At 40.0% G+C, this 144179-nt stretch overlaps 7 protein-coding genes across 12 annotated transcripts; 5 read left to right on the top strand and 2 right to left on the bottom strand.

Moving 5' to 3' along the window:
• The first annotated feature begins 36843 nt into the window (after nucleotides 1-36843).
• On the top strand, nucleotides 36844-43369 carry LOC141606254 (uncharacterized). Of its 4 annotated transcripts, none has more exons than XM_074425309.1 (6): nucleotides 36844-37850; nucleotides 38106-39892; nucleotides 40308-40436; nucleotides 40783-40901; nucleotides 42968-43119; nucleotides 43313-43369. In XM_074425309.1, the coding sequence occupies exons 1-2, from the start codon at nucleotides 37316-37318 to the stop codon at nucleotides 39290-39292; spliced, it is 1722 nt and encodes a 573-aa protein (XP_074281410.1). In that variant the 5' UTR covers nucleotides 36844-37315; the 3' UTR covers nucleotides 39293-39892; nucleotides 40308-40436; nucleotides 40783-40901; nucleotides 42968-43119; nucleotides 43313-43369. The 4 variants fall into 4 exon arrangements, with proteins under 4 accessions (XP_074281410.1, XP_074281408.1, XP_074281411.1 ...); XM_074425310.1 differs by having other exon boundaries at nucleotides 36891-37850; nucleotides 40545-40901; XM_074425307.1 differs by having other exon boundaries at nucleotides 36870-39892.
• Nucleotides 43370-44415: 1046 nt separating this feature from the next.
• LOC141606256 (putative disease resistance protein At4g27220) lies at nucleotides 44416-49221 on the bottom strand. Of its 2 annotated transcripts, XM_074425312.1 has the most exons (3): nucleotides 48928-49221; nucleotides 45268-48306; nucleotides 44416-44805 (listed from the first exon to the last, which is right to left on the bottom strand). In XM_074425312.1, exon 2 carries the CDS (start codon nucleotides 48284-48286, stop codon nucleotides 46958-46960), a length of 1329 nt encoding a protein of 442 aa, XP_074281413.1. In that variant the 5' UTR covers nucleotides 48287-48306; nucleotides 48928-49221; the 3' UTR covers nucleotides 44416-44805; nucleotides 45268-46957. The 2 variants fall into 2 exon arrangements, with proteins under 2 accessions (XP_074281413.1, XP_074281412.1); XM_074425311.1 differs by lacking the exon at nucleotides 48928-49221 and having other exon boundaries at nucleotides 45268-46960.
• A 1682-nt stretch (nucleotides 49222-50903) lies between these two features.
• Nucleotides 50904-51535, top strand: LOC141608448 (NAC domain-containing protein 79-like). Its single transcript, XM_074427803.1, has 2 exons — nucleotides 50904-51435; nucleotides 51513-51535. Exons 1-2 carry the CDS (start codon nucleotides 50904-50906, stop codon nucleotides 51533-51535), a joined length of 555 nt encoding a protein of 184 aa, XP_074283904.1.
• Nucleotides 51536-61982: 10447 nt separating this feature from the next.
• On the top strand, nucleotides 61983-64003 carry LOC141608449 (uncharacterized). Its single transcript, XM_074427804.1, has 2 exons — nucleotides 61983-63285; nucleotides 63789-64003. The coding sequence occupies exons 1-2, from the start codon at nucleotides 61983-61985 to the stop codon at nucleotides 64001-64003; spliced, it is 1518 nt and encodes a 505-aa protein (XP_074283905.1).
• A 536-nt stretch (nucleotides 64004-64539) lies between these two features.
• On the top strand, nucleotides 64540-72786 carry LOC141608450 (disease resistance protein RPS2-like). The gene is made up of 2 exons (XM_074427805.1): nucleotides 64540-64561; nucleotides 70244-72786. Exons 1-2 carry the CDS (start codon nucleotides 64540-64542, stop codon nucleotides 72784-72786), a joined length of 2565 nt encoding a protein of 854 aa, XP_074283906.1.
• Nucleotides 72787-75277: 2491 nt separating this feature from the next.
• Nucleotides 75278-79022, bottom strand: LOC141609309 (uncharacterized). 2 transcript variants are annotated; one of them, XR_012527350.1, is made up of 4 exons: nucleotides 78904-79022; nucleotides 76785-78614; nucleotides 75745-76698; nucleotides 75278-75645 (listed from the first exon to the last, which is right to left on the bottom strand). XR_012527350.1 is itself a non-coding variant. In XM_074428408.1 (3 exons), the coding sequence occupies exon 2, from the start codon at nucleotides 77780-77782 to the stop codon at nucleotides 76808-76810; it is 975 nt and encodes a 324-aa protein (XP_074284509.1). In that variant the 5' UTR covers nucleotides 77783-78614; nucleotides 78904-79022; the 3' UTR covers nucleotides 75278-76698; nucleotides 76785-76807. The 2 variants fall into 2 exon arrangements, 1 of the variants encoding a protein (XP_074284509.1); XM_074428408.1 differs by having other exon boundaries at nucleotides 75278-76698.
• On the top strand, nucleotides 78935-80362 carry LOC141608451 (protein TIC 20-v, chloroplastic-like). The gene is made up of 2 exons (XM_074427806.1): nucleotides 78935-78953; nucleotides 79655-80362. Exons 1-2 carry the CDS (start codon nucleotides 78935-78937, stop codon nucleotides 80164-80166), a joined length of 531 nt encoding a protein of 176 aa, XP_074283907.1. The 3' UTR covers nucleotides 80167-80362.
• Nucleotides 80363-144179: the final 63817 nt, after the last annotated feature.

A 144179-nucleotide genomic window follows, 5' to 3' on the forward strand; every position in this document is an offset into this window, starting at 1 on the left:
CTCTGTTCCCAGCTACCACCAAAGTCCATCACACAAGCTCGTAACATATCCTCAAGAGTTTTGATTGTTCTCTCAGTCTGACCGTCTATCGCAGGATGAAAAGTTGTACTCATCTTCAAAGTTGTTCCCAAAGATTCCTGCAACTCTTTCCAAAACCTTGAGATAAATCTCGCATCTCTGTCAGACACTATGTCCTTATGGACTCCATGTAACTTAAGCATATTCTTCCGATAAGCCATATCCAATTGTGCTTTAGTCCATGTATCTTTCATTGGCACAAAGTGAGCTGACTTGGTCAGTCGATCCACTATTACCCATATCATGTTGTTACCCTGTTGACTCTTTGGCAAACCCACGATAAAATCCATAGAAATGGATTCCCACTTCCACTCAGGTACCTCTAAAGACTGAATCTTACCTTGTGGTCGTCGATGTTCCCCTTTAACTCTCTGGCATGTCAAACAACGGGCCACAAACTCAGCTGTTTCTTTCTTCATCCCAGGCCACCAGAACGTGTTCTTCAAATCCTTGTATAGCTTGTCACCACCTGGATGTACTGAATACGGTGTACAATGTGCCTATGTCATAATTGTCTTTTTCAGCTCCTCATCATTAGGGACACACCACCTACCATCAAACCTCAAACTACCATCTGTATGAATAGAGAATCGAGACATTGTCCCTTTCTCTACTCCAGCTCTCCACTCAACCATCTTAGGATCCAAAGCCTGTTTACCTCGAATATCACCATAAAGATCAGGTTGTACTGTCAAATATCCCACATCATCCCTTCTCTGCATCATATGTATACCAAACTTCCCCACCTCATCTCTCAACCTCATCAAAGATAGAGCTGTACACAAAGAATGTACACTCTTCCTACTCAAAGCATATGCAACAACATTGGCTTTCCCTTCATGGTAGATGATATCCATGTCATAATCGCCAATTAGCTCCATCCACCTTTTCTGTCTCATGTTCAACTCCTTTTGAGTGAAGATGTACTTGAGACTCTTGTGATCCGAAAATACCTTAAAGGTCGCCCCATAAAGGTAATGTCTCCAAATCTTGAGAGCAAACACCACTGCGCCCAACTCTAGATCATGTGTAGGATAATTCTCCTCATACGGCTTCAATTGCCTAGAAGCATAGGCAATCACCTTACCGTTCTGCATCAACACACATCCTAACCCATTCTTTGAGGCATCTGTATAAACCTCAAAGTTCTCGATCCCTTTAGGCAATGCAAAGATAGGAGCTGTGGTCAAACGCTCCTTTAATGTTTGGAACGCCTTCTCACAACTCTCATCCCAACGAAACCTGTTCTCTTTCCTCATCAAAGCTGTCATAGGTCTAGCTATCTTGGAGAAATCTTTCACGAACCGTCTGTAATATCCAGCTAAACCCAAGAAACTCCTAATCTCAGCAACATTCTTTGGTGCTTCCCACTTTGTCACTGCCTCAATCTTCGCCGGATCCACAGCTACTCCCTCCTTAGAGATCACATGCCCCAGAAAAGCAACTTTCTCTAACCAGAACTCACACTTGGACAGCTTAGCATATAACTCATGCTCCCTCAGAGTCTGCAACACAATCCTCAGATGCTCCTCATGCTCCTCCTTAGTCTTAGAGTAGACTAAGATGTCATCGATAAACACCAACACAAACTTGTCCAAGAACTGTCTGAAGATTATGTTCATCAAGTCCATAAACACAGCAGGTGCATTAGACAACCCAAACGGCATCACCACGTACTCATAATGACCATACCTCGACGTGAAAGTTGTCTTTGGTATGTCCATCTCTCTAATCTTCACCTGATGGTATCCCGACCTCAAATCAATCTTAGAAAAGACCGATGCACCACTCAACTGATCAAACAGGTCATCTATCCTTGGCAAAGGATACTTGTTCTTCACTGTCACTCGGTTCAACTCTCTGTAATCTATGCACAACCTTAAACTCCCATCTTTCTTCTTCACGAACAGAACTGGTGCTCCCCACGGCGATACACTAGGTTTAATGTATCCCTTCTCTATCAGATCATCTAACTGTTTCCTGAGCTCCTCCATCTCTTTAGGACCCATCTGGTACGGTGCCTTAGAGATTGGCCCCGTCCCCGGTTTCAACTCAACGGTGAAATCTATCTCCCTCTTCGGTAGCAACCCCGGAATCTCCTCTGGAAAAACATCTGCGAACTCTCCCACCACTGGTATCTGATCAACTGTCGGACTCTCTATCCGGTCATCTCTCACATGGCACAAGATCAAAGGGCACCCCTTCCTCAGATAAGACTTCAAGGTGACAGCTGCAATCAACTTAACTTTGGGTTTGACTAGAAACCCACGATAAGACATACTAACACTCTTAGGCCCTCTCAAAGACACTTTCTTTTGATGACAGTCTATCTTAGCTTTATAATTTCCCAACCAATCCATCCCAACTATCATCTCAAAACTGTCAAAAGGAAATTCTAGCAGGTCTACAGGTAGATCAACTTGCCCAACTATCATAGATGCATCTCTAAACAACCTCCCACATGATACAGACTCACCCGAAGGTATAAAACTTTCTCACTTACAGGCTCATATACTCTCAAACCCAACCGTTTCACATGACTCGAAGATACAAACGACTGAGACGCCCCCGAATCAAACAAAACAAAGGTATGAATACCGTTAACAAGAAAAGTACCAGTGATAACATGTGCATCATCTGCAGCTGCTTTCTTGTCCATCATGAATAGCTTTCCACTGGTCTTCTGTCCACCTCCCTGGATAGTACTGGCTGATGTGGTCGGCTTAGCACCCGACCCCTGATTGTTGTTGTTGTTCGTAGCTGGTTTCTGATAAGAATTACCGTCATTGCGGTTACCTCCACCCTGATAGCTCTGACTTCCCCAGTTAGACCATGACCCACCTGGTCTGTTGCTCGCATAACTCTGTGCAGGTCCCTGAGAATAGCTCCCCCGAGCCGACCCTTGAAAAGCTCTCGGTGGACTCGTGCACTTATGTCTCTTGTGGCCTACACCACCACAGCCATAGCAGGTCATCCTCCAACTACCACTACCACTCACACGACCACGCCCAAAGGAAGCCCCAGCACTGAATCCTGACCCAGAAGAAAACCCTCTAGCTTGGGTGTGGTTGCCTTTCTTATGACTAGATTGGCAACCATCCTCACTCTCAGCCTTTCTTTTCTCACTCACTCTCTCCTGAGCCATCTCAACCAGCCTCTCAGCTCTCCCAGCCCTCTCATAAGCTTCCTTAACATCGGTAAGGACTCCCACGGGTAACTTATCCATAATCTTGGGTGTCAACCTCCTCTCAAACCTCAGCGCCAGGTTCTCCTCACTCAAACCCATATCCTCAGCATACCTAGACTTCTCATTAAACTGCTTGTAATACTCAGCAACTGACATATCAGATGTCATCTTAAACCCATCAAACTCCTCTCTCAGCTTACTCCTTACATGTTCCGGTACAAACTCCTTTCTCATAGCCCTCCGAAACTCTCCCCAAGGTATAGCAGGTAAGCCCGGGTTCGCATACATCTCCCTAGCACTCACCTTCACCGTATCCCACCACTTGCCAGTTGCGTCCCTCAGGTAGAACGCAGCTTGTTCTACTCTCATCTCATCAGGACAATGAACCAGGTCTAGAATGTTCTCCATCTCACGATGCCAGTTGTCAAGAAGGTTTGGTTCCCCGGTTCCCGTGTACTCTTTTGGGTTAAACCTCACTATATAGAGACTGATCTTAGAGTGATCAACCTCCTTATCCTTATTCACTTTATTTAAGGCCTCAGTAAGAGCATCTTGGTGCTCCAACATCTTAACGATATCATCCATATTCATGGTCTCAGCTCTCGTATAATACGCGTTTCTCTTGGGCGGCATCTTGAAACTATATAAGAAAGGGTAGACATAAACATACGCACTAAAACCTCAAAACACGAAAACAGGCTGCCCAGAACACACTCGATCGAGTACCCAAACCTACTCGGTCGAGTAAGAGGCTACTCGATCGAGTGCCCAACATACTCGATCGAGTGCCTCGACTCCAGAACCCAAACAGACCTTCTGACCTCTGACATACTCGACCGAGTAGCCCGGCTACTCAATCGAGTGCCCGAGGTAATCGATCGAGTGCCCAAAAACACGATTCTGGATTCAAAATCGTCAAATACCCACTCGATCGAGTTAAATCCACTCGACCGAGTATCTCACCTACTCGATCGAGTACCCCCCCTACTCGATCGAGTCATGCTGACTCGCATAAGCTACAAAGAAATCAAGTGCACCAAGCCACAACCTCACATGGGCCACCCATGGAGGAAGTGGTTCAAGCTTCAAGTTGTGAGCTTTGTGAAGGGAGCGGTCATACCTTTGATTTGTGTGCCAACAACTATAACGGTGGCTATGAAGAGAATGTCCAAGATGTTAATGCTTTCCAAAGCTATAACAACAATACAAGAACACCAAGACCACCCTACAACAATCCCAATGTCTACAACCCAAACACCAACTTCTACCATCCCGGTTTAAGGAACCACCCCAATTTTAGCTACAAAAGTGCCAATGTTCAAAACCCACAACACCTTCAACTACAAGCCCCAAAGAATCCACCCGGTTTTTCTAAACCAAGGGGAACATTTCCCAACCAAAGGACTAACCCCGGAAATCAAAACCAATGGCCAAACAACAATAAAAACAAAAACTATGGTAACCAACCACACGGGTACCAAGATTTTGGTGGAAATCAAAGCAACCAAGGGTTTTACCAAGGGAATCAAGTGAACCAAGCAAATCAAGGATTTGGGCAAGGGTATGTTCAAGGGTTTCAAGAACAAGGCCAAGGATCAAACTTCAACAACAATGGTCCTAGAGGTAACTTCCAAGGGGGACAAAACAACAACCAAGGTTCCAACACTCGGTATGACTCTGGGTTCCCTCTACCCATAGCCAACCAACCTTATCAAGAATCCCAAGGTGAGATCTCCCAAAATGAGCTTTTGAAGATGATAAAGAACATGCAACTTCAACATAGTCAAGAAATGGCTAATTTTGCCAAGGCAACCCAACAAGAACAAGCGAACTTGAGGGCTACCTTCCTTAAAGACATGAGAGAAATGGAATCAAGGATGGCCTCTCACGCTATGGTTAACCCTCAAAGGCCACCCGGTGGGCTATTGGCCCAAGGACAAAGTTCCAAGGACGCCTCAAATAGCCACTATGCTCATGCGGTAGTGTTAAGGAGCGGTGTAGAACTTGAGGACCCCTACAAGGACCTTGAGGTAGAAGTTGATGAAGAGCCCAAGGGGAATGGGTTGAAAATGAATGGTGAAGAGGGAAGCTCACCCGTGGTACCGTCGACTAAAGTTAGTGAAGATAAGAAGGGGAAGAAAGCTTGTGAAGATTCGTCAAGAAGTGGAATTCAAGTGGATAAGGATGTTGATGGATATGTGTAAGACCTCCCTTATGAGGAAGAAGCTATTGAAGAAGTACCTTTGCAACACTCTAAGAAGGTAACAAAGAATTCGGCTCCTCCAAAGGTATCTTCCAATTCTCAACTTGTTCCTAAAATTCCTTACCCTTCAAGAGCCATTAAGAGTAGGGAAAACCTTAAGTATGCCAAGTTTTGTGATATGCTTGAGAAACTTGAGGTTACCCTACCCTTTACGGAAGTGATTATGAACATGCCAACTTACTCAAACTTTTTAAAAGACATTTTGACCAAGAAAAGAGTCTTGTGTGACCAAGAGATAATGGCTATGGAAGAGGCATGTAGTGCTCATATCCTTAACAAAATGCCCACTAAACTTGGTGACCTGGGAAGCTTTTCAATCCCATGTGTAGTTGGTGGTGTTCCTATATCAAGAGCTCTTTGTGACTTGGGAGCAAGTGTGAGTGTTATTCCTTTAAAAGTTGTAAAGAGGATTGGCATTCAAAACCTTGCTCCCACTACCATGACTCTCCAATTGGCAGATAGGTCCGTCAAGCGCCCTATGGGGGTGCTTGAATACGTACCCGTCAAGGTTGGAAAGCTTTTAATCCCCACCGATTTTGTTGTCCTCGATATTCCGGAGGATAGCCATACCCCCATCATCCTATGTAGGCCATTCTTGGCTACCGGAGGTGTGCTTATTGATGTCAAGAATGGGCGGCTAACCTTCCAAATTGAGGGCAACAATGTCGAATTTAACCTCCCGAATTTGATGAAAGGACCGAGGATAGAAAGGTTGAGCACTATTGAGTTGATTGATGAGGTAATACATGAAGTAGCCCGAGAAGAAGTGGAAATGGAAGAGGTTTTTCAAATCTCCTTGCATGATGAGGCTATGAAGGAAGATCATGAAGTTGATGAAGAACTTTTGAAGAAAGTGGAGGGTTTTCTCCCTCCAAAGGTAAAACTCAAACCCTTACCTCCCTCACTCAAGTATGCTTTCCTTGATGAGGGGGAAGCTTACCCGGTGATCATAAATGCTAACCTAAGTGAGTCACAAGAAAAGAAACTTTTGCAAACCTTGAGAACTCATAGAGGGTCACTTGGGTATAGCATAGATGACATCAAGGGCTTAAGCCCGAGTTTGTGCATGCATAGAATTGTTTTGGAAGAGGGGAGTCAACCCAAGGTAGATGGGTATTAGGAGGATAAACCCTAAAATGGCCGAAGTAGTTAAAAATGAAGTTTTGAAATTACTTGAGGCCGGGATTATCTATCAAATAACCGATAGCAAGTGGGTTAGTCCGGTTTATGTGGTACCAAAGAAAGGGGGGTACAAATGGTTGAACAAAAGGATGGGACCACCCTACCTACTAGACCGGTGACCGGATGGCGCATGTGTATTGACTATAGGAAACTTAATGCCGCCACCCTTAAAGACCATTTCCCGATTCCCTTTATAGACCAAATGCTTGAGAGGCTCGCGGGCCATGCATATTATTGCTTTCTAGATGGTTACACCGGGTTCTTCCAAATTCCCATCCACCTGGATGACCAATAAAATACAACTTTCACATGTCCAATAGGAGTCTATACTTATCGTAGGATGCCATTCGGGCTTTGCAATGCGCCCGACACCTTTCAAAGGTGCATGATGGCAATCTTTTCGGACTTTCTAGAGAAAAGCATGGAAGTTTTCATGGACGACTTTAGTGTCCATGGGGACTCGTTTGATCATGGTCTTGAAAATTTGACTAATGTGTTGAAGAGATGTGAGGAGCACAACCTCGTCCTAAATTGGGAAAAATGCCATTTTATGGTAGAGGAAGAGGTTGTACTCGGCCACGTTGTCTCTAGAAGGGGTATTGAAGTTGATAGTGCTAAGGTTGCCGTTATAGAAAACTTGTCACCTCCTTCTAATGTAAAGGGAGTGAGGAGTTTTCTAGGCCACGCCGGATTCTATAGGCGTTTCATTAAAGATTTTTCAAAGATAGCAAATCCATTGACCTCATTACTCCTCAAAGATGCCCCTTTTGTGTTTGATGAACCTTGTCTTGAAGCTTTTCATAGGTTGAAGAAAGCATTGGTCACGGCTCCGATAATCCGGGCACCAGATTGGAGCCTTCCTTTCGAGATCATGTGCGATGCTTCGGACTTCACGGTTGGTGCGGTCCTTGGGCTAATGGTGGATAGGAAGCATCATGTGATATATTATACAAGTAAGACCCTTGACCCAACACAATGCGGGTATTCTACAATCGAGAAGGAAATGTTAGCAATTGTTCATGCCGTGGAAAAGTTTCGACAATACCTTGTGGGATCTAAGGTAGTGGTTTACTCCGACCACACCGCCTTGCGACAATTGATGGTTAAGAAGGATGCTAAACCCCGACTTTTGAGATGGGTACTACTCATTCAAGAATTCGATCTAGAGATTAAGGACAAGCCGGGATCCGAAAACCTTGTGGCGGATCATCTTTAGAGGATAACTAAAGAGTCCCGAGGGGATAAAGACGATGGGGTCCCTATTGATGAATGGTTACCCGACGATTCTATCCTTGCTATTACCCATTCCACCCCTTGGTATGCGGATATAGCCAATTTCTTGAGTTCTAGCTTTATCCCCGAAGAATTTGATAACCAAGCTAGGAAGAAGTTGAGATATGAATAAAAGAAATATGTGTGGGAGGACCCTTACCTTTATAGAAGGTGCAATGATGGGATTTACCGGAGATGTGTCTCTGAAGAAGAAGGTCGTGCAATCATTCAAGCATGCCATTCTACCACTTATGGAGGACACTTGTCCACATCTAGAACCCAAGCTCGGGTTCTTCATTGTGGCTTCTATTGGCCTTCCTTGTTCAAAGATGCATATGCTTTGGTGCACTCTTGTGATTCTTGCCAAAGGAGAGGTAACATTGGGAGGAGAGATGAGATGCCATTGAACAACATTTTGGAAGTTGAGCTTTTCGATGTGTGGGGTGTGGATTTCATGGGACCATTCCCATCTTCATTCGGCAACCAATATATATTAGTTGCGGTGAACTATGTGTCCAAGTGGATCGAGGCAATCGCCGCCCCTACCAATGACTCAAAGGTCGTCACCAAGCTCTTCAAAGACTACATTTTCCCCCGCTTTGGAGTACCCCGAGCCGTTATAAGTGATGGTGGGTCGTATTTCATCAACCGTACCATCTACGCACTCCTCAAGAAGTACGGTGTCCGGCATAAGGTAGCTCTTGCATACCACCCCCAAACCAATGGGCAAGTGGAAGTTTCCAATAGACAAATCAAAGCTATATTGGAGCGGGTTGTGAACAAGTCTAGGAAGGATTGGAGTGCTAAGCTCAATGATGTGTTGTGGGCTCTAAGAACCGCATACAAGACCCCAATCGGTACTACTCCTTACTGATTGGTCTATGGTAAATCTTGTCACCTGCCTCTCGAATTGGAACACAAAGCAATATGAGCCCTCAAAGAGCTCAACTATGACTTAGATGTTGCGGGAAACAAGAGGTTTCTTCAACTCAATGAACTTGACGAGTTGAGGATGGATGCTTATGAGAGTGCAAGACTTTACAAGGAAAGGACCAAGAAATGGCATGACTCGAAAATTACAAGAAAGGAGATCATTGTGGGTGACAAGGTACTACTTTTCAACTCCCGTTTTCAACTATTTCCAGGAAAGTTGAAGTCTCGATGGTCGGAACCATTTGAGGTAGTAACCGTGTTTCCTTACGGATCCTTTGAATTGAAGAATGACAAGGGAGAATGTTTCAAAGTGGATGGTCATCGAGTTAAGTACTTTTATGAAGGTCTACCCATTGAAACCCGCAATGAAGTTGATTTGGAAGACCCCCCATCCTTGGGGGCTGAGTAATCTCAAAATTGAACAAGCATTGGTTTGGTGGAGTTCCTCAATAACCACCACTTGTAAATAGCATGAATGTAATTAGGACTTAGGATAGTTTGGATTAAACATTCTTGGCAAAATTGGATTGGAAAGCGAGACCCTTAGCCTTGCCCAAAATCACGACATGAGCCATCGGTTTGAAAGCTGAAAACTCGAAAAAATGGGCAAGTGAAGGAGTCGGAAATTGATTTGATGAAACAATTGAGGAAAACAAGCTGAAATCGAAGTATTGTGACTCTGTGCCGGTGGACCGGCAGCCGGTGCCCTCCACCGGTAGCGAGTTGAAATTTTTTGGTGAAAATTGAAAGAAATATACTGAGGAGAAGTCCCTGTCGGCAGCCGGCTCACCGGCAGGGAGATCCACACTTAATGAAAAAAGGCGAAAATCTGAAGGAGGAGTATCCTCTGCCGGCAGGCCGGCCCACCGATAGAGGTACATGCAATTAGGAGAAAAGTGAAGAAACCCATGAGAGGAGAGTTCCCTGCCGGCAGCCGGCCCACCGGCAGGGGATACACTGATAGCGGAGTTTAAGAATTGGGGGTATTCTGTGCCGGTGGACCGGCAGCCGGTGCCCTCCACCGGCAGCGAGTTGAAATTAAATTGAAGAATTTCGGAATTTTTGATATCTTAGGGTGTGCTCCCTACCGGCAGACCAGAAGCCGGTTCACCAACCGGAAGGGACACACACTTACCCGCAATATACAACCCGAGAATCCCCTTTCTTTCTCATTTTTTTCCAATTCTTTCTCTCTCTTCTTCCTCCTTCCTCCTCTCCTTTACCACCCTACCACATCAAATCTCCATTAATCATCCCAACCCTTCACCCATCAACCTTCATACATCCATCCTCCATTGAACCATTACTCCTCCTTCCTTTCTAATCCTTCAAACTTCCAACAACAATGGCAAACAAGAGGACAAGGGCGGAAATGGCACTTGCACAACAACGTCTAGTCGAGGAAGCGGCGAATGACACCAACCCGGATCCCGATTTTCCAGATGTGGAGTTTGCATCCCAAACGCAAAAAGGTAAATTTATCTTGTTCAAAAATCGCCCCTTAACCCCGACTAAATTCAGTTGTAGACCGGCTATGAGGAATATGGGTTTAGACACGGAAACTTTCGAATTGTTTAAAGGTGTTGGAATGAAAGGCTTGTATGATTTGCACGAGGAAAATTATCCCCGTCTCACATGGGAATTCCTTAGTAGCTTCCGCCTAGATAAAGACCGGCAAACCCGTATGGTCGCCCAAATTCACTTCCGATTGATGAACCGTGATCACTCTATGACCCTTGCTAGATTGTGCCGAATTTTCAGTCTCACCAGTCCCCCAAACTTTAAGCCACCCGAGACCGCTCACTTTTCTAGGATGTGGAAAGCCATTTCAGGGTTGGATGATCAAAATGGCATCAAAAGACCGGAAATTGCGTGCCACAATGCCCCCATGCGCATATGGCATCGATTTGTGGGGGGGTTCCATTTTTGCAACTCACGAGCCTTGGGTATTCAAAGTTGTGGAATTGGAGATTTTGGGCTCCTATTTGCTCACCACCCCGCCCCCTATGAGATTAATGTGGGTCACCATTTGGCCCTCCATTTGAACAAGGTTGCTAATTCGCCGGGGCAAAAAGTCCCTCTCCATGTGGGTGGAATAATCACCCGAATTGCTAAGTGCCTAGACCGTCCGGTGGACTTGACCAACTTGAGGTGGATCCGGGGGGACACCTACATAACCAAGGATTGGATAAAAAAAAAGCTTGAGTGGATTAAAACCAATCCTTTTGTGGTATTGATTATTGACAAGTGCAAAAGAAAAATTCGGTCCCAATTCCCAATGCCTCAAAATTTAAAATCAAGCCCGGAGAAGCCTCCTACCTTCTTGAGATTGAGGAGGATGCCGATGAGACCCGACCTCCTCCATCTCACCCTATCACCTATGGTCGTGACAACCGGAGGGAGACCCCCTCTACCCTCAACTACTCCATGCCACCCCCTCTTTCCAACCACCAACCTTCCAACCTCAACCCTGGGGGAGTAACTTCGGTGAAGGCTCTTCTAGCAGCGTTCCTCCTCCCCCGCCTCCTCTACATGCCGATTTGATCAAATTTATGAACGATGTGCGGTTAGGTTTGCAAACCGCCGCTAGTGAGAGGCGGGGCATTGAACAAAGGTTGGACCGTATCTACTATGACAACTCTGTGGGTCAATTTCCGGTCTGCGACGATTACATGAGGAGGAACTACGAGCATCCTTCCCACCTCCACCCTTCTTACTACCTTGAGTCGGATGGTGGATACCACAAGGATGGGAAGTTTGTCTACGCCGACATCAATCTTCGGCCGGATTACTTTGCCGCCCCGGTCTTTCCCCCTCCCGCTTCTCAAGGGGAGGGGCATGATTCTCAATGGTTTGGAGGCACCCCCTCCATCTTCTCCAACCCCGAGGTTGGGAGTGCCTCGGGGGCGGCCGCGGGTGGCTTCATCGCATCCGACGTGGCTTTCGGCGATTCCTCCGGTCCCATGAACACCGACGACTTCCTTAGGAGTCCGAATTTGGAATCGGGGAAGACGATGATGATGAGGAGGAGGAAAATGAGTCCTAAACGGCCTCGCACGTGGCCTATTTTTGCTCCCTTTCCAATCCAAAAGTCAAGTATGATCTCTCCCTTAATCCAAACTTTCTCATTCATATTTAATTTTCAGCATGCATTTAGCTTAGAAATTCATATAGTTGCATCCATCTAAGCTTGCATTAGATTTAAAATTTGTAATATATCGTCGCATTTAGAAATTGCATTCACGTAGTATACCTTGCATTGTAATTCAATTATTGCATATAGAATAGAGCATGCATTGCATTCTTATTTAAAAACAACTAAAAATTTGAAAAATTTCAAAAACCCAAAACATGTATTCATTTCCGAATTTCCTCCACACATTTATTTCCACTGGAAATATGTAAATAAATAAGTGTGGGGAGGAAATTCCACCATCTAAAAAAAAATACCAAAAACATGTTATTTAATTTCAAATATTCAAAAATCCAAAAACATGTTCTCTTAGTTTTCTTCTTGCCCTCCCATGTTTATAAATAAGTGTGGAGAGGGCCTAAAAAAACCCAAAAATATGTTATTTTTCATTTTCAAAAACAAAATACCAAAAATATGTTATTTTCTTTTCAAAAATTGAAAACTGCAAAAATATGTTCCTTTCTTTTCCCTATTCTCTCCCTATACTTTGTTCCATTAAGGACAATGTAAATTTCAAGTGTGGGGAGGGAAATCCACTTTGTGAATATTTGTTCATAATTGCATATACCTTTAAATTTGATAAAATTTCAAAAAATCCATAAAAATTGAAAAATTTCAAAAAAATTACAAAAACATTTGCATTGTATATATATATGTCTTATCTAACCTTTGGCATAGCGCATTGAACATTTGAGGTAAAAGGAGCTAGAAGACTGCTTGGTATAATCCTTCTTATCTCTTACTCCTTTTTACTATTCTTTCTTTTTGGTATCCTGGATATTTTGAAGGAGAATGGGAATTTTGTTGCCTTGGGTGTCTCCTTGGGAGACCATGTGGATTGTTTGGTGTTGATGCGTGCTGCTAGGATTAGATATTAGTTGCATGTTTACTTTCATGTTCTTTTGATTCCCGCTTGCATTTTGTCACATGTCCATATGTGTAGTGGTTAGACTTAGTTGCACTTAGTTTGTAAATGATTTGCATAAGCATGGTCGAGGAAGGGAACCAAGTATCCCCGTGATGAGCTATGTGTCCAATTGTGCTTTTCGCCTTCCCGTGGCTTACACCCGTGACCTCTTAGTTAGACTAGGGAAGTGGGCTTGACTAACGAGTTTAGACCGACCTTGTGAGACCTAGGACTCGACTTAGCTACTCAAAGGTAAGGGTAGAGCCTCCTAGGGTGGGTACATTCATACCCCACCCTCATCTAGGTTTGAGAGTAGGCCCCCTCGCGAGGCGTGTCACATCAAGACGCATAAGTGTGTTATTTCGTCCTTAGACCGTGAATTTGCATTACATCCTTGTGCACATGATATGAAGCAAAATCAGTTTGTATGAACCTCACATAGCCAAATAGCCTTGTTTTGTCCCTTCCATTATCTCTCTTTTTGATTTGCCCCTTTGAGCTTTAGCCTTTCCATTTGGCAAACCCACCAAAAATAGCTACATTCCATAACCACCCTTCCTTGATCAAGAACTAGTCGGTTTTGTAGTGGTGTTGTAGGAGGTGATTTGGGGTCATGATGGTGGATAGTATACATGTCCACTTGGGTCGGAATTTGGTATGTATTTGGCATTGTATAAAAATAAGAGGTTTTGAAAAAGAAATGAAAAACGAAATAGAAAAGTGAAAAAAGTCATGAAAAAACCAAAAAAAATAAGTTACTTGTGTTGTATATATGTTGTCATGAAAAGAAAGAGGCAAGCAACACCCCTCCTCATCATTAAATGGGGTAGAAAAAGCCGTTGCTAAATAAAAGGGCAATTTGATGTTTTTCCAAAATGAGTCGGGTTTACACAATTTTTGCATGGCTCGGGAAACCGAGTTTTTGTTAGGGTGCAGACGTTACCATTTGCTGAAATAAGAGGAGTATTTTCAAATTTTTCCAATTTGAGTTGGGTTTATGCAATTTTTGCATAGTTTTGGTCATCCATGCTATGTTAGGGCATAGACGTGTCTCATGTGTTGCAATAAGAAATGGGTTACGATGTGTCGGCAATTCTTGATTTGAACTCCACATATCCAAACGGTGCTCGCACCAATCCCGTTTTGTCCTACTCCCTAGCCCCGTTACAACCCTTGTTTCATATTGCATGCATCTTACCATTGTTTGCATTTCATTGGACATAGGACGATCTTACACATTAGGTTGCGGGCACATTTTCGCTAGTCGAGTTAGGAGAGTGTTTTTGGTTACTATTGTCACAAAAATCACCTTGTTCTTTCATTGAGTGACGAGTGAAAACAGTGAGGATGTCGTTGCCTAGGTCCCCTTAGTCATGGGTCTTCTGGTTGAATCTTGTGTCGGTTTTGTAATTCTCGGCGGACTTGCCTACTTCTCCTTACCACGCTCTTGAATGTGTTTCTTGAGCATTGGTCACACTAGGTTGCTTGAGCCACGCTTAGGGGGTTGGCACCTCCGTTGGAACTTCTGAGACGGTACTCCCAACCTAGACCGTGTTGTGTTTAAAATTCCGGCCACTTAGATGAGGAAAGTGGACCATTTTGTTAGATGCGTTCTATTGTTTGAATACGTGCTTTCATGATAGATGCATCGCAGTTTTGTAGCAAGACCCAACTTGCCTTGCAATAGGGCACTCTTCCCTCATGGGTGTCAAATTGTGAGTTGAAGAGCGTTGAGTGCGCTAATACTCATTCGGATATTATTAGTAGATTGGTTGAGTGATGCTTATATTGTGCATACACTCTTGATGACCACCATAGTAGTGTCTTTTGCATTGATTTTGGACTTACTCGAGGACGAGTAATGATCAAGTGTGGGGAGGTTTGATATGTGATTTATTTGCACCGAATTTCCCTTTTTCTTTTATGCATTCCGACTCATATCGAGTCGGTTTTATATGCCTTTCCTTGTATTTTGTGCCCAATCCCCATACCTGTGATTTGGTGTATCCTCTTTGCAGGAATCGAGTCGAGTATAGAGGAATTGGGGCAAGGAAGGCATTCCAATGCCTTTAAATGAAGAAAAGGGAGATAAGGAGCTGAGTGTAGTCCTCTGCCGGCAAGCCGGCAACCGGCCCACCGTTAGGGGGCACTGCTGTGAGGAGAAAAAGAGGAAAAGAAGCCAAGAGATGTTCTCTGCCGGCAGCCGGCCCACCGGCAGGGAACACAATCCCATACTTAGGATTTTTGAAGAAGTCTTTTTTGAGCTAAGAATTGAGATACTCGCTGCCGGCATAGCTAACCGGCAGCCGGCCAGCCGGCATGGAGCAGCAAGGATGTAGAAGTGAAGAAAAAAAGACGAAGTAAAGGTATCCTCTCTCGCCGCAGGAGCGGAAGAGCCTGCCCACCTACAGAGAATAACAACAGGTCTAATTTACATTGAAAATCCAAGATGGCGCTGCCGGTTGGCGTAGCCGGCAGCCGGCCCGCCGGCACAGGGTGACGCTGCACGCATAATGGGCTTTTTCTCATTTCCTCCCTTAAACCAATGAAACACTATATATACCCCTTCCCTAATCAATTGTAAAGACAACCCTAGATCTGAAAACTTTCCCTAATTATTGTAATCTTTCCTTAATCAAGCTTTAATCTTTCCATAATTATTATTAATTACTTAGTAAACTTAGTTAGTATTGGTAATTATCAATTGTTTACACTTGGTTTTTGGGATTGTATTGAGAGATTTTGGAGGATTTCCTTCATTTATTCAATCAAAGCAATCATCTTTACTCTTGTTGGTACATCTCTTCTCTTATTTACTTGGTTAATCAATTGTTTACATTTAATCTTATCTTTTATAATAGTTGGAACCTTTACTATGTCATCTCTTTTTGTTATTTGTTCTTTTCCATTTATTTGCTTGAACAATTTGAACATGAGTGAGTAGTATCCCTTCTAGGGTTTAGGGGGAGTCTAAATGGTATTATTGGGCATGATAGTTTGATTATTTTTGAGTCTTTGGTGAAATGTTTGTCATTCTTTATATTGCACACAAGGTGTTTGATGAATTGTTTGAGTGAGAACTTGTGCTTTTTGTCATACTTGCTTAATTCCTCTATTGATTGAGAGTTTGTGGAGGTCTTGTTGCATTCTTTAGAATGGTGTGTTGCTTAATGAGAGTTAGTACTCACCTTTAGGATAATCAAGAGATTGATTTTCATCCTAGGATAAACCCTCATCATAGACTCCTTGAATCGACTTGTTTGCCCTTAAACCATTTAGATAAACCCGAAAACCCTAGGCTTTAATCAATCGAATACATCTTTTCTCTATCGATCGTTTGTTTAGTTGCATCTAGTAGTTTGAATCAACCCCTTTTCTTTCATTTGTGACTAGACTAGACTCCTCTTTAGACTAAGTAGAAACCCTTCCATCCTTGTGGTTCGACCCCAATTTACGCACTAGATTGGGTTATATATTGTTGGTGGTAAGAGACTTGACCCTATCATTAATTCTTACTCATCAGTTAGATAACAGGAAAGCCAACCACGACCTTCCTTATCTGGGAAGTCCCATCATATTGCAGGTAAAAGAACTCTTTTCTCTCTTTCTTTCTTTTTTTTTTCGTTTTTTTTTTTTTTGTTTTTTTTTTCTTCTTTTTTCGTTTTTCTTTCGTTTTTCTTTTTGTTTTTTTCCTAATACCTGCTTTTGGTAGGTCTGGCTTATGGAGCGTCTTCGATTGATCGAGCCCCCAGTTAATGTTCCTGCTTATCATGCCCGTTCAATTGCGATGAGGACCAGGCTCTACATGGTGGACTTCACTCGAGTCTACAACTATTGGCAAAACAAATTGAAGAATGAAGATGGCCCCTTGATTAGATGGATCGTACCATGGTGGCATCTTAAATCTGTCACTGGAGTATCATCCTTGGATCTTACCCGGTCTGTGCGCATCCCTGGCTTGGAGTTCATGATATGCATCTTCCCGGAGTGGTTGATGAGGCAGGTTGGAGTGAAGTAGATGATTCTGAAGTTTGATACTGTCCCACAGACTGCTGTGGTGCTTACTACTGAGAGTCGAAGAGAGTGGGCCATCAAATGGGCTCAAAGAAATGTTTGGTTCTTGAACTCTTCTGTTAGTGCTCTATGGGTGTCGGACTCCTATCTGCGGTGGAGGAAAGCTACTACTCTGGAGGAGCGCGAGAGATTGAGGAAACGAGAGCCTGTTGACTACAAGGTTCATGATGTAGAAAAGGAGAAAGAGAAGCATCTGACTGAGGGAGAGGAAGAAGCCGGGTTTCGAGTTGTTCATCCTTCGAAGAAACCGAAGACTTCTCCTGCCGTCGAGATGGTGGTTGACAAGAATGGCAGGGCTAGACCACGAGAGAGACCATTGGTGATTAGGTCGGAAGTGGCGCAAGAGCGTCCGGCTCGAGGTCGAGACAAGAAATATGATAAAAATGACAAAGGCAAAGGAAAAATGGAAGAATAGCCTAAGTCTTTATTATTATTATTATTGTAATAAGAAGGTGGGGTTTTTAGAATCCTAGCCTATTTTATTTTTTATATTATGTGGCATATTATTATTAAAGAAATGAAATAAAAGAGGTTGATTGGTTATGAACCCGTTACGATTTTCTATCATTATTCTTGTCGAATTCCAAATGCATTTGCAAATGTCCTTCTATTTACATTTAGAATAGTTAATGGGTTGTATCTTGTTAAGGATTGCCTACGTATTCTTTTAAAAAAGGAAATCAAGCCCTTGCGCATAGTTCAAGTAAATGTAAAAGAATAATTGCTCTAAGCAAGAGCCTGTAATGAACTTAGAAAACAAGCATGAGCTTTTACTTACTCCTAAAATGCATTCCGGTTTATTTGATGACATGAGGATGACAAATTGTCAAAATGCAAGAGCAAGATGACATTAGCCTGTTTCAGCTTGGCCAGGGCCGTTTATTTCGTGCCACAAGAGCGACACTTGAGGTTACGCGAGACGCGTTTTTTGCTCCTATTCTAAGCATAGTAACGTTTCAGTTGGTCGAGGTTTATCGGGTTGGCAAATTCGTTTCCATCTAAGTCTGTGATCCTAACCGTACCCCCTGGAAGTATGGACTTGACTAGAAATGGCCCGGTCCAATTGGGTTTGAATTTTCCTCGTGGATCGACAGGTAAAAGAGCTCTGATTGATTTGAGGACCAAGTCTCCTTCTTTTATATTCTTTGGCTTAACCCTTTTGTTAAAGGCTCGTTTGATACGTGCCTGATATGTTTGCACATTATGTAAGACACGTAACCTTCATTCATCCAGGAGGATGAGTTCTTCATATCTATCCCTCTTCCAATCAGCTTCTGGAATTTGGCTTTCGAGTAAAATACGCAAGGATGGTATTTCTAGCTCGACTGGTTGTACAGCTTCCATGCCGTAGGTCAAATAGAAAGGGGTGGCCCCAGTGGGCGTCCTAACAGATGTGCGGTATCCCCATAAAGCAAAGGGTATCTTGCTTGGCCAATCTCGATAGTTGTCAATCATTTTCTTGAGAATCGTGACAACGTTTTTGTTTGCCGCCTCTACCGCGCCATTAGTTTGTGGTCTATATGGCGAGGAGTGGTGATGCTTGATTTTGTACTGGGCTAGCAATTACTCAGTCTCAGCTTGTAAATGTGATCCATTGTCACTGATGATCTCATGTGGGCAACCATATCGACAGATGATGTTGGTTTGTATGAACTTTGCCACGTTCTTGGCTGTAAGACTAGTGTAGGAAGCCGCTTCTACCCATTTGGTGAAGTAATCGATTGCTACTAGGATGAAATAGTGACCTCCTATTTCGGCTGGAGTGATCTTGCCGATGATGTCAATTCCCCAAGCAGAAAATGGCCAGGGAGACGTCATGGTGTAAAGCAATGACGGAGGAACATGTTGCACATTTCCGAAGATTTGGCAATTGTGGCAATGTCTTACATATTTGATGCAATCAGATTCCATTGTGGTCCAATAATACCCCAAACGTGTGATTTTCTTTGCCATCATGGGTCCACTCATGTGAGGGCCACATTCTCCATCATGGACTTCTTCCATCACTTTCCGTGCCTGTGAATGATAAAGGCAGCGTAGGATTACACCAAGAGGTGTTCTTTTGTATAATTCTCCTTGCATGAGAACGTATTGGGAAGCTAGTAAGCGTATAGCACGTTGTCCCCCTTTGTCCATATCTGGTGGATAGGTGCCATTGAGTTTGAAGTTTAGGATCGCTTGGAACCAAGGTTCTTCTGTGATTTCCTCTTCATCGGCGATTTGGTGCACATAAGCGCTCTGACCGACTGTCGTTCGATGCATAAAGGCATTTCTGCCATGCTATCCGGCATATTAATCAAAGATGCAAGTTTTGCAAGAGCATCTGCAAATTGATTCTCCTCTCGAGGTAGGTGTAGGTAGGTTACTTGATCGAAGAATTGGGCTACTTGGTCTATTCTGGCTTGATAAGGTGCTAAGCTTTCACTTCGAATTTTCCAAGATCCCGTAATTTGGTTGATGATCAAAGATGAATCCCCATGCACTCAAAGATTCTTGATGCCTAAACCAACTTCTGCTTGTAATCCAATGAGACAAGCCTCGTATTCTGCAGCGTTATTTGTCACCTCGAAGTCGAGTTTGACGGAGATTGGTGTATGCTCGCCTTCAGGAGAAATGAGCAACACTCCTATTCCGAATCCTCTTAAGTTCGATGCTTCATCAAAATAAAGGTCCTAGGAGTCTACATCGGTTTGGAGTATATCCTCATCCGGAAATGACCAGGTGTCTATCGTTTGTGTATCATTAATAGGATTTTCTGTGAAGAATTCGGCAACGGCGCGCCCCTTTATAACTTTCAAAGGTACATACTTGAGATCGAACTATGAGAGCATCAAAGTCAATCTTGCTAAGCGTCCATTGAGAACGGGTTCTTGAAGAGGTATTTGACAGGATCTATTTTTGAGTATATTTTAACGGAGTAACTAAGCATGTAATGGCGTAGTTTCTTCGTTGCCCACACAAGAGCGAGGCATGTCTTCTCGAGTGGTGTGTATTTGCACTCGTAATCCAAGAACTTCTTACTAAGGTAGTAGATAGCTCTTTCTTCTTTTCCTACGGTTTGAGCTAGCATGGCGCCCATGGCCATTTCGGTTACTGTGAGATATAAACCAAGAGGTTGATCTCGTTGAGATGGCATGAGCACTGGTGATTTGGCTAATATTTCCTTGATTCGGTCGAAAGCCTTTTGACAGTCATCATCACACATGGTGTGATCTGTTTTCTTTAACTTCTTGAAGATAGGTTCGCAGATCATGGTGAGTTTCGATATGAATCGACTTATGTATTGCACCTTGCCTAGGAATCCTCTAACTTCTTTCTCCGTTTAAGGTTGCGGCATTTCGATTAGAGCTTTGATCTTAGAAGGGTCTATTTCTATTCCTCGTTGTCTAACAACGTATCCCAGAAGTTTGCCAGATGTTACTCCGAATACGCATTTCTGAGGATTGAGCCTCATGTTGTACTTCCGTAGCCTTGAGAAGAATTTGCGAAGGTTCACAATGTGCCCCTCTCTATCCTTGGACTTGACAATCATGTCATCTGCGTATACCTCAACTTCTTTATGCATCATGTCATGTAAGAGCGTAGTTGCGGTGCGTTGGTATGTACCTCCGGCGTTGATTAACCCAAACGGCATAACTGTGTAGCAATAGGTTCCCCATTGAGTGACGAAGGCGGTCTTATGCATGTCCTCTTTGGCCATCTTGATCTGGTTATATCCTGCGTATCCATCCATGAAGGATAATAACGCGTGACCTGCTGTATTATCCACCAATATGTCGATATGTGGTAGAGGAAAGTCATCCTTGGGACTCTCTTTGTTTAAGTCTCTAAAGTCAACACAAACACGGATTCTACCATCCTTTTTGGGTACGGGTACTATGTTAGCTACCCAGTCTGAGTACTCGGAAACTTTGATGAACACGGCTTTGAATTGTTTATCGACTTCTTCTTTGATCTTGAGAGCCCATTCTGTCCTCATTCGACGAAGCTTCTGTTTCACGGGTTTGAAACCTGGTTTGATTGGGATTCTATGCTCTACGATGTCCCTGTCGATCCCTGGCATGTCTTTGTAGGACCAAGCAAAAACGTCTTTGAACTCATGCAGGAGGTCTATGAAACTGGCCCTTTCGGTAGGGCTCAAGGTCGTCCTTATCCTAAGTTCTTGGGGTTCTAGTTCGGTTCCTACGTTGATGGGTTCGGTGTTTTCTATTACTGGTCCCCCTTCCCCCTCTTATAGTATTTCTTTGGCTATGTAGGGAGGTATTTCGATCGAGTCTAGGTCTGGGTCATCCTCAGTATCATCGTAAACAGAATTGCATTCAAGATAACACGAAGAGTAAGCAGAACCTGATTTATTCATATTAAAATTTGAGAAAAGTTGAAACAAAGAAGCCATCTGATCTGTAGTCAGTGGCAGTAAAGGGACAGCTGTTGGGACATTTCCCGAACTACTGTTACTACTTGATGCTAAGCTAGGAGAAACAAGGGGAGTGGGAATGACGACAGGAGGAGACTCTCTAGAAACTTCTCTAGACTCCGACTCTGACTCCGACTCTGACTCTGACTCTGACTCGAATTCATTGTCTTCTGGTTCTCCTTTGAACACCTCTCCTTTTCCAGTGGTGAGCTTGAAGAGTATTCCTTGATGTTTGTCCACTTGATCGACTTTCTCCATCCTTTCTGCTGATTGGTGTTGAATTCTGTGATTAACGCGGTAGGGTTGAAGTGGTCTTCTTGAAGTATCATGGTAATGATCTCATCATGCGCGGCTCTAACAAATCGATCTTCTCCAAATAGTAGACTAAAAGCTTGTTCGTCTAAGCAAGGTGCTTGACGGGTCTTGACGGTAGGAACCGTTTATGGAGGAATGAAGTAGCAATCGTGAAAGATCTCGATTCCGGCAAGCTTCCTTTCGCGATAGTGCCAAGGTTCGGGAAATCCGTGAAAGATATCTTGAGTTCCTTCCCTAAAGAAGTATCCATTTAGGGTAGGGAGGTAGGGTCGCATGTGGATTCCCACATTCTTGCGGTTTTGAACTTGAGCGAGCATCTCAAGAACTTCCTCTTTAGTGGGTTTGTATCCTAGTCCAAGTGGTATTCTTTGTGAGTTGTCTTCTTTGTAGGGTACAAAAGTGTTCCTTCGGATAGGATTCAAAGGCATTCCCGGGAAGTATCCCTGGGATTTAAGTATGTGGTTGACCACTAAATTAGAGTAGGGATTGAAGTATAAGGGTGCCAACTCGCTTTCTATGACGCATATGCTATGGAAGCCCCCAAGTTCATATACTGGATCCGCAAGAACTTGATTATTTGACTTCTTTTCGATTATTGCCTTGATGGGTGACGAAGTGATCGTCACCACTTTACCATTTAGTGGGATTTTGATTTTCTGGTGGAGGGTGGATGTTACCGCTTTGGAAGCGTGAATCCAGGGTCTTCCCAGAAGTATGTTAAAGGATGCCTCAATATCCACTATTTGGAAGTTAACCTTTCGCTCAATTGGCCTTGTGGCTATGCTTAGGTTAACAAGTCCTATTACCTTTCGTCGTGTACCATCATATGCGCGAACACCTTGGTTGGTAGGGGTCAAATCCGACTCTTTCATGCCCAATTTGTATGCCGTTTTCAAGGGTATGACATTGACTGCGGAGCCATCATCTACCAAAGTCATTGGCACATTCTTCTTTAGGCAAATGACAGTGATATAAAGAGCCAAGTTATGACTAGCACCAAAGGGTGACAAATCTTCATCCGAGAAAGTAATAGGATTACTTAGCTTTGGTGATTCTTGGAAGACCAAGTTGACTACGTCATCGGGTGTGGAGTTATGTACCACGTTTAGTTTGGCCAAGGCTTGCAGTAAACCTTGGCGATGTGAGAATGAGCTTGCCACTAGTTGCCAGATTGAAAGATCAGCCTTTGTCTTCTGTAGTTGCTTTAGCAAATGGTTGGTGGAGCCATCTTCATTATCATTTGGTGCGACCACATTGGTTGGACCATTCGCTATGGGATCATTTTGAGAAGTGTTTTGGTATGGGCGTCCCGAACGAGTAAGGTGGTCTATATCTTGATCTTCACAATTTTAGACTATTTGCTCACTGATTTTGACTAGGTAGTATTCAGTGAGATACTCATCTTCATCATCATCGGCCCATATTCCATTGATGGCAGCAAGTTCCCTCATTCTTATGATTTCGGCCTCCAATTGGATAATTTGGTCGACTAGTTCATCAACCATGGCTACTACTGTAACACCCCCTCATACCAAGGTGCCTTACCAGGACTACCCTACCATGAAAGTGTGTTACCGTCTCGGATGCCCGAGGTTAGTACATATCAAAAGCGTCTGAACTGAGCACATTTATTAAAGTACTGCAAGGTATAAAGTTTACAACATCCAAATCCAAATACTGGTTTAACAAAATACAACTCCAAAGTCTGACAATAAAAGAAATCAAACTAAGACTCAGACGGTGATGCTATGACTGGTGATGACAATACTCCCATGACTGTCCCCAAGCTCACACTAGCAAAACCTGTCAAGCCTGCTCACCATCCCCGAATGGATCACCGCAGATTCCACAAACAACAACGGGGTCAGTATTACTCAAATATTAAGACAAACAAACGAAGTAATCAACTGATCATCACCAATTCCCAATCATCCATTCTCACACAGTAACCGACTACACACCGAAGTGTGTAGCCCTGCCAGATTACCCATCGCAGCAGGTAATCCTTGCCGCCAGTGGGTGACCGCAGCCGATCCCACCTAGTCCAGCTCCTCAACGAGCGACAACAATCCCGGTCCCTTAATGTGCACATCCCCTCCCGTGGCGGGTTCCACGGAGGGCGAACTAGGGTGTGAAGCCACTCCCGCAAGTGACTCCACCACAATTAAAATCACATGACATCACAGCCGTCTCAATACCCTCACACCAACATCGTCACAATAATCTCCATACTCTGATGATCAACAGATAACAATAATCACAACAAACATGTCTTACAAAGAACAGTAAACTGAGTAGGAAAACCCTACCTTAGCAATCAACAGTGGAATGAACTCGAACAATCAGAAAGGCTCCTCTACGAAGTCTTCTCCTATACCATAATCATATAACACAATTACACATTGCACAACCCCCATATTCCCAATTCCGTAAATGTACAGTAACCCCAACGAATACGAATAACATATAATTAGAACTTATCAACAGTAGGATGAGGAATTATACGCAAGAACTCTGAAGATTTCACACACAACAAAGCTATGGAATGATTAAGGAGTGATTAGGGAAAGATTAGGGTTAACGTAGAAATAATGAAGTTGAAATGATGTTTTAAAAACTGACGCGGGATATAAAAATAATCTTAAACACTCCCTAATCAAACCGTCAAAATAACACTCGCCAGACCGAATACTCGGTCGAGTAAAATTATACTCGGCCGAGTATCTGCTACTCGGTCGAGTATTCACTATACTCGGCCGAGTATTCATCGGCAGAACCAAAACAACTCACAACAACAGCACTACTCGGCCGAGTAGGCTCTACTCGGTCGAGTAGTCACCAAAGAAAATCCGTAGTATTACAGTCTTCCTCCCTTAAAAAGAACTTCGTCCCGAAGTTCACACTTCACTCTAAAATAAGGCACAACACAACGCAACAAGACTATACTAACCACATATAACAACACCAAAAAAAACTACACAAGTCACCACAAAATTCACTACCCCGACTCAAAGCAAAACAACAAAACAAGACAAAACACGACCGCGACCATCTCCTACCCCCCTAAAAAGACAACGGTTACGTCCCCGTAACCAAACATACCTGATCAAAAAGGTTAGGAAAACGTTCTCGCATAGCTTCCTCGGGTTCCCATGTGGCTTCCTCCACATTATGATTAGACCAAAGGACCTTGAGTAAGACCGTCTCACCATTCCGGGTCTTACGAACCTTGCGATCAAGAATCTCCTTAGGAATCTCGGCGTAGGACAAGGATTCATCAAGCTCGATGTTCTCCATTTCAAGGATATGCGACGGATCGCTCACATACTTTTAAAGCTGAGATACATGAAAAACATTGTGTACCCTATCCAAAGCTGGTGGTAACGCTAACCTGTAAGCTACCTCGCCAACACGGTCCAAAATCTCATAAGGGCCTATAAACTTTTGGCTTAGCTTACCCTTTTTCCCAAACCTCATAACACCTCGCATAGGTGACACTTTCAAAAGGACCTTGTCACCTACCGCAAACTCAATGTCCCTACGGTGTAAGTCGACATAGCTCTTCTGACGATCTTGAGCTGCTCTCATCTTTTGCCGAATTAACCTGACTTGCTCAACCATATCTTGTACCAGCTGTGGCCCTAAAACCACCGTCTCAGAACTATCATCCCAACAAACTGGACTTCGGCATTTCCGGCCATACAAAGCTTCAAAAGGTGCCATCCCGATGCTTGTATGATAACTGTTATTGTATGAAAACTCGATCAGATCAAGTCTATTTTCCCAACTGCCCCCAAACTCCATAACACATGCCCTCAACATGTCCTCTAAGGTCTTGATGGTCCGTTCTGTCTGACCATCGGTTGCCGGATGAAAGGCTGTACTCATCTTCAAAGTTGTACCCATCAACTCTTGCAATTCTTGCCAAAACTTGGATATGAACCTCGCATCACGATCAAAAACGATATCTTTAGGTATACCATGAAACCGAACCACATGCCTTATGTAACCCAATGCCAGCTGCATCATAGACCAAGTATCTTTCATGGGAACGAAATGGGCTGACTTGGTTAACCGATCAACAATCACCCAAATCATGTTATTACCTTGTTGTGACCTAGGCAACCCCACAATGAAGTCCATGGAGATCGACTCCCACTTCCACTCGGGTACTTCCAAAGACTGAATCTTACCTTGTGGTCTCCTTTGTTCACCCTTGACCCTTTGACAGGTCAAACATCTGGCTACAAAATCAGCTACATCTCTCTTCATGTTTGGCCACCAAAAAGTCTTCTTAAGGTCTTTATAAAGCTTGTCACCACCCGGGTGAACTGAATAGGGAGTGCAATGAGCCTCCGTCAAGATCACTCTTCGCAACTCTGCATCCTCAGGAACACACCATCTCCCATCAAAACGAACACTCCCATCTGTATGGATAGAAAACCTGGAAACCGTTCCACTCTCTACCCTTGACTTCCACTCCTGAATCTTAGGATCAAGCTCTTTCTTACTCTTGATGTTCTCATACAACTCTGGCTCGATCGTCAAATCCCCGATGGTATCCCCCTCTCGAATCATAAAGATCCCCAACCTAGACATCTCATCCCTCAGCTTCAGCAAGGACATAGATGTACATAGCGAATGAACGCTCTTCCTACTCAGTGCATCTGCAACAACATTAGCCTTACCCTCGTGATAGATGATCTCCATATCATAATCTCCGATCAGCTCTATCCACCGTCTCTGTCGCATGTTAAGCTCCTTCTGAGTGTAGATATATTTTAGACTCTTATGATCAGAGAACACCTTAAAAGTTGCTCCATAAAGGTAGTGCCTCCAAATCTTAAGAGCGAACACAACTGCACCCAGCTCCAGATCATGAGTAGGGTAGTTCTCCTCATATTGCTTCAGCTGCCTCGAAGCATAAGCTATGACTTTCCCTTCCTGCATCAAAACACAACCAAGACCATTCTTTGAAGCATCGGTATATACCTCAAAGTTATCACATCCCTCTGGCAAGGCTAGGATAGGAGCTGTGGTCAAGCGTTCCTTTAAGGTCTGAAACGCCGTCTCACAACTCTCATCCCAAACAAATCTGACTTCCTTCCTCATCAAAGATGTCATAGGCCGCGCTATGGTAGAGAAATCTTTCACAAATCTCCTGTAGTAGCCGGCAAGGCCTAAGAAACTCCGAATCTCAGCAACATTCTTCGGCGATTCCCACTTGGTTACGGCCTCAATCTTAATAGGATCCACAGATACTCCCTTCTTAGATATCACATGGCCTAGAAAAGTCACTTCTTCTAACCAGAACTCGCACTTAGATAGCTTGGCATAAAGCTGATTCTCTCTCAAGGTCTGCAAGACTATCCTCAAGTGCTCCTCATGCTCTTCCTTAGTCTTAGAATAGACTAAGATATCGTCGATGAAAACAACCACAAACCTATCCAAGAACGGTGTAAAGATCCGATTCATCAAATCCATAAAAGCTGCTGGCGCATTGGTCAACCCAAAAGGCATCACCACGTACTCGTAATGACCATATCGAGATCGGAACGCGGTCTTAGTAATATCCTCATCTGCTATCCTCAGCTGGTGATATCCCGACCTAAGATCAATCTTGGAAAACACACCTGCTCCACTTAGCTCATCAAACAAATCATCAATCCTCGGCAACGGATACTTGTTCTTCACTGTGACACGATTGAGCTCTCTGTAATCAATGCACAGTCTCATACTCCCATCTTTCTTCTTTACAAAAAGAACTGGAGCTCCCCACGGTGACACACTAGGCCTAATGTAACCCTTGCCTAGCAACTCATGAATCTGCTTTTTCAACTCTGCCAACTCTTTAGGTGCCATACGGTAAGGTGCTTTAGATATAGGACCCGTTCCCGGCTTAAGCTCCACGCTGAAATCAACATCCCTCTTGGGAGGCAAACTCGGTATCTCCTCAGGAAAAACATCTTCGAACTCTCGCACCACAGATATCTTAGAAGCTGTCGGTGGCTCTACTCGGTGGTCTCTCACATGACAGAGAATCAAGGGACACTTCTTCCTCAAACATGACTTTAAAGTCATCACAACTATGAACCTACACTTAGGCTTTACCACAAACCCTCTATAGGACACCCTAATACCCTTGGGACCCTTTAAGGACACCCTCTTTTGCCGACAATCTATCCTGGCATCATACTTACCCAGCCAATCCATCCCGACAATCACCTCGAACCCATCCATAGGAAACTCTAACAGGTCTACTGGTAAATCTACCCCTCCAACTACCATGGATACTCCCTTATACAACTTGAGACATGACACAGACTCCCCCGAAGGTATGAACACATCATCTTTTACAACCTCAAACCTTCCCAAACCCATAGACACAACATGACTCTTAGACACAAAAGAGTGTGTAGCCCCTAAATCAAACAAAACAAAGGATGGTACATTATGAACAAGAAAGGTACCGGTAACTACATGAGCATCATCCTGTGCTTCCTGCTTGTCCATCATGAAAAGCTTCCCACTTTGTTTTTTCCTCCCCCACCTCCACCCTGAACTAAAGCATTGGAGGTACTTAGCTTGGCTGCCGAATCCTGGGTGGTGCTGTTGTTTTGGCGCTGATATGATCCACCACCACTGCGGTTGTAACCGCCCTGGTTGCCCTGTCCACCTCTATTGCCCCATGAACCTCCCGGTCGGTTACTATCAAAACTCTGAGTTGGCCCCTGAGAAAAATTCCCTGACCGAGCTCCCCGAACCGTCCGGGCTTGTAGCTCGTGCATTCCCGTCTTTTGTGGCCTATCCCACCACAGTTGAAGCATGTAAGGTTAGAGTTGTCACTCACACTCCGACCTCCATTCTTTCCCCAGCCACGAGAACCTCCCGAAAAACCAGCTCCACCAGAAAAAGCCTTAGCATGGTTGAAGTTCCCCTTCTTGTTGGTCGACTGACTGTTGCTTCCACTGTCAGCCTTCCTCTTTTCCGCCGCAGTCCTCTCATCGATCTCTCTTGAGAGATCTACCATTCTCTCAGCTTGACCCGCTCTCAGATACACTTCCTTGAGGTCACTAGCAACCCCGGCTGGCATACGACTCACGATCTTAGCAGATAAACCCCTCTCAAAACGGAGAGCCAAAGCTCTCTGTCCTAGCTGCATGTCCTCAACATAACGAGATAGCTCCAGGAACCGATGATAGTAGTCAGTGACTGTCATCTCATCCGTCATGGTGAAGGAATCAAAGTCGGATCTTATCTTGTGTCGGATATGCTCCGGCACGAACTGCTCCCTCATAGCACTTTTCAACCCAGACCACGGAATAGCTCCTTCCACCTGGTAAAAAGCCCTAGCATCTGATCTTCCTTGACGTTTTTCCACCAAACTGCAGCTTCACCTCTTAGGTAGTACACTACCTGCTCGACGATCATGTCTTCGGGGCACTTAACCATTTCCATTAGAGCTTCAATCTCACGGTGCCACTTCTCGAGTAGCTTTGGTTCACCTACCCCATCATATGTGGGAGGGTTGAAGCGAGCAATAATGATGCTGAGCTGAGTAGCATCCATCGACTTCTCGTTCCCCTTTCCCACATTTTTGAGAGCTTCAAGGAGAGCCTCTTGTTTCTCAATCATGCGAGCAACCTCATCAAGAGTCATCTCAGAAGCTTGGATCTGCGCGGGAGTTCTTTTGAGCGGCATTTTGAGCTGACAAGAAACAAGGAAACGTAAACACAAAAGCCTATGGCTCAAAACATAACATCCTTCCGCCAAAAGAACACTCGGCCGAGTATACAACCATACTCGGTCGATTAACGACTACTCGGTCGAGTATCATAGATACTCGGTCGAGTATTCGACTCTAGAAGCGAACGTCAAAAACTCAAAAACAACACTCGGTCGAGTAAAACAACACTCGGCCGAGTAGCCACTACTCGGTCGAGTATACTTCTTACTCGGTCGAGTTATCACATACAGTAGCTACTGCTACTCACTGCCAAACAATACTCGGTCGAGTGCTTGGTTACTCGGTCGAGTACCTGCCCTGCTCGGCCGAGTCACGAAATAGACGGGTATACAGTATAAAGTTCTCTATCATGCTCACTATTCCCGCAACAAACACATAACATCAAGGACTTAAATGCCACATTATAACCATACCAACATGCAATTCATGCATATTCTAATTCCAACATAATAAACATTCACAAACCCGTCACCTCCACCATTTCCCCTATCACCACACTTACAAATTTCATCACATACCCTTTTCAATTATCACTATTACCACATGCATCTTCACATACATGTACATACCAAACCTAACTCTCATCACACTTCCCATGTTAGCGGCTCGAGTTAATGAGGGCCAATTTGCGACTCCGGGACGTCTCCCGAGTCTTTGCGGTAGCTCCAAACAACTCTCCCCGGGTTCATTTTATTTAGACTCCCTAGGTTCATTAAATTCATTTGTTTAGGTGCCGGAATCTTCGGCTCTGATACCACTTTCTAACACCCCCTCATACCAAGGTGTCTTACCAGGACCACCCTACCATGAAAGTGTGTTACCGTCTCGGATGCCCGAGGTTAGTACATATCAAAAGCGTCTGAACTGGGCACATTTATTAAAGTACTGCAAGGTATAAAGTTTACAACATCCAAATCCAAATACTGGTTTAACAAAATACAACTCCAAAGTCTGACAATAAAAGAAATCAAACTAAGACTCAGACGGTGATGCTATGACTGGTGATGACAATACTCCCATGACTGTCCCCAAGCTCACACTAGCAAAACCTGTCAAGCCTGCTCACCATCCCCGAATGGATCACCGCAGATTCCACAAACAACAACGGGGTCAGTATTACACAAATATTAAGACAAACAAACGAAGTAATCAACTGATCATCACCAATTCCCAATCATCCATTCTCACACAGTAACCGACTACACACCAAAGTGTGTAGCCCTGCCAGATTACCCATCGCAACAGGTAATCCTCGCCGCCAGTGGGTGACCGCAGCCGATCCCACCTAGTCCAGCTCCTCAACGAGCGACAACAATCCCTGTCCCTTAATGTGCACATCCCCTCCCGTGGCGGGTTCCACGGAGGGCGAACTAGGGTGTGAAGCCACTCCCGCAAGTGACTCCACCACAATCAAAATCACATGACATCACAGCCGTCTCAATACCCTCACACCAACATCGTCACAACAATCTTCATACTCCGATGATCAATAGATAACAATAATCACAACAAACATGTCTTACAAAGAACAGTAAACTGAGTAGGAAAACCCTACCTTAGCAATCAACAGTGGAATGAACTCGAACAATCAGAAAGGCTCCTCTACGAAGTCTTCTCCTATACCATAATTATATAACACTATTACACATTGCACAACCCCCATATTCCCAATTCCGTAAATGTACAGTAACCCCAACGAATACGAATAACATATAATTAGAACTTACCAACAGTAGGATGAGGAATTATACGCAAGAACTCCGAAGATTTCACACACAACAAAGCTATGGAATGATTAGGGAGTGATTAGGGAGAGATTAGGGTTAACATAGAAATGATGAAGTTGAAATGATGTTTTAAAAACTGGCGCGGGATATAAAAATAATCTTAAACACTCCCTAATCAAACCGTCAAAATAACACTCGCCAGACCGAATACTCGGTCAAGTAAAACTATACTCGGCCGAGTATCCGCTACTCGATCGAGTATTCACTATACTCGGCCGAGTATTCATCGGCAGAACCAAAACAACTCACAACAACAGCACTACTCGGCCGAGTAGGCTCTACTCGGTCGAGTAGTCACCAAAGAAAATCCGTAGTATTACAACTACTTCTTGCATTGTGGTGTTTTGAGATAAGACCAGTGGTGTACGTTCTTTAGGTGTTGCGTTGGGATCACGTAAGGTTGCCACTGCACTCTTCTAGTTCCACGACTTGCCTATTCACACTTTTTGCCCATGCAATGAAATCGGTGATGGTTGGGGAAATGGTAGAGTAGTTCCCTTCATTCTCTATTGCATGAATTTCATCTTCGACTGGATAAATGAGGTGTGAACAATCTATGATAGATTCTTCACTTGTAATCACTAGAATTCCAAGAGGATTCTGAGTGTTGTTAGGCTTACCTCCAGGCGGTATTGGTAGGCGACCGTCTTCAATCATGTATTGAAGCACATTTTTCAGTTTGTAGCATTTCTCTGTATCATGTCCCTTGCCTCTATGGTATTCGCAGTACGAATTCTCATCCCAGAACTTGGATTTATTTTCTGGTTCGGGAGTAGGGCCTATGGGTTGAAGTTTTACCCAGTTTCATCAACCTTTTCAGAGCATTGGAATATGTGTCCCCAAGATTTGTGAATTTCCTTGGTGGGGTACTCTTCTTAGATGGCTCGAGAAGGTTAACTTCATCAGTTTTGCTAGTAGAGCCGTAAGAACGACTTGTTGAGCCTTGATATCCACGACCTACCGTTTTGGACAAGAGCCCTTTACGGATGTCATCTTCGATCCTTGTTCCTAGTACGGTTAAGTCTTTGAAGGTCTTAATGTTTTGGTACCTCAAATGACTTGCATAGATGGGTTTTAGGTTGTCCACTAATTTTTCCACGAGGGTAGCTTCATCTGGACGTTCAACAAGTTGAGTACTAGTCTTCCTCCACCTACTTAGGAAGTCGGTGAAACCTTCTTTGTAATTTTGGGTAAGAACCTCTAAAGTGTGAATGTTGACTTGGATTTCAGCATTATCCGCGTATTGCTTGGCGAATTCAATTGCGGCATCGTCCCAAGTGGCAATTTTCTTGTACTCTAGAGAATAGAACCATTGTTTTGGGATGGTGTCAAGAGATGAAGGAAAGATCCTTAAGAACATCTCGGGTTTAATACCTTTGATAGATATGTAATCCTTGAAAGTACGGATATGGTTCAAAGGGTTTTCATGCCCCTTGAATTTAGGGATATCTGTCATGTTGAAGTTGGTTGGCAACTTGGAACTCACGGCTTCATATTTGCGATTATTTTCCCTATAAATGTCATCCCCTTTGAGATACATCAATTGTTCCTCCAAGTATTGGGGTCGTTTCTCAGCTGTAGTCATACCTATGGGAGGGTTTTCGTCCCCGAAGTTATTCACAAATTCATCAGACACCTCACTTTCTCGAGGAGGCATCCTCGTTTCCACGGCATATATTCGGCCTTCGATTGTGTCAAGGCGATCATACACTTGGTCTTGAGTAACTTGGAGACGAGCTAGCGCGGCTAGGATTTGATCATTACCATTCTGGAGTTGGTTGAAGTTCACGTCGCTTGTTTCAGGCATCTTGGAAACTGAATAAGAGATTATTGACGACGAATCAAAACACGATCGACCATTTTAGCACACTTACTCGAAAAGAAAAGTTTTGACTCGTGAAGTGGGAGTGTGCCACTTGTGTCAAGTGAGTTTTGCAGAAATGACAAAGTTTGAAAATGTTAGTCCTAGTCAACTTTTAGTGTAGTTGTAGGAGTGGACTCGAAGTGAGGTTTTGAAATGGGTTTTGGGGCCCGAATTTTGACTTGACAATTGGACAGAGTTTCGACTGGTTTTGCGCTAATATTAGGCCTAAGTTTCGAAATCTTTACATTTTTTTAAAAAAAAAGGATTTTGATTTTACAAAAATCGTCATGGTTTTGTTTAGAAATGGTGATCACATATGGTACAAACATTATACAAGCATTATAACGGGATGCTGAGTGCATTTAGAAGGGTTTTGGCTTTAAAGGGTGGATTGCCATACCGAACAATCAAACCCGAGGTGTGTGGAGAGGCTCGTACCAAACAAGAGTAAGGCCGATTCCTAGTCCATTTCCTCAAGTAGTGAAAGTCCTTGATATAAACAAGAGTAAGTACCATGGTATGGATGACGTCAATCGCTATCCATCCTTAGGCCCAAATAAGAATTAGGACCGTTTAGACGGGACGATTGGTCGAATGGGTTGGGTTGGGCCTAGGAAGGCCGAATGAAACGATCTAGAAAGACCGAGTTATGAAAACCGACAATTGTCTTGTACAAACTATTCCCTAACCTTGTTCAAGTTTCACCCTTTTGGCTACACGTAAGTGTATTATCCCCAGCGGAGTCGCCAAACTGTGGACATGGGCCACGGGGGCGCTTGGGAACAAGCGTTTGCATTTGTGGAGTCGCCACCAATTTATTGTGGAAAATTGGAAACCGTTTGAATACCTCTTGCCATGTCAAGATACAAAGTAGTGACATGAACACCAAGAACTCGTTACCCTTAGCATTCTAGGTCTAGAATGACTCTCGTGGATGCCAATGAACACGGATGTTCACAGAGATCTGGAGTAAGGGGTGAGGGTACGTATTAGGAAGCTCTTTTGATCGAACACCTAACCCCGCCCGCCTCGATAGCGGCCTATACTAATGATTAGGGAAATCGTCTATACTCGATATATTGTCGATTTAAATGCATGCAATGCAACATCCATTAGATTATTAATCCTATCATGTGAGAATTAACTAAGTCGGTTAACAAGTAATTTAACATGCAATAATGTCGAGGTAGGAATTTAAAATCGATTACATGTGAGAGCATACAAGCAATACAATAAAAGAAATACAATAAAGAAAATTACAATAATTACATCGGATTTAATGGATTTATGTCGAAAATACATTTAAAACGGATAATTTTAGAAAAGAATAAATAAATAAATTAACAAACAAATTATTAGGCAATAATACGAATAGTAGTTAATTAAATACGTAAACTAATAAACTAGGTCAAGGCAGAAACGGGAGTTCAGAGACAGAACTCAACCCGGAACAGGCGCAGCAGAGCTGCGTCCTTTGGAAGAGCCGCTGTGCTCACTGCGTCTGTTCCTGAGCTCAGTTCTGGCTGTGAAGCCGGAATTGCAAATCGTTAATGTTCGTTGGTGATTTTAATGTTCGATTAATATTATTTGACTCGGATGGAAGTGCTTAACCAATTATTTACATGTGATTGAGGTCATAAAAACGATAAAACATGAATAAAACTAATTAGGACGAATTATATACAAGATTAATAAGGTTATTTACAAATTAACAAACTAAACAAATTAATTAAACCAAACAGGTTATTAATGATGAATTAACGGCGGTGACGATAAATAATAGATACAAATATATCAAAGATGAATTTCAGAGACTCAACATGGGTAAATCGAATATCTAAAAACCGAATTGATTTTAATGACGAAAACCCGCAAATATGAATTATAAGGGATTTAAGTCGGGATTTAAAAGATGAATTAAATATGAAGAATTTACATGTTAAAATTATTATATTAGAATTATTGTGTAACAATGAAACAGCGAACAATTGAAAACAAAACAAAAAACAAAAGACGAAGGAAAAAGAAAGGAAGCAGGAACTGCGGCAGCCTCACGAAGAGGCGCAGCAGGCACTGCGTCCCTTCGAAGAGGCGCAACAGTTGCTGCGTCCTTTCTCGACGGTTGTCCTCTGATAATCCGTAAAAAGGGTTTTTAAACAAGGTTTTTACAAATCGGTTTTAAGCATATTTTCGACATAAACCTTACAATATTAATGATTACAAAAATAAAGAACAATAATAAAAGAAGGATCATACACCCTCAGACTTACATGTTTGACGAAACGAGATGAACTAAGTTAACGTTTAGTGATGCTCGACTTAAATGTACGACGAAAGTGCCCTCTAGGAGGAAAACGAACAAAGTTGATTAAAGTTGATTGTTGTGGAGGTGGTCAAATTGGTCAGCCATGCAAAACGAGGCTGGTACTCAGAAAGATCCGAGCTTACGTGGTCGAATGTTCAAGCACGTATACGCCAAAATGTAAGAACATGGTTTAGAATGCAAAGGGAGAAGAGAAGGGCGGACACTCGCGTGAGAAATATGTGAGACCGAAGGTCTCTATTTATACTAATCACACGGAGGAAGTAGGGTTTTCGGAGAAAATTTGGAAGTGAATCTCGAAAAGATACGGAAAATACGCAGAAAAGGACTGAGGAAGAGGTACAACACCTGCTGCGTCTTTTCCTGAGTGGTTTCCTCCTGCGGAAGAAAGATTTCCGCGTTTCTATTATGGAATAGCGGATTAATCTCGTTTCCTTAATATTTTGTGTGAATATTACGGGAGATATTTTACCAAAGATTTAAAGATTGGAAAATATGGAATAGAAATATCCGGAACATTCCAAAACATTCTGACTCGGTTATTAGGAAATGAAGACGGTTTTCTGACCCGGACTCCAAATGTACTCTAATTACTGCCAAAACGACCGTATCGGCACGTAGATGACAATTAAGAGGTAGACACAAGTGTTTGAGCGACCACTTGACGATAAACTTACGAACTGTCACAAATCATTCCGTATACCAAACATGCGGCCCAATCATCACCGGGTGGTTTGCGGGAGGTGCAGAAATGAGGTATCTACAAGTGCGCATGTTTTAGCTCATTTTAATGGTTTTTGTAGTGGTAGGCGAGTTTGGGAAGGTTGTCTCCCGGACAATATTGTATCCTTAGTTCGTTCGGATTTTAGTAATATGAGGTAATCCCGCGTTGGGTTTTTCAAAAAAAAAAAAAAAAAAAAAAAAAAAAAAAAAAAAAAAAGTCAAGGTTCTTGGGTTCAATAGGAATATTAATCGGGGATAGTAGATTAATCATTAATAAGTCAATCGAATTGTTTAAGGTCATAAATTCTATCGAATTAGTTATGCCCTTTAAATCTATAGTTTAACCATTTGTTCTTCAATTGCTTTGTTATTTATCTCTTTTATATTTTTAATTATGTCTTCTACCAATATAATATTGGGTTAAAAGGGGATTTAGGATGTTAGACCGAGATAGCCTAATTGATTGCTAATCAAATCACCGGTCCAAGAACACCTGATACTGACCTCGTTTGCTATCTAAAATATTCACTAAAAGTCACCCGATTGCAACTGATCAAACTCCGTAATACACAATACTTGTTTGTCCTGTCACGCTTCTATATATAAAAATAAATAAATATTAAAAGCCATTAACTTTTCTTTAATCTGGTTTCATGACTTCATCATCTTCACCTAAAGTTTCTAATGTTTACTCGTTTTATCTCCATTGCTCCTTTCTTCAGCATTCATCATCTTCTTTCTTATACGTCATCATTACTCATCCTACATCATCTATTTCCTTCCTTATACAACCTCCAAATCCCATATTAATATTTACCCCCAAATTGATTTGGGGATTTAGGGTTCTACTTTTTAATCAAAATAAAAAACAAATCAAGCCATCAGTATGTGACATAGGTAGTATTAAATAAAGTGATAGCCGGAAATTGTACCTACCAATTTATCATCATCCTCTCAACCACTAATCCTCATTCTGAATACACCAAATCAAGTTATTGATCTGATAACATATATAAAACCTTGTGTTAAGAAGACCGAGAGGAGTGCAAAATGGCGGAATTGGTGGTGATTGAGTTGCTTGAAACTATTGGAGAGCAAGTGGGTTCAGAAATTTGTGAAATAATAGCTGGTGCACCTGACATTGATTCCCAAATAAAAAATCTCCAGGATCTGAAAAATATCATTGAAGCTACACTTGTTGATGCAGATTCATCGCAGGTGTCCAGTCATTCTCAACTAGTCTTGCTTGAGAAGCTTGAACTTGGACTTGCCAAATTAATCGATTTCCAAGACGCAGATTCATCGCAGGTGTCCAGTAATTTCAACAAAGAGGCGCGCTTGTTCTTTTCCAATCCAAACCAGATTGTCTCCTCCTTCAAGGACCCTAGGAAAACCACATTGAGTAATGAATGGGCGTCTAATCTGAGTACTGATATGGTAATTGGACGAGATGGAGACGGTGTGAAAGTAGCAGGAGGCTCAGATGTTGAGAACGACTTGGAATCAGGAAGTGATTCAGACTCAGATTCAAGTCTATCAGAGCTAATGGATATGTTTCAAAAACCCGAAACTGTGTTGGTGCATGGTGTCTCTACTTCATCTATCCAACCAAACTGTGTTGTTTACACATGTCGCTATTCTCCACTGATAATTTCTGTTGTTGGGAGTGCATTAAAAGCGGAGACCAGTCCCTTTCAGTGGAGGCTTGCAGCGCAACACCTAGATTCTCGTAGAATAGGTGACACAGATGATTCTTTAAATCCTTATATCAGATATTGTTATGACAGATTAAAAGATCATGACGTGAAGAAATGTTTTTTATATTCTGCTCTCGTCTTAGAGAACCAGCAAATTCACATTTCTGTATTGGTAAACCGCTTTATCACTGAAGGATTGCTTGGTAGGCCCACAATGGCAGCGTATAAAAAAGCAAACGATATTGTAGGACTGCTGGTGAAAGCGTCGTTACTAGAGGCTAGTAACGAGACTATGATGGTTAGGATGCATAATATGATAAGAGATTCTGCGTTAGCAATCCTTCCGTTCAGTAGAGAAGGTCGTCAAATGTTCTTCGGTCATGGATTGCGGAAATTAGGAACTGAACAAGTTGACAAATACTTGATCAAAATTGGTGATCAACTAAAGGAACCTCCACCACTTGAGGAATGGGAGAAAGCTACTATTATTTTTCTGATGGATCACGATTTCTCAACCCTTCCATATTGCCCAACTCTTGTATCGTTATTCCTTCAAAGAAACCGATACTTAAGGGTCATACCTGCATCCTTTTTTGATAGTATGCACTCTCTCACAAATTTAAACCTCTCGCAAACCAGAATCAGGTCATTACCTGACTCTTTATTTACGCTCAAAAGCCTCCAAGTGTTACTGATGCGTGATTGTGAGCACCTGATTATACTTCCCTCAGCAATTGGAAAACTTACAGCTCTTGAGGTGCTTGATCTTCAAGGCACTGAATTGTTAAATCTGCCTGATACCATCAGCGAACTAGTATTTTTAAAAATCTTGAAAGTTTCATTTTATGGGTCCATAAATCACAGTGAGTGCAATAATCTTCCAAGAAATTTGATTGGAGAAGGAACTATATCAAATCTTCCGCTAGAAGAACTCGCCATATTTGTGCAACCTGGAGATCGACGTTGGACAATTAGTGTATCAGACATCAGTAAAGAGGTGGCCGACTTGTTGTTGACTACCCTTTATTTTCATTTCCCTGAGTTAGAAAGTCTTGAATATTTTTTACGAGGAAGCCAATCGTGGAAAATTGGAAACGTGATGAGCTTCAACTTTATCGTTGGACATGATTTCAAGCACGCCTTATCTCTAGTTACCAGAGATGCAGAATTAATGCACAGTAATTCTGAGCGATGCCTTAGATTTGTTAATGGTGAAACAATTCCTCAAGGAGTGATGGAGGTACTCAAACGAGCTACTTCCCTTTACTTGGATCATCACTTCAAGATTCTGTTTTTATCGAGCTTGGAATTGATAACATGGATGCCTTGAGAATATGCATACTGAGTGACTGTCCAGAGGTCCAAGCTATTATACATCTCGCAAAAGACGGACAAGTTATCCTCCCATCTCTAGAATATTTGTCTCTCAATAGTTTATGGAAACTCAAAGCAATTATCAGTGGCCATCATCTTTTTGCAGAGAAAAGCTTTAACATGCTAACATTTCTCTCATTGCGCGCATGTCCTAAATTGACCTATGTTTTCACTTGGTCCATGATGAAGAATCTTCCGAAATTGGAGGAGTTGGTGATTGAGGATTGTGCATCCTTGAAACATATTATCTCTCATGAGGATCCGTTGGGTTCCGAGGAATTTGCTGTCCTACCTTGCTTGAAAGTTCTAAAACTTCATTACCTTCCTGACCTGTGTGAAATCGGGAGATGCACTTGGCCGAATATAGAGTACATGAGTTTCTACAATTGTCCTAAGTTGAAGAATCTGTGTATGACAAGTGATGATACTGCAAACATCAAACAAATAGCCGCGGATAAAGCTTGGTGGGATTCCTTGGAATGGGATGAACCTCTACTATCCGAAAGACTTTGCAAGCTTTTCATTCAGATCCAGATTGACGATTTGTAATTGGAAGGTTAGTATTCTTCCTGTTTCTGATGCTAATTCTTCGCATGGCCAAGTTTTTATTCTTTCCGCTAAAGACTCTTGTACGGTGTATGTCCGTTTTATAATAGCTTAGGCATCTCATTGAACAAGGTCATGCTTACTACCGCGGTCTGCAGGAGAAACTAGCTATGCCACTACATTTATAAGTGGATTGATTGATTAAGACCTTTCTTAAACAAATATAGTAAGAGTACAAATTTATTTTTATCATCATGAAATGGTAAATCACAGGCCAGAGATATACCCCAAATAATAACTGAATAACTAATCAGCCAACCTGGTTTCCAAAGGACGAATCACTTGATCTCGTTCGTTTAGTGTTGCATTTATTTAACAGAAATTTACAACAAGGAGATGACTCATTGATTGCAATGAGTTTTCAGGGAAGTTTTAGCCTGATAGTTGCATTTTCTCCTACTGGTTGGACTCTTAGTAAAGGGAAGTTTTAGCCTGATAGTTGCATTTTCTCCTACAGAAATTTACGACAGCAGTGTACCATCATAATTCATAAGGTGATTATCTCTACTTTACATACGCCTGTTATTTTGCTAATCGGCAGTAGTTATACTAACTGGGCTTCAACAGTATGTTTTTTTTTGAAGTATACCTTGATTTTCCAGAAAGTTGAAAGCGTACCAGGCAACACATCAGTTTTGATTACAGTAGCCAGCTGGCTAATTACTGCGACTAAATTGTCTTTTAGTTTCGCAATACTTTGCTACCTTCTAAACAAGGATCATCAGTTGACTTCTTCATGTCAAACTGAAGAATGTGGCGGTGCTAAAAGCCCTTCTTTTTCCTGTAGTAAAAAGAGGAAGACAGTCTGTTTAACCAAATCCATACTGTGATGGAATGTAGGTATGAAGTACCGTACAGTGAGTATTGTGGTTTTGAAGAACGGAAGGAGTTTGCTCTCTGGTTAAAACCATACCAAGTATCAACAATGAAGGTGAAGCCTTTAGCAATGCCATGACTAAGCTTTTACTGTTTTTTTTTTTAGACAAACGTGTACTATTTTATATAAACTATTAAAAGGAGATTACATACTATACGATTACAACCAAAGCAGAACAAAACTAATTACCATACAACATAGGGGAATAAGATACCCCTAAACTACTAGAAACGGAAGTAACGGAGCTAAAATTACAAGCGGAAGTAACTGTAGTAGAAAGACGGCATTTCTTAAAAGGTGGATGATAATAGTCCTCGAACTGGAGCAAGTCAACCTCCTTTCTTTTAGCACATTCGGTTGTTTTCGTGTACCTGCAAAAAAACAAAGGAAATTTGTCGACACAACCCAACGATCTCCTCCTTGAATTGGCAGCACACCTAACCATACGACTCTGGTGAATGGAATGCTCCCTCTTGTGAAAACACTTCCTGCTCAAGTTCTCCTCGGCGGCAACAAATTGAAACTGAACCGTAGATACCTTACTAACCACAGATGAATCACACGAAAGTCTTTTCTTCTTGGCAATATGTGAAACAGCCTCTTCATGACCCAACTCATCACTCTTACTCTCACAGCCCAAATGTGAGTGCTCAAGGCGCACTTCATGTGAAAGATTAGGAATGGGAACTGCTGCTTCCCTTGAATTACCTTCATGGGGAGTTCCCGTCGAAATAAAATTTGTAGAGATGAGGGGACGAACCCTCAAAGATGACAAAGATCTTGGATGGTAAAAATGGAGATTTTTCCCGAGTAACAAATTCTCATAGTCTTGGGGCGACAAACGCAAAGCGTTTTTAGGATGTTTTTTGTTGGAGAAGGAGTGTTTTGCAGGTCTTGAGGTATAAGTGTTGGAGGGATTACCGTCATTCTGAGCAGACGAAGCGGGAGCAGCCTCATTAAGAAGGCTATCTGAGTTCATACTAATGAGAGGATCAGTGGCCGCGAACGCGATATCAGAATCCATAATAATGTCACCATCAGGTTGTTCAGAATCAATAATAAAAGCGGAAATAGATGTAACATCAGCAGGAGGAGGAGGAACATGATCTGTAACCAAATGAGCCGAACTACAAGACGCTTCATCCAAATCAACACGGATTGGAAGCTTAGCAACCATATCATTATCTATCAAAGGTTTCTTACCTTTCTTATCAGAACCCAAAGGGTTAAAAGGATAAGCGACGCGTTTTCCATTAACATTTAAAACTAAAAGATCGGCCACAGAAAGGAGTTCTCGATTAACCTCTTTGTTTTGTGGGTCAAATTTCAGAGCATGTTCAAAGTCATTAAGAGCCTTGTCCAGAAGATTCAAATGCTTAAAGGCCAGGCCTCTGCGATAAAGGGCCTTAACATTACTCGGATCAAAAGACAAGACGAAAGTACAGTAACAACAAGCCTGATTATATTGGGAAAGCTTCAACTCGCAACATGCTAAATTAAGAACAAGGGAGATGCAGAGAGAAGTGGCTGCGGGCTGGTCATGCACGGGTGGAAGGCCTAGGAAACATACGAGTTTAAGGGCTCGAGTGTAGTGACGAGCGGCTAAAATGAAATTCCCTTCCCTGTAAAGAGAGTTTCCCCTGTCTTTCGCCAAATGGATATTGGAGATGGAAGGAACCCCTAATTCCATAACCAACCTCGCAAGGTCATCATCATCGACACCAGTATCAGCCACAACAAACAAATCACAAAGATTGAAAAGAAAAAATTGATACGCCATCAACGAAAGCAACAAACCCCGGGTTATATAGACAGCAACTATCACCCAGAAGAAACCCGATAAAACGTACAACCAAAGATGAAAATAGAGCGGAGCTAGTAACAGGCAACTAAACAAAGAACAAAGTAGGAAAAACAGAGAAAACCTGAGAGATAAATAAAGGCGGTTAAGCGATCAGCCTCTAGACGGTCATCAGCTCTTAGGTGGAGCGAACAAACAGACCTTTCTGGCGGAGTGAACAAACAAAACCGAGAGGCGATTAGACGGTGTTGTGGTGAGGCAGAGAGGCGGTGTATAGAATTTTTAAGAATTTAGGAAAGGTAGAGAGAAGGGGAGGATTTTCTCTCTCTACCTTTCCCGTGACTAAGCTTTTACTGTCGTAGAACAGTAATTGTATTACAAGTTACTGCTGGGAACTCATTTTGTCATTGATATCGGGTATTACAGATTTACAGAGGAAAAGATCTGTAATTTGTAGCAACCTGTATCATTAGCTTGTAAACAATTCTTTTTTCAATAGGTCTTGGTATAGACGGGTGGGGCGAACAGACGGGTAAAGACCTCTAATAAAATGGGTAGGGGGGACAAGGTGGGGCACCCCCATGTGCTTTCCACTTTATGGCAAATGGGTATTTTGTGAGGGAAAATGGTATCCGTCTATACGTATAGACGGATAGTGCCCGTCTATAATGAGAATTTGTGTTCTTTTTTAGCTTTTGCAAAGCAACGGTTCTCTCTGAATGAGATCAATCAATTGAGACACAGATTTCTTTCGATATTTTACTTGGTTTTCTTCATTAACATAACTAGTATTGGTTCCCGGCTTCGCCCGGGCTACCTTTACTTACCATTAATTTTTTTTTTTCATTAAATAAAATTATTTAAAGTTGCATAACTCATAAATTTATCATTAATATATTTTTTATGATATATCCTAAAATTACGATGAGATAAATTTTGAGACAAATTCACTACTCCCGCTATTAATATTTTACTCTTATTTAATAAAACAATAGTAATAACATTTCACTACTTGCCCGTAATCATTGTTATTTTCCCTACTCCCGCCGTAATGCCGCATTAATATTGATAATTTCACTACTCCCCGCCGTAATTATTGTTACTTTCACTATTGCTGCATTAATATTGATTATTTCACTGCTGTTGTTGTTTCTACCCCTTTCACTAATCTCGCTAATAATATTGTTACTTTTATTATTCAAATGAGTGATTACTATCATATAATTATATCCAATGTTACTACAATTCTTTTCTTTACTTACGAAATTACTTTTACTAGTTAGGCATGCAATTTTAAGAGGATTATATATTTATATAAATATATTACATATATATATTAAATCAAATCGAAAGAATTATGCAATATAGTATAATTTATTTTAAGGAAATTGACCATCTTAATTAATTATTTTATTTTAAGGAAATTGACCATGTTTTAGTCTCTTACAAATGTTTAGGAAAATTACCAAGCTTCTATATAATTTAAATTTAACCCAAACTCTACAATATTTGCATTGAGATCCCTTAATCGGGTCCATCACACGGTGCTAGTGATTTAAAACTATATAGTATAATTAATTTGTATCTTTCTTTAATTACATTGAAGTCCCTTAGTTTCTGGAATTAATATATAGTATTGATTGATTGATTGATTGATTTAGGTAGTTGTAGCTTTATGAAGAGATTGCCTGCAAGACAAAACCTGCTAAAGACAGCACTCACCAGTTAATTATCCTGCTTTTGCATCAACGAGTCGTTAAAAGTCGACTGGTGGAGAGTCTCTTAGAAATTTCATGAGAATCCAATACTGTTTTAAATATAGAAACGAAAATGTATATTGTTCTGTGGAAATCGGTTTCCACTGAGACAATTTCAGCCAAACAAAACACAGAAAATTTTAGTTATTCAAACAGAGATTAATCTTAGATACATATAGTAGTATAAAACAAGGGATTCCTGAGTATAAAAATTTCCAAAGCAGGAAGTCGTAATGCAGTTTGTTGCCGAGGACATTCGAGCAGAATCATTCAACTCGAAAATCCTGTTTCTTGTTGGCAGATATACAACTGGTATGCCTTCCTTTCTTGATCACGATCACCATTTTAGTTTATTCCGTCCTCCGCCTCTGACATCTGTTTCTTGCACAATCAGGAACAGAGAAGCTTTTCATGAAGTTGCTTGTGTTCTGCAGCGTAAAATAACAACGGGGTCAAGTGTCAACAATGAACGTGAAGTATCTAGCGATGCCCTGAATCCTATGATGAGCTCTTATTGTCATAGTTTAGAAATAAGAATTTCCGGTGAAAAAGAACACACTCCAAGATTACAAAGGTGAATACTTTCAGTAAGATGTATCATTAGCTGAGAGCATATAAACATAATAACATATCTATATAAAGGCCATTGCTCCCAAGTTATACTTCGAATGAATCTAGACTCACCGTTTAACCTACAATTGAGCCATGGACAAATCTCATATTTTCACACTCCGTATGTAGCCTATTAAATTTCACAATCCATAGCCATGTCCATCACAAGGTCAGTCTAATCAAAGACGATGTCACGTCATGTAGAGGCACAAAAGAGGATGACTGTTACAAAAACGGAAAAAAGACAGTAAGTGAAAAGTGGATGGTTAGTAACTTACACATTGCATATGGTCACAGAGGGAGCTGAGTTCATATATCTTCGACAAAACAGAAAAAAGTTAAGAGATGTCTTCTGATCTCGTCACTTAAGGTTAGGGTTTCCCACCAAACTTTGCTGCACTTTATGCTTCTTAACTTTCTTGTATTCGTTTCGTTCAAGCACAAGTTGTCCAGATTATCACATTCAATGATTTCAATTTTTTGTAAGCCAACCCATTCAAACATATTCACATTATGAATGCTAACAAGTCCTTCAAGATTCACAAGTTCTAGAATCTGTAACTTGGGAAATAGCAGTGTAGACACTACACGTACCTCAAATACCTCGGTTACTAGAGGACAGTCTTGTACTCTTAAATATTGTAGCTCATTGAGTTCTTTCACCATTTCCCATGACAGTGCTTGTGACAATTTCGGGCATTCGCACAGTATCAGTTTTGTTAGTTGTCCAAAGCTATCTTGGGGAACCGATCCTCGGGAAATTTGCCTTAACTGATTTAACTTCACCAAATGTAGCTCTTTAAGCCATGGCAGTGCAGAATTTTCTACCAAGCTGCTGTCTATCATTACTTCCATGGCATGACATCCCTCCACCAAGCACATTTCCAATGATTTCATTCCATCAATACCGAGATGAGAAAAATTGGTAATATCTTGATGGTTTATTAGTTCAAAAGCGCAAGCTGTTTTAAGCACCTCTTTAATTGCACGAGGAATGTCTTCCCCTCCAGAGTACTGAAGATACCGGCGACCTGAACATCTTGAGACATCAATTTGAGTTGAATTGTTTGGATGAGAACCAACATAGATATTGAATGATCTGAAGTTGCTCCGAGTGTGGCAGGTACCATTATTCCAAGAAATGCTAGTTTTAATGAAAGCTTCTAGAGAGTCTGGGTTAGGAAAATAGAAAGTAAGAGCACTTAGCTTTCTTAGGTTGGCAAGCTTTGCAGCAACTGATAGGGAAATCATATTCCATTGTGAATCTTTCGGATCTGCAACAATAGCCAACTCTTCTAAGCGGATGAGCGTGTCAAATATTTTGGGCAACATTTTTATACTCTCAGTTTGAAGAAGGTTTTGACTGTCCACATTACTAGCAAAAGAGACCCTTAGACATTCGAGACTAGTAAGTTCTCCAATCACGCAAGGAATACCATAAATCCCGCTACGACAAATGTCCAGAAGTACGAGACTCTGAAGTTCTCTGACCTCACTAGGCAAATTGACTAAGAGGCGACATTCATTAAGGTAAAGACCTCTGAGATTGGTCAACTTCGAAACCGAAGGAGGGAGCTCTTTGATCCCAGTGCCATATAAGTCAAGAGTTTTAAGCGTTGACATCAGATCAAAGAATGATGCTGGAATTACAGATAACTTATCATTTTTTTGGAGGAAGAGAGTAGAGATCCTAGGACATTCCGGTCTTTGGGGCAACTCTATCAAATTAGAGTTCATCAATGAAACTACTCTACCATTTTCCCATTGAAATGAGGAAGGAAGTCGTTCAAAGTCTTCCTCATCTCTAAATAGTAGTCCATAGTTCTGTAACAAAGCCATTCTCACAGCCGCGTTTCTAAATATAACGGGCATCTTAACATGTTTAATGCTCTGACATTGATCGAATAAACATTTGTCTATAAGATCCTCCAAGTTTGTATGTCCTTCTTCACACGCTTTTCTTAATGTCTAACCAATACCGATTAGTTGTTCTGTCCTCCAACAGTCGACCAAATAATCTCTATAAATCTGGGAGTCCTCAGGGAAAGATGCTCCATACAACACACACTCTTTTAAGCTATCATGCAACTCTTCATAAATAAGTTTAAAGGCACCGAACAAATCTTCTAAATGATTTAACGGATACATATTTGGAGATTGTAATTTTGATAGCGTACTCTGCCACAAATCTTCGTTTAATTTCCCCTTTAGATAGCTTCCGACCCCTTTGATGACCTGTGGCTGCTCACCACATTGTATGACTATTCTTTTAGCTATGGGCGCAATGGTTGGATGATCAACCACCTTGCCTACAACATGACGAAACAATTTGCGTGCATCATCTCTAGATATTTTCTCAATTTTGATGTCATCATCCATCTCCATTACATAGCAAAGGGTTCTTTCTCTAGTAGCAAGCACTACTTTGCCATGCATATGACCGTCATGAATTCCAATATGACGTAATTCAATCTTTGAGAAAACTCCATCTAAGACGAGCAAATACTTCTTCTTGTCTAGAGTTTCAGAAATAAAGGCAGAAGCTTGACCTCGATCATTAATCACATTCGCTTTTGAAGTCAGCCGCTTTAGAACTGTCTCTTGTATATGATCTAAGCCACCTTCCTTAGTTACAGTAACCCAAAGCATAACGTCGAACATTTGACGCTTTGCCACTTCCTCATACAAATTTTCCAAAATTGTTGTCTTTCCAACACCAGACATTCCCCAAATTCCAATTTTCTTTATCGTGTCATCATTGAGTAACTCTATAAGCTTTTCGACATTTTCTTGAAGTGAGTCAACTTCACTTATGTTTTTGGGGAACTTTCCAAGCCTATCTGGGGTTCTTTCTTTCAATATCGTAGGCTCATGATTTATCCTACTCCTGAGTTCAACAACAGACTTTGTCATCTTCACCGCTTCTTTGCTAAGCTTAAGACGACTACGTAAACCAGACAAACCAGTACTATTGCTAGTTTTTTGGTATTTGATTCTCATGTCATTCAAACTTGCTGTAATCTTTTCCACATCTTCGAGCCATGTTGTACATTCGTGTGTCTTATCTTCAAACATATGATTATTAGCAATAAAATCCTCCACATCCATCTTTCGACCAGTGAGATATCGTGCTTCTTCCTCAAGATTCTTAAAATTTTGATCAAAGTTTTGAATATAATCATACTTCCGTTTCAGAGACGTGTAAATTCCTTTCCCAGCGTCTGTTGCTGGTCCGACCAGAGTTCCAGCACCTTGTGCCGCCCCTCCGGTCAATATCGTCATGGAAACCGACTCCATTAGGACCGCGAAGGCGCTAACTGTGGTCAAATAACAAATTCAATTATCAGCATCAAAACCATAGATAGTACAGAATATAATTATACCTCCTCCTTAAACACAAATAATGTTTGGAACACTAATAAAATACGACTATTATTCAATTATCGTCTATTCCAACTACAGCTCTAAATGATCTGAGAAGGCTCGCCGAGCCCTTGGAATCGGTTCAGTCAAAACTTGATCATGTGTTAGATTTAAAAAGTGAGAAATTGGAAAAAAAAATATAAAGAGAAACCGAGGCCTATTCAGTTTCAAGTCGTGGTCGAGCTTGAATGTTTTACGCTAGTCGAGCTTCAAACTGAACCTGAGTTTGAGTTCAATATTTCGAGTACTCGAGAATTTTGATCGGCTCGGTTACAGCCTACTTTCAACCAGCCAATATAGAAATGGACTGTACCAAAGAAAATAAATACGTACAGAGTATAAACTAATGGATCGGAGATTCCGATGGAGTACAAAACTGTAATTAACCAAATACGAATTACGGAGTAATTTGACGGATAGTAAGATTGAATACTCCGATAATATACTGACCAAAAACTTAGCACACAGGTTCAAATTTCAGCAAGAATGATGAAGAGGTTAGATAGTCAAAATACCTGAAGAGTTAGTTAACTACAGAAACTTGGTGAACACTGGAAGGAGAAGAATCAAGAGCAATGGCATTGACTTGAGCAACTGCCTGATTCAATTTGAAGTCAACGCGATATCAATAAGCACTGTTTAAATACAATGCATCTTAATATCTTAATATCTAGTTGAGGAAACTCAGATCCAAAGCTGATTGTTGAACGGTTTTGGTTGGTGGACAGGACACTTGACTGATTCAAGCTTTTAAGCTTATGATGATTTTTATTTACATTTTCGTTTTTTTTTGGTGGTTGTATACTTGTATTGAGAGTTTTTTTTTGACAGCAACAAATAACATAGCTTACAATAGAGCTTCTTGAGCAAGATTATGAGCTATCCTATTCACTCCCCTAGGACAGAAACTAAGAGAGCAACAATGGAAATTAGACGCAATAGACTTAATATCATGGATGATGCAAAGAATAGATGCAATCACCTTCTCCGCTCCAGCAACCTGCATAACCAAGTTAAGACAATCCGTAACAAGTCTAACATGAAGGTACCCTTCGTCCAAGGCCCATTTGAGCGCCATGATAACAGCATGTCCTTCGGCATGCAGGGCAGAAGAGGCAAGCGAGCGAGCGTGAGCAGTATTCCTTAAGGTACCATTATCATCCAACAAGCACCACCCCATGCCAGAGCTTCTATCAGCCCTCCAAGCAGCATCACACTTCACAGTGCAAACATTACCGCACCCAGGACCACCAACAATCCAAAAGGGGAAGAAGTTTCTAACCCTCTTAGCTAAACCAAAATCAGGAGAGGATGTAAAACTAATCAAAAGAATTGAGTAAAGTGAAAAAAAAATGTGTTTTAATGAAATTTTTTTACAACAAAGCTAATGATTTCAATTTATAAATTTTCTCAAATAATTTGAAAGATTTTTTTTTGTCACAAAATTAATAATATCAGTTCATAATTTTTTTAATACGAATTAAATACGTGGTAAGTATTTTTATACGAAACTAATAATATCAATTTATCAGTTTCATATACGAATTTTTAGATTTATACCGGTTTTATTTTATTTTAATTAAAAAATTATAATTTAGTTAAAAAAAATAATAATGGTTAAAAATTATATCTTAATTACAACAAATTTTATTTTGCTAGAGAAATCATTTTTTATGGAAAACTATTGAGAAGTTTTGTTTTATGCTCTTAGTAGTAAGGGCGTGTTTGGTTCGCTCGTGAGTATGAGTTTAGAATTAGGAATCATATTTGGGTGGTATTGGGTAGAAACTTGTACCTCATACCTTGCGTTTGTTTCAATTTGGGTGGTATGAGGTTAGAAATCAATCAAAACAAAAAAAAATCTTCAAAATACAATATTTTTAATAATAATAATTTTTAATACTATTAAATCATGTAGATAAAATTTAATCAAATAAATATATAAAAAGATTTTTGTACAATATGACATAATTATTTTTATCACTTTTTGTTATTTTTAATTTGATATCAATCTCATACTCATACCATCTCATGGGTTTGAGGTATGGGTATGAAACCTTCATTATCATCAAACAAACACACGGTATAGATTTGGTTCATTTCAACCTCATACCTCATAACTATATTGGTCAACCTAACACGCCCTATAAAGGTGTTAAAAGATGAACTATTGAATTAAATATCAAAATCAACCCTACCTTCTGCTAATGGCTTCTTTCAGATGTGACGCGAGCTCACGTAGACCCTGTTTCTGTTTAATTTTTTTATTTATATTCTCTTGTATTATGTTTTGAAACTTTCATTAAGAGGCGAATTATTCAGATGAAAGTCAACGTATGGGTTTGTAACACAGAAAATGGTGTTAAGTTGGTTCCCAAATGCAGAGCGAATGTTTCAAATCACACATAAAAATATCAATTCTGATCTTTAGAGTTCGTTTTGCTAAGTAATTTGATCATCGAAAGGTGGTGGTGGTGGTGGGCGTCAAAAAATGGAGAGTAAAGGGAAAGAACCGAAAGCAATGTGTGAAAGAGATGAAGATCTGGAAAACGAAGACGAGGAGTTAATGAAATATTATTACCTAGAAGATAAAATATTGGGATGGAAGTTTGTTCAAAAAATGATTAGTGGAGTGGACATTTACAAATATGAGCCATGGGAATTGCCACCGGTGGCGGCCGTAAATGCTAAAACGTCAACCTCCGGCTTCTTATTCTTCTGTCCCGTGGTTAAAAACAGAGCGACTAAGAGTGGGTATTGGAAAGAAGTTGGGAGTCGTAGGTATGTTATATATAAGGGCGGCCGCATAGGCGGGTTCAAGCAGCAGTTGGTGTATTACAGAGGAAAGCCACCAACAGGGAAGAGGACTGATTCGATCATGTATGAGTATAGTCTGGATCCTACCCTATCCGCGGATCACAAAGGCGTTGACCGAACCTCCTTTGTTCTTTGTCAGATTTCTAATTTGTCCGATGATATACATCAGGATTACAGATTTCCTGGTGTTGTTGATGTTTGCCATGGTCAGTTTCTTTCTCTCCCCCTCATTAATTTGGAATTCAACTCTTTAAACTGAATTCAACTCAACATCTATGTGCAGAGAATGTAACAGGATTATCATGAATTATAAAAATTCCGGACATATATTATCAAAATAGGTTGAGTTTCAAAGTAATTACCCAAAATAGGTTGAGTTTCAAAGAAATTATCAAAATAGGTTGAGTTTCAAAGTAATTACCCAAAATGGGTCCACGTCAGCACCGAAGCTAGCTTCGGATTCAAGTCGCTCTCCCCCTAAGCGACTACATCCCGGGCAAAAAAGAGAATAATGTATGTAAGAAGATTCGATCCCGCGTCTACCACAATAAATGCCTAACTTCTTAACCATTTCAAGAAGTTTGCTATGATGCTTATTTACGCACTTCAACGTTTATCTCATGTATTTAATGCGGTAGTTATATTTTTGGAAACAATATATACCAATATATATACTTTTTTTTTTTTTTTTTTTTTGACAGCTGTAAAGCGTAAAAGATCCTAACTAAAGAGTCATAGCCTTCCTAGCAAGGCTATGAGCCACCTTATTGGTTGCCCTTGGAATATAACTAAAAGAGAGACAATGAAAAGATCCACTAAGCGCTAGTATATCTTCAAGAATCTCTTTAGTCGTGTGATGAGCTTTCTCTAAACCTGCAAAAAAAGCAATAAGAGGTAGACAGTCAGACGAAATTTCCACATGCCACCGTCCTTCCTCCTTAGCTCAAACGACCACTTCACGTAATCCTATAGCTTCCGCTTGAAGGGCTGATTCAGCTTTGATTGCTTTGTACTTTTCCACCATTAAATGACCTGTTGCCGCGTAAGCCACCCATCCTATGCTTGCCTTGTCCCTAGCCTTCCATCCTGCATCAACCATAATTCTAATGCACTCACAGTTGTAACTTGCACCTATCGCAAAGAAGGGTCTACTCTCCCTTAGCCATTTTCGCCGTTCATCACCCATATCCTCTGCCGCATGGGTCCTTTTCAACCGATCCTTATTGCATTCAAGTACTGCTTCATCCGCTTTTCGCACTTCCTGACACCATGAGTTCAGGAATAGGTTTGGGTGAAAGTTCTCTCCTTTGAAGAGAATCCTATTTCTTACACACCAAATACACCATAATGTAGCCATGAAGCGTACTAAGCGACTGGTAGCCTCCTCAAGTTTCTCTAGATAGTTTATCCACTGCATTATCCATTTCCTAATATCCATGTTGTGCGGTGGTGATGGCCGAATGCCAAGTTCCGTGCATGCCCAAAGCCGCTTTGAAATCTCACAATCCCAGAACAGGTGTTCCATAGTCTCAGTGTTGTTCCCGTCATTTCCACATAAGTTGCACCTTATCTCAAGCTGAATGTTTCTCCTTGCAAAATTGATTCCCACGGGTAGTGTATCAGTAATGATACGCCAAATTAAAATCTTCCACATTGCGAACCCGGCAATTTCCACGCTTTCCTTCTAAAGATCTTTTCCTCCGCCCCTATTCTTTCTTTGTCCTTTTCCGATCCCTTTTGTTCCATAAAGTTTGAGAATAAGATTCCATACCCACTTTTTACATTATACTCGCCGCTGCTGCTATGCGGCCAAAAAACCTTATCCTTCCTTCTAGAATTTAATATTGGCATTGCAAGAATTTTACTAGCAGTCTCCTCCGAGAACAACTCCTTGACCACATCATCTTTCCATGTTCCACCCTCATTTATTGCCCCTTCATTACACAAGTCTCTCACCTTAAGATTCCTAATGTTATCCCTGTCCACTGAGAGAATATCATTCCCGGCTTCTGCAAAACCTCCTTCCACCCATTTACTAGTCCAGACATTTAGGTTTGATAGGTGGCCCGGTTTCCACCCCATGTGCTCTCGTATCAATTTCAAACCAAGCTGAACGCTTCTCGACCCCCAAGAATTTCCAGTGATATTTCTCATTACACCTCCCTCTACTAATTCCTCCTTATAAAGTAGCTTTCTAAAAATTCTACTAAATTACGAATCATCCCCCGATACTATCCTCCACCCATGTTTAGCCAGTAATGCTCGATTCATGCATTCAACATTCCTTATGCCAAGACCACCTTTTCCTTTTCGGAAGGCTAAGGAACTTTTGACTACACCAGTGAATGGTTTTTCCTGATTTGCACCCAGCCCACCAAAAATGTGACAGAAGAGCGTTAATTCTATAAGTCACACTTACCGGTACTTTGAATACCGATAGACAGTAATTTGAAAGATTTGATAGGACTGATGAAATGAGGGTTAGCCTTCCAGCTGGAGATAGAAAAATCCCATTCCATGACGAAATGCGTTTGATCACGTGATTTACCAAGCCATCGAAGAAAGCCTTTTTTGATCCCTGAAACTCAGTCGGGAGGCCTAAATACTTTCCCAATCCTTTATTTCCTTTAACTTTTAGCGTCTTCATACACTCCCTTGCCTTCCTAATGTTGGTACTAGGACTAAAAATAATCCCTGATTTCTCCTCGTTGATAATTTGCCCGGACTCCTTACAGTACCTTCTTAAGAGCTTGTTAAAAGCCTTAACTGAACCAACCTTATCTTGTAGAAAGAAAACCGCATCGTCCGCAAAGAATAAGTGGGTCAATTGTCTTTCCCCTTGAGCTAAAGTAATGCCCTTTAAAATCCCATTGTGTTGTAGCCGTAAAACATTTCTTGATAAAACCTCCATACATAACACAAACAGATAAGGAGAAAGAGGGTCTCCTTGTCTAAGCCCACATTTTGGCTGAAATAACTGAAGTGGAGTACCATTGAAGAGTACCTGGTACGATACTGTAGTCACGCAATTCATTATGACAGTTATCAAACTTTCCGGAAAAACCCACTCTATAGAGGACAGCTTCAAGAAAGTTCCAATTCACCCTATCATATGCTTTACTCATATGAGCCTTAAAAGCAAATCGACCAGTCTTACCCTTTTTGTGTGAATTGACTTTGTGCAATGCCTCATGATATATATACATATATTTGACAGAAATATACAAAAACGTTTTGTTGCTGTACTGGAGGAGAGGCAAGTGATTCTCTTCGTGTGATGATCTGGGTTCGATTCCGCACAATTTCAATTTGTTTTTGTAATTTCTTTTTTTAATAAAAATATCAGTACGCCTGAAGTCGCTGCCTGCCCAAGCGACTTGACTTCTAGTCGCCGGCCCTCCGAGCGACTTGGGCTAAAATCGTTGGCTCTTAAAAGCAACTTTATTTTCATGTCATCCCGAATGTAGTCGCTTAGGGGGAGAGCGATTTGAATCCGAAGCTAGCTTCGGGCTGACGTGGACCATTTTGGATAATAACTTTGAAACTCAACTCATTTTGATAATATTTTTGGTTTTCAACCCCATTTTAGAAAAAAATTCGAATAAATGAGTATATTATAATTTGACAATTGACGACTAGAAAGGCATTATATAAAATACCATGAACATAAAATTTGCATATTATTATTATGATAAACTTGTGTTAATATGATGATTACATTGACTATTTATGGAGTACTAATTATAAACCAACTTAGTAGAAGTCTGATAACAACCCAACTACCAACTAACAACCTGCTATTTTGTCATCTAGCATAACTAACTTTACTAACCAAGCTATACTGATCTGAGTACGGAAGCGACTAAGAGCAACAAACGTTGCTTGTGGTGAGAATCGAACCCACACCTTGATTCACGAAGGGGCAGAGTTTATTCAAAATGAGATTTGAAATTAACTGTTCAAACCTAGAAATTGGTGATCAACCTTGATCGATTTTATGAATTTTATTTTAAACTTCAATGAATTAATTCCTAATACAACGTAAGTTATTTATACTAATAGTAATGAATAGTTCTAATGGAAATAATACTCCTATTGTCCTACGCTTAAGGCAATTCTACTGACGATAGAAATCGTCATTATTTTAATCAAGTATTCCTACGGATGATGGAAATCATCTTTATTTTAATTAACTAATTACCGCCAGCTAACTTGTATCCTAGTCGAATCCGACTACTCGACTCATTTATCTAGTTTGATTAGGAGTTAGGACTCTTATGCTGTGATTTGCTTGCCTATTGAGGAGACCCGAGTTCGACTCTCCTTCTTGCTATTAACAACCAGAATTGTATCATATACTCTTAATCCATTCACTTTCATTTTGCTAACCAACCCAATTACTTGCTTCCATTTTGGAGATCAACTCTTACAGTATGGAGACAGGGAGATGATTTTGTTTTTATTGTAGAGAATGTGAATGAATATAATTTGTATTGATGTTCAACTGAGTTGTAAATTACATTATATATAGTACAAGCAAATATATTGTAGCCTAAAATATAGAGATTAGGTGCCTAGGTTAGTGCTAGAAAGAAGGAAAGAATAATAACAACTTTGACTAAGTATACAAATATTAACAAGATTATACTGATGAATGATACGGAGATCATTCACTAACATCCCCCTGCAAGACGGCCGGATGGAGAGTCCGATCTTGGACATGAGCATATTAAAGCGAGGCCGCGGAAGAGGTTTGGTGAGCGCATAAGCTAGTTGGTCATCATTGGCAATTGGAACTATACGCATAAGACTAGACCGGATTGAACACGCTCTCTGAAGAATCTCATATTAACCCACATGTGAGTGTCCCACATTGAAGGAGAAAGAGAGATTGTACCACTTTATAACCAAGGGGGCTACTTCTCCTATAGCCAATTGGTTTTAGGATGGAACCTCCCTTGTGTTGTTAAGTGGTCTGTCTCTCCTCCATTCGGGTAAGGCCCAGGCCCATTTGCATGATTTAACACTCTCGAATGAAGTGGTAGTCGAGGGCAACATGGTTCATGCGGGAATGGAACACGGGGTTAGCACTTAGATGTGTTGCACCAAGATTATCACAGTAAATAGCTGGGGCAGTGGGAAGAGCAATGTGGAGCTCCGTAAGGCGATGACCGAGCCATGTTAGTTCAGCCATAGCATTAGCAATAGAACCATATTCAGCTTCTATGGAAGACCGAGCAACTGTTCGATGTTTCTTGGAACTCCAACATATGGATGTACGACCAAGGTACACGATATAGGCACCAGTGGATGTAAGATCATCGGGATTCCTCCCCCCCCCCCCCCCCAACCCAATACGAGTCAGAGTAAGCATGTAGGTGGAGAGGGTTATCTCGGAAAATAGTGATGTCATGGGAAAGTGTGCCAGCGAGATAGTGAAGGAGTCGTTTCAAAGCAGACCAATAGCACATGGTAGGTTGATGCATAAATTGAGAGAGCTTACTTACGGCGAATACAATATCAGGTCTCGTGAGAGACAAGTACTGAAGGCTCCCTACTATAGCACGGAATTCGATGGGATAGGAATGAGCAAGACCATCACGAAGGCCGAGTTTGGTGGATGAGTCCATTGGAGTGGAACACGGCTTAGCATCTAGCATATTTGTGCGTTCCAACAAATCAGTGGTGTACTTTTGTTGAGTGAGAAAAAGCCCTTTGGTACACGGTTGTACTTCAACTCCGAGAAAATAGGCAAGGGGACCGAGGTCCTTTAGAGAGAAGCGATGTGCAAGGGCCTGAATGAAGGAGTCAACTCGGGAAGAACAAGCACATGTGACAATTATATCATCAACGTATACAAGCACAAATAAGTCATGAGTACCATTTAGAATAAATAATGAAGTGTCATAGGCCGAGTTGTGGAAACCCAAGGGGAGCAAATAGGACCGTAGTTCAGTGTACCAGGCCTTAGGCGCCTGTTTGAAGCCGTAGAGGGCTTTCTTAAGGCGGGAAACATGAGACGGATAGTTTGAGTCAACAAAACCCGGAGGTTGAGGCATAAAAACCGTATTAGTGAGGGTGCCTTGAAGAAAGGCGTCATTGATGTCGATCTGGCGAATTGACCAACCCCTGGTGACAGCAAGACCAAGTAATAAACGGACCGTGGCAAGCTTAATGACGGGACTGAAAGTTTCATTGTAGTCTAACACAGGGCGTTGGTTAAAACCTTTGCCCACAAGGCGGGCTTTGTGTTTGTGGATGGTTCCATCGGGATTGTAATTGGTACGAAATACCCATTTACAACCCACGATGTTTTGATCGGGTGAAGGAGGAACAAGTTCCCATGTTTGGTTTGTTTGAAGGGCATTAAATTGAGCTTCCATCGCAGCTCGCCAGGTTGGACTAAGTAAGGCTTGCTTCGTGGTTTTGGGCTCGGTGGACTAAAGTTCAGCATTGAGGTTAAGTTTATCAATGGGTTTAAAAATGTTATGGGAAGCACGGGTAGCATGAGTGTGGGTGGGTGGTGGCTGGTGAGCTGGAGAGGACTCGGGGGAGGATGGGTTTGGGGCTGGGTCAGTGGTGGGACGACGAGAGTAGACACGGGTAATAGATCGTGGAGGATGTGGGATAGGGGTGATAGGTTCAGAGGTGGGGGCAGGGGTTGGTTGTTCCGGTGGAGTTGGGGAAGCCGGGGTGGGTTGTTCTGGTTGAGTGGCAGGGGTGTCGCAGGAGAGGGTGGGAAGAGTGAGGTCGCACCAGGATACAGAGGTAGGAAGGGGAGTTGTTGTCGGTTTGGACACGAAGGGATAAGTTGTCTCCACAAAGCGAACATGACGGGAAACGTAAATGCGGTTGGTATTGGGATCAAGGCACATGTAAGCATGTTGAGTGGGTGAGTAGCCAACAAAGACACAAGCAATGGAGCGTGGGTCGAGTTTGTGGCGGGCATAGGGACGGAGCCATGGATAACAAAGGCAGCCGAAATTATGGAGGTTTGTGTATTTTGGTGCGGTGTGGAAAAGGCGAGAGTAGGGGGATTGGTGTCCTAGGGTTGATGTTGGCATGCGATTGATAAGATAAACCGCAGTTTGTAACGCTAGGGACCAATAGGAGATGGGCATGGAGGCATGGGCTAGGAGAACAAGACCGGTGTCGACTATATGACGATGGCGTCGTTCCGCAAAGCCGTTGTGTTCGGGTGTATGAGGAGGGGTAGTTAAGTGCTGAACGCCATTTGTGGCTAGGTCAGTTTTTAGTTTCTCAAATTCGCCGCCATTGTCGGAATATAAAGTGAGTATAGGTCGGGAAAATTGCTTTTGGACAAAGGCTTTAAAATTTAAGAATGTATGATGTGTGTCCGACTTTTTCTTTAAGAGGAGAAACCACGTGAATTTCGTAAAATGATCGACGAAAATGACGTAGTATTTGAAATCATCAAACGAGTGAACGGGAGAGGTCCATAAATCACTAAAAACTATTTCAAGCGGAAATTGAGAAGTGAGCGAGGAAATAGTAAATGGTAATTTATGACTTTTATAAATAGAACAAGCATCACAATTATTGTTTGACGAAATAGATTTAATATTTAAGCTAGAGACAATATTATTGAAAACAACTAAATGAGGGTGACCAAAGCGATGATGAAGATCAGCATTTTGAAGGGACACGGCATGTGCTTGCGGAAATGACGTGAGCCAATAGTATACACCGTCTTTCGCTGGGCCAGTGAATAAGGTTGCGCTAGTGTTACATTCTTTTACAACAAAAGAATCAGAAGCGAAGTTAATAACCACATTATTATCGGCGCAAAATTTAGAAACATAAATAATATTCTTATGCTGTAACACCCCCGCACACCAGGACGCCTTACCAAGGACCATCCCAGTGTATGACGGTGTCACCATCTCGATTTTCCGAGGAAGTAGATCAAATTAGACAATAAAAGAACAATTATAAAATATTAATATATCTCATACAATACAACTCAAATGCAAACTCTTTACACCTAAGATACAACAACACCACTCATGACACAACATCTCTAGACTGGTAGCGTGATGACTCGATCCCTCCAATCCTAGCAGCCACAATCAACAGTACCTGCTAAGCCAACTGCTCACCATCCTCGAATGGATCACCGCAGGTTTACAAACAACAACACGGGGTCAGTATTACTCAATCAATGTAAGGCAAACAACATGGTAACCAGCTGATCATCCACACTCCCCGGTCTCCCGATCTCACATAGTAACCGACTACACACCGAAGTGTGTAGCCCTGCCAGATTACCCATCGCAACAGGTAGTCCACGCCCAAATGGGTGACAAAGAAATTTCGATCCCACCAAGTCCAGCTCATCAACGAGTGACTAAAACAAATCCCTGTCCCTTAATGTGCACATCCCCTCCCGTGGCAGGTTCCACGGAGGGCGAACTAGGGTGTGAAGCCACTCCCGCAAGTGACTCCACCACAATCACAACACACAAGATCACAAAATTGTCACAACCACTCCACACCAACACCGTCACCACAACGCCCATACTCCGATGATCAGCAGTTAACAATAATCACGAAACAATCATGCCATAACAATTAACAGTAAAACTGAGTAGGAAACCCTACCTCATCGCAAAGCATGTAAGACATCCATACACAGCCACGCACGACTCCAATAAGCATCCTAACAATGATAATCACCTCCTATTACACAACTATACTCAAAGAATCACCCAAAAGAACACAAGGCAGAGACTTACCTAACAATACGCATCATCGGTGACATAGACGGCCACCACACACGTCATCCTTCGCTAGCGAATCCCGTCCTTCCCATGGTGGGGGTTTAAGCTATATACACTAGAGTGTGAAGAGATGGGGTGATAAGAGAGGGAGATAGGCTAGGGTTAGAGAAAGAGAAACTGTCGAGGAAATGGGAAATGAAATGAAATGAATCTCGCGAACTTGCATTTTATATTAACGTGTCGACAGCAGCCATACTCGGTCGAGTACGGGAGTACTCGGCCGAGTAGGCTCTACTCGGTCGAGTATAGGTAATACTCGGCCGAGTAGCCTCAACTAGGTCGAGTAAACAATCCTATAAAGCTCATGTTACAAGCCTGATCCCTCACCCATTCATCCCTAAGGTCTGTTTGGTCAACAAAGTCGGTCAACAGAGTTCTTAAATATCCTGGTTATTACAATCTTCCCCCCTTAAAAAGAACTTCGTCCCCGAAGTTCAGTCCACACTCCGCTCACCTCAGGGTCACGCACTGTGACACCCTCCACCTACCTAAAGGTGTACAGCCTCAAACCGTTCTGACACTACCGCCACAGCACATTACTCATGCAACAATTATCTACCACAGCATGCAACAATTATCTACCACAGCTATACAGCTATTCCTCCAAGCAATACCGCTCACTAACTATTACACATAACTTACGGAAATTAACGAATTCCTCCGCACTCTCTTGTTAAAAGCAATACAACAACTAGCAACCATACACCCATACACAACTACAAAACAAAACCCAACCACAACATTCCATACACCCATACACAGTATAACATAGGTAAAAAGTACAACATTCATATCACTTGAGTACACTATGGATACAGCTTCAAGGAAACATAAATGCAATTCCGAATACTAACATACATAATATTCACGTGATTCCAAATATTATAGACATAATAAAACATTTATTTCCGGGACATTACTCTTCCCCTCTTAAAGGAACTTCTTCCCCGAAGTTCACCGCTAAACACTTTCCGTACCGCGAACCAACACATACGTCTCAACCGTGACATTACCCATAACTATAAATGACCTTACTTAATATTACAAAGCTTACTCTATGACATTACACGAATGTTACTCATAGCAACAGAATGTGACCACAATTAAGAATTCGATATAGATCCAACGGTGAGGTTAACAACTGATAACGCTTTATTCGTTAGTCTTTATGTTAGACATGCACCGACCACCAGGTTCATTTATCCAGTTGGGCCGTTTGTAACTGTAACCAAACAGGGAAGTTACGATATATTGCATTGAATCATCAACATGCAAATGTATAGACTCGGGCAGTTATAACACGTTCTTACTATGTTTTGGTATTCCCACACTAAATAAGAACTCCTCTAGAACTATGACCAAGTTAAGATCCACCATGTTGACTGTGACAATATGTCTAATCTTCATAAATCAATATACTACCCTAAGTACATGCATACCAACGTAGACCGTTTATGCTAAATGATACTATGAAACACCTACCCACTTTAACATGTAAGCAACCACATACATCTGACAGATGATAAGCATACATCACAAGGGGTCCCTGTAACAGTACAATTCGGCCGAGTATGAATGGTTACTCGGCCGAGTAAGCTCTACTCGGTCGAGTATAAGAGTATACTCGGTCGAGTAAGCACTACTCGATCGAGTATTGTTTATACTCGGTCGAGTTGTAACAGGCAGAGAGCCAACAATTGCAATCCAACATCCTGTGTTACCTGCAACCAAACATACTACCACAATACGGAATATAACCAATTCCACGAGGTCCACAATTAAGTCAAAAGAAAGGTAACGGCCTTAAGGCCAAGTACAGTCATCCATAGTAACTAATAAATCCCGAAAGTAAACATCCAACATAAAAGTAATAAGTCCAACACAAAAGAAATAAATCCAACATCAAAGAAGCCACTCCAAGCAATCTAACAACACAAGGTCAATAACGAGGAATGGAAATTCTCTCAAGAATTCTCAGAGGAATCCATAAACGAAATCAGGTTTCTTATCATCCAAAGTGTGGGAGACTTGGTTTGAATCACTTGATTTTTGCTGATGATTTGATGATCCTTGTTAGGGGAGACACTCCCTCTGTTGCAGCTGTAACTCACTCTTTGGACTACTTTGCAAAAGTTTCAGGACTGCAGGCAAATCCAGAGAAGACAAACATCTATATGGGTGGTGTTAGGGAGGATGTCAAGCAGGAAATTCTGAGGACCACTGGTTATATGGAGGGGACCTTCCCTTTCATATACCTAGGTGTACCTCTAAATGAAGGAAAACTCAATAAATCCATGTTTGCTGATCTGCTCACTAAAGTTCAGCAAACTCTCCATCACTGGTCAACTCAAACTCTTTCCTATGCTGGGAAAATTAGTCTGCTTAATACAGTTATTTTTGGCCTTGAGCAATTTTGGTGTTCTACTTTGTTGATTCCCAAAGGAGTAATCAAAATGATTACCAAATTCTGTAGGAATTTCTTATGGAATACAGATGAAGGCACAAAGAAAATGGTAATGAAAATCTGGGTCACTTGCTGTAAACCAGTGCATGAGGGTGGCTTCAATATTAAAGAAGTACTGGCATGGAACAAATGTCTGATTTGTAAGTGGATTTGGGACATTGATCAGAATTCTGATAGCTCTTGGGCAGCTTGGAACTATCTGTATAACATCAAGACAGATAGCTTCTGGACTATGATTCCTAAGAATTATCATGCTGAGAGTTGGAAGAGTATTCTCAAGGTACGGGATGACTTACTTCAAAAACATGGCACTGTAGCTGCTGTCCAGGCTGTTCTGCAGTCTTGTGTTAAAAAAGGAAAGCTTTGTTTGTCTTTGGTTTATGACCAGATCAGAGACAAAGAGGAGAAAGTGAGATGGGGGAGGATGGTTTGGATACGAACTGTCTTACCTAAGCACAGTGTCATCATGACACTGGCTTTGCAGAGGAAACTAGCTACGGTGGATCAACTGAATAAGAAGGGCATGGTCCTTGTTAACAGGTGTGTGCTCTGTAAAGCAGCACTTGAAACCCACAAGCATCTATTCTTCAACTGTTCTTACTCTGCAACAATTTGGCTACAACTTTTACAGTGGATGCGCATTTTGGGTCGATCAAATCAACTACGTGAGAAAATAGCATGGATCTCCAGCAGGCGTGCTAAGAAACATTGGAAACAAAATTGGTTTTTGGGATATCTGAGTACCTTGGTGTACAGTTTATGGGAGGAACGAAATTGCAGAATTTTCAGAGGTGTGGAGCATAAAGTTGAGTACTTGCTACGTCGAGTACAATATATTGTTTGTGTTAGACTATATCATGTATTGGAAAAATGTGACGAACATGAGATGATAGAGTACCTTAATGCTTAGAGTAGCATCTAAGTTATTGGCTATACTTGTAAGAAATTGCCTCTTTTATTCCCTTTAAGGATGAATATATGGCTTGCTTTTCTTGCAACAAAAAAAAAAACGAGGACCCTCCTCCATGTCATCATCACCACCTGCGCCAGAAGTACCTGCGCCTGAACTGCCCACACCTGGAAAACCTGCTGATGCATCTCCTCCTAGCTGACTGCCATAGTTGGCTCCCCACGGTCCCGCAAGGCAGCCAAACTCAGTCTCCTCCGGAGGTCTCCAGTAACTCGGGTCCACTCCATAGCTGTGGAATACTCCCGTGTCCACTCCCGGTCCCCTCCACCAGACAGGTTGTGCTAGCTGTGTCCCTATGCCCTGGTTAAGGGTCATCTCATGCAGGTTACGGAGCACCAAAGTGGTGGAGATCCGCTCAGCCAGGTCATTCGGCTGCATCCTGGGGTCATGCACCGTGGGGTAGGGAGAGTACTGGTAAGGGTGAAAGTCTGGGGCAGAGTAAGAGGGCTCAGGTACAACCGGGTCTACCCTGGACTGCTTCACCCTACGGCGCTCTCGAGGTAGGGGAGGTGTCTGCTGCTGCCCCTCAGGCACGGTGACAGTCTCAGGTAGGTCCAAGAGGATCCTAGGGTCAATCAAGTAGGTCTGGGGCGGAGGCTTAGGAATAGCACAAGGCTCCCACTCAGCCAAATGGTCAACAACAGGAAGGCGAGCTGGGTCTGGAAGCACCATCCACATAGATCCCCTCACCCTCCAGGCATAAGACCCGTCATCCATCCTTCTCAACCATCTGTTCTGACACAAGTACTGAGCGTCCATGGTAGGAACAGTCTCTACATACCCATCCCTCTCCGGAGGTGGGGCCTTAAAATCTGTCAGGCGCTGAGCTAGGCGGGTCACTATGGCCCCGCAAGCAATGTGTCGGGTATCGAACTGTGCCATGCGCTCAAGACTAGAGCACACTACCCCTGGAGCACTGTAGTAGAACGGTTTCTGACGGTGTAGGTTAAGGTAAGATATAAGCAACATGACCTCGTGAGAATTAAGCTTGCTCACGTCGTCTCTCGAGTATAACAAACAGGTCAACATCCTTAGAAACATACGAAGGGAAACATGCTGCACATTATTGATCAACATGGCACTGGCACTAGGAGCAGGTCTGCCAGTCAAATATGGAAGGTAAAGAGGTGCACCACTGTTCTTGGCCACATCACTAAGGTACCCCTCCCCCTCGGCCTCTAGACCCAAATGGTCAGCAAACTCATCTAAGGTAAGCTCATGATCCTCATTCATGAGACGAAAAGAGACAGTCTTTCCCTTATTGTCATAAACATAGGAGCTCAAAAACTCAAGGGTCAAGTGGGGGTAGGATTTCTTCCTCAGGTGATATAACCCCTCCATACCCAGAACCCGAAAGATGTGAAATATGTCCTCTTTAATCCCTAAAGTCTCAAGAATTCCAGGATTAATACAGCGGGTGGGACGGAATGGACGACGCATAAGGGCCACAAAAGCCTTACGGGGATTGAAATCAGAGAATATTACCGATGGGTGTGCCTCCACCGATGGAACCACAGGGTCACGGCTTGACTGACCCGTCTCAAGCTGAACATTACCACGAGTTCTTTTGCTGGGTAAGCCTCTGGTATTCACCATACTGCAAAAGGACAAGTTTAAACAGGGGATTGACACAACAACTCTTATAGAAAAAGACGGTCTGTCTTCAATTGTATACATATTTTGAAACGATCTTTTAAGACAAATTTTATCAGAAAATCATCAAACACCTTACAAATTATATGATTGGAAGCTTTGAGTTACCTCAAGCCACAGGATAAACATCAAACAAGGAGGTTTTCGTTTTTAGCAACCCTAGGATATAGAAATCAAATTTTAAACCATGAAATTGCTTAAACAAGGGCATACACGAGGTTTATATACGATTAAATCCAAGAATTAGTGAGATAAATGCTCGATTTCAGGTGTTCGCAAAGAGAATTCGAAATATAGCTGAAATTATACCATAACTTTGAAAATAAAAAGAGAAATCGACTTAAAACCTTACCTTAGATTGGTTTATAGCAAAGGAGAATGAATTAATCACCAAGGATTGACCCCAAAAGCTTGAGAAAGGAAGGATATGAAGTTTTAGAGAGAAGGAGATGTGAAGATGGGAGGCGGAAATAAGAAAGAATGGGACAAAAATAGGGTTTTTGTATAACCCGAGTAAGTCCCGCTACAGCAATACTCGGTCGAGTGTTGGGCATACTCGGCCGAGTGTCGACTACTCGGTCGAGTATCCTCCTTGCTCGGTCAAGTTTTTAAGGACAGTAGCGATTAAAATTTTCACCAAACGGACACTTGGTCGAGTAGCTTTATACTCGGCCGAGTATGGTCTACTCGGTCGAGTACAATACTCTACTCGGTCGAGTTTCCAAGAGTGAAGAGGAAATCATAAATTTTCATTGTTCCTGCAAAATAAATAACATCGTTCGGAGTTCCGTGCAACCGGCTCGTCACTATTAGAGCTTAGTTCTACCACACAAACACATATCAACACGTATTTTGTACATCCACTACCAATTCGATCAACATTTCTACCTTCATTCCTCACTTTGCTATGAAACAACTACTCCTTACCTTTTAGCATACTTAGCAATTAATTACTGTACCTGCACGGTCTAGCTCCTATAACACATCATCACAGATTCCGCTACTCACAAAATATACACTTAACCACGATTACCAGGCAACAATCACTATACAACGCAATCACCGTTTAACAATCGATTAACTTACCTCTGGTCGCACATCACAACCATTCCATCACCCACTCTAAACTTTAACACATATCATCATAAACATAGATGCACACAGCAATCATCATTAAGCAGTCAATGACTCTCACTAGCTACCCCTTTTTCCGTGTCTGGCTTAAGTTCGATGGGGCCATGATTTTGAAATGAGGGCGCATTCTCACCCAAAATCTAGCATCGGCTGGGGCTCCCAACGCACATACACCAGGTTCATTTTAGTTGACACCCTACATTCATTAGATTCATTGGTTCAGGTTCCAAAATCGTCGGCTCTGATACCACTTTGTAACACCCCCGCACACCAGGACGCCTTACCAAGGACCATCCCAGTGTATGGCGGTGTCACCATCTCGGTTTCCCGAGGAAGTAGATCAAATTAGACAATAAAAGAACAATTATAAAATATTAATATATCTCATACAATACAACTCAAATGCAAACTCTTTACACCTAAGATACAACAACACCACTCATGACACAACATCTCTAGACTGGTAGCGTGATGACTCGATCCCTCCAATCCTAGCAGCCACAATCAACAGTACCTGCTAAGCCAACTTCTCATCATCCCCGAATGGATCACCGCAGGTTTACAAACAACAACACGGGGTCAGTATTACTCAATCAATGTAAGGCAAACAACATGGTAACCAGCTGATCATCCACACTCCCCGGTCTCCCGATCTCACATAGTAACCGACTACACACCGAAGTGTGTAGCCCTGCCAGATTACCCATCGCAACAAGTAATCCACGCCGCCAGTGGGTGACCGCAGCCGATCCCACCAAGTCCAGCTCATCAACGAGCGACTAAAACAAATCCATGTCCCTTAATGTGCACATCCCCTCCCGTGGCGGGTTCCACGGAGGGCGAACTAGGGTGTGAAGCCACTCCCGCAAGTGACTCCACCACAATCACAACACACAACATCACAGCTGTCACAACCACTCCACACCAACACCGTCACCACAACGCCTATACTCCGATGATCAGCAGTTAACAATAATCACGAAACAATCATGCCATAACAATTAACAGTAAAACTGAGTAGGAAACCCTACCTCATCGCAAAGCATGTAAGACATCCATACACAGCCACGCACGACTCCAATAAGCATCCTAACAATGATAACCACCTCCTATTACACAACTATACTCAAAGAATCACCCAAAAGAATACAAGGCAAAGACTTACCTAACAATACGCATCAGCGGTGACATAGACGGCCACCACACACGTCATCCTTCGCTAGCGAATCCCGTCCTTCCCATGATGGGGGTTTAAGCTATTTACACTAGAGTGTGAAGAGATGGGGTGATAGGAGAGGGAGATAGGCTAGGGTTAGAGAAAGAGAAACTGTCGAGGAAATGGGAAATGAAATTAAATGAATCTCGCGAACTTGCAATTTTTATTAACGTGTCGACAGCAGCCATACTCGGTCGAGTACGGGAGTACTCGGCCGAGTAGGCTCTACTCGGTCGAGTATAGGTAATACTCGGCTGAGTAGCCTCAACTAGGTCGAGTAAACAATCCTATAAAGCTCATGTTACAAGCCTGATCCCTCACCCATTCATCCCTAAGGTCTGTTTGGTCAACAAAGTCGGTCAACAGAGTTCTTAAATATCCTGGTTATTACATATGCATTTTGGGAACGTGAAGGACTGTGTTTAAATGAAAGGACGAATTAGAAGAGTAAGGTAAAGAGACGTAACCGGCATTTGAGATGGGCAATCCGGACCCGTCACCAATAACAATTTCGTCGGTGCCATCATATGGGTAATGAAGGTAAAGGTTGGTGAGGTCCGCAGTGACGTGGTGTGAGGCACCGCTATCAAGGAGCCACGGGGAAGGGATGGGTTGAGGTGTGAGAGTCGTGGGGTTGGCTTGGGCAGAGGTGGTGGACTGTGCATCGGGGTTTCGAGTATAAGGAGGGACTTGGATATCCGGGTAAAGGGCTTTGAATATGGGGCAATAGAACAAGGTATGGCCTTGAGCGTGGCACCATTGACATTTACCAAGGAAGGGGTTCTTGGGGTTTTGGTTAGGGGTCGTGGATGGTTGAGTGGAGGGTGGGGTGTGGGTACGGGTGTGGTTCAGTGAAGCGGAGTGTCGAGCATAGGTAGGATGGGCCATGGGAGTGAAGGTTGTGGTCTGGGAAGCCTCGGTCTGTTGGATAATAAGTTCCTGGCGAATTAGTTTCTCATGGAATTCGGAGAAACTAATCAGAGAGTCACGTGCATTGACGGCATCAATGACGGTTTGATATGAAGACGACAAACCATCAATGATGTGATAGTGACGTCCTCTAGGGAGATAATCGTACCAAGCAGCGCGAGGTCATCAACGATTGCTTTAAATTTGTTCATGTATTCGGTAATGGAGGACGTGCCTTTGGTGGTGTGTTTTAACTTGTGACGGAGTTGTTTTATATGGCCACGAGACGGACGAGCGTAGGACGATGCAAGAGCATCCCATGCATCCTTAGTTGTGGCTAGACGGTTGAGAATGGGACTGATGAAAGGAGTGAGGGGGCTTGCCACGGCACCGAAAACTAGTCGATCTTGCCGGAACCAGGTTTGATATGCAGAGTTCGGTACAGGGGATTTGTCCTTATCTTCAAGGACTTTGCACGGTGGAGGAGTGCCATCAATGAATTTTGATAGATCATACCTTTGCAACAACGCTTCAAATTGGATGCGCCATTGATGATAGTTTGATCCATCAAACTTCGTGACATCATGGATATTGACGAGCACCAGAGGTTTCGTGGGCTCGGAGTTGTTGGGAATGGTGTTTCCTGACATTGAAACGGGGGTCGAGGAAGCACAGATTGGTGTTTAGGGTTTGGTCGGGAGATCGAACCTTTCTCCTGATACCATGTAGAGAATGTGAATGAATATACTCCCTCCTATTCTACATAAACTTCTCTCTTTCCCTTTTCATCTATTCACAATACCTTCCCTATTTCCTTATTTAGTAAAATTTTATACTTATTTTAGTCACCTTACCCACAACAATACCCCACAATAATACTTATTTTAATCAACTTACCCCACAACAATACTTATTTTAATCACCCCACCCACAATAATTAATACCCCACAATACCTTCCCTCTCTCCAATTACCAAATCTCACTACAATGCTTTACCTTATTTTAATCCATCTCCTTAATTCTAGTACCCCATGAATACGGAGGTTTATCTAGAATAAGAGGGTGTAATTTATATTGATGTTCAACTGAGTTGTAAATTACATTATATATAGTACAAGCAAATATATTGTAGCCTAAAATTTAGAGATTAGGTGCCTAGGTTAGTGCTAGAAAGAAGGAACGGAAAATGCACGCGGTGCCCTTGAAATTTGATGTTTTGCCCGAAATACCCAATTTTTGGATCCGGAAATCTTTAAGAGGCTATAACTCGTGTTTACAAGCTCAGAAAGTAATGCTTTTTTTTTTCAAATTGATTATCTTTTCGAGACCTACGACTTGAAAAAAAAAATTGTCGTGTTTGGAATTCGTGACCAAGAGATATGGTCACTTAAAGTTTGTACGGTAAAAAAAACTTTGACGTACAAAAACTCCTAGACACGGGATCCAAATACGACAATTTTTTTTTTCAAATCGTAGTTCTCGGAAAGATGATCGATTTGAAAAAAAAAAAGTATCACTTTCTGAACTCGTAGACACGAGCTATAGCCGCTTAAAGTTTTCCGGAACAAAAAATTGGGTATTTCGGGCAAAATTCGAAACTTCAAGGACACCGCGTGCATTTTCCCAAGAAGGAAAGAATAATAACAACTTTGACTAAGTATAAAAATATTAACAAGATTATACTGATGAATGATACGGAAATCATTCACTAACATTTATATCATATCCGCAGATGCTCTTTCTTAAAGTTTTATTTCAGTAGTGGAACTATGATTTATAGTTTTTCTAATCCTCAAAAAAAAAAAAAAAAAAAAAACCTTTTTTTTATTATTATAAGATCATATAATTAATTCTTCCCTTTTGACAGGTGAACGTAGAGTACTAACATCGGGCAATGAGGACACTCCTGGTAAACAAATAATTGGTCCTGTTTTATACGAGTATCATATACAAGGACGATATGGTTCTAATGTGGCAGAGACAGGAGGCTCATATGTTCAACACGACTTGAAATCAAAAATTGGTCCTCATTTAGATTTTACAATGGGTGAGTTTCGAGCATGTGGTATGTCTTGTAGTGATTCAGATTCTTCAGATCATGCACAAAGAACAGATGATTTTAGAGTGGCAGCAGCAGGAGGCTCATGTGTTCAGAATGACTTGGAATCAGGAAGTGATTCAGAGTCAGATTCTAGCATATCAGAGCTAATGGATATGTTTCAGAAACCAGAAACTGAGTTGGTGCATAATGTCTCTATCTCATCTGTCCAACCAAATGTGTACGTACATGGGCTTGCTCACCTTCGGTTTCTCTCTGCCCCGGCTGCTTGGGAATGGTTTCGTGGTCAAGTGGGCGATCTAATCGATTCCCCAAAGATCAAACCCTTTGCTCAGCAAGTTGTTGCCAATTGTCGCAACTCTCCACTGCTAATTTCCGTTGTTGGAAGTGCATTAAAAGCGGAGACCAGTCCCCTTCAGTGGAGGCGTGCAGCGGAACGCCTAGATTCTCTTACAATAGGTGACAGAGATTATTCTTTAAATCCTTATATCAGATATTGTTATGACAGATTAAAAGATCATGACGTGAAGACATGTTTTTTATATTCTGCTCTCGTCTTAGAGAACCAGCAAATTCACATTTCTGTATTGGTAAACCGCTTTATCACTGAAGGATTGCTTGGTGGGGCGACAATGGTTGCGTATAAAAGAGCAAGTGATATTGTAGGACTGCTGGTGAAGGCGTCGTTACTAGAGGCTAGTAACGAGACTATGATGGTTAGGATGCATAATATGATAAGAGATTCTGCGTTAGCAATCCTTCAGTTCAGTAGAGAAGGTCGTCAAATGTTCTTGGGTCGTCGATTGGGGAAATTAGGAACTAAACAAGTTGACAAATACTTGATCAAAATTGGTGATCAACTAAAGGAACCTCCACCACTTGAGGAATGGGAGAAAGCTACTTTTATTTTTCTGATGGATAACGATTTCTCAACCCTTCCGAGCAAGCCATATTGCCCAACTCTGGTATCGTTATTCCTTCAAAGAAACCGATACTTAAGGGTCATACCTGCATCCTTTTTTGATAGTATGCACTCTCTCACAAATTTAAACCTTTCGCAAACCAGAATCAGGTCATTACCCAACTCTTTATTTACCCTCAAAGGCCTCCAAGTGTTAATTTTGCGTGATTGTGAGCACTTGGTTATACTTCCCTCGGCAATTGGACAACTTACAGCTCTTGAGGTGCTTGATCTTCAAGGGACCGAATTGTTAGATCTGCCTGATACCATCAGTGAACTAGCAAATTTAGAAAGCTTGAAAGTTTCATTTTATGGGTTCATAAAGAACAGTGAGTATGCTAATCTTCCAAGGAAGTTGATTGGTGACAGAACCATTTCAAAGCTTCACCTAAGAGAACTTGGCATGTTTGTACAGCCTGGAGATCGCCATTGGACAATTAGTGTATCAGATATAACTAAAGAGGTGAGCCGCTTGTGGTTGACTGCCCTCTATTTTCACTTCCCCGAGTTAGAAAGCCTTAAGTGGTTTTTGCAACGAAGCCAATCTTGGAAAAATGGATATGTGACAGACTTCAACTTTATCATTGGACACGATTTCAAACACGCATTATCTCTAGTTACCAGAGATGCAGAACTAATGCACAGTAGTTCTAAGCGATGTTTGAGGTTTGTTAATGGTGAAACAATTCCTCAAGGAGTGGTGGAAGTACTCAAACGAGCTACTTCCCTTTACTTGGATCATCACTTTAGTATTTGTTTTTTATCAGAGTTTGGAATTGATAACATGGATGCCTTGAAAATATGCATACTGAGTGACTGTCCAGAGGTCCAAGCTATTATACATCACGCAGAAGGCGAAAAGGTTATCCTCCCATCTCTAGAATATTTGAGTCTCAACAGTTTGTGGAGCCTCGAGGCGATTATCAGTGGCCATCATCTATTGGCAGAGGGAAGCTTTAACATGCTAACATTTCTCTCATTGCGCGCATGTCCTAAATTGACCTATGTTTTCAATTTGTCCATGATGAAGAACCTTCCGAAATTGGAGGAGTTGGTGATTGAAGATTGTGTATCCTTGAAATATATTTTCTCTGAGGATGTTCAGTTGGGTTCCGAGGAATTTTCTGTTCTACCTTGCTTGAAAGTTCTAAAACTGTATTACCTGCCTAACCTGTGTGAAATCGGGAAACTCACTTGGGCGAATGTGGAGTGCATGCATTTCTACAATTGTCCGAAGCTCAAGAATCTGTGTATGACAACTGATGATGCTGCAAACATCAAAGAAATAGCCGCGGATAAAACTTGGTGGGATTCCTTGGAATGGGATGAACCTCTATTATCCGAAAGACTTGACAAGCTGTTCACTCAAATCCACCTCGATGATCTGTGATTTGAATGTTAGTATTCTTCTTTTTGACATCGTGTAGCATTTTCTGTTTCATATCAAACTCAAGAATATGGTGGTGTCAAAAGTCTTACTTTTACCTGTAGTAGAAAGAGTAACACGGAGTCTTTTTAACCAAATTCATGCTGTGATGGAATGTAGGTGTAAGGTAATGTACGCGAGCACTGTGGGTTTGAGGAACTGACGGAGTTTGTGAAGCTTGTGATACATTTTAAATCTTATGTACGCGGTTTTTGAGTTACATTGTAATTTTTTAATGGGTGATGTTCTTTCATTGTACGCATTTTACTCTATCAAGTAAGCATTTTCCAATTTTATCCTTTTTTTTAATCATCTTCTCCCCTCTTGCTTTTTTACTCTACCAAAACTCAACCGCCTTTTCCATTTTCCTTCAAACATTCAACCATGATGATTTGTGAAATTATTTCTGGATCATAAAGCAAACTAAGATCATACTCTGATAAATTTCCAATGACTTGAAATAGATGAGCAAATTGGAAGCAAAGGGTTATGAGCATAATCTCTAAATCAAGAGAAAAAGAAGATTCTCAATGGTGTACAAATTGTACATACTTCAAAGTACAATTACTTCCCTTACCCAAATGCAGTATAGATTGCCTAATGCCCCGATAATTCCGCGTCATTAATCGTACTTTGGATTTAATACTAATTAAAAATTTCAAACCCCTAATTAAAGACAAAAATCATTAAATCAAAGTAATTCCCAAAAATTAATGTATTCTATTGATAAATTGAAGTTGTTACTTGTTGGCTATGAGAAATTAAGATACATCATTGAAGAATTTGAGAGAAATTTAATTAGGTTTGATGAGAAAAAAAACAAAGAATATTAAGGAGGGGAAGGATAGTGTTTGGAAACAAAATGAAAAAAGGGATATTCTACATGGTACCCCTCAACTTTTTGACTTTCTACGTGGTACTCCTACACTTTTTAAAACATACATGATACCCCTAATTATTGTCATTATCACTACGTGCACCCCTAAACTTTATTTTCCGTCAATTAAACTCAGTTTTAGGCGTTAAGTGATGATTTGGGCGCATAACCAAGCTTGTCATTTATTATCCCATGACATATGGACTCTATTAGGCTCAATATCCATCTCGATCTTAATATTTATTGATATATATGGGCTAAAAAATTTTTGACGGAAAATTTATGGATCCCATGCCAAATTATCACGTCCAAAGATGGATATTGAGCCTAATAGAGTCCTTATGTCATGGGATGATAAATGACAAGCTTGGTTACGCGTCCAAGTAATCACTTAACGTCTAAAACTGAGTTTAATTGACGAAAAATAAAGTTTAGGGGTACACTCATTGATAATGACAACAATTAGGGGTACCATGTATGTTTTAAAAAATGTAGGGATACCATGTAAAAAGTCAAAAAGTTGAGGGGTACCATGTAGAATATCCCATGAAAAAATGTACATGAAAAAATAAAAGTTGTACCAGAAAGAGCAACTACGTTTTTAATTTGAGCGTAATATTTAAATGAACGAACTCAGAAATTTTATAGTAAAGCTCATAATTTTTAATACAAAACTCTAAAACTTTATTATAAAACTCAAAAACTACACTATCTGTTGTAGTACCTCAGATATGTATAATAATTTACTTATTAGAGCTTGTTGTGATAGCTTGAAATCTTTTCACATATTTTGTTTTGTAAACTAATTTATACACTTTACACCAAAAAAAAAAAAAAAAAAAAAAAAAAAAAAAAAAAAAACTAATTTGTACCCTAATTCAGTTATGTTTAATTTTTAAATTTCTTCATAATAAATCTCGTATCTACTAAAAGACCAAGTATTGTGTGTAAAAATTCATTTTTAAAGGTGAATTATTCTAATATATTATGTAAAGTCATGGTCTCATGCAACTATTTTTTTTTTTTTAATTAAAGAGATCGAGAAGATAGTTTAATTGATCTAACTTAAACTTTATATTACATTATCTTATACATAATATAGAGTATTTTATTTTCGAATATTTTACCTATCTTTAATACTTGTTTGCATGTTCATTTTAGAATCTTTTGATGATTAAAATAAAATTTGATTATAGTTTAATAACAATAAAATTTTGTGTTTTTTTAAAGGATAATTTGTGAAACACTCCCTTTTATATAGGTGAGTTTGTAAAATACTGCCTTTTAATCAAAAAATTGTGTAACACTCCATTATTAATCAATTTTATGTTTATTACTCTCAAATCAAAACCTCCAGTGGGAGAGATTCTTTTTCATGCCAATTATTTATTTTTGCACGTGTGAAGTTCCCCCTAAAACTTTTAACACTATTTTTGTTTTTTCCCTCCATTTTTTATGTTTATTACCCATTTTTAACTAAACTCTCTCTCTCTCTCTCAGCATGGAACTGGATTTTTCCAATTAAAAATAAAAAACGGAATAAGCATCACGTGAGCAAATTCAATGAATAATAAGGCATAAAAAGATAGGGAGCCTCATAAGAGATTAGTCAAAGTTATGCATTGGATACAAAAGTTATGCATAACGTATAAACTTACCACTATAGCCAAAAAGATATGCATTGGATGCAAAAGCTAATTACTTCTCAATTCCTGAATTCAGTTACGACACAAAATACAAAAGTTGAAGGCTAATTCTAGAAACAAAAACAAAACTTTTGGTGCACAGCCTTCAGTTCAGCTCACTGATCTTCTTTAAGTTGCGACGGAGTTGGATGTTGTTGAAGGTTGAGTTGTTGGATGACTTTCAGACGGTTGTGACCGACTCTGAGTTGGTTGTGGTTGACTTCCTAGCAATGCCAGTATGCCACCTCCTCGGTAGATGTTCTTGGATGCCATGTAAAGTGATAAGATAGATATTAGACTGAAGTTTTGAAGGGAATGAAATTTAGCCCTACATGCTTGTGAGCTTTAAAAGTTGAATACCTGATTTCCTCTTGATCTTTTTTCTTTTACAGCAGTTGTAGGGTTCTTGCAAGTTTTATTGTAATGTCCTACTCCTCCACAATTACTACACATATTGCCCTTCTTCTTTCTTTGAACAAATTTCTTACTTTTACCTTTGGTTGGGCCTCTTTTCCTTTTTTTTGCACTTGGCCTTCCTGGCATTTTTCTAAATGGGGGAGGGGTGAGTTGGGGATGGTTTGTTTTCTACCATTCTATAGGTCCTGGCAGATGGTGTAAAGAGTGGGAATATGTTTTTAGGTAGGTGTCTTTTGTGTAGGCGTCATGAACAAACAATTCAGGGACCAACCTCTTTTTCGTAATACATGCAAAAGCATGAGAACATGGTATACCTGTCAAATTCCACCTGACACATCCACACGTCTTTTTGTCTAAATTCACAACAAACCTCTTCTCTATGTGTTTGACCTCAAACTCCATGAAATCTGACTGTATGAAGGTGCATTGTCTAGACTCCTTAGCAGCCACTTGTAGTTGTTTTCTCGCATTGGGCATTATTTTATGCTCATAGGTACTTGTACCCTCCCTTTTTGACCGCATCCTTTTCATTGTATACCTTCTAATCCACTCCATCATAGTTAAAATAGGTTTATCTCTACAACTCCTTTGCACATTGTTGAAACTTTCACAGCAATTGTTTAAGAGAATACCTGATTTTGTCTTAGTACTAAAGGCATGCCTGGACCATTGTTTTGGACGGATATTAGCTAAATACCCATGTGCATCTTTTGATAACAACTTCAATGCCTCCATGATCATACCAAAGTCACTCTTTGCATAAGCTCTAGCAGCACTCCAGAACAGTTGCTTGTACTCCTCTCCACTAAAGCTTTTGCTAAAGTTAGCCCAAATGTGTCGAGCACAAAATATGAGTTCAACATTGAGACACACTTTATTAAATGCCTCAAGTAGACCCTATCAAATCAACAAAAGTAACTTGCGTAAGCATTGTAATACACATGAAAAATGGAAAAAAAAAAACAGAAGCTGGTCAACATTACCTTTTGCCTGTCAGAAATGAAGGTCAATCATCCTTATGCTTAATATGTGTGTTATCATTTATAACTGACTCTACATCACTCATTAGAAGTTCTAGGAACCAAGTCCAAGTGTCTTTGTTCTCAACTTCGACCACTGCCCAAGCTATTGGAAAAATATTGCAATTTCTATCTTTGCTAACAGCTACTAGCAATTGGCCCGAGTAAGCTCCCTTAAGATGACACCCATCTAATCCTACAACAAGTCTGCATCCAGCTACAAACCCTTTTTTGCACCCATCTAGACACATGTACATTCTTTGGAAATATGGTGGGGGCTTATCAATGCCACTAAGTGTGACAAACATGGAGCTTCCTGGGTTATGCTTCTTAATTGTCTCAGTATAATCCCACACCCTCTTGTATTGCTCTTCATCATTCCCATATATCATCTTAATTGCTTTCTCTTTTGCGTAGTAAGCTTTGTAATACTTAATCTCTACACCAATGTCTTTGAAAACACTCTGAATAAATATTTGAAGCTTTTTGTGAGGTTCTAACCTAAAATCCTCTACGTATTTCTCTGCCAAAAACTCAGATGTTACCTTCGAGTTGAAATATGTCCAGCTACAAGTGTGTTTCAACCTCAGACTCTTCACTTGAAAAGTACTTTCAGCCTTCAACTTCTTTCCATGTACCTTGGAATTACAAGTAACATCACTCTCACACTTGCAGGCTGGAAGTTTTCCTCTTTTCTTCACCCAAGCGCATGCACATCTATGCTTACAATACACAGTTACTCTCTTAGTACCATTGTGAGAAAAGTAGTAATCATACCCATTTTCTATTGCATGGTACCTTAAAGCTTTCTTAAAAACTAAATGATTAGGAAACTTGAGACCTAAACACAAGTTTATTGGCTTTCTAAAATCAGTTTGTTGGTTGAAAGTTGGGTATTCTGTTTGCTCATTGTCAGATCCACAGTCACTGTTCAGCTCCATCTTCATCAGACAGTATATCATCCTCTTCCTCAAGATATAGCCCCTCAACTTCTTCACCTCCCAATTGAGTTAAATTCCCTAAAATAGTCTCAACATTATCTAGAATGCCAGCATCAACAAATTGTACAAACAAGTCGTCATCTTATGCATTTTCTAAATCATCTTCACTAAATGCTACATTTGGATCAGAAATACCATCTTCTTCATTTTCATAACTTTGTGACTCATCAGAGATAGGTTGTTCAAATGAGGTATTGTTTGGAGGTGAGTTAAATAGTAGAGCACGTGAGTTTTGATGTTCTAACGAGTTTGGTGAATGGATAATTGTGTTTGTTTGAAGGGAATTTGTGGATTTAGGAGCATGAAAAGGCTAATTGTGTGAAAACATTGGATTTTTCCTCCTACATGTCAACTTTGATCTCAACTGGGCTGGTTCACTGAAAGTAGTAAATGGTATAGGCTCATTGAAAGTAGTAGATGGTGTAAGCTCAAGTGTGGCAGATGGTATGGGTTGTGCACTTATGCATTAATTTTTGTTGTAAATGGGGTAGGATGTTGGACCACATACAAACTAAGCACACCATTTTCCTCTTTGGCTATATCCCCATCACTTGTGATTTTTTTTCTCCCAGCAAACAAACTCGGCCTATGTCTTTTGAACCATAACTCATATATATCATCATAATGCAACTCATTTCTAAGAATGTCAACAACATCCATTCCCGTTTTCAAATAAACGGCTCCCGACACATACTCTGTCCCACACTTTGTATTAGTGACAAACGACCCTCCATGACAAATCTTAAGGTTAGCTTTGTAGTTATGTTGTTTTCCTTGCAAGCTTCCTTTAACACTTCAATATCAACAATCAAAAACGTCTCAATCATCAAACAATGCAATTAACCATCACAACAACAAAATTACTAGTTAAAACAAATAACTTATTAACTAAATTAATACTAAACAAATTAACTATGCTAGTGCTCATCCTATAAACGAAGCAATACCAACGCAAATTGAAAAAAACAACAATTAGGATTGAGATTGAGCAACAACAATAATTAGGGTTAAAAATACCGACCACTGATTTAAAAGAGAACATATATATGTAATAACCAACATAAATTGAAAAACAAACATACCAAGAAGTAGAAATCATTCTGCGATTCAATAATGGTGAACGAGAAGAGGAGTGGGATATTTTATTGGAGGAATTAAGGTGAGTGAAGGATTTTGTGGGATGAATTAAACTGAATTAGGGATATCGTTTTTGGGGGGGGGGGGGGGAATTAAGGTAAACTAGATTTTGTCCGTCGTTGCGACGAAATTTATAATATTGGTTCACCTCTCAATATTAACTAAAATGGTAAGATATTGTGGATGACATGAACAGAAATGTGAAATTATTGTTGGAGTCAAATTTAATTTATCAACCTCTTTATTTTTAAAAAATATTTTTATTTTTATTTTATAATTATTAATTTAAATAATTATCTAATCAAAACTAATTTAATCCAGATAATTAATAATTGCATTAGCAATAATTATCCTTTTTATATATAGATAGAGTCCACATTGTACCTAAAATACATATTAAATCCAACTTTATTTAGACTTGAATTCCATGCGTTTTTTTTCCTATATTGTCTTGATTTAGCAATTGGACAATAGTGTTATTATTGTATATTTTGGTTTAATTATAATTATTAACTTGCCATAAAAAAAATGAATCATACCTTAATTTAAAGATACCAATTATATTATTATCAACAAAATTTGTGAAAATACACCCTGTATCAAGAAATCACTTTATAGACATCAAAAATATTTAATTTTAAACAAAGGAAATAAAATAACGTGAAAGTGTTAAAAATAAAAGTATTCATATAAAAGTACTCAATCTTTGTCAATCAAAGAAGAACAACAACAATAACACTGATTTAGCTGATGCCCCAGATCGTTTAATCTCTGCAGTTTGCTACTTTTACCCTTTTTTTGACGGTATAAAGTATGGTAAATACCTAATTACCCAATTTACCCCTTTCCAAATTGCCCTTCAACCCTTAATTCCTGCAATTAAAGCTTTTAAAAGCTTTCCCTTTAATGGGGTTTTAGTATTTTCGACACTTTATTTTGTTGTTGTTAGAAACCCTAATTTTAGTAGATATGTTAGGTTCAATACAATGCGAGCTATTGTTCTTGATGTTTTGCTGATATTTCCTGATCTTTTGGAGAGAACTGTGAATCCTACAGGTGGGTTTGGGTTGGATTTGGTGATGAGTTTGGATAGTACTGTGTTTTTGTTCTTGTTGATTAGTTTGATTTACGGTTCGTCGTTGTGTGCTCTTGGACAAGTCCCTAGATTGCCCATTGTTGCTGAAGCTGTTGAGAGGCAAGTCCCTTAGTTTGTTTCTTTTCATTTGGTTTCGGGTTTTTGGAGTTTTATGTAGTTATATGTGCCTGTTTCTGTTTGAATTGTATCAAAGGTTGTATACTTGAAAAGATAATGTTATTGAGTAGAATGGTATATGTCTGCTTCTGTTGCATCCCAATTGTATCGAATTTCGTTCATTTGATATGAAAATATTGAGTAGGATGGTATTTTTGAGTAGGAATGTTGATGTATGGTTTAAATCGAATAATTGAGCAGTAATGTATTATGTTGTTGTTGTAATTGAGCAGGAATGTAGTACTGTAGTTTCTATGTTACTGATTGTGTGGCATAGTTAACCTGAGATTAGACGTTGAGGGTTGCAGTTGTTCTGTGTACATTCTATTGTGTCTCGAATAAACTTACATACGTGATACATGTGTATGTTTACTTAAATCTTGTATGTTGTCGCTATGAGACTGCAAATGTAGTTGGTTGGGATAATGATAATTGTTGTCGCCTGTCTGTTTAGTGGTTGTTTGGTTTACTGTAGGAATTATCGGTGCTTAGTTCTAAGGAATTAGTACTGTGCATGATAATGGATGTCGTTTGGTTGTCCACTTAGCGCAGGGGTTATTCAAACACAAATTAATTAATTCCAACCGCTTTCACAAGGCACATCATAATCACGCAAGATATATATCTCATATTTTCATCTGGCATCTATTCATACTTTCAGAAAGTAGTATTTCATTTAGCAATTTATCAACTGTTATTGAGTTTGATCCATGTCCTTCCTCGTCATATGCTTTCTTTCTTTGCTCTTTCATGGAATCATATATATCAGATTTCTGCATTCTCGAGGTGTGTTTTGAAGATCCTCATTTGTGGAATCATATATATCAGATTTCTGCATTCTCGAGGTGTGTTTTGAAGATCCTCATTTGATAACATGCATGGTTTATATATATACCTACTCTGTAATTAGTAGTTCTTAACAAATTCAAATGGAAAATAGATCTTTTGTCAGTTGTGATTAATTATAATATAATTATTATATCTTTTGCATTATCTGTGTGGCCAAATTTATATCTTTTCGTACATATTAATATTTAAAGCGGGTCATTGAGTACAATCGTTTATAATATGGAAAATTATGATTCTTTACAATATGACATGTTACTTGTTAGAGCATGTGGAACATTATGATTCTTTACAATTTAAGTGCTTTTTCCTATCTCAGTTAATAATAAAATAAAAATAATAAATACCTCTTATAGGAGAGGTCTATCACTAATAATGAGATACCGTCTCTCTTAAGAATGTACGGAGTATAATATAATGATAGTGATTGATTTGTTATTCCACGGGATGTGAGAGTATTTGGGTCATATTCAAGTTCTATTTCTCCAATATAATAACTTTATCATATTACTAATATATATACTAATACACCTTTTTTATTTAGCCTAATAATTATTGTATACAAACTGCTATAATTAAGTATAGTCAATTAACTACGTCTGCCTTTGAGTTCCGACATGGATCCTGATTTAGCCTCTCCAGTAGAAGTTGCGATGACATATGAGATCGGAAATCTAATTGTGTTGTGCCCTACATACCATATTGGGAAGGATTTAATTTGTAATGAAGCCATAACCAAAAGAATAAACTTGAGCATGGCGTTACTCAATGACGTAGGTGCTCCAAAAGAGTCGATGTCAAATTATAGAAGGATCTAATCTATTTTTAGATGCAAAATAAGTAGATGTCAAATTATTGTAAATTGTGACGATTTGATATTATACGAACACAATATTTTAAATTATATGTATAAATTTTTCATAATAATAAGCTATTGTGAGATCATTTATCATGAGACCTACTCATTTATTTCATTGTTTATGTAGTATAGACCTTGAATTAGTTCTCAACATACAGAGGATACTAATTATACTATTTTATATGGAGTAAAATTATCTTGCTAAAGTACATGATAATCATAATATATAATGCATGAAATAAGCCTGAAAAAAATTAATAACTATGGTTCCCCTCATATTAAGTACTGTCAAATATAAGTACTACTCCGTACGTAAACACAAAACACAAAAACAAACTATCATTAAATAATGAGAATACATGTATGTAACTACGGAGTATGTTTGTTTATGAGTATGTTTGTTTATGTAGTATAAGACTCAGGCAAGAAAGATTGGTCCTTTGGTGGTAGGCAAAGAAAAGCTTACATATTGACTCATCAGTCATCACGATAAATCTTCATGAATATCGTACAACTAATATGCGGGGAAACAGCAAAACCTATAATGATAGATATTGTCGTAAATAAATGCGGAGTATCTCAAGTATGGCAATTTTCATATATTATTCGACTATATTACACTGCATAATTTGAAAAATAGCATACGTTAACAAGAAAGGAGCACAATAAAATACATTATTAAAAATAAAAACTTCAAATGAATAAAATTACTTTCTCTAAAAAATCTAACCTTAGTGGCGTAATCGTCGATAAAACTGAGCATCGTCGATAAAATTGACTTGTGGTACAGCAAACAATCCTATAGTCAAAGAACAAAGTATGAGATTAGTAACAAATACCAAAAATACGTATGTAGTAATCCATATACCTTAATACAACAACTATGGAGTAATAATTAAGAAACAATATGCTGCCTATCTAAGCTAATGATGATATGCATCAATAGTATAAAACTCTATTGTGTAATATACTGCCTATCTACGGCAATGATAATATGCAACAATGGCAATATCTATGTATATATAAGAAGACATACGATCATGATTGTATTGTATTAGAAGTCTACTTTGGTCTAGCTTTTGGGATATATAAATATAATTATTATATCTTTTGCATTATCTGTGTGGCCAAATTTATATCTTTTCGTACATATTAATATTTAAAGTATATAGGTGTTTTACAAAAGTTGGAGACTCTAGAATTGCCTGAAAAAAGCCTCTTTTATATATATATATTGATTGATTGATTGGGGAAAATTAGAAGAGGGTGGTTTTTTTTTTTTTTTTTTTTTTTTTTTATAAACGGCTGATGAATCACACGTGCGAGAATAAGAAAAGGACGGAGCTCTGGTTTTTTAACAGGGGAGGTTTTAATTTGGGAGTAATAAACATAAAAATTGATTAATAAGGGAGTGTTATACGGAGTACAATTTTTTGATTAAAAGACAGTATTTCGCAAACTCACTTATATAAAAGGGAGTGTTTCACAAATTATCCTTTTTTAAACTGAAATTCTAATTATATTTTCAAAGGTTATATATCAATGCATAAATTCAAAGAATAAAATATAAATTTTTAACCAAAATTTATTAAATACTCCCTCCTATTTCATTTGTTGTTCCCCTTTTTCTAATATATGTGAAAAATATTTTATTGAAAAGGGAACAATAAATGAAATAGCAGTGAGTAATATATTTTAAATTTTGTCATCCTAACCCCTACATAAAAACATGTATAGACAAAATATAATTCTCCCGCCATAACTCCTTGTTCTTTCTATCTACTTTTTTAGAAGTCAACTTTTTGAAACTTAGAACAATAATAAAGTATAAAATATAATATTTCATAATATGATATTTACATAGTTATCTTTGCTATAAAAAAACGTAATTGATATATACATCCCTTTGGGTTGTATCTAAGCATTAGTTATTCTAAAAAAAAATCTTATATTTTCAATACAAAGTATTGTTAACGTAGTTGTTTTTTCATGGACAAAAATTACTCTTTCATGGACTTTTTGTCATTAGTTTTTCACTTTTCCATACCTTACCCTACCCTCAAAAAACAAAATAAAAAAGCTTTCTTTAATTCTCTTCCTCGCAAAATTTATCAATTCCGTCAAATTATTCAATTATAAGCGCTAGTTCTCATGTCGATCAAGTAATAATTCTAATATATTAACATTATTAACTATCAAAGTTAAATAAAATGATTATTATGGGAGACGCTGATAAGCAAATTTCGTACCACTACACTAGTGACTAGCCTTTGTTTGTTGATAGAACTATAGGTTTTTTTTTTATATTGTATAACGAGGTCCAAAAAAACTTGAGGCCCATTTTCTTTGCTCAGCCTGAACCGGGCCCAAGCCGCCCTTCGACAAAGGCGTTTTGTGGCAGTTGGCTGCGATGGTAGGTAAGCCGCAAAAGGGGTCGGTTGAGGTGGTGGTTGTGACATACTGACATATTGTGGTGCAGGAAATGGGTAATGAGGGAATAAAACAGTAAAACTACAACCAATAAAAACCATGATTGCATACATAACAAGAAAAAGATGGTGGGCCTCAAAATCCCCTTTCTATAAAAGCCAAAATAATTTAAGAGATTCTCTTGGTTCCTGGTTTTAAGGAATTGAAAAGTTTTTTTTTTTTTCTCATAAGCAACCCCACCCACGATCATCTACCCAATTAATTTCTCACATTACAAACCAACTCCAACTCATAGTCTTCAGATTTCCACAAAACCACATTATACAATCGTATTATGTAAATAAGACAATATAAATATACATAAATTACAAATAATATGGGTTATAGTAAATTTAAAAATTCTTTCAAAAAAAATGAAAACGCTGATATATTCTTCATATTTTCTCTACAAAATAGCACATGAAATAAAAGCAATCAAATTGTAACAGCTAAAAATGAAATCTTTGAATCATATACAATTAAAACAATGCATATTGTCAAATAATCAGAAATAACCATAAAACTTATTGTAAAAATAGTAAAAATAACAGATTTGATTAATTTTACAAAACAGTCCCAAATAATGATGTGCATGTAACAAGAATTGTGATAAAATGACAAAAAAAAAATTGAAAACAATAGAAAATAGAAAAATCTATTGATATTATAATCTTCATCAAAAATCTGATCGTTTCTGAGAAATAAATGAAAATTACTTTTTGAAAAATTATTTAACCTTCAAAAATCCGACTCTTTTCCAAAAATTATTTGAAAAACTCATCATAAAATCGTCAAATTTACGGGGGAAAAAAGGAAAAATTTAAAATCTTATAAAACCACATGCATGAAAATTATCCAATTGAATTGCTAATCATACTTAAGAAAAAAAACAACTAATACTATCAAAAAAAAGGAATTGATAAAAATAAAAAAAAGTACCTAACTATATAATAGATTTGATGTATTCAAATGATTCGAAATTAAATACTGTTTGGGATTTTATTAATCTATACTTCTTAAAATATTAGATGGAGAGAAAGAGAGTTTAGGTGTATAATGTTTTGTTGCTTGGTGTATACTGGAAGGCGGCAAATTAATGAGTAACTGAGTGGTAGTTTTTTTCCCCCTCTTCGAAGGGTAAAAATTCACTGGATTTGTAAACAAGGAGTTAGTGGGCTATTAATATATGTAACTGTTGGGAAATGTGTCCTCAACAACAGTGCGATCATATGATTTAAATATCATTATTAAATCTCATTTTAAAGAATACAATTGGGAAGTATTTATACTGTCAACTGGTCCACACATATCGGTAATGATTGGCTGACTAGAGTTTGACATTACTGTCGTGCGACGGTGGTGATCAGTTGATCCCCTAGGTCATACCTATAGGGCAACACTCTTAATTGATTATTTAATTAATCGTATAATGTTGCGAGTTAATTAAATTACTTGAAAATTGACGGACGATTTTGGAAGTAAAATTTACGTGTCTCATTTAAATGAGATACGGTCTGAGTATTCGAATTGTATCTTTACTCAGATGAAATTATTGTTTAAGGAAACAATTGAAATTGAATGAATAATTATAAATACAAGTTGTTGTGATTTATAATTGGTAAAATATTTTGGTACAAGTAATTATGAATTACTGAGTCGATTTTTGTGTATGACGTATTTTTATTAATACGTTGATTTTTAAATGTGTTAAAAATACATAGCAATTTTATGTGACATGTGACATGTAACATATTGACAAATTGACAAAGATAATATGGACACCATATTAACATGGCCGAAATTCTGAAGACAAAATAAAAGACCATGACTCTTCCTCTTCTCTACACTATTTGGAGAAGATTAAGAGTTATGTCCTTTCATCTTCTTTTGCCCATATTTTACTATAATTACTAGTAATCAATTCATTCATATTCTAAGCTGAAAAATAAGTGTTGTTAGTAAGCAAAACACTTCCTCTTCCTCTCCTCCAAACCGTGACTTTGGGAGCATAAGGAGACCATATTTTTGGTTCAATTTTCATGCAAAGAATTAATATTATCTAGTATACATAATATTGGTTTTAATTAAGAGAAAGCTTTGGGTATAAAACCTTGGGAGAGATCCTACACTTGGGTCTTTGTTCATCCAAAAGGAAAGCTCAAGAACAAAAGAAAAGGAGATTTCTTTTGTGCCCATATAAACCGAATCATCAATGTAAGGACATGATTTCTCCTCTATTTTATCTTTTGTTTGCATGCATAAGATCATTAGTTAATTTTATGACAAATTAAATTAAACATATATGAGTATGTTAGTAAGGATATAGAACCACCTTTTCTTCAATTGGTATCAGAGCAATGGTTGTTTGCATGCAAATCGGTTATAGTTTTTCCGAGTTATATGATTAACATACAAAACTTGTAAATTTGTGTAATTATGATATATCACGAAATAAATTTATGCATGTTAAGTTTCTGGTCCTAAAATGTTTTTAGGATATTTTGGTTAATTTACGGATTTTATTGTTCATTATTTATAATATTGGCATTAAAATGTGATTTTTATGATAAAAATGCCATTTTTGGACGAAAATTAGCTAAACTTCGAATTTTCCAGTGGTTTTTGGATATGTTTTCACATATATTATTATTAGATGATCTGGAAAGTTTCATAATTTTATGAGTTTTTATGCTCGAAAAATGAATTTTTCATTATTAAATTCGTTTTTTGGTGAAAAATAGGTTAATATGAGATAAATTTCGATTCTGGTCATATAAATTTAGTATGTTGTCACATGCAATTTTACAATATGTGTGTAAAATAATTGACTATATTGAAGTCTTTATGCATGATTTATGGATTTTTGAAGAAAAATAGCATGAATAGTGACTTAATTAGTGAAAAATTGCTAAAACATACTTCATGACTAAGGAAAAACGTCCAATGTTGCTTTTTATTATCTTTTTCAGATCTAAAATTGAAAAGTTGATGAAAATAATTTATCTCATGTTTTTATGATTATTTTAGTTAAAATCGATAAAATGCAACATTGTTTTTCCGGATAAAATTTCGAAATTTTTAACCTAAGTTTTTGAACATTATGAGTGTCATGGTATTTTTCCAGAATGTTCATAAGTTTAAATTTTGAATTTTGAATTTATTTGAAATTTTTATGATTTATTTGAAGTTTATAGCATTTTATTATAATTTTAAGTCCATTATGAACAATATGAGTTAATTATGGTTAAAAAGTTAGTGGAGACTAATTTTGAGTCCTAAGAAGTTAGAGTAATTAACTTGAGCATAAATATGAATTTATGTACATAAATATGAATTTATGTAATTTTGGTGATTGTAAAATGTTGAATCACGCAAATCCGTAAAAACCGAGTAATATATGATATTGGCAAATTTAAAGGCGATTTAGCATAAAATTGGGCATGTTCATACATATTATAATGCTGCATATTTCAATTGTTGAATGAATTTTATTTATATAATTTTTGAATTATGTAATTTTACTTAGTATGGCCTTAGATTTTAATTGGTATTACCCGAAATGTATGAGAATATCGATTCGGTTGTAATTTTATTGTGATCTGGTATCACCGTCTTGTAATTTAATAGATTTATTTTATTATAGTTACATATGTATAATAGGAATTATGTAATTTATTATGTAATTTTAATTCATTCCGGAGTTCCTAAAGACGGATTTCCTAAAGATGACGATACATAAAGACGGTGTTACCTCGAGATGCGTGCCACAACCGAAGTTCAAGGGACCAATGGAGTTGGTTTCCGAATATGTAATAGTTAAACAGTTTTCTATTTCTAGGAAGGCCATACTAGGATTTTTCTTATGTTTTGCATTTTTATATGTCACATGCATCGCTAAATCGCCATAACTAAAACATGCATCATCGTTCTAATCAAGTCCATCGACCGTGTCAATTACAATTATCGTAGTTCACCGCTTTAGTTCACTTAAAACGTGATAGATAATAAATTGACATGACCTCTCGCTAAAACAATCAATTGAGATATAGCCTTACCAAATAGTAGAAACCATGAAAACCTATTTCGTGAGGGAGTGCGCTCGGCCTACCCCGGGGTACAAACTTTGTTACGTAGGGGAAGTGGGTGATAAATGTCTATCCACCGAATTCATGTTGATAAGGGATGTATCGGCTATCCCGTGCCCAAGTTAATATGGGTTTGGATAATGGACACATTTATTCGAAATTTGGATTGAACTCAACAAAAGTTTTTTGATAAGGGATGTATCGGCTACCCCGTGCCCTTGTCGGATGTGTTTTGGGCTAAAGATAAATGTTAATGTAATTTTATCGACCGAGAGTTCTAAAAGTAGAATCGATTAAAGAGTTAATCCACCGAGTTGTATTGATGAGGGATGAATCGGCTACCCCGTGCCCAAGTTAATATGAATTTGGATCTCGGAATCATTTATCATAGTTGGGTAGAGGTCACTATGTAAATGCCTTACTTGTTATTTACAAGTATTATTAAATCGATAAATGTTAAGTTTTCCACTATTCCGTTATCATATTGTTCTATTTCTTTACCACAATTCATATACGATATCATTTCGATTCACAACTCCATTAAAACATCGTAACTAAAGACAAAATTTGAATTTTCTTCTAAAACCTCATATGAACCATTGCTAAGGATCTCTTGCAAAGAGTATAGATTAAAGTTATCTATTATCAAACAGGTTTTTGATTCTAGACTAACACATCTACTTACAATGGATTGTTTTTCATGTACTTAAAAGAATTAAGTACCTTGAAATGATTGTTTTGGTAATTAGTTTTGTCAGAATTCGTAATTGACCAAAATAACGCAACCACTTCAATGAAAGTTTTAAGACTAAAACAAACAAATGAAGAGTGGTCTTCATAAATTCAATTTAGCTTCTCAAAGCAAAGACTCATTGAAATGAGTGGGAGCATTCTCTTAAACCGTTAAGATGAGAACGAGGTTCAAGAAGTAAAGATTATAATGGAATTGATACAAGGTAATGTTAAAAGTAAAGTTGTTGAGAATGACGATACTAAACCTATCAATACCGACCGATAAAGTTTCCATTGTCTTAAATGTTGGACACGAGAAAGGAAACTACCCCAAATTATTGAAGAATCAACAAGTTAGTTGTGGGACATCTAATGAGATCTTCTTCTTTCAATGTTTATTTGATTAAACATAAATTTTGCTAGTACCACTTCGTCAATATTAGAAACCGGTGGTGGTTTTCATCATTATGTTTGATACATAGGATGATTAGAATATGACGACTAGCAACAATAATGCCGAGAGATAGAGTAATTGTGTACTCAATCTAGTTTTTGGATTTATAGTTGTACTTAATTGTGACTATTAAGTACATAAACTCTAAATAAGAATATAAATTTGTTAAGATACAAAAGAGGTTTTCACTTTTGTGACCCTATACACCACGATTTGATGTATGGGTGGCCCATTATCAAGGTGATTATATTCTAAACCAAACTAGAATAACATATCATGTAGATGATATCAAATTGGTAACCCAAGATTAAAACCTTAAATTTTGGAATGATGAACGCAAAGAGTTATCGAGTACTCTTGAAACCATTAGATTGTTAATGGTATATGCGTATCTTGTATTCAAAGCAAGATGTCTCGTGCCTTTTGGTTGAAAAGGAGATCGAGGTTTTAAATCATTGATACAAAATAGGTTGATCATTTTCTTTTACCAACGATTTAAGTTGACACTAATGTGTTCACTTAATAAGGTAAATAAAAAAAAATCTTTGAAGAAGTTTAAAGAGTTCAAGGAATCACGATTTAGTCGTGATGAGATTATCTAAGTGAAGACTTTGATATAAGCCAATGGATATGTGATATAGTATCACAAGTTAATCTCTCTTAGCACACATTATGGAGTAATGTGTGGTTGGATAAGAAATCAAACGCTATTTGATATGGTTTGGACTTCAATCAAGTTACTTTGAGTTACTTGATACTTTTGGGGATTTTATCATTTTGTCTAAATTATTTTTCCACTAAATAAAATCATATGAGATATGAAATGGTAAGGGTACCATGTTTGTAAGTTTTCACAAGAAACAAATGCTCATTTTTCCTTATTATAATCACGAGTACACCAGGTTGTGGCTCGTGAAGCTGTCTTTCTAAAAATACAAGTTTATTTCTAGAAGACAGAGTGGGAGAAAATTATTCAAGAGCCACAAAGAATGTTATGTCGCAAGAAACTGGTCTTTCTTGGCTTCATGAGACGTTTTGTGTAAGACGTTGTTTCTTTAAAACCTAGGAGGTTAAATTCGTCACTTGTTAAAGATGATGAATTCATGCTACTTTTAAGAAAGTAAAGAGCTTATAACTTACAAAAGAAATTGTTTGATTCAAGTTGATTACTTCTAGAAAGTAATGAACATATGACTTACATAAGAGTGTTTAAGTCACAACTCAATACAAGGCTTAGAGCCATGAAAATCCGAAACAAAAGGGCTTGATTAGTGACAAAGAGATTGCACTAATGAAAAGAGATTTCAAAGCAAGATTGGTTGCAAAGGGTTTTGCACTAATTGAAATACTTAAGTCTATTTGGATCTTCTTAGGGATTGTGTTTCATTATGAGGATATGAATACAACAAGTGAATCTAAAACCCACTTCTTCAATAGAAGGAATGTATTCAATACATGTCATGAGTTTTATAGATTCTTGCAATCCTAAAGATAATGTGAAACTTAAGAGAGGTACTTAAGTAGGGCATCAATGAGTTGGAATCAACATTTTGATCATGTGATAAAACTTTTCTCGATAAGTCGAGAAGTTGTTTTTATACATGGAGTTTAGTGGGAGTTACGGAAATTTTAATTAGTCCGATATGTGGATGACATATTGATCATTGAGAATGATTTAAGACTTTTGGAGTAATATAATACATCCTTAATATCTAGATTTATGCAGATAAGTCCATGTGATATTAGCGTCAATAAGAAGTCTTATGTTGATAAGATTCATGACTAGTTCAATTAAATTGAACATATTTGATTGATTTCACTTGCTTCCGCTGCCGAATCAATTAAAAAGGAAATGATGTATAACACTTCATATACTTTGAGTATGATGAATTGTTTTCAAAATCGAATTTAAGTAATCTTTACCAAGTGAGCCATAAAGATTACCCTTAAGTGCTTGCAGAAGCATTAAGGAAGTAAAGCAAAGTGTTTATGATGCAATTTTGTGTAAGGGTGTTACACAAGTGACAATTGACAATTGAGATTGCGCATGGTTTCCGACAAAACCATAATCAAAACACATTAGGGTGGTTAAGAGACCATTGTGGCTATGTTATTTAAGAAATGGATTTTCTAGAATCGTTCTAGACAATAAAGAACAATGAGAGATATTTATAACGGAAATTGAGTACACTTTCAATCATGAGATGTGCAAGAAGGATGAGTCCCGCACACTGTGAAAACAGTGGGAGCTATTCTTAGGCTAGAGGGCCTATGTCTTGATTGGATCTCGACACGTACTCAGAAAGTTTTGTAATGCAAATGTATACATTACAAAGGAAAACGAGTATGTAGTAAGGTTGAGTAAGGTACAAGAAGTTGATAAAACCTACTAACCAAAGCCTTCTCAAAGGCTAAACATGATGAGTCATGTCATTTCAATTGAGTTGAAACGAACAACTACGTACAAGATCAAATTAGATTATAGAATATGAAATAGTAATCAGGCATTGACTATTCATATGTGATAATCGCATTTGTCGTTCGAGTTTTTATTTAAAAACTCCTTTTGTACTTTGTTACATCCAAACGGGTTGTAGTGACAATTGAACCCCGTTAAAGTGAACACGGATTAACATTGTATTCGCCCATAGTCACTTGTATGAGGTGACGTCTCGAAGTGACTAGAGTGTGATGCGATTGATGGCAAGTTCAAGTGCCATAGAGTCATGTGAGATGACTAGTCGATCACATAGGCAGACTGTTAGGAACATTTTGTCGGGCCTTATGACCGCTTATAGAGTTCTGGCAAATTTATATAGCCTGGTCGTGGCGAGAGCTGCTATAGTATTCAAATGAGTCGATTCTTTTGACTAAAGACTATTCTCCTAAGATGGCACAGTTTCAGATTAACTTTGATTTGTGTTACTACGACCTTCGTAAATGGGGTCAAATGGGCATATTTTGGGTTATGATGGCTGTGGCTAGTCGAAGGGAATGAGTGCGATAGGAATTGTCCACCCCTTTGTCAGGGTTATAACAATATCTCAGGGCCACTCGAGGAGTAATGAACTGGAAATGCGTGGCCACGCTCGGAATGTATCCATGGTGGATAAATCCGGTCAATCAGTTATTCTCCAGATCGAGGAAACCACTCTCGATATGATCACTTGCAAGTACAACCCGAAAGACACCTTGCATTGAGTGAGAGATAGTAATAGGACAAGAGAATTGGTGACGCACACTTGTCGAGGACAAGTGGGAGATTGTTGGGAAATGTGTCCTCAACAACAGTGCGATCATATGATTTAAATATCATTATTAAATCTCATTTTAAAGAATACAATTGGGAAGTATTTATACTGTCAACTGGTCCACACATATCGGTAATGATTGGCTGACTAGAGTTTGACATTACTGTCGTGCGACGGTGGTGATCAGTTGATCCCCTAGGTCATACCTATAGGGCAACACTCTTAATTGATTATTTAATTAATCGTATAATGTTGCGAGTTAATTAAATTACTTGAAAATTGACGGACGATTTTGGAAGTAAAATTTACGTGTCTCATTTAAATGAGATACGGTCTGAGTATTCGAATTGTATCTTTACTCAGATGAAATTATTGTTTAAGGAAACAATTGAAATTGAATGAATAATTATAAATACAAGTTGTTGTGATTTATAATTGGTAAAATATTTTGGTACAAATAATTATGAATTACTGAGTCGATTTTTGTGTATGACGTATTTTTATTAATACGTTGATTTTTAAATGTGTTAAAAATACATAGCAATTTTATGTGACATGTGACATGTAACATATTGACAAATTGACAAAGATAATATGGACACCATATTAACATGGCCGAAATTTTGAAGACAAAATAAAAGACCATGACTCTTCCTCTTCTCTACACTATTTGGAGAAGATTAAGAGTTATGTCCTTTCATCTTCTTTTGCCCATATTTTACTATAATTACTAGTAATCAATTCATTCATATTCTAAGCTGAAAAATAAGTGTTGTTAGTAAGCAAAACACTTCCTCTTCCTCTCCTCCAAACCGTGACTTTGGGAGCATAAGGAGACCATATTTTTGGTTCAATTTTCATGCAAAGAATTAATATTATCTAGTATACATAATATTGGTTTTAATTAAGAGAAAGCTTTGGGTATAAAACCTTGGGAGAGATCCTACACTTGGGTCTTTGTTCATCCAAAAGGAAAGCTCAAGAACAAAAGAAAAGGAGATTTCTTTTGTGCCCATATAAACCGAATCATCAATGTAAGGACATGATTTCTCCTCTATTTTATCTTTTGTTTGCATGCATAAGATCATTAGTTAATTTTATGACAAATTAAATTAAAATATATGAGTATGTTAGTAAGGATATAGAACCACCTTTTCTTCAGTAACCAATTATTTTCATTTGATTAGGCTATAATTATAACCCTGTCTTTTCATATATGAATTTTTTAATATGTATGGTGATTCATTTGGTTAAATTTCTCTTAAAAATATATTAGTTTTAAATGTTATGGATATATTACATCAGTACTCTTTTAATGAAAGTTTTTCATGCAAATATACATTTTATGATATTGATTCATATTTTCAAAATATTGAGGAGTTAAGTGAATTTCTCACAATGTTAGATTAAGACATTAGTTATCGCCTTACTTTTTAAGTATATATATTAAACGAGTTAGTCAAGCGGGTTTGAGGTTCGGGGTAATATTGTGTTCGAATAAAATACTTGGCGAGTGTATTCAAGTTTAAAAAAAAGGTTCAAGTTTATACGAGTTTACACCTTCTAAAAAAAAATTTTCCCCTACTCTTTACATTATTATTATTATATGGTTATTTTTTACAATAATTTTTATATATCAAATCATTTTATAAAATATTTATTTTAGATAGTTGTATCTGTCCAAATTGCAAAAGACATTAAAAATTTATTTATATTAGTTAGCATTTTTGTATATAATAATAATTTTAAAAATAACCCGTGCAATTTTTGGACGGGAATAAAACTAGTAAGTGTAAAATTGCGAAAACACATGTTGAAATTCGGTCTATGTAATGCAATTCAAAGTAATGTGAGAAATTTTGGTATTTGGAGGTGTTGAATAATGGAGCCACAATCTGGGTGGTGCGGGAATGACCGATGGTATGGTGGTGCGGGAATGGCCGGTGGTCTAGGAGAGGACATTTGGTGGTCCAGTGGTTTGAGTGGTGCGGTGGCTAATCTGGTCGGTGGTTGGTTGGTATCAATGATTGAGAGATTTATTTAATTGCAATAAGATATAAAATAAGGGTGTAGAAATGATAATGGTATAATAGTCATTTATATCCATATTACAAAGTATATAAATTCTAAGCAGTTATTTCATTGTTGGAGTAGGTGTCCTCCTTAATAGTGCGTCTACATAATAAATCTCATAAAAAAAGGAATATTAGGGATATAATATTTATTTTAGACGCGTCAGTTTATCAACGTATATTGGTAACGCTCAGCTGACTAGAGTTAGACGTTACTGTCGTTTGACGGCGATAATCAAATGATCCCTTTAGATCACACCTATAGAGAACGCGGGACAAGAGAGTTTATTATTCAATTATATGATAATTGATTAATAAAATTTTAATATGATTAATATTGAATATTATTTAATAACTAATAGTTAATTTAATAATATATTGTTTATATGTAAGTTATGAGGCAGAAGTAATTAGCTATTATATGTTGCAAAGAGTTGTAATTTTAGCTAATGGTTTTATAAGACATATTTTATATTGATAAAACGATCAAATGTCACCTACAAGTTAAGTGTACACTAGTCACTAATTTATATTAATTAAGTATTAAATAATCAAATTATTATTTAATCATATAGGATAATTAAATATGGGACTTATAAGTATTTATAAGACAAATGTCGGAAGTCAAAATGGACCCAAAAGTCCTCATGTGTGCCACCACATATGATGATTATTATCATCATGTGGGTTGGCATATCCCACCAACTTTTGTATGTCAATTGTATACATTTGACACACTATAAATAACTCGTTATTTGGTGGAAAATGATGACTTATGCATTATAGGCTTATAGTTGTTCATGGGTCATTCCGCCTATTAGGCTCGTCCCGCCCAGCCCGCTTATTACGTGGGCTTGGACAGGTATTTTTTACCCGAAAAATTAAGAGGGCGAGCCAAGCCCAGCCCGTCAAGTTAAAATGGCGGGTATGGACAACAAGAAAATCTTGTGGGCCGGCCCATTAGGCATGTTTACTATATAAATCCTTTACTTTTACTCTTAAAAAAAGACATTTTCAAAGAAAATTGTATCAATTTTATAGGGATGTGAAACATTAAAATAATAAGTAAACTATAAAGGTTAAAATATAACGAAAATATTTATATATTGGGTACCCTTATATATTTTAATTAATAAAACATCTAAATTGAAGTTTCGTGTTACGGCCCATTAAACGATGGGCCGCCCGACTTTTGACTAAAGGGCGGGCAAGGACAAGGATAACTGGCCCATAATTAAGGCCCGACCCGCCCACTATGGTCTTAAAGGACAACTTTTTCCTTCACAACCGACTCATGTTCGGCCCAAGCCCGCATTTGAACAACTCTATTATGCATCAACAAAATAAGAACTAAATTTCCTCATAAACTCTATTGTTCTTCATTTTTTCCTCTTGAATACACACAAAAACTCAACCAAAAGTAATATAAATCTTGTATTATACCAAGAGTAGTATTAATACAAATATTATTCAAAGGTTAAGATTAGTGTTTATCTAGTTAATAAACCTAGTTTTTTTGTGTTGAATCTTTTGTGCTTCATGAAGGAGATTTCCTATTTTGGAAAATTTGGATAAGGATGATCATTCATTTGCTTGTAGAATTCCACAAGAACAACAATAGTTGTTTTCTTGTTGCCACTTTTGAACCATTGCAAGGAAATTCTTCCTTCACTTATCTTATTTTAGTATATAGTTTATATGCTTGTATTTATGACCACCTTGAACTAAATTAATTACTAATTTAACATCTAATTAGAGGAATCTAATTAAGGCCTTAAAACTAACATTCATTTTCTCTCATATTTAATATGCGCGTATGTTGATAATTATATAATGAAAACATAATAATGGAAATTACAAAGGGCTATATATATCAATAAAAATTCAAGAATATAATTATCAACATACACCTACGTACATACAAATAACTTTTTTTTTCGCTTAATAATTTACTTTGTACAAATAACAAAATATAGAGTAACTATTATAGTTAATTATTTTGACAATTTAACAATAGAATTTCTAGAATACTTGGGTCGTTGTCTTAAAATTCTATTTCTTTTTTTATTTGAGATATACTAACTTTTATTCTAATTGAGACGTTGATAGTATAAAGTCCTCCAAAATTATATGACTTTCGTGACATGCCTCCTCAAACTCTGTCCAATACGTATTAGTTGCTCAATTCTCCAACAGTAGACCAAAGAGTCTTAGCAAATCTCATGGTCTGAAGGGAATAACACCACATACAACAAACATCCTTTCAACTTGTCGTGCAACTTATCATAAATGAGTTTAAAAAATGTGAAGATATCATCCAAATAAATCAATTGATAGCTATTTGGAGATTTTAATTTTGCTTTGGTATTCTCCCACAAATCGTCACTGAACTTCCCCTTTCAAATACCTTGTGACCCTATGATAAACTTGTGGTTGTTTACTTGTTCACCATGTTGTGTGACAATGTTTTCAGTGATTGGTCTGATGGTTGGATAATCTATTACTTTGTCAACGACATCCCGAAATAGTTTGAGTGTACCATTTTTTGATATTGTCTTAACTTTGATGATTTTATCCCACGCCATCGAACAAGAAACATTTATTTCTCTAGTTGCAATCACTATTTTGTCGTTTGCATGTCTATCATGGATCCCTACATGAAATAATTGAATTTTCAAAGTAACTTCATCACAACTACAATTTAATGTTTATAAAATGTTTAAAGTAGAACGGTTTTTTCAAAATGATGTGGGCCGTTATAGATAACTATACAAGAACGGTTTTAGGGTAAACTGTTCTCTATTAAAATCAATGTTTGATTAAAAAAACTTGCGGAAACAATTTTAGAGCCTTTAAAAAAATGGAAATAAACAAAAGAAATATTAATAACAATAGTCATGTTAAATTACAAATAATAAACTTACAATAGTTGTAACAAAATATCATTTATTGAAATGATGGGAGTAGTAAATCGTGGCAAAATTATGCTAAATTGTGGTAAATGTACATGTTGTGGCAATATACATAACATAAAAAAAAAAGTAGACCTTACAATTTTGCTTGTGGATTTGTTTGGATGAGAACCAACGTATATATTGAATGATCTAAAGTTGGTCCTGACGTGCGAAAAGCCATTTTTCCAAGAAATGCTACCCAAAATACTTACAAAAGTGACCCTTGAACATTCAAGATCCGTAAGTTTTCCAATAGAAAAGGAAAAAACCATAAATCCACTACGACAAATGTCCAAACATACGAGATTTTGAAGTTCTCTGACATCTTCTGGTATTCAGTAGCTGGCGACAACCATTAAGGTAAAGACTTCTAAGTTCGGTCAACTTGGAAATAGAAGGGGGTAATTCTCTGATCCAGTGTCATATAAGTTCATAGTTTTAAGGGTTGACATTAGATCAAAGAATGATGCTGAAATTACAGAGAACTTTTCACTGTTTTGGAGAAATAGAGTCGAAATCCTAGGACATTCTGGTCTCTGAGGCAACTTTCTCAAATTAGAGTTCATAAATGAAATTACTTTACCATTTCTCCATGGAAATGACGAAAGGAGTCGTTCCAAGTCTTCCTCGTCCCTAAATAATAGTCCATAATTACGTAATAAAATCATTCTCACAGCCGCGTTTCTAAATATAACGGGCATCTTAACATGTTTAATGCTCTGACATTGATCGAGTAAACATTTGTCTATAAGATACTCCAAATTTGCATGCCCTTCTTCGCATTCTTTTCTCAATGTCTAACCAATACTAATTAGTTGTTCTGTCCTTCAACAGTCGACCAAATAGTTTCTATAAATCTCACAGTACTCAGAAACAATGCTTCATACAACAAACCCTCTTTTAAGCTATAATGTAACTCTTCATAAATGAGTTTAAAGGCACCGAGCAAATCCTCTAAATGGTTCAACGGATACATATTTGGAGATTGTAATTTTGACAATGTACTCTGCAATAAATCTTCATTGAATTTTCCCTTTAAATAGCTTCCAACTCCTTTGATAACTTGTGGTTGCTCACCACATTGTATAACAATTCTTTCAGCTACGGGCGCGATAGTTGGATAATCGATCATGTTGCCTACAACATGACGAAACAATTTACGTGCATCATCTCTGGATATTTTCTCAATTTTGTTGTCATCATCCATCTATTACATAGCAAATAATTCTTTTTCTAGTAGCCATCATTACTTTCCCATGCATATCACTAGACCTGTTAAAATATGACTCGACCTGAAACCTGGACTCAACCGGATTTTTTAGAATCAAAACCCGACCTGGCCCATTTAACCCAATGGGTTAATGATAAATCAAAGAAAATTATTAAAATATTAATATTTTTAAATTATATTTTTAAATAATAAATATAAAAAAATTATATTAATAGTTTTAGTTAAAAAATTAATTTTATATAACTTTACTATCATTAAATAAAAAAAAATAATTATTAAAATAATTTTATTTCTATAAATGCATTCATATAAGTACGATCCTTATTTGACCCGACCGTGACCCGACCCGTTTAGTGGGTCTACATATGACCATAATGAATTCCTTCATGTAATTTAATCTTTGAGGAAACTCCATTTAAAAAGAGCAAATACTTCTTGTCGACAGCTTCAGAAATAAAGGCAGAAGCTTGACCTCGATCATTAATCACATTCGCTTTTGAAATTAGTTGTTTTAAAACTGTCTGCGGTATATGATCCAAGCAACCTTCTCTAGTTACAGTAACCCAAAGCATAACGTCCAACATTTGACTGTTTGTCACTTCCTCATGCATATTTTCCAAAATTGTTGTTTTTTCAACACCACACATTCCCTAAATTCCAATTTTCTTTATCATGTCATCAGTGAGTAACTCAATAAGCTTTACCATATTTTCTCCAAGCGAATGCACTTCACTTATGTTTTGGGGAACTTGTCTAACCTATATGGAATTTTGTCCTTCAATATTGTATGCTCATGATTAATCCCCTTCTTGAGGTCAACCATATATTTCTTCACTTTTTCCACTTATTTGTGTAAATATATAGGATAATTGGCTAGGTAATATGTAACTAACTACTCTAACTAACTAGAGTATGATTAGGGAAGTTATTAGCTTAACTAACTCCTATATATAGATATATCTTCCTCGGTAAAGCATACAATTATATTACACAAATTACTTCAATCATATCAAACAAATATTCTCTCTAAATTGTGATGATTATTACATCTATGTCATTCACAGTTTACATGTTATCAATCATGAGTTGGATTCTGGGTTTTCTTACTTCTTAATTCTTTAATTTCTTCCCCTGTAATTCTTCTTCTTTCTTGATAATTCTGGTATTCTCTTACTGATTCAACTAATTTACTTGAATTCAGTTTTATCTATTGATTTCCTTTTCTTTCTTGATGTGATTTGTGTAAATTCTCTATTTTTCTACAACACAATATGCCTGATTCTGCTGAAAGTTATGAGGTTTCTCTATATGCATTCTTTGATGATTCCCTTTTCCTCTTTACTAATGATCGGCCATGTCTACGTTATAAGTTTAATGGTAGTAATTTTCTGAAATGGAAGAGGGATACATATCAACTTTCCTATACATGTTACTAAACAACCAAAATTAGGGGTGAGCAAATTTAGGCCCGGACCAGAAAAATGGACCGGACCATTTGGTCTAGACCAAGCCCGGACCGAATTATTTTTGGTCCGGTCCTCGGTCCTTATTTTTTCAAGTTTCGGTCTTCGGTCAGGTCCGGTCCAAGACCGATTAATTTAGGTCCAGACCGAATGGACCAAATTTCATGTTTTTAAAGACTAATCATTAAAATATTATGAATTAAATTAACATTTAATCTTCAAAAGACATTATAAATTAGTATTGTCAATGATTTCCATAAAAAGAGTCGACTAATTATTAAGTGCATTTTATTTAACGGAATTAAAATGCGATTATCGTATACAAAATAGGGAAAAAACTAGTTTTAGGTCCATTTCGGTCCAAGACCAGACCGGACCAAATATTTCGGGTTCGGTCCGGTCCAAAACAAAAAATTATAAGTCCGGTCTTCGGTCCGGTCCGGTTTGGCCCGGTTCGGTTCGGTCTTGGACCGATTCTCAACCTTAGCCAAAATGCCAAGCAATAACTTCCAAGCATGCCTCATACCATCTATAACGCATTAACACAGTTATTACTCCATGTTCATCCAATTCACATAAACATCCATTTCATCCAACACTCTTATGAGAAACATAAACGACACATGCAACGACTCCCTTGACACCCCGTAGTGACCGGCTCAGAATTGTAAAGGCTAAATTGCGGCCTTATGACGTCTTCCAAGCTTTTGCAGTAGCTCCAAACAACTCCTACCCGGGTTCATTTTAGTTAGACACTATATGTTCATTTTGTTCATTGGTTTTAGGTTCCAAAATCGTCGCTCTGATACCACTTTGTAACACCCTCATACACCAAGGTGTCTTACAAGGTGTCACGGTCCGCTACTTTTGCCGGACCGTGGCGCGCACCCTTGCCCGTCTCAAGGCAAGATGCAAGCGACAAGGATCTTCGTACTAGTGAGGGATCGCCCACTAGCACGATACTCGGGTCTCGGGTCGGTGTGTGTCGGGAATCCTAGTCACGATTATCAAGTCCGGCACACGAAAGCAATAAAAGTAAGCACTACGATTATTGAAAGCAAGCAACAAGCAACAACAAGCTTTTGGATGATAAGCGGTTTTTCATTGACTAGCACCTCTCAAAGAGGGAAATTTGATAGTTTGGTCCTGGTAGCAGGAAACATTGAATTTACAAGTTTAGTGTAGAATAGCGATATACCTATTTATGGAAACCTATTCTAAAACTACTAAGAAAATACTTACTATAAATGTACAAGGGAAATGAAATTACATAAGCATAAATAAATCTAAGGGCTCAAGTGTGCGGATCGTCACACTCTCCCCCACCTAATCTGTTGCCGCCCTCGGCAACACAAAAATCTTGAATGGTGCTTCAGTGAGACATCCTCGGTGAGCTCTGACTGTCCATGCAGTGTTGGGGATGGTCTTGTACAACTCGGCTTGAATCTGCGCTTCGTCCCAAACAATGACTGGCCTCTTCGTCCCTTCAAGGATAGGCTGGAGGTCCTTGACATAGAAGTTGCCTAACATCATGTTCTTCAAGTCCACCTCGTGCTCCTTGCCTCTCGGGAAAGTCCACTTTGCTGCTGCTTGGAAAGACCTCTCTCCGGCTTCCTGCAAGTACTGGCCCCAACGGACCTTCATCTTGTCTCTCGTCACTTCAGCACTTGCATTCAAGGGAACGTGAGATCTCCAGGACGCCGAATCAGCATTTCGGCGCGGCCCCCTGATGGTACGAGGCCTTATCTCTTGGGTCGACTGACCCGCAAACCAGGACGTCGATTTAGCACATCGACGCGGCCCCCTGATGGTACGAGGCCTTATCTCTTGGGTCGATTGACCCGCAAACCAGGACGTCGATTCAGCACATCGACGCGGCCCCCTTTTGGTACGAGGCCTACTTCTTTGGGCATCTCGGCCCTCATTGTCTACTCCTCGGTGAGGGGGTAGACTCTTCTTTCGTCCCCCAGGCCACTTAGCATCGTAGTTAGCCTGGGTCTTGTTCGCCCTCGGCTCCACCGAACCTTTAGGCATTCTCCAAGGTTGCATCCCTTGTTTCGGCGTCGGTATCACCCTCATAGCCGAAATTCGATGCTTCCCCTTGTCTTCGTCGCCGTCTACCGTATTCACTACGATAGACCCCATTAGTAGCATCGATCCGTCACTTGGTTTCAATACTACCAATGCTTTCTGAAAGAACTGCATCCCGAGTACTAACTTGAAGTCATCCAAATGAACGGTGGTGAAGTCGAGCTCCCCCGCCCACTCACCCACTTGGACCGCGACCTTCTTAGCCACTCCTTGGACGCGTCTCATTTTCCCATTGACCGCTTCAGCAAAGCGGGTAGCATCCCGCAGAACTAGCCCCAACCGATCCGCTTCCTCTTTCGTAACAAAGTTATGGGAGGCGCCCGAGTCGATCAAGGCTCGTGCTTGCTTCCCATTCACCATCAAGTCCACGTACATGAGCCCGTTGGATTTCTTGGCGGAGGAATCTTCGTATTTCCCCATCGCGCTGATCCGTTGGAGTGAGCCCATCCGTGGTTGGTCTTCACCATCACTCGAGTCTTCGTTACACTCTTGGTGATAGTCGGCCAACGCCCCATCAAGACATTCTTGAGCCCCTTTCGGCATCTTCTTGAACATGGCATTGAACTCCGCTTTGTTCGGGCAATCGGCCATCTTGTGAGGACCCTTGCACACAAAACACGCGAACGGTCTCTTCGTTGTGGAAGCAGTAGAGTTTCCCGCCTTCGAAGACGAGCTTGAGGGCGAGTTTATAGTGCTCGCCGATTGGGCTTGACTTCCTTGTGAGCGGAACCGACTGTTCCCAACTAAAATGGCGCCGTTTTGTGGCCTTTGTCCATTGTACCCACTTTGTGACACACCAGTATTCCCCGTTGGTGCCTCAACTCTTGGTGCCTCTCGCTCCCCGTGAAAGTCGAGTAGGCGCTCCGCGGCCGATATGGCCGAAGACAGAGTTTTGGGATTCTGCCTCATGACCTCCTGTTGTGCCCACCTCTTCAACCCGTCAATGAATTCGAATGTCCTATCCGTCTCGGACATTTCGGTAATCTCGAGCATGCATGCAGAAAATTCCCTCACATATTCCCGGATTAATTTGGTGTGCTTGATTTCCTTCAACTTCTTCCGAGCAACAAACTCCGTGTTCTCGGGGTAGAAGTGATCCTTCAAGATCCTTTTGAAGTCGGCCCACGATGTCACCGTAATCGTGCCCGCATCGATTTCCTTGTACCTAGCCCTCCACCACATCTTGGCATCTTCGACTAGATACATGCTCGCCGTGACAACTTCCGCGTCTTCGTCGAGCCCACTTACTCGGAAGTATTGCTCCATATCGAAGATAAAGTTATCGACCGCTTTCGAATCCCTCGCCCCATCGTAGGCACGAGGTGGAGGTGCCTTCACCTTATGGCCCCCCAAAGATTTCCCGTCATTGGCCACCGCCTTCACGAGCGTGGCGTAAGTGTTCTCCAACATCTCGACCTTTCGATGCAGATGATTGATTTCTTCCTCCCGATAGTCGGGGATCGCACCACTGATCACTTGGATGCGGGTGTCCATCTCGTCCACCTTCGTCTCAAGGTCACAAACCGTCTTTTGCAACTCCTCGAGGCTCGCGACCATCTGCATAACGATGCTCTCGAGTTTGGGAAGCTTGACGTCGATTGTATCCTCTAAGGCATCCACTCGGTCCTCGATTGTTTCGCCCATTTTCTCGATCTCGATAAACAAATGCGGCTTGCAGACGCCCGTCCGAAGACCGGGCTCTGATACCAAATGTCACGGTCCGCTACTTTTGCCGGACCGTGGCGCGCACCCTTGCCCGTCTCAAGGCAAGATGCAAGCGACAAGGATCTTCGTACTAGTGAGGGATCGCCCACTAGCACGATACTCGGGTCTCGGGTCGGTGTGTGTCGGGAATCCTAGTCACGATTATCAAGTCCGGCACACGAAAGCAATAAAAGTAAGCAATACGATTATTGAAAGCAAGCAACAAGCAACAACAAGCTTTTGGATGAGAAGCGGTTTTTCATTGACTAGCACCTCTCAAAGAGGGAAATTTGATAGTTTGGTCCTGGTAGCAGGAAACATTGAATTTACAAGTTTAGTGTAGAATAGCGATATACCTATTTATGGAAACCTATTCTAAAACTACTAAGAAAATACTTACTATAAATGTACAAGGGAAATGAAATTACATAAGCATAAATAAATCTAAGGGCTCAAGTGTGCGGATCGTCACACAAGGCCACCCTAGCATATCAAAGTACTACCATCTTGGTTGCCCGAGGTAAAGTATATCAAATAGATCATCCAAGAACATTTATTGAAAGATATCAAAATTGTTTAAACAAAGTACAACTCAAAGTTAAACCAAAACTGTTTACAACCAAAACAACCAAAAAAGAATTAATGCTAAACGTCAGCAGACACTAACTAAGCGATCGGTGATGACTCGACCCCATCCAAGACTCGCGAGCTACATCCACAGCCATTACCTGCTAAATCAACTGCTCACCATCCCCGAATGAATCACCACAGTTTTGAAAACAATAACGGGGTCAGTCAACTGCATAACCAAGATAAGAAATCACAAACACAAACCAATATACAATCCAATCCAGTTGTAATAACCATCCTCCAAACTCCATTAGTAACCAGTAACCGACTACACACCGAAGTGTGTAGCCCTTCTAGGTTAACCATCGCAATAGGTAACTCTCGCCGCTAATGGGGGACCGCAACCTTGCCCACGTAAACCCCGCTCATCGAAACGAGCGAACCCAGATCATTAATGTGCACATCCCCTTGTGACGGGAGCCACAAGAGGCGAACATGGGGTTGGAACCGTCTCCCAAAAATGGTCCCAAAATAACAGTACCAATCAACAATATAATCTCAACCAATCTCAATCCAATGAAACATGTTATACAATCAATCACAATCAATCTCAAATCAATTACACAATCAACTGAGTAGGGAAACTGTTGGGTTCCTTATGTTGATGATAACATGCCCATTTGATTTGTGTTATCTTAGTTTACCTTTTCAGGATTAATGATGTAATCAAGCTTGGATTAAGAAGTGTTGAAGTTGTTATTAATCCCATTGTATTTAGTCGAGTGTCATCTAATGTACAAGCAAGAAAGTAGAGTATACTAGAGTAATAGAAACAGTCCAGACGACTGTTGCTTTCACACGCAAACAACTGTTTGGATTATGCCACAACTCGTAAAAACTTGAAGCTCCCTTTTATCTTTCAAAAGCTTTCACGTGACTTTTATTTTCAAAGATAAAAAATCAGATTTTTATTAAAGAGTAGTCTTCATTAAAGAGTGGTTTGAATTATTCAAAATGTTTCCTCTTTGTGCAAATTCAATCCTTTGGTCTTTAAGAAAACAAGAAATACTTTTTGCCATATTTGTGATAACTTGTCATCATGTGACTTGTCTCACATCCTTTGTTTTCTGATTTTGCATGAGCATTTAAGGTTATCTTTCAAACCTTCTTTCTCTATTCTTACCTTTGCAAAAGACCCCTTTTTGGTGCAAGCTTTGGGTGGTTGCTATTGCCCTTCACATGTGAGGTCTTTGACCCATCAAAACCCTAGCAACCCCTTCACTCACCTCCTCTATATAAACCGTGTCCCTCTTCATTAAATCCTTAAGACTTTTCTGAAATAATTCTTCCATCTTTGCAAATTAATTTTAAGAGCTTAAAATCGTGTTTTATTTGCAAAATCCTTTAAAAGTCTTCAAGTGTCTTTAAGTTTCTACAGTCGTGGCTACTGTTGCTTTTCTATACTAAACTCTCTTGCTTAAGAATTGTTGATCTTGTAAAAGTTGTCCACCTCTATTCATTGTTAAGAATGTGTTAGTGGAAACTTGATCCTATAACATTCTAAGTGTGTTAGTAGAGTTTAGGACGGAGTAGTCTTTTACTCTTGACAACCGGAGTAGGTTGTGTGTTGGCAACCGGAGTAGGTTGCGAGTTAGCTTGTCATAAGAACGGAGTAGTTCTTGTACTAGCTTTAGAACCGGAGTAGGTTGGTGTCTTTTATTACAAGGGTCTTTTAGTTTTCGGAGTAGATCACTAAAGGAAAGTAATAAAAAGGTAGATTGGACGTAGGCACTTGAGTATTTGCCGAACCAATTCAAAAATCTCGTGTTCATTGTTCTTTACTTTATTTCCGCTGCAATTTACTTTGTTTGTTTGTTTTTGCTTTGCTTAACCTTAGAAATAACAGTTCATCATACTGTCGCATTTGGTCTGCAGTCATACTTCACAAACTGAGACAAATAGATACAGTCAGAACGATTGTTGCTTTCATACTTCAGCAAACATTCATCGTGATACTTGTTCAATCTTTCAATATTATTCAAAGTATCCTCTAATCTCCCTTGTTCACTTAACTTACTTTAATCCAATAAAGTTGAAGTTATAAATTTTTAAAAAGGATACCTAATTCACCCCCTCCCCCTCTTAGGTACTTGAATCCATAAACTCAACAATTGGTATCAGAGCCTCGTGCTCTTTATAGAGGCTAATCCCCTTAGAGTTTGATTCGTGGGTAATGGATTCCGAGAAACACTCCAAGATCCCGGTCTTTACCGGTTCGAATTTTGGACGGTGGAAACTCAAAATGGAACATTACATCAAAAGTATCGATTATCAATGTTGGAACATCATCCAAAATGGACCTCTTGCCATTGAGGAAACCGATATTCTTAACGGTTTCACCAAGACAAAAGAGGAAAGAAATTATAATGAGAACGACTTCAAGCTTGCCGAAAAGAATTCCAAAGCAATGTCGATTCTTCAACGTTGTGTTGGTGAGGGGGAAGTTAGTCGAATCTCCGGGTGTCCTACGGCAAAATCTATTTGGGATTCTCTTGTACTTGCATATGAAGGGACGTCCCAAGTAAGAAAACACCGTATTGACCTTCTCATGCAACAATATGAGATGTTTAGAATGTCAAAGGATGAGTCTTTAAATAGTTTCTCTTCACGTTTTTCTTGTATTATTAATGAGCTTCAAAGTCTAGGAAGGAATTTCGAGTCCGAGGACATCATTCGAAAAATCCTTCGTAGTCTAACCCCTAAATGGCAACCGAAAGTCACCGCCATAGAGGAAGCTAAAGACTTATCAACCCTATCTCTTCATGAACTAATGGGATCACTAATGGCTCACGAGTTTAACCTCGATAAGCACTCTAGTGAGTCATCAAAGGGAAAGAGTCTCGCCCTCACATCTTCTCCAAGCGATGAAGAAGATGAGGAGGAAGACGAGTTTGCTATGTTCACAAGGAACTTAGCCGGGTTGGTCAATGGACAAGGTAACAAAAGGTTCACTAATAATTACTCGAAAAAACGCTTTCCTAAGAAACGACCTACCTCCACCGTGGGATGCTTTAAATGTGGTGATAAAACTCATCAAATTAAAGAATGTCCCAAGTGGGAAGAAATCAAATCTAAGGAAAGAAGAGAAAAGGTTAAAAAGGACTATAAACATAGAGTCATGAGTGCTATATGGGGAATGTCCGACTACGAGGAAGATGAGGAACTCATCGAGGAGGAACTTGAGGCTAAAATGTGTCTCGCAAATCATGGTAAAGAAAAGGTCTCAAAAAACCCAAAACTTGAACACTTAAGATGCCTCATGGCTAACCCCGATGATTCCGACTCCGATTCCGACAACGAGGTAAATCATCTAAAGGCCAAGGCTAGAACTTACTCCAAAGAGAAAGTATGTAAGCTTCTTGACCAACTTTTTGATAAATGTCGGTCTCAAACTAATAAGCTTGATATAATGCAAAATGAGATTGAGGAAATTGCTCAAGAGAACTTTAATCTGAAAAATGAACTAAAAGCAACAGATCACAAGTATCGTCACTTCGAGGCATATAATGAAGTCAAAAGAGTCAACAAGTTAAACAAACATTTGACTAAAGAACTAGAGCGTCTTAGGTTGACCCCCACGGACGTCTCTGACCTTGAAAATGTCAACACAACTTTGGTAATGCAAGTTTCCCAACTAACCAAGGAACGTGATGATCTTTTGAAGGTCAAAGATGATTTTGAAAATGAGATCTATGACCTTGTAGTTGAAGTTGTAGACTTAAGAGAAACAGTGTCTAAGACTGTTGCTTCTGACCACGATTTAGACAAGTTTAAAAGAAAAAGTGAATGGTTGGAAAATGAAAATGAGTGTCTTAAAAGTGAGGTTGTTTGTCTCAAGAATGAAATAGAAGATCTCCATGATAGGCTTACTTTCTTTCAAAAAGGTATGCCCGAATGTAGCACTTCTAGGTCTTCTCCTCACCATAGATCCGATAAAGTCGTTGATCTAAGCAAAAGACTTGACGAGATGACATCTAAATATGAAGAGTCCAAAGAAAGAATCATATATCTCGTGTCTAAACTCAACAATCACACCCATGACTTCATTGTTGAGAAAAGATTGTCCATAGAAAGTATTAACAATGATGAACTTAAAAGAGAAAAGGAAAAGAATTTGCATCTTCTCTCTCGTGTCAAAGACTTGACCAATGAACTTGTTAACGCTAAGAACATCACTGAAAAATGGGAAGGAAGTCAAACCGTGTTAAACTTCCTCACGAATCAAACCGAGAAATGTGATAAATCTGCTGGTTTGGGGTTCAAATGGAACAGTCAGACTGACTGTTGCATCCAGAAGCCTAAAAATGATTTTAGAGGAAGGAAGTATGTAGGTCTTCCCGAATATATCATTTGCAATTATTGTGGTGACAATGGTCATGTGTTTAATGGATGTACAAAACGTTTTAATGACATTGACAAGAACACCAAAGCATTAAATGAAATGAACATTAAGAAAGACACCACAAGTCATGTTGATCACAAAAGGGACCCAAATTCATTTGGGTTCCTAAACTCAAAAACTAATCTTGTGTAGGGCTTGGTGAGAGGCGGCCGCAATTGGTACTTGGATAGTGGATGCTCTCGTCACATGACGGATGATAGAAGCCAATTCCTCTCACTTAAAGCGTATGATGGTGGCACGGTAAGGTTTGGTGACAACAAGAAAGGTGAAGTAATTGGTATTGGAAAAGTTGGTAAGTCATCCTTACTTTGTGTCGACAATGTGCGGCTTGTCAAAGGTTTGAAGCATAATCTCCTTAGCATTTCTCAACTTTGTGATAAGGGTAATGTTGTTGAATTTCGTGCCAATATGTGTCGAATTTTTGATGCCACTACTAATGAACTAATACTCGAAGGAAGACGTGTCAAAGATGTTTACTTAACTAATTTGAACTCTCTATCCGGTCACACCATGTCTTGCATGAGTGCAATGAACAATGATCCTTGGTTATGGCATAAAAGGTTTGGTCATGTTAGTACAAAGACTCTTAATACCCTTAAAAGACTTGACTTAGTTGAAGGCATTCCTAATATAAAATTTGATTTTGATAAAGTATGTGATGAATGTGCTAGAGGTAAACATGTTAAAAGTTCCTTCAAATCCAAAAGAATTATGAGTACATCTCAACCTCTGCAACTTTTACATATCGACTTATGTGGACCAATGAGAACTAGAAGTAGAGGTGGTAGTCGTTATGTGTGTGTCATTGTTGATGATTACTCTAGGTTCGTTTGGGCACTCTTCCTAAGCTCTAAGGATGAGACATTTGATGAGTTTCTAATTTGGTTAAGAAAAATTCAAAATAAACTTGGTTTAAAACTTGTTTCAATGAGAACCGATCATGGAACCGAATTCGAAAACTCATCATTTGGTGCTTATTGTGATGACAATGGTGTAGACCATAACTTCTCGGCTCCTAGAACCCCACAACAAAATGGTGTGGTTGAAAGGATGAATAGAACCCTTGAAGGAATGGCTAGAACAATGTTGTTAACTAGTAAGTTGCCTAAGAATTTTTGGGCCGAAGCGGTAAATACCGCTTGCTACATTCATAATCGTGTCATGATAAGGAGTATATTAAATAAAACTCCCTATGAATCATTACGTGGAAGAAAACCCAACATTTCATATTTTAGATGTTTTGGAAGCAAATGTTTTGTTCATAACAATGGTAAAAACAACTTGGGTAAGTTCGATCCACGTAGTGATGAAGGAGTATTTATTGGGTACTCCGATCATAGCAAGGCCTATAAAATTTACAATAAACGAACCTTGTTAATTGAAGAAAGCATCCATGTCATTTTTGATGAATCTAGTGTGCTTGGACAGGTACAAAACATGGATGATGATGATGAGGATGAGGACAATGAGTTTGAGATTGGTCTTGTTCGAAAGGACTTTGTATTCACGGATGAAGAAGCTCCCAAAGATCAATTGCAACAGACACAGAGACTGTCGCCTTCAAAGGAAATTAGCAATTCAGGGGGAACACGTAGCACCTCTGCTACTGTTTCTTCTCTGGAAGCAACAGACCCAACAACTGTTGCTTCTACCTCCAGAACTGAAGAAAACCAAAACAGTGAGGATGAAGAACCTTCCAGGCCAATAGTAACAGTCACTGTGACTGATGCTGCTGAGGGGGAACAAGAAACTATTGTTCCAAAGAAGTGGAAACATCAAAGCTCTCATCCACTCACTAATCTCACAAGTGATCTCAACTCGGGAATTCGAACAAGATCATCCCTCAACAATCTCGCTCATCTCAATGAGTATTGTGCCCACAATGCATTCCTTTCTCAAATTGAACCTTCAAATGTAACGATCGCCTTGATGATGCGGATTGGTTGCTTGCCATGCAAGAAGAGCTCAATCAATTCAAAAGGAATGAGGTATGGCACTTAGTCCCTAGACCGCCTAATCGTACCGTCATTGGTACTAGGTGGGTCTTTCGCAACAAGCTTGATGACTCGGGGGAAATCGTAAGGAACAAGGCTAGACTAGTGGTGCAAGGTTATAACCAACAAGAGGGTATTGATTACGATGAAACCTATGCACCGGTAGCTAGACTTGAGGCCATACGATTGCTTATAGCTTTTGCGGCTCACAAAGGCATTAAACTCTTCCAAATGGATGTCAAAACCGCTTTCTTAAATGGATATTTGGAAGAAGATGTCTTTGTAGAGCAACCACCGGGTTTTGAGAACAATGATTTGCCTAACCATGTTTTCAAATTAGACAAAGCTCTTTATGGTTTAAAACAAGCACCAAGATGTTGGTATGATAGATTGTCTAAATTTCTTATTGAAAATGGTTTTAAAAGAGGCTCCGTTGACAAAACATTGTTCTTGAAGCAACAGTCCAGTGAACTGTTGGTTGTACAAGTATATGTTGATGACATTATATTTGGTGCAACAAATGAACTCCTTTACTTATATTTTTCGAAACTAATGAAATCGGAGTTTGAAATGAGCATGATGGGTGAGCTAGGATTCTTCCTTGGGCTCCAAATTAAGCAATAAAATGAAGGAATCATGATCCATCAACAAAAGTATATTAAGGAAATGCTTAAGAAATTTGGGATGACTAATGGTAAGCCTCATGATACACCTATGGTAGCCGGGTCCAAATTGGACAAAGATGAACTCGGTAAGAATGTTAGTGACAAGGTGTATAGAGGTATGATAGGCTCACTTCTTTACTTGACCGCAAGTCGTCCCGACATTCTCTTTAGTGTTTGTTTATGTGCTAGGTTCCAAGCAAATCCGAAAGAATCACATTTCAAAGCCGTTAAACGAATTCTTCGGTATTTGATTGGAACACAAAATCTTTACCTATGGTACCCTTTACATTGTCCTTTTGATCTTATAGGCTTTTCGGACGCAGACTATGCGGGGTGCACGGTAGATAGAAAGAGTACCTCCGGAATTGCAACGTTCTTGGGTCCTTGCTTGACTTCTTGGGCCTCAAAGAAACAAAACACGGTAGCTCTTTCTACGGCCGAAAGTGAGTACGTTAGCGCGGCACATTGTTGTTCTCAACTCCTTTGGGTAAAACAACAACTCTTGGATTTTGGTATTATTTTTGACTCCATTCCTTTAATGTGTGATAATACGAGTGCAATAAATATTTCCAAAAATCCCATTCAACACTCTAAAACCAAACATATTGATATTCGTCACCATTTTATTCAAGATCATGTGGAAAAAGGACATATTAAACTTATCTTTTGCAAAACCGAAAATCAAATTGCCGATATTTTCACTAAGCCACTCGCAAGAGAACATTTTGAGAAATTTAGACTAGAAATTGGGTTAATTAATAGCTTGTGAGTTTTAGTGTGAGTTTTACAAAATTCCTTAATTGATTAAATTAAAATTGGATATATGTTATTAAGTGTTCTAAGTGCATTGACATCATGTTTTGACCAAAAAATTGACACCGTATTTGTGAGTCGGTAATCACTCAACCTCATATCTAAAAATACGTTTATTATATGCTACCTTGCGTTTTTATTTCGAGTGATTAAATTTGTCTAGTTGAGCCAACTACTTCACTTACCTCATTAATTGGGCCATTAACTACACCAACACACCCTCCACTCCTACCCGTCCAAACTCCTACCCAAAGTCCATCTCTTCATCTCCCTAAACTCACCACATCACCTACCCTAACCCACCATGGTAAAAACATCATTTAACACACCCATACCCATTAAACCCACAAAAGTTACCTCACCACCTGTCACATCCAACCCACCGACATCAACAACTCCAACCATGACTCCAGTTAAAACATCCTATGCATTCCCACCTCAAACCTCAAACTCGACCCCTTCATCAAACCCAGATTCGCCAAACCCTCAACCATCACCGAACCCCACTGACCCTCCATCATCCGACGACATTCCCATCTCCACAATGGTAGGACGGCGCACTCGTGGTGGTCGGAAGAAAAGCTCTTCTGTTCCAAGCTCTTCCACTGAACCGGTATTGGTAAATATTGAAGATGTTGAAGAAGAAACCGAGTTTGATTTGAACGAGAATCCCACTAAGTCCGGCGAGTCTGACCCGACTCCGGCGAAAAAGAACAACAAAAGAAAAGAAAAAGCCTCTTCATCCCATTTACCCCTGTGGACAAGGCCCTCGGGAACTGCGTCCGCGGGATCCACACTAGGCATAATCGACTCGAGGTTCTTTCGAATCGAATTAAGACCAATTAGAGTCGCCACCAAGTTTTTTGGGAACTTGGAACCGTTCAAGTCAACTTTACACCTTTCACCGAAAAGCATAAAGCCAATCGACTACGAGTGATTAAAGATAAAGACTTGTACCCTATATCACTCGATTTGAATGACTCTCGTAATCCAATGGTATTTAGACGGATCCACAAACCATAGATCTTGAGTAAGGGGTGAGGGTACGTGTTGGGAAGCCCATAAGGACACCCAACCCCGCCCGTCAATAACGGCCTCTACTAAGTCAAGTGTCGGATTTCAAACAAGGTCATAGCTACTACGATATATGAAATGCAAACGTTGTTTTAACCCTATCATGTGACAACAATTTCTATGTCGTTTTAGATGCAACTAAACTAACTTCGTCAAAGTTGTAATTTAGCATGTGGGTTGATTGATCTAGCAACATTCAAACGAAACAAACAAGGCTTAAAGGGGGAATGGGGAAGCCGTTGGGATCTACCTATTACAAACCAGGCATTTCATGCCGACACAACAACAAATTAAAGATACAACTCGATCTAAATACAATTGCTACATACGTAACCATAAACGACACAAAACACGGCCGTTTGGCCTAGAAAACCGTGCACAAGGGGGGTGACTCACGGCCTACATGACACACGGCCTTGGGTCACTCCTCGTAATGCGTGCTTTCACTTAATCTCATCGAATTAGACATAGGGCTATGCACCAAAGCATGCATTAGCATAAACCGGGCCATGTTGCTTTAGACAACATGCGGTTTACTACGCTCCTACAAGCATTGGGGGAACAACCGTCTAACCAAACAAGACTAAGGTTTTTTTGGAAAGGTTTTGACTCAATAAAAGAAAACCAACTCGAAAATTACAACTCGATAAACAAACGATAAATTACAAACAATGAAACAACGAGAAAACAAACGGTATAAAAACAAAACGAGAAAGGTAAATAAAACGGCCACCTCACGGCCCAAACCAACGGCCACCCTCACGGCCAAGACAAGGCCAACCTAGTCCCTAAGTTAGGTTCATTAGTTAGATCGAATGATTGCGAAACGGATTAGAAAACGAGTTAGAAAACAAGTTGATCGATTGAGAAGAAACGCGCGGGTGTGTTATTCTACACGGCCTAAGGGGTCCAATTAGGTCAGATATCATAAGATTAATGCTTACTCGTCGAGTGTTAATAGGGAGGTGCTAATCACGCACTCCTATGCTAGCGAGAAATCAAGTGATAAGAAAGATGCGTTCAATTATTTACAGAGTTGCTAGTTGACTTTTAAAGCTATGTCGATGTATCCTAATGTGTCTAATTAGGTTATTAAATTAATCTAATGTCGTCTAAATATGTCATATGTTAACAATCAGAGGTTAAACTAAAATACAACGGGTCCTAGGGTATGTCGAATTGGCCGAAATAACAAAGGGGTCAAAAGCGAAGAACGAAGTTAGAAACTTGTTTTATTTATGCCCTACCTTGAACACGAGGATATGTAAATGAGACGGGGGTGTACGACCGACAGAAGTAGCGGTTTATTTTCCCATCTCAAGTCAACGCGGGTGTTCATGGTGGTACTTTAACTCATACTCGGACTAACTAGTTTCATAATTAATTAAACAATCGCTAAACAAAACGAAAAAAACAAACAAAAACAAGACAATAAAAAACAAGCATAAAACAAACGAAATAAAAGGGAAAAGGGGAGGATTCGATGCACCCTCAACCTACATGTATCGTTGACACCGTCTTGGGTCGTAATCGATGGTAGATTTTATCTCGAGAGGCCGTCGTCGACGAAGAGCAAAGCAAACACGCGTTTTGGAAACTTTCTGGACATCGATTTTCAAACGATGATATCTCCCTCGTTTCACGACGAAAATTCGATTTAAAAGATGTTTTGAAAACTAGAAAGAAAGGAGAACAGGGATCTTAAAGCAACCCCTGCTCGTTTTGGGTTATTGGGCACGAAAAACGAGCACAAACAGAACTGACAGACAAGAATAAACACAAAACAGAGTGTATAACACTCTGTTTTTCGAGGGATTTCGTGTACTCTCAAGGGCAATTTGGCTCGTAAATCTTTGTCTAATGTGTAGATGGATGTTATGTGGTTAATTAGGAACAAGAAAATCGAGTTTTGATGGAGGTTTGATGGAGGAACGAATTGCTTTTCGAGGAGGACACACAAACAGTTTCAGTTTGTGTATCGGTTTTGTTTAGGGTTTTTTTTGGTGGTTAAGGTAAGGTAATATGGGTAAGATATTAAGGTATGGGTTAGGGTTAATGGGCACGGGTTTTGGTGGTATTTGGAGCGGGTTTTGGGCTCGGGATTGAGCTGCAAAACAGGGGGGCTGCTTGTATCTTTGGTGGTTGGGGGTGATTTGGGACGAGAATTTGGGCCGTGGATAGGGGGTTCGAACCGGGGTGGATGGATAGAGTTCTAGGTTGGTTAGTGTACTCGATATTCGTGCCAACTCGTAAAGAAAACGGGCTCAAAAACCGAGCTAAAATCGCGCTCCAAAACGCGTGGTTGAAACGAGTTTTTCTCAATTTTTAAATCGATTTTTCAAATCAATTAACACATTAAAATAAATGATTTTTCAAATCAAATATACTCATAAAATGATTTTTCAAATCAAATATTTATTTTATTTTCAATAAAATAAACTCAAGAAAATAAATTCAAAACAAAATAAAATAAATTGAAATCACCTTAAAAAAGGCTTTAATTTAAATATCATTTAAATTAAAATACTCCATCGACAATGCTCATTCTACATCGTAAAACGAACCCAAATAATGACAATGACAACTAAATAAATACATGTGTCCTATCATCATCGGGTGTTTGTCGGGTTCTCTATAAATTCCAATATCGACGGATACGGGTATCTACAGAGCCCCCACTTTGACTGAGGCTTGGACAAGGCGAAAGTCAAAGTATACCCCAGGTCCCTCTCGACCTGAGGATTCTGCGGGTCGTTTATAGTCCATTAGACTTGCGTATATAAGCTCGCCAGCCATAAGAAGAGATCATACCTGAAACTTCATTGGGGATTGACTCTTGCTTCTGTTGTGTCAAATTATCATCGTTGGTCGTCGACCCATAAAATTGCATATATGGTGGATTGAGCCTTATCCTTAGGCGCCTACGTATCCGTTTCTGACGGAATCAAACCCGCGTCGTAGTTCGAAACTGCGACACATGCCCAAAGTTTATCATCTGCTGGCATTTGTCCAAATTCATCATCTGTTGACACTTGCCCAAAGCTTATCATCTGCTGGCAGGTGCCCAAATGGGACGGGACTTTCCAAGGAGGTTGCCGCCGCTTTCATCATTTGCTTTCAGCTACGGAATTCTTCCATTTCATACTCTTGTATTGAATTGAATTTTGAGTGGATGTCATCCATTTCATCTTGATAATGGTCTCGAAGCCAACGGCTTGAGCCCCGATTCTGATGGCTCTAAAGTCGAAGACTTTAGAGCCCCCAGTTGAAGCATATCCTGCTATATTTGAAACATAGAAAACGTATTAGTAATAATCATCACATAAGCACATTTGGATCATCGATCTTAAAATTGGATTATTTGAAAGATTGGGTCATCGACCCGAAAATTGAATTTGAAAATTTTGAAAAAACTGGGCCATCGACCCGAAGTTTGAATTTGACATCACTTGGTATGTTGGGCCATCGACCCTTCAAAAATTGAATTTGAAATTTTGAATTTCGAAGGATTGGATCATCGACCCAAAAAGTTTTTGGAATTTTGAAATTTTGAATTTTTTGAAATCGAACCTTGATGGGTGAGCATGAAATACGACTCAGACACTCCGTATGACCCGTAAACAACGTGGGCGTAGCCCGCTACCGTAAAACAAAAAAGGAAAATAAAACCGTAAGTGTGCACGGGTTTTAATTCATTTATTGACTTGTTGGGGGTAGAAATGTAAATTGGCCATTCCGACGCCAAAAGATGGCAAATGGGAATCACAAGGTCGTCGAACTTGGGACGGAGATATCGTATGGCATGGGCGTGCTCCCGAGGGCACATGGGAATCAAGATCACTTGGCATTGACAAGGTGGATTAAACTCACGGAGTAACAACGTTGGCTTCGCCCAGACACCAAACACAGACTGATTTTATGAGAACAGTTGGACATCACACATGACTTTTGTTGGGAACATTTTGTCACTCTTCTCCTCGCCTTCTTTCTTTTCAGCGGGTTTTCATCATTTCTTGCCACCGCCTTCTTTCTTTTCAGCGGGCTTTTACTATTTTTTCTTCCACGCCTTCTTTCTTTTCAGCGGGTTTTTCATATTTTCTGTTCCCCATACAAACCCACATTTATGTGACTCAGCATCTTTGCCTAAACCATTAGATAAAGCTCATTCCGAGACTTGACACTACTTATCTGAACCTATATCCTTATCCTAGCTTACATCGAGCACTAAGACGGATTGAAACAAAGGTGGCTTCATTTGGACTTGGTTAAGACCCGTAAGAAACCGACAAGATGACAACTTGGTTGATGAGTGGATTGAATCCCTTATTCTGAAGGACTGCCTACGTATTCGCGTGGAGCGAAATCAAATCCGACGTAGTTCGATCAAGGTGCATTAAATTGATATTTTGATTGTGTGTACACACTCGAAGGTTTCACCTAAGGTATCAAGTCGTATCCCATTCTAGCATGTAAGGTACCGTTGTATCCCGTGTATAAGGTTGGTACAAAAGGTTTTGATTCTTTGGGATGTGGAGCTTGGTAAAAATAGGTTCGTAAGGTAAACCATCATTCTGAAGGTTCGTTTTGTGGTGCTAAGGCCAAGTGCTACGGCTGCTGATGTGGTTGGAATGGGTGTCTCGGGTTTGATGAACCCGAGTACAAATGGGTTGGGAATCGATGTGGGTTCAAATTTCCATGTCTGGATCCTAAAGGCTTGGGTGTACTAACACAAGCAGACTGATTCTCAGAATCCCTAACTATTCCCTCGTGAATGCCCCGGGAAGGACTTAGAGGTATGGATGACTGCTGATGGCACTACCTGACCATTTTGGCTTCGCCTTTGAACTTCGATCAATATTTTGACATTTCTTTTTCCTTTTTTCTTTTCTTTCCTTCTTCTTTTCTTTTTTTTCTTTCCCTTTTTCTTTTTCTTTTTCATCTCTTTTCTTTTTTTTTCTTTTTTTTCATTTTTTTTCATCTTTTTTTCTCTCTTTGAAAATGATCCTCTATTCATTCTCTTAGTCATAAATGGATACACCTTGAAAACTGGGCTTCGCCAACTAATTTGGGTAGGAACTAACAATTCCTTGTTAGAACGGGTTGATATCTTCTCTCTTCGAGAGGGGGTGATTTTGTTGGGGAAAAGGCTTGCCTTCCATCATCGATAGGGGAAACAAGGAGCTAGTCCGGGTTTGTCATAGAATCATCTAAAAGCTTGTCACAAACATTGGTTCAGATGGAGGTTTTCTACCACCAGACATGGAATAGGTAAAGGAAACAAACACGGGATCCTAGTGTACCTTACATTTTGAAACGGGACATATTTCTACCCCAGGGATGCCTTTGAGTGTGTTGTGCATTTTATCATATTTCCGGAATGATTGAGGATTGAAAACAAGACATATTAGGAAACGAAACTGCAACCTTTTATTGGAATGGCAAAAGCTTAACAGACTTGAAAGAACGATTCCTAGGACACAACCTAGGTCATCGCGGAACAAACGACTCAAATTCAAGAAAAGAAAATCCTAGACTCGACTCGACTAAGATAAGAAAACAGATCCCGACTCATAATTTTCAAATCTGGTCATGAGCTTTCCCTTGTTCAGCTGTCAACTTAGATGCTCGGCTATTGTCCTTGATCCCTTCGATGGTCTGCCTCCATCCCGAGGTAGTCCTCTGAGGATCTACGCCAATGATGAAGGTTGGTGGATCGAATTGTCCTTTATTAACTTCGTTAACGAGAGGAGTACATTCTAGAGCAAGACTCCCAACTTGAATTTCATTCTTCGGGCTTGGCAAAAATTTAGAGCAATTCACAAATATCTTCCCGATGAATACCCCTTTCAAGTGACATGGGCGGATAAGATGGGAATAATCGACATTGTCTTCGACAGAAACAAAGTTGGAGTGATCGCCAAATGGATTGGTGATGTTATTGGGTTTAACAGCTGGGATCGGGAGCATTCCGTTCTCAATCATGTCTTGAATTTCGTGTTTCAGTCGATAACACCTTTCAGTATCATGGCCTTTCCCTTGATGAAAGGCACAGTAGGCATTTGGTTTATACCATTTACCTTGTTGATCAGCGGGAGGGTCCGGAGTTGGACCAATAGGCTTCAGCTTTCCTTGGGCTATGAGCCTTTGGAGAGCGTATGTATAAGTGCATCCGATATCGGTGAATGCCCTAGGTGTTTGGTGCTGCGACTTCTTCGATTGCCCTTCTAAGAGATTGATGGCTTCATCAATATGGGTCGTTGCTGGGGCCTTGCCCTTAGACGATGAGGCCCCTTGGTACCCTTTCGGCCTTTCACCTCCATTCCATTCGACGTCATCTTCTACCTTTATCCCGATTCTTATCAATTCTTTGAAAGAGCCAAAATTCTGGTATTTCAGAGCATTGCGGTAAATAGGTCGTAGATTCTTTACGAACTTATCTACCATTTCAACTTCATCAGGCTTCTTGGCTAATTTCACGCTTTCAGCGCGCCATCTTGTAAGGAATTCAGTAAAGCCTTCTTTGTCTTTCTGTGTCATCACCTCCAATGTTCCTATGTTGGTTTGAATCTCAACATTGTCAGCATAGTGCTTACAGAACTCCACCGTAATATCTTCGAAAGTGGGGAAGTTCTTAAGGTCAAGATTATAGAACCACGCCTTCGGGTGTTCATCCAGAGATTGAGCGAAAATTTCAGAGAGCATTTCAGCAGGTACTCCTTTCAGTGCTAAGTACCCTTTATAGGCCTTAACATGGTGGACCGGATCTTCTGTGCCCTTAAACTTTGGGATATCAGTGAGTACCATGTTTGTGGGCAACTTATCCTGAACTGGGGCATAGGCCCTAGCATTTTCATAGTGGATGTTCTTCCCCTAGGAGAGCTTCAGACGGTCTTTAGTGAACTTGAACCGTTTCTCCAGATCAGTCACAGGTGGGGTAGATGAAGAGGAATATTCACCCAGCTTAGATTCGATCGCATCCATTCGGGTCATCATGAGGTTCACGGCCTCAGTGAGCTTGTTAACAGCATCTTCCATTGTTTGACGTCAGGTTTTTGGCGGCCTTTCTACAAGAAAACCCCGTACTGAGTCAATATTTAAAGTAAGAGCCCCTGCACACTTAAGGACACGACACCAACTTGACTCAAACAAAGACTCGACTTGAGACTGACTAACCAAAGGTTCGACTCACGGTAGGATTTAGACCTTGGTTCATTTTAGACTGGACAAAACGACATGACTCACTTGTCATAACTCGATTCTAAACTGGACTTGGTGTGACTAAACCCGTGATTGGGCTAACATAGCCCATGGGTTCGAGTGAAAACGTCCTAAAGGGCCTAGCTTGGACATTTTTTGTGGACTATCCTAGACCAAAAGGTCGACCAACATGACTCAAAGCCCAAGAGGTGAGCTTGGGTGACCCAACAAGGTCGTGTTCTAGACTCTTAGAACGAAACACACCCGGCCTAACACGGCCATGACCCGGACACGACTCGACGCATTTCATGCTTGGTTGAGGTTCGAGAAACATTTTGGATTGATTTTGAAAAATGAAGGATTGATTTGAAAATGAGATTTGAAATGGGCGATGCATCTACTATAAAAGCTCATTTTGGGCCGAAATTTCTAGTCCTATTTGGGCAGCGTTCCGCGTTTTTTAAAACCATGCTATTTTGAAAATAAGTTGTTCAAAAGTTCGGTTTTGAAAAGGACATGGGAATTTTCGAAAATAAAGACTCGGGAAAACACATTGCACATTGTCATTCTCATGTTATAAGGATGTATGCTCCTAGACATCTCTAAGTCTCGGCAAGTCTTCTATAAGAAGGTCTATGCCCTCCATCCTTTTGCGATCTTATAGAGCAAGGTGTCTTAAGGTAAAGTACCTAGAAGATCGTCCCCACCATCAAGAACCACGCGAGGCGAAGTGGAAGCGAGCAATGTGCAGCTTCCTGACATAGTGGGACGTCGCCCCCCACGCATCACGAAGAAACGCTGGGACGGCCCGGGCAAGTCCTTAAGGGTTTATGCATGAATCGTAGCACTATGAGTAATGTTTTACTTTCCAACACTTTCTTTTCAAGTTTCACCTCGGAGGAAAAGACCCTAGAAACACAAAGTGTAACTAGTCCTCTTTTCCCAGTAGTCGCCAAATCGTGGGACAAGGCCCTCGGGATCTGCGTCCGCGGGATCCACACTAGGCATAATCGACTCGAGGTTCTTTCGAATCGAATTAAGACCAATTAGAGTCGCCACCAAGTTTTTTGGGAACTTGGAACCGTTCAAGTCAACTTTACACCTTTCACCGAAAAGCATAAAGCCAATCGACTACGAGTGATTAAAGATAAAGACTTGTACCCTATATCACTCGATTTGAATGACTCTCGTAATCCAATGGTATTTAGACGGATCCACAAACCATAGATCTTGAGTAAGGGGTGAGGGTACGTGTTGGGAAGCCCATAAGGACACCCAACCCCGCCCGTCAATAACGGCCTCTACTAAGTCAAGTGTCGGATTTCAAACAAGGTCATAGCTACTACGATATATGAAATGCAAACGTTGTTTTAACCCTATCATGTGACAACAATTTCTATGTCGTTTTAGATGCAACTAAACTAACTTCGTCAAAGTTGTAATTTAGCATGTGGGTTGATTGATCTAGCAACATTCAAACGAAACAAACAAGGCTTAAAGGGGGAATGGGGAAGCCGTTGGGATCTACCTATTACAAACCAGGCATTTCATGCCGACACAACAACAAATTAAAGATACAACTCGATCTAAATACAATTGCTACATACGTAACCATAAACGACACAAAACACGGCCGTTTGGCCTAGAAAACCGTGCACAAGGGGGGTGACTCACGGCCTACATGACACACGGCCTTGGGTCACTCCTCGTAATGCGTTCTTTCACTTAATCTCATCGAATTAGACATAGGGCTATGCACCAAAGCATGCATTAGCATAAACCGGGCCATGTTGCTTTAGACAACATGCGGTTTACTACGCTCCTACAAGCATTGGGGGAACAACCGTCTAACCAAACAAGACTAAGGTTTTTTTGGAAAGGTTTTGACTCAATAAAAGAAAACCAACTCGAAAATTACAACTCGATAAACAAACGATAAATTACAAACAATGAAACAACGAGAAAACAAACGGTATAAAAACAAAACGAGAAAGGTAAATAAAACGGCCACCTCACGGCCCAAACCAACGGCCACCCTCACGGCCAAGACAAGGCCAACCTAGTCCCTAAGTTAGGTTCATTAGTTAGATCGAATGATTGCGAAACGGATTAGAAAACGAGTTAGAAAACAAGTTGATCGATTGAGAAGAAACGCGCGGGTGTGTTATTCTACACGGCCTAAGGGGTCCAATTAGGTCAGATATCATAAGATTAATGCTTACTCGTCGAGTGTTAATAGGGAGGTGCTAATCACGCACTCCTATGCTAGCGAGAAATCAAGTGATAAGAAAGATGCGTTCAATTATTTACAGAGTTGCTAGTTGACTTTTAAAGCTATGTCGATGTATCCTAATGTGTCTAATTAGGTTATTAAATTAATCTAATGTCGTCTAAATATGTCATATGTTAACAATCAGAGGTTAAACTAAAATACAACGGGTCCTAGGGTATGTCGAATTGGCCGAAATAACAAAGGGGTCAAAAGCGAAGAACGAAGTTAGAAACTTGTTTTATTTATGCCCTACCTTGAACACGAGGATATGTAAATGAGACGGGGGTGTACGACCGACAGAAGTAGCGGTTTATTTTCCCATCTCAAGTCAACGCGGGTGTTCATGGTGGTACTTTAACTCATACTCGGACTAACTAGTTTCATAATTAATTAAACAATCGCTAAACAAAACGAAAAAAACAAACAAAAACAAGACAATAAAAAACAAGCATAAAACAAACGAAATAAAAGGGAAAAGGGGAGGATTCGATGCACCCTCAACCTACATGTATCGTTGACACCGTCTTGGGTCGTAATCGATGGTAGATTTTATCTCGAGAGGCCGTCGTCGACGAAGAGCAAAGCAAACACGCGTTTTGGAAACTTTCTGGACAGCGATTTTCAAACGATGATATCTCCCTCGTTTCACGACGAAAATTCGATTTAAAAGATGTTTTGAAAACTAGAAAGAAAGGAGAACAGGGATCTTAAAGCAACCCCTGCTCGTTTTGGGTTATTGGGCACGAAAAACGAGCACAAACAGAACTGGACAGACAAGAATAAACCGCGAAAACAGAGTGTATAACACTCTGTTTTTCGAGGGATTTCGTGTACTCTCAAGGGCAATTTGGCTCGTAAATCTTTGTCTAATGTGTAGATGGATGTTATGTGGTTAATTAGGAACAAGAAAATCGAGTTTTGATGGAGGTTTGATGGAGGAACGAATTGCTTTTTGAGGAGGACACACAAACAGTTTCAGTTTGTGTATCGGTTTTGTTTAGGGTTTTTTTTGGTGGTTAAGGTAAGGTAATATGGGTAAGATATTAAGGTATGGGTTAGGGTTAATGGGCACGGGTTTTGGTGGTATTTGGAGCGGGTTTTGGGCTCGGGATTGAGCTGCAAAACAGGGGGGGGCTGCTTGTATGCGGGCTGGTTGGGGGTGATTTGGGACGAGAATTTGGGCCGTGGATAGGGGGTTCGAACCGGGGTGGATGGATAGAGGTCTAGGTTGGTTAGTGTACTCGATATTCGTGCCAACTCGTAAAGAAAACGGGCTCAAAAACCGAGCTAAAATCGCGCTCCAAAACGCGTGGTTGAAACGAGTTTTTCTCAATTTTTAAATCGATTTTTCAAATCAATTAACACATTAAAATAAATGATTTTTCAAATCAAATATACTCATAAAATGATTTTTCAAATCAAATATTTATTTTATTTTCAATAAAATAAACTCAAGAAAATAAATTCAAAACAAAATAAAATAAATTGAAATCACCTTAAAAAAGGCTTTAATTTAAATATCATTTAAATTAAAATACTCCGTCGACAATGCTCATTCTACATCGTAAAACGAACCCAAATAATGACAATGACAACTAAATAAATACATGTGTCCTATCATCATCGGGTGTTTGTCGGGTTCTCTATAAATTCCAATATCGACGGATACGGGTATCTACAACCCCCAATTTCAGAAACTATCGAGCAGAGTAATGTTGATAACCCCACTGTTGATGCTCCAATTGAAAATCCAAGTGAACCTCCTCAGAAAAAATCGAAACCACTGAAGAAAAAGCTTGTATACCTTTCTCCCTCCGATCCGGTCTCCCTAACCTCGAAATGGGATTTGGCCATCGTTTGGGATCACCTTGAGAGTATTGACCTCCCTACCTCCATTTACAAAAACTGTGAAAGGTTGATGAACATCAAAGCAATCCACTCTCCTCGGGTTTACAACCAAACTTGGTTTGAGCCGCCTGCTTTTCACTCCGTCCGCGATATGGTCTTAGCTCAAGGTTGGGAAAAATTATTGGAAAAACGTGAGCCGGTCTTTGTGAGCGAAGTGATTCAGTTCTTTGCAACGGTACGGGTTGATAAATCTGGTGAATTTGTTACGGCTAAGGTGAACGGTAAGCCTCTAAAACTGACTCAATCTGATTTTGCTACCGCCCTTGATATTCCAGTCGGAGGTTTTGATAAACTCCCTTCCGAAACTTGGGTTGCTTTACCTTATGCCTCTCCCCTTAATATTGCTCAAACCGTGTGTCCCAAAATGGTTTCTCCTGGACCCGTGAGCAACACCCAAATACCCCCTCCTCTCCGCATCATTTTTAATATGCTTTGTCGCTCTATCTATCCCTCGGGTGATAGGGGAAAACTCACCATAGCCCAACAATACTTAATCTATCATATTGCTACCCATAAGAAGGTGAACCTAGTCGGGTTAATGTTTAAACGTTTTCAACTTATTTCAACCAAGCTTCGTCGACCTTCTTCTAGCTTGATTCACTTACCCTATGGAATGTGGTTATCGGTTGTGCTCAAGGCACAATGGGTGTTAGTGAATACTAGCTTGGGTTCGTTGGATATGTGTGATGTTATGAGTGATGGGCAAATGGGGAAGATGTTGATCAAAATTGAAAATGACGAATTGATCTCTGTGAAAATTAAGAAGGACCCGGAAGTTGGGTCAACAAGTCAAGTGAATACGGGTAGTATGCGGGAAGTTGTAGATACCCGTATCCGTCGATATTGGAATTTATAGAGAACCCGACAAACACCCGATGATGATAGGACACATGTATTCTTTAGTTGTCATTGTCATTATTTGGAGCTCGTTTTACGAGGTAGAATGGGCGTCGTCGATGAAGTATTTTATTAATTTAAATTATATTTAAATTAACGTTTTTTAGTGAGTTCATTTTATTAATTTAAATGATATTTAAATTAAAGCTTTTTTTAAAGTAATTTCAATTTAATTTAATTTGAATTTTATTTTCCCAAGTTTATTTTATTGAAAATAAAATAAATATTCGATTTGAAAAATCATTGTATGAACATATTTGATTTGAAAAGTCATTTATTTTAATGGGTTATTTGATTTGAAAAATCGATTTTTTTTAAAAGCGAAGAAAACTCGTTTTTAAACATGTTTTTTTTGAGCTCGTTTTAGCTCGGTTTTTGAGCCCGTTTCCTTTACGAATTGGCACGAATCTCGAGTACACTAACCAACCTAAGCCTCTACCCATCCACCCTTGTTCGAACCCCCTATCCACGGCCCAAATTCTCGTCCCAAATCGTCCCAAACAGCCCGCGCATAATCGATGCAGCCCCCTGTTTTGCGTGCCAATTCCCAAGCCCAAAACCCGCTCCAAACACTACCAAGACCCGTACCCATTAACCCTAACCCATACCCTAGTATCCTACCCATATTATCCTAGCTTAATCACCAAGAAACCCCTCTCAAACCGTCCACAAAACCGACATACAAACTGAAACTGTTTGTGTGTCCTCCTCGAAAAACAATTCGTTCCTCCCTCAACCTCCATCAAAACTCGATTTTCTTGTTCCTAATTAACCACATAACATCCGTCTACACCTTAGACAAAGATTTGCGAGCCAAATTGCCCTTGAGAGTACACGAAATCCCTCGAAAAACAGAGTGTTATACACTCTGTTTTCGCGGTTTGTTCTTGTCTGTCCAGTTCTGTTTGTGCTCGTTTTTCGTGCCCAATAACCCAAAACGAGCAGGGGTTGCTTTAAGATCTCTGTTCTCCTCTCTTTCTAGTTTTCAAAACATCTTTTAAATCAAATTTTCATCGTGAAACGAGGGAGAAATCATCGTTTGAAAGTTGCTGTCCAGATTTGTCAAAAAACGCGTGTTTGCTTTGTTTCTTCGTCGACGACGGCCTCTCGAGATAAAATCTACCATCGATTACGACCCAAGACGGTGTCAACGATACATGTAGGTTGAGGGTGCATCAAATCCTCCTTTTTCTCCTTTTTTATTTCGTTTTTTATGCTTGTTCTTTTATAGTTTGTTTTAATTCGTTTATCGTTTTTGTTTATCGATCGTTTAAATTAACTATGAAACTAGTTTAGTCCGAGTATGAGTTAAAGTACCACCATGAACACCCGCGTTGACTTGAGATGGGAAAAGAAACCGCTACATCAGTCGGTCGTACACCCCCGTCTCACTTACATATCCTCGTGTTCAAGGTAGGGCATTAATAAAACGATTTTAACTTTGTTCTTCGCTTTTGACATCTCCTCTTCTCTCGTGCAATTCGATCCCCCTTAGGACCATTCACATGTTAGTATGACCTCTGATTGTTAACATACAACTCGTTTAGATGACATTAGATTAATTTAATAACCTAATTAGACACTTTAGGGTATATCGACATAGCTTTAAAAATCAACTGACGATTCTGTAACTTAAATCGAATGCATCTCTCTCTTTCACCTAATTTCTCGTTAGTATAAGAGTGCGTGATTAGCACCTTCTTATTAACACTCGATGAGTTAAATTAATTAGCAAACTTGACCTAATTGGACCCCTTTAGGCCGTGTAGAATGCGCGTTTGCAAGGTATCTTTTCAAATCGATCAACGTCGTTTCTAACTCGTTTTCTAGCCCGCTTTCGAACTTGTTTCGCAATCAATCGATCTAACTAATGAACCTGGCCTAGGATCTAGGGTTGGACGTGGCTTTAGGCCGTGAGGCTTGGCCGTGTCCTTTGGTTTTCTTGTTTCGTTTGTTTTACAACGTTCGTTCTTTATTTGTTTTGCCGCTTGTAATTTATCGTTTGTTATCTAGTTGTAATTTTCGAGTTAGCTTTCTTTTATCGAGTCAAAACCTCTTTCAAAACCTTAGTCTTGTTTGGTTAGATGGTTGTGCCCCAATGCATGTAAGAGCGTAGTAAATCGCATGTTGTTTAAAGCAACATGGCCCGATTTATGCTAATGCATGCTTTGGTGCGTGGTCTTATGTCTAATTCGATGAGATTTAAGTGAAAGCACACATTACGAGGAGTGACCCAAGGCCGTGAGTCATGTAAGCCGTGGGCCACCCCTTTGTGCACGTTTTTCTAGGCCGAATTGGCCGTATAATGCATCTTGTACGGTTTTGTATGTAGCAATTGTATTTAGATCGAGTTGTATCTTTAATTTATTGTTGTGTCGGCATGAAATGCCTGGTTTGTAATAGGTAGATCCCAACGGCTCCCCCATTCCCCCTAAGCCTTGTTTGCTTTCGTTTATATGTTGCTTAGATCAATCAACCCACGTGCTAAATTACAACTTTGACAAAGTTAGTTTAGTTGCATCTAAATCGACATAGAAACTTCACATGTTAGGGTTTTGAAAACAATGTTTGCATTTCATATATCGTAGTAGCTATGACCCTGTTTGAAATTCGACACTTGACTTAGTAGAGGCCGTTATCGACGGGCGGGGTTAGGTGTCCTTATGGGCTTCCTAACACGTACCCTCACCCCTTACTCAAGATCTATGGTTTGTGGATCCGTCTAAATACCATTGGATTACGAGAGTCATTCAAATCGAGTGATATAGGGTACAAGTCTTTATCTTTAATCACTCGTAGTCGATTGGCTTTATGCTTTTCGATGAAAGGTGTAAAGTTGACTTGAACGATTCCAAGTTCCCAAAAAAACTTGGTGGCGACTCTAATTTGTCTTAATTCGATTCGAAGGAACCTCGAGTCGATTATGCCTAGTGTGGATCCCGCGGACGCAGTTCCCGAGGGCCTTGTCCACAGTTTGGCAACTCTGCTGGGGAAAAGAGGACTAGTTACACTTTGTTTCTAGGGTCTTTTCCTCCGAGGTGAAACTTGAAAAGAAAGTGTTGGAAAGTAAAACATTACTCATAGTGCTACGATTCATGCATAAACCCTTAAGGACTTGCCCGGGCCGTCCCAGCGTTTCTTCGTGATGCGTGGGGGGCGACGTCCCACTATGTCAGGAAGCTGCACATTGCTCGCTTCCACTTCGCCTCGCGTGGTTCTTGATGGTGGGGATGATCTTCTAGGTACTTTACCTTAAGACACCTTGCTCTATAAGACCGCAAAAGGATGGAGGGCATAGACCTTCTTATAGAAGACTTGCCGAGACTTAGAGATGTCTAGGAGCATACATCCTTATAACACGAGAATGACAATGTACAATGTGTTTTCCCGAGTCTTTATTTTCTAAAATTCCCATGTCCTTTTCAAAACCGAACTTTTGAACAACTTATTTTCAAAATAGCGTGGTTTTAAAAACGCGGAACGCTGCCCAAATAGGACTAGAAATTTCGGCCCAAAATGAGCTTTTATAGCCGGCATGCTGCCCATTTCAAATCTCATTTTCAAATCAATCCTTCATTTTTCAAAATCAATCCAAAATGTTTCTCGAACCTCAACCAAGCATGAAATGCGTCGAGTCGTGTCCGGGTCATGGCCGTGTTAGGCCGGGTCTGTTTCTTTCTAAGAGTCTAGAACACGACCTTGTTGGGTCACCCAAGCTCACCTCTTGGGCTTTGAGTCATGTTGGTCGACCTTTTGGTCTAGGATAGTCCACAAAAAAACGTCCAAGCTAGGCCCTTTAGGACGTTTTCACTCGAACCCATGGGCTATGTTAGCCCAATCACGGGTTTAGTCACACCAAGTCCAGTTTAGAATCGAGTCATGACAAGTGAGTCATGTCGTTTTGTCCAGTCTAAAATGAACCGATGTCTAAATCAAACCGTGAGTCGAACCTCTGGTTAGTCAATCTCAAGTCGAGTCTTTGTTTGAGTCAAGTTGGGGTCGAGTCCTTAAGTGTGCAGGGGCTCTTACTTTAAATATTGACTCAGTACGGGGTTTTCTTGTAGAAAGGCCGCCAAAAACCCGACGTCAAGCAATGGAAGATGCTGTTAACAAGCTTACTGAGGCCATGAAACTCATGATGACCCGAATGGATGCAATCGAATCCAAGCTGTGTGAAGATTCCCCTCCACCACTGACTGATCTGGAAAAACGGTTCAAGTTCATCGAAGACCGTTTGAAGCTCTCCCAGGGGAAGAACATTCACTATGAGAATGCTAGGGCCTATGCCCCAGTTCAGGATAAGTTGTCCACGAACATGGTACTCACTGACATCCCAAAGTTCAAGGGCACTGAAGATCCAGTCCACCATGTTAAGGCCTATAAAGGGTACTTAGCACTGAAGGGAGTACCTGCTGATATGCTCTCTGAAATTTTCGCCCAATCTCTGGGTGAACACCCAAAGGCGTGGTTCTATAATCTGGACCTCAAGAACTTCCCCACTTTCGAAGATATTACGGTGGAGTTCTGTAAGCACTATGCTGACAATGTTGAGATTCAAACCAACATAAGAACTTTGGAGGTTATGACACAAAAGGAGAAAGAGGGCTTTACCGAATTCCTCGCAAGATGGCGCGCTGAAAGCGTAAAACTAGCTAAGAAGCTTGATGAAGTTGAAATGGTAGATAAGTTCGTGAAGAATTTACGACCTGTTTACCGTAATGCTCTGAAATACCAGAATTTTGGTTCTTTCAAAGAATTGATAAGGATCGGGATAAAGGTAGAGGACGATGTCCGAATTGCTGAAGCTGAGAAGCCAAAGGGATACCAAGGGGCTTCGTCATCTAAAGCAAAAGCACCCGCAGCGGCCCACTTTGTTGAATCTGTCAATCTCCTAGATGGACAGTCAAAAAGGTCTCCGCGCCAAGCTCCGAGAGTATTCACCGATATCGGGTGCACTTACGCCTATGCTCTCCAAAGGCTCATGGCCCAAGGAAAGTTGAAGCCCATTGGTCCAACTCCGGATCCACCTGCTGAACAACAAGGCAAATGGTACAAACCGAATGCCTACTGTGCCTTTCATCAAGGGAAGGGACACGATACTGAAAGGTGCTTTAGACTAAAGCACGAAATTCAAGATATGATTGAGAACGGAACGCTCCCAATCCCGGCCATAAAGCCCAACAACGTCACCATTCCGTTTGGCGACCACACTAACTTTGTCTCTACCGAAGATAGTGTCGATTACTCTCACTTGATTCGCCCATGCCGTCTAAAAGGGGTTTTCGTCGGAAGAATATTTGTAGATTGCTCCGAATTCCTACCAAGCTCGAGAAACGAGATTACATTCGGGGATTTTGTTGTCGATTGTACTCCTTACATACTCCGAAGCGGCAATGAAATCAATGGCGTTTGGGCTGATGACGAGGATGATGTTTACCTCGTCAAAGGCGCGACAATCCCTCACACCCAAGAAGAAATCTTAAAGGTGAGGCAAGATGCCCTGGAGTCAAACCATTTGACTAGATCCGGACGCCCGTATCGTGTGGAGAAAGCTAAAGATACCCCGAACAAGACGCCTCTCAAAGAACCGGTAGTGGTCGAAGTTCTTGGTGAAGGGTCGACCTCCGAGGCTTCCCTCATCAAGCAACTCCAAAAGACTAAGGCCGACGTATCTATCTGGCAACTTATCCTGAGCTCTTTCGAACATCGTCAGGCTTTGTTACAAGCTTTGATGAACATGACCGTGTCGTCACATACTACTCCTGCGGACATGGTCACTCACATCGCCCAGAATCGGCCTCAGATTACCAACGCTGTGACATTCTCCGACGAAGATCTGCCACCGTTCGGGCCTCGACATAATCTGGCCCTCTATATTGCTACTGTGTGCCTTAACAAGCATATCCCTATGACCTTGGTTGACGACGGATCGGCTGTCAACGTACTCCCTCTGAAAATGGCGCATATTCTGGGCTTGGAAAAGAATGACTTCATCCCCACTACGCAGACAGTTCGGGCATTCGATGGCACTGTGCGTCGAGTGAGTGGACTTGTCGACCTGGTAGTACAGACTGGGCAAGTGGAAAAGAAAATAAGTTGCCAAGTAATCGACATATGCTCATCCTTCAACTTATTGTTGGGAAGGCCCTGGATCCATGCTGCGAAGGCCGTAACATCAACGCTGCATCGAAAAATTAAGGTCCCACTCAATGGCAAAACCGTCACCATTGACGCCACGCCACCATCGTGGCGGGAGGAGACATTACTTCCGAAGTAAGGGTCGAAGCTACCAATGACGCATGTGGTTTCGAGATTGTCAATATGATCGAGCTGAACTCCGAAGCAGAGAATATGGATCTATTCACGGGAAGCCATGCTTGCGAAGTGATTCTCAAGACCGGGAAATACTTCGGTTTCTCTTTATACCCTAGAAAGGAGGGTACATTCGAGTTGAAACCACCAATAGCCAAAGGAGTAACGTTCAGACTTGGATATGAGCCCACTGAGAAAGATCTACGGGAAAAGAGGGGAAGGACGATCGAAGATCGAGATATTAAAATGGGACCGTATCACCTAACTCTAAACGGTCACTTCGTGAAAGCTGGGGAAGAGCTCCCTTGCATGGACTTCCCCGAACCTATCTTTGACCCAAAGAAGAACCTTATGGTCCCAGGAATCGAAGTATTCCAAGACTGCTACTACATCCCTGAAGACATTCTGACCGTGATGCCAATAGAAACCAAACCGGATCCAATGGATGACGAGAAAGCCATGGGTCTCCTTTTCGGTGAAGAGAAAAAGTCACCAATACCAAACGAAGATTTGGTAAGCATGATCCTGAGAAGCAAGCGGTTCGACCCATCTACCCTCATCACCGATGTGGATCCTCTTAGGACCAACACGGGATGGCGGAAAACAATCAAGTGGACTGACAACAAAGGACTTCTTTTCAAGTTGACAACGGGAGAAGGAGAGATGTTCAAGCCAGATGACGTTACCGATTCTGAGTCTGAGTCAGAGTCTGAGTCTGAGTCTGAGTTAGGTCCTAAGATTGAGTCTAAGGAGTCAGGTGTTGAAAATACCCCTCCCCTAGCTTTCCCTTCCTATGCACCTTTTCCTAATGGTGGTATTCCGGGGCCTGTCCCGAATACCCCTATCTCGCCACTGAGCTCTGACCAGTTGGCTCAAATGTTAGCGCATTTCGCGCAATTTCAAATCAATAATAATATGAACCAGTTTGCTTACGACTTGTCTTACTTACATTGCAATTCAAATTTTGAAAATGATTGTTTTAATAATGACATTGAGACTGAGGTCGAAGATGAACAGTTGGTCGAAGAAGAAGAAGAAGAAGAAATGGAACCACCTCTACAGTTGATAAAAGTGTTGGAAGAGTACGAACAGAAAACCTCGGTCATCGAAGATACCGAAACTATCAATGTAGGTACAACCTTAGAACCGCAGGAGCTTAAAATAGGAACTACTTTAAGTCCCACCGAAAGACATGGGTTCATTGATCTGTTACATGAGTTCAAAGATGTTTTCGCATGGTCCTATAAAGACATGCCAGGCATTGATAGGGAAATTGCGGAACACAGGATCCCAATCAAGCCAGGATATAAGCCGGTCAAGCAGAAACTACGCAAAATGCATACAGATTGGTCTCTGAAAGTCAAAGAAGAAATCGACAAGCAACTCAAAGCTGGGTTCATCAAGGTGTCAGAGTACTCGGACTGGGTGGCTAACGTCGTTCCAGTGCCTAAGAAAGATGGTAAAGTTCGGGTTTGTGTTGACTTCCGGGATTTAAACAAGGCAAGTCCGAAGGACGATTTCCCATTACCTCACATCGACATCCTGGTTGACAACACGGCAAAACACGCGTTACTATCCTTTATGGATGGGTACGCCGGTTATAATCAGATCAAGATGGCGAGAGAAGATATGCATAAGACTGCGTTCAGAACGCAATGGGGAACCTATTGCTACACAGTGATGCCTTTTGGGTTGATAAACGCAGGGGCTACATACCAGAGGACCGCGACAACATTGTTACATGATTTGATGCACAAGGAGGTCGAGGTTTATGTCGACGACATGATTGTCAAGTCAAAGGAGCGTAATGGCCACCTTGGTACACTACGCAAATTCTTCGAACGATTGCGCAAGTATAACTTGAGGTTGAATCCACAAAAATGCGCATTCGGAGTCACATCCGGCAAACTATTGGGTCACATCGTCAGCCACCTTGGCATCGAGGTGGACCCATCAAAAATAAAGGCCATAATGGAAATGCCTCACCCTAAAACCGAGAAGGAAATTCGAGGTTTCCTGGGAAGAATCCAATATATAAGTCGGTTCGTGGCAAGGCTAACGATGATATGCGAGCCAATTTTCAAGAAATTGAAGGTCGGGGAACACGTCGTGTGGGATGATCACTGTCAAGCTGCGTTCGATAAGATCAAAGAAATACTATCTTCCCCTCCCGTGCTTAGCCCACCAACGGCTGGGTTACCACTTTTGTTGTATCTTACAGTTACGGATACTGCAATGGGGGCAATGCTGGCGCAGATAGTCGATAAAGAGGAAAGAGCGATTTACTACATTAGTAAAAAGTTCTTGGAGTATGAAATCAAGTATACTCAGCTCGAAAAGACATGTTTGGCTTTAGTATGGGCGACAAAGAAGTTACGGCACTACATGCTTAGTCATAGTGTCTGCATCCACTCGAAGATGGACCCAATCAAATACTTGTTTGAAAAACCAGTTCTGAACGGCAGGGTGTCAAGATGGACTCTAATGCTTTCCGAGTTCGACCTGAAATATGTACCGCTGAAAGTGATAAAGGGAAGGGCGGTTGCAGACTTCCTGGCGGATAACCCGATAGAAGAAACTGAGGTTGTGGATACATGGTCGTTTCCCGACGAAGATATCGTTCACATAGACAATGATACGTGGGACCTCTATTTCGATGGAGCATCGAACTATAGGGGATACGGGATAGGAGTTCTACTCATCTCACCAGAAGGTGAACATGTTCCCATTTCGATCAAGTTGGACTTTAACGTCACTAATAACGCGGCCGAATACGAAGCATGCCTACTCGGTTTGCACAGTGCTCTCGAGTTAGGCATCAAAAAGCTTGTAGTACATGGGGACTCGTCATTAGTGATCAATCAAGTGGTCGGGACGTGGAAAACCCGAAGTGATAGCTTGGCTCCGTACCAAGCAAAAATCGAAGAACTAGAAAAGTTGTTCACCGAGGTCAAGTATGTGCACCTCCCGCAGACGAAAAACCAGTTTTTGATGCACTATCAAAGCTAGCTGCTCTGATCAACATACCTGATCATATGGATACTATGCCGATATGTGTCGAACGAAGGTCATCACCTGCTTATGTTAATGTAATCGGAGACACAGAAGAAACCGAAGCCGAACCTGGGTATCATGCTATTCTGAAATTTAAAGAATCAGGAGAGTATCCACCCGACATGGATAACCGCGGAAAGCGCGCTATTCGAATGCTAGCCGCTCAGTTCGTTAGAACCAATGACGGACAATTGTACAAGAAGACCGCGCAAAATATCCTTCTGCGATGCATAGACTCACCAACAGCGAAAAGAGTCATGGAAGAAGTCCATGACGGAGAATGTGGCCCACACATGAATGCCCATATGCTGGTTCGTAAAATCATGAGATTAGGGTATTATTGGACCACGATGGAGACAGATTGTCGCCAATATGTCAAACATTGCCATAATTGCCAAATTTTCGCAAACATACAAAGACGTGCCGCCATCATCATTATATACTTTGACATCACCATGGCCTTTCTCAACATGGGGAATCGACATTATTGGAAAGGTCAACCCATCCGGAACAATGGGCATTGTTTCATCTTTGTCGCCATCGATTACTTCACGAAGTGGGTAGAAGTGAAATCATACAAGGTTCTACAAGCAAAGCAGGTAGCAAAGTTCATTCAGAATGAAATCATTTGCAGATATGGGGTGCCGCATGAGCTCATTAGCGACCATGGCACTCACTTCCAAGCTGAAACTGCCGTAGTACTTGAAAAGTATAAAATCAAACACCACAAGTCGTCACCGTATCGACCTCAAACAAACGGTGCAGTGGAAGCCGCCAATAAGACAATCACTGTGATTCTCAGAAAGATGACTGACAATTATCGCGAATGGCCAGAGAAGATACCATTCGCACTATGGGGATACAGGACGTCTATTCGCACAGCCACTGGAGCAACTCCGTTCTATTTGACATATGGGATGGAAGCAGTCCAGCCTATCGAATTAGAGGTACCTTCTTTAAGGATTCTGTTAGAAAGTCGGGTCCTCGAAGGCGATCGGCCGCAAGCCGTATGATTCCTTGGTCATGCTCGACGAGCGACGGTTAAATGCGTTACACCATGTTCAACTCTATCAGAAAAGGATACAAAGGGCATTTAACAAAAAGGTGAAACCTCGAGGAATAAAGGATGGGGATTTGGTCCTAAAGTCTGTGCGTGCTTTACTACCAATCGACCCGAGGGGAAAATTCAAGCCGAATTGGGCCGGTCCTTACAGTAAAGAAAATATTATCGGGAGGCGCAATCGATCGACGACCTAGATGGAAATGATTTTGCGAATCCGACGAATTTGGATCAACTGAAGAAATACTATCCGTAGAACTCATTCTCAATGTCGTGAAATAAAATTTTGAATTGCAGTGCTCGTGAGCGAGTCTAGGCCGCGGCACTTTTGCTTCGCTGCTTTTTGTGCGTTATAAATCGATGATTGTAGCGCGTTTGTTTTGTGGAACTACGAGCTCGGTTTGATTCTGTTGATAACAGATACGTAGGCGACTCTTTAAAAGAGTACAACCGACCCTTCCTTTAAATAAAATGAAATTTTATGCAGAAACTGGGAATTTTAATAAATAGTAAGTCTTATTAAAATCGGGCGATGCCCATTACAACATCCAAAAAAAAAAAAAAAACACACAGCAAGCAACAAATAATAAGTAGTAGTATTAAATAATAAATTGGAGCCGCAGGCTCCTACATCTTCTTTTTCCCTTTGCCTTTTGGGTCACGTGACCGAGGCTCCTGCAGAGGAGGGGTAGTTGCGTTCTGTCTGGCGCGCTTCTTAGGAGGAATCGTCATTTCCTCCCGAGGGCCCAGCCTATCTTTTACACTCAAGCGGGGACCAAGCCTCCCTTCTAAGGCTGAGCCCGAGTGTGTCTTTGAACCCAACCGTTTCCACACACCTGTCGCCTGTGAGTCAGTCTTAGGAGTCTTCTCAGTCTTAGTTTCAGGTCCAGATGCAGACGAAAGATCGTTGACAAAGAAGTCGCGATTGCTTCTGCTTTTGTCATAATATTTGAAGTCGACAAGCTCATCCTTCCGACACAAGTCCTTACCTGATTCGGTCTTCTCTTTAAGCCATTTAGTATAAGACGGGGATACCCAGGTAGTCTGAGGGCGCGCAGATACGTACCAAAGACGCCTTTGGTACCATCTTTTGAGCCAATCATCACATATAGAGGAATTCAGCTCTCTTGCTCGTCCCAGAACAGCCTCACACTTGGGAATTATTTGTCTGCGACCCATCTGACGCAGGACGCGGTCAGGGTAAATGTGAATAGACCTCTCTAAACCCAGTAGTTGCAAACGTCTGGTCTTGTCATCTTCCGGAAGGATAGTAAAGGATTTGAGGCGAAGCCAAGGCATGAACCAGCACAGAGGGCGACCTTCCCCTCCTGTCAGTTTGTTTCGCCAGTAGGCAAGGTCATTTTGATGCTCGTCTTCATACCGCTTGGCACGCATAGTCAGCATACGAGCGAGATACGAGCTGGGCTCACGCGGCGGGGCGAAGAGCCAAAATCTCTCACAAAGCCACACCTGAAAAAAAAAAAAAAAAAAAAAAAAAAAAAAACAAAAAAAAAAAAAAAAAAAAAAAAAAAAAAAAAAAAGACGAAAAAAAAAAAAAAAAAAAAAAAAAGAGAGAAAAAAAAAAAAAGAAGGAAAAAAACGGAATTGTGGCAGGAATCGTGGCAGAATACAGCAAAATCGTGGCAGAATACAGCAAAATCGTGGCAGAATGCAACAAAAACGTCACAAGAATTGTGGCAAAAGGAAAATAAATCAAGGATGCGAAATCAGGAGAATAGATTTTGTTACCTGCAGTAGACGGGAGCATCCCGACCACTCGGCACCAGGGTTCATTTTCTTAGCATCTAAACCCCGGAGGGTTTCAGCGAGAATAATCCAGGAAGGGTTATGTCCCGTCTCCATCTGAGACACAATAGACAAAAGCTTCGCCTGTCCTACACAAGTTGTCTTGTTCATCCTACCTTCGAAGACATAAAAGTGTAACATGATCAATCCAAAGGCCCTGCGGCAGTAAGCTGGCAGTAAAGTACTGTCTCGCAAGATACAAAATTTCCGATGAATAGCAAAAAGGTTGACTTCGTCACCAGTAACTATCCCCTCAGACTCCGTCCTGGAAAGGCCAAGGCAATCTAGATATGCTCCACGCCACCCTGAATGAAATTTAGGTATAGCCGGTATGGCCTCAGCATCCCATCCTCCCAGGGCAGAAAACTCTTCGGGTAAAGGGCAGATCTCCCCCTCAGGAAAAGCAAAGACATGGTTATAAGGATCCCAATAGCTAAGGCAGTGTTCCAACAAATAAGCAGTTGAAGGGGATCTGGCGTAAGGGAAGTATTTGCGCCAAGTGAGCGGTCTTTAATTCTTGTCTCTCTGCACTAGTGAAGTCGGTCTCCCATGCTCGCATAGCACTCGCTAGATTATTCATAATGATTTATGTTTTTTGCACCAGTTTGGGGGAAAGCAGAATAAATTTGGCAGTACAGCTCTTCCTTATATATAGAAAGTATAAGGGAAGGAAGCACCTAGGAGGACACCCCTAGGGTGCCGTTTTTTGAGCCGTGTGGGTCTTGGGTCGCGCGCCTCTTAGGCCCGCCCCAGCTCACACCAGTCTTTGGCACGATGCATCGGGTTTTCGCACATCTATCACGTTTTGGGGAGCGCCAGAATGGCCGATTTACATTTCTACCCTCGACGAGTCCATATTGAATTAAAGCCCGTGCACACTTACGGTTTTATTTTCCTTTTTTGTTTTACGGTAGCGGGCTACGCCCACGTTGTTTACGAATCATATAGAATATCTGAGTCGCACTTCATGCTCACCTGTCAAGGTCCGACTTCAAAATTTCAAAATCTCAAAAATTTCAAAATCTCAAAATCTCAAAAATTTCAAAATCTCAAAATCTCAAAAACTTTTTGCATAGATGATCCAAGTAGTATAATCTTTTCGGGTCGATGGCCCAACACCGTAAGTGATGTCAATTTCAAACTTCGGGTCGAGGGCCCAATTTTTTCGAAATTTTCAAATTCAATTTTCGGGTCGATGACCCAGTATTTCAAATGATCCAATTTCAAGATCGATGATCCAGATGTGCTTATGTGATGATTATCGCTTGTACATTTTCTGTGTTTCAAATATAGCAGGATATGCTTCAACTGGGGGCTCTAAAGTCTTCGACTTTAGAGCCATTGCAAACTGGGGGCTCTGAAGCCGTTGGCTTCGAGACCATTATCAAGATGTAAAGGATGATATCCACTCAGAATTCAATTCAATACAAGAGTATGAAATGGAAGAATTCCGTAGCTGAAAGCAAATGATGAAAGCGGCGGCAACCTCCTTGGAAAGTCCCGTCCCATTCAGACAAGTGCCAGCAGATGATAAGTTTTGGGCAAGTGTCAACAGATGATGAATTTTGGACAAATGCCAGCAGATGATAAACTTTGGGCATGTGTCGGCAAAATGCCGAACTACGACGCGGTTTGATTCCGTCAGAAACGGATACGTAGGCGCCTAAGGATAAGGCTCAACCCACCATTTATGCAATTTATGGGTCGATGACCAACGATGATATTTCGACGCAATGTAAGCAAGAGTCATCCCCAACGAAGTTTCGGTATGATCTCTTCTTATGGTCAAGCGAGCTTATATACGCAAGTCTAATGGACTATAAACGACCAAGAATCCTCGGTCGAAAGGGACTGGGGTACACTTTGACTTTCGCCTTGTCCAAGCCTCAGTCAAAGTGGGGGCTCTGTAGATACCCGTATCCGTCGATATTGGAATTTATAGAGAACCCGACAAACACCCGATGATGATAGGACACATGTATTCTTTAGTTGTCATTGTCATTATTTGGAGCTCGTTTTACGAGGTAGAATGGGCGTCGTCGATGAAGTATTTTATTAATTTAAATGATATTTAAATTAATGTTTTTTAGTGAGTTCATTTTATTAATTTAAATGATATTTAAATTAAAGCTTTTTTTAAAGTAATTTCAATTTAATTTAATTTGAATTTTATTTTCCCAAGTTTATTTTATTGAAAATAAAATAAATATTCGATTTGAAAAATCATTGTATGAATATATTTGATTTGAAAAGTCATTTATTTTAATGGGTTATTTGATTTGAAAAATCGATTTTTTTTAAAAGCGAAGAAAACTCGTTTTTAAACATGTTTTTTTTTAGCTCGTTTTAGCTCGGTTTTTGAGCCCGTTTCCTTTACGAATTGGCACGAATCTCGAGTACACTAACCAACCTAAGCCTCTACCCATCCACCCTTGTTCGAACCCCCTATCCACGGCCCAAATTCTCGTCCCAAATCGTCCCAAACAGCCCGCGCATAATCGATGCAGCCCCCTGTTTTGCGTGCCAATTCCCAAGCCCAAAACCCGCTCCAAACACTACCAAGACCCGTACCCATTAACCCTAACCCATACCCTAGTATCCTACCCATATTATCCTAGCTTAATCACCAAGAAAACCCCTCTCAAACCCTCCCAAAACCGGCTGGACAGCAGCCATACGGGATGAAGCCCGAATGCCCCTCCCTCTCTTTTAACCTACTTTAACTCCTTATAAATACCACCCCTTCACCATACATTCATTCCTCTAAGTTCTCCATACATCCTACCATCACTCACAAGCTTTAAACCTCAGAAACAAACCCTAATTGCCTCTCAAAAACCCTCCACAAAACCGACATACAAACTGAAACTGTTTGTGTGTCCTCCTCGAAAAACAATTCGTTCCTCCCTCAAACCTCCATCAAAACTCAATTTTATTGTTCCTAATTAACCATATAACATCCTTCTACACCTTAGACAAAGATTTACGAGCCAAATTGCCCTTGAGAGTACACGAAATCCCTCGAAAAACAGAGTGTTATACACTCTATTTTCGCGGTTTGTTCTTGTCTGTCCAGTTCTGTTTGTGCTCGTTTTTCGTGCCCAATAACCCAAAACGAGCAGGAGTTGCTTTAAGATCTCTGTTCTCCTCTCTTTCTAGTTTTCAAAACATCTTTTAAATCGAATTTTCATCGTGAAACGAGGGAGAAATCATCGTTTGAAAGTTGCTGTCCAGATTTGTCAAAAAACGCGTGTTTGCTTTGTTTCTTCGTCGACGACGGCCTCTCGAGATAAAATCTACCATCGATTACGACCCAAGACGGTGTCAACGATACATGTAGGTTGAGGGTGCATCAAATCCTTCTTTTTCTCCTTTTTTATTTCGTTTTTTATGCTTGTTCTTTTATAGTTTGTTTTAATTCGTTTATCGTTTTTGTTTATCGATCGTTTAAATTAACTATGAAACTAGTTTAGTCCGAGTATGAGTTAAAGTACCACCATGAACACCCGCGTTGACTTGAGATGGGAAAAGAAACCGCTACATCAGTCGGTCGTACACCCCCGTCTCACTTACATATCCTCGTGTTCAAGGTAGGGCAATAATAAAACGATTTTAACTTCGTTCTTCGCTTTTGACATCTCCTCTTCTCTCGTGCAATTCGATCCCCCTTAGGACCATTCACATGTTAGTATGACCTCTGATTGTTAACATACAACTCGTTTAGATGACATTAGATTAATTTAATAACCTAATTAGACACTTTAGGGTATATCGACATAGCTTTAAAAATCAACTGACGATTCTGTAACTTAAATCGAATGCATCTCTCTCTTTCACCTAATTTCTCGTTAGTATAAGAGTGCGTGATTAGCACCTTCTTATTAACACTCGATGAGTTAAATTAATTAGCAAACTTGACCTAATTGGACCCCTTTAGGCCGTGTAGAATGCGCGTTTGCAAGGTATCTTTTCAAATCGATCAACGTCGTTTCTAACTCGTTTTCTAGCCCGCTTTCGAACTTGTTTCGCAATCAATCGATCTAACTAATGAACCTGGCCTAGGATCTAGGGTTGGACGTGGCTTTAGGCCGTGAGGCTTGGCCGTGTCCTTTGGTTTTCTTGTTTCGTTTGTTTTACAACGTTCGTTCTTTATTTGTTTTGCCGCTTGTAATTTATCGTTTGTTATCTAGTTGTAATTTTCGAGTTAGCTTTCTTTTATCGAGTCAAAACCTCTTTCAAAACCTTAGTCTTGTTTGGTTAGATGGTTGTGCCCCAATGCATGTAAGAGCGTAGTAAATCGCATGTTGTTTAAAGCAACATGGCCCGATTTATGCTAATGCATGCTTTGGTGCGTGGCCTTATGTCTAATTCGATGAGATTTAAGTGAAAGCACACATTACGAGGAGTGACCCAAGGCCGTGAGTCATGTAAGCCGTGGGCCACCCCTTTGTGCACGTTTTTCTAGGCCGAATTGGCCGTATAATGCGTCTTGTACGGTTTTGTATGTAGCAATTGTATTTAGATCGAGTTGTATCTTTAATTTATTGTTGTGTCGGCATGAAATGCCTGGTTTGTAATAGGTAGATCCCAACGGCTCCCCCATTCCCCCTAAGCCTTGTTTGCTTTCGTTTATATGTTGCTTAGATCAATCAACCCACATGCTAAATTACAACTTTGACAAAGTTAGTTTAGTTGCATCTAAATCGACATAGAAACTTCACATGTTAGGGTTTTGAAAACAATGTTTGCATTTCATATATCGTAGTAGCTATGACCCTGTTTGAAATTCGACACTTGACTTAGTAGAGGCCGTTATCGACGGGCGGGGTTAGGTGTCCTTATGGGCTTCCTAACACGTACCCTCATCCCTTACTCAAGATCTATGGTTTGTGGATCCGTCTAAATACCATTGGATTACGAGAGTCATTCAAATCGAGTGATATAGGGTACAAGTCTTTATCTTTAATCACTCGTAGTCGATTGGCTTTATGCTTTTCGATGAAAGGTGTAAAGTTGACTTGAACGGTTCCAAGTTCCCAAAAAAACTTGGTGGCGACTCTAATTTGTCTTAATTCGATTCGAAGGAACCTCGAGTCGATTATGCCTAGTGTGGATCCCGCGAACGCAGTTCCCGAGGGCCTTGTTCACAGAAGTGCTTAATGCCGTGGCTGAGTTGGGTGCGTGGATTAGGGAAGATGCTCGTCAAAAAGACATGGCAATCTCGGCCCTTGCTTCTACTTTGGACCTCATTCGTGGTGAGGTGGATATCATTTCCACCCTTGTGTCAACAAAAGAAGTTGGTGATGATCATGTGGATGATGACCCGTCGGGTAGTGGCTCGGATGGTGAACAAGCCTCCTCTCCTTAGCCTTTCCCTCTCCTCTCGGCCTATTAACCCTTACCCATACCCCTTCATTTTGTTCCACCTTGGTTGTGCCTTTCTAAGACTTATTTTCCTTGCTTGTTATTTTGAACAATTGGTGGTGTATTTTAAACTGTGTTTAGCTATGTTGAACTTTGGTTAGCTTATGCCTAATCCCTGTTTATGTTGACTTTGTTACCTTATCACACTTCCATGTGTCTTTTTTGTGTTTTCTTATGAAATATCTGCACTCTAATGCTTGTGACATCCCTATCCTTTTGATGATGTCAAGAGGGGGAAAAGGTAAACTCA

Source organism: Silene latifolia, chromosome 10 (genome assembly GCF_048544455.1).
Source record: "Silene latifolia isolate original U9 population chromosome 10, ASM4854445v1, whole genome shotgun sequence".
Taxonomy (NCBI): Eukaryota; Viridiplantae; Streptophyta; class Magnoliopsida; order Caryophyllales; family Caryophyllaceae; genus Silene; species Silene latifolia.

What these genes read in the sequence shown, in the direction of transcription:
- LOC141606254 (XM_074425307.1), top strand. Translation starts at nt 37,316, where the DNA reads ATGGCGGAATTGGTGGTGATTGAGTTGCTTGAAACTATTGGAGAGCAA.
- LOC141606256 (XM_074425311.1), bottom strand. Translation starts at nt 46,861, where the DNA reads ATGCCCGTTATATTTAGAAACGCGGCTGTGAGAATGGCTTTGTTACAG.
- LOC141608448 (XM_074427803.1), top strand. Translation starts at nt 50,904, where the DNA reads ATGGAGAGTAAAGGGAAAGAACCGAAAGCAATGTGTGAAAGAGATGAA. An exon ending in TGTTGTTGATGTTTGCCATG is followed by an intron (nt 51,436 to 51,512) that starts GTCAGTTTCTTT and finishes ATCTATGTGCAG; the next exon opens with AGAATGTAACAGGATTATCA.
- LOC141608449 (XM_074427804.1), top strand. Translation starts at nt 61,983, where the DNA reads ATGGAAATTCTCTCAAGAATTCTCAGAGGAATCCATAAACGAAATCAG. An exon ending in AAATTGCAGAATTTTCAGAG is followed by an intron (nt 63,286 to 63,788) that starts GTGTGGAGCATA and finishes CATCTCATGCAG; the next exon opens with GTTACGGAGCACCAAAGTGG.
- LOC141608450 (XM_074427805.1), top strand. Translation starts at nt 64,540, where the DNA reads ATGGCACTGGCACTAGGAGCAG. An exon ending in GGCACTGGCACTAGGAGCAG is followed by an intron (nt 64,562 to 70,243) that starts GTCTGCCAGTCA and finishes CCCTTTTGACAG; the next exon opens with GTGAACGTAGAGTACTAACA.
- LOC141609309 (XM_074428408.1), bottom strand. Translation starts at nt 77,782, where the DNA reads ATGATATACTGTCTGATGAAGATGGAGCTGAACAGTGACTGTGGATCT.